The sequence below is a fragment of the Lepidochelys olivacea genome (assembly GCF_965140295.1).
Source record: "Lepidochelys olivacea isolate rLepOli2 genome assembly, chromosome: 1".
Classification (NCBI taxonomy): Eukaryota; Metazoa; Chordata; order Testudines; family Cheloniidae; genus Lepidochelys; species Lepidochelys olivacea.
In genome coordinates, this window is record NC_140411.1 from 6,312,985 (window position 1) to 6,422,532 (window position 109,548).

General features: G+C 45.4%; 4 protein-coding genes across 4 annotated transcripts; 1 reads left to right on the forward strand and 3 right to left on the reverse strand.

The window, feature by feature from the left end:
• Nucleotides 1-9,979: 9,979 nt before the first annotated feature.
• LOC311513763 (olfactory receptor 52P1-like) lies at nucleotides 9,980-52,134 on the forward strand (the record flags this gene model as incomplete). The annotated part of the gene is made up of 2 exons (XM_084615839.1): nucleotides 9,980-10,133; nucleotides 51,350-52,134. 2 exons carry the CDS (start codon nucleotides 9,980-9,982, stop codon nucleotides 52,132-52,134), a joined length of 939 nt encoding a protein of 312 aa, XP_084471965.1.
• LOC311513429 (olfactory receptor 52E2-like) lies at nucleotides 25,324-26,262 on the reverse strand (the record flags this gene model as incomplete). Its single annotated transcript, XM_084615263.1, has 1 exon — nucleotides 25,324-26,262. One exon carries the CDS (start codon nucleotides 26,260-26,262, stop codon nucleotides 25,324-25,326), a length of 939 nt encoding a protein of 312 aa, XP_084471389.1.
• Nucleotides 52,135-67,065: 14,931 nt separating the features above from the next.
• On the reverse strand, nucleotides 67,066-68,530 carry LOC311513815 (olfactory receptor 52P1-like; the record flags this gene model as incomplete). Its single annotated transcript, XM_084615927.1, has 2 exons — nucleotides 68,488-68,530; nucleotides 67,066-68,066 (listed from the first exon to the last, which is right to left on the reverse strand). Exon 2 carries the CDS (start codon nucleotides 68,020-68,022, stop codon nucleotides 67,066-67,068), a length of 957 nt encoding a protein of 318 aa, XP_084472053.1. The 5' UTR covers nucleotides 68,023-68,066; nucleotides 68,488-68,530.
• Nucleotides 68,531-96,439: 27,909 nt separating this feature from the next.
• On the reverse strand, nucleotides 96,440-97,435 carry LOC311513825 (olfactory receptor 52P1-like; the record flags this gene model as incomplete). The annotated part of the gene is made up of 1 exon (XM_084615942.1): nucleotides 96,440-97,435. Exon 1 carries the CDS (start codon nucleotides 97,394-97,396, stop codon nucleotides 96,440-96,442), a length of 957 nt encoding a protein of 318 aa, XP_084472068.1. The 5' UTR covers nucleotides 97,397-97,435.
• Between the last annotated feature and the right edge of the window lie 12,113 nt (nucleotides 97,436-109,548).

Consider the following 109,548-nt stretch of genomic DNA (forward strand, 5'->3'; position numbering starts at 1 on the left):
TCTCTGTTCCTCTCAGAAGAGAGTCTCCAACCACCACTACTCTACGTTTTCTTCTGGTAGTGGTGGCTATGATCCTCTTCAACCTTTGGGGGTGATTCCTCATCACTCATTCCCAGGGCAGCATAACGGTTCTCCATCACCATGGTGGGTGGGTTGGGAGTGGGGGGTGGAACACTGCCTGCTGCGAGAAGTAACCAGTAGCCAGTGTCCTTCCTTTACCAGAGCTTTATCCTCCTCCCCCGGTGGCATGACAGCAGTCCTCTCTAGCTGGATAGCATCCTCAGTGTACCTACCATAACAAATGCATTTATGAAATTATTCTCCCAGGTGGTAATACCGTGAGAAATCCTTACTGATCAAGGACCTAACTTTACAACTAATGAAAGAACTGTGCAATCCACTGAGGGCAAAGACATTCAGGACATGGCTCTACCATCCCCAAACTGATGGGATGGTAGAAAGATTTCACTGAACTTTGATGGCAATGTTAAAGAAGTTTGTAGCCTCGGATCCCAAACATTGGGACCAACTCTTCCCCTGCCACCTTTCTGCGATCAGGGATGTGCAGCAAGCCTCCAAGTTTTCTTTCTCCCTTTTAACTGCTGTCTGGGAAGTAACCTTGAGGCTTTCTGTTAGGGGGCTTATTCCTTCACCCACTTACTTCCCTGGTCCTTCTCGCATGAACAGAGAGCAACAATACCCGAAGTCCAAAGGTGCAAACAATTCGATGTTTATTGGGGTGAACTTCCAGCAAGCATGATTCCAGTTTCCTTCCTTAGTATCCTCCTTCCCAGCTCTGACACCACAGAGCCTTACACCTGTGTCCCTGATCCCATTCCTACCCTTAGCCAAACATGATTCCAACTTCCTTACTCCCATTCCCTGTTCCCATTTCCCCCTTTAGCAAAACATGATTCCAATTTTCTTACCCCCATTCCCTGTTCCCATCTCCCCCTTTAGCAAAACATGATTCCAATTTTCTTACCCCCATTCCCTGTTCCCATCTCACACACCCACATGCCCACCCCCACCCACACCCCGTCACTTCCTCATTGACTACAGATTATATAGTAAAACTTGAGTTCTGCTTAGCTATACCTTAACCAATCATTTTCCTGAAATTTAACTAACCAATCCTAACATATTGTAACATGATTATTTAACCAATTATATTCCACCACCTTAATTAGTTTACACCCAGCAAAATTAATTATACAGCAGACAGGAACAATCACAGAACCAGACAGAGATTATACAGACAAACAATAGCAAAGTGGGAACTACAATGACAAGACAACACAGAAGTGAGGATTTCACATCCCAGCTATTGATAAGTGAGTTCTTGCCAGACAGGATGCTATCAAACTAAGTTTCCTTTTACATTTTCTAGGCACTTCCCTTTCTCTGGAGGTGATAGGAATAAAATCCTGTCCTGATAGTGCCTGACAGCCCAATAGCACCTTATTTCAACGTGACTAGTTTGGAATGTGAGGATGTGACCATTCGCTTCCCAGCTTATGGCTGCCTCTGCTGCTTAGCCAAAGGCCTTAGCCTAAGAACAGGGCCTCAGACTGTCACAGTAAGAGAAGGCCCTTACACCAGCAGACAGTGATTTTGATTCTTTTATACCTCTATCACTAGCCAAGTGATAAGAATACACCTAAATTCTTAAAGTACAGGCCTTTACAGACAGGCATGAATATCTATATCCTAACACTTTCCAGATGTGCTTGGAGAAACACTGGAGAGCAAAGACCCCAGGCAATGAACGAAGTCCAATACATTCTTTATTAAGAAATCATCTCAAGACTTTGCAGACATTTTCTAGAAGAATTTTGCTAAATGCACAACAGGTAAAAGAGAAGGCCTATAACAAAGAGGTCCAGGTGTGAGTGTTCAAAATGGGTAACTGAATGTTATTATTACTACCAAGCTTTCAGTTCAAATTACAGATTCAATGGCAGGGACTGTTTGAGGTAGTGAGGCATGAGGGCCCCATCGACTAGGAGGAGCAGCACCCAGAGAAGGAAAAGGAGACTCAGATAACAATGATCCATCTAGTCCTGTATCTTGTCTTCTGACAGTGCCCAGATGTTTCAGAGGGAAAGAACAGAACAGGCAATTATCAAGGGATCCATCTCCTGCCATCTAGTCCCAGCATCTGGTAGTCAGAGGCTAGGACACCCAGAGCATAAGGCTGCATCCCTACCCATCCTGGCTAATAGCCATTGATGGACCTATCCTCCATTAACTTACCTAATTCTTTTTTGAACCCTGTTACAGTCTTGGCCTTCACAAAATCCTCTGGCAAAGAGTTCCACAGGTTCATAGATTCATAGATATTTAGGTCAGAAGGGACAATTATGATCATCTAGTCTGACCTCCTGCACAACGCAGGCCACAGAATTTCACCCACCACTCCTGCAAAAATCCTCTCACCTATGTTTGAGCTACTGAAGTCCTCAAATCGTGGTTTAAAGACTGTGTTAGTTCTTGTGTTATAGGAAGGAGTAAATAACACTTATTTATTTCCTTTTGCCACACCTGTCATGATTTTATAAATCTGTATCATATATTATAGATCCATATCATATCCCCCAGTCATAAAAACGGCCATACCAAAGGTCCATCTAGTCCAGTATGCTGTCTTCCAACAGTGGTTAATGCCACGTGCTTCAGAGGAAATGAATAGAACAGGTAATCATCAAGTGGTCTGTCCCCTGCTACCCATCCTCTGGCAAACAGAGGATACGGACACTGTCCCTACCCTTCCTGAATAACTGCCATTGACAGACCTGTCCTCCAGGAACTCGTTGGATCTATCAGGTGGAACTTTTTGCCAGACGAGGTTGTGAAGGCCAAGATTATAATTGGTGCCAACTGCCTTTATGCTTTTAACAACCCGAGTCCCACTCAGTATGGATGGACATTGGGCACCTAATTCACATCTCTGCCTCTGAACCTCTCCCTCCACCCTCCCTAATGTAATTATAGCCCGTGCAGTTAATCTAGCAGTCCACAGTCTTCAGGGCTGCCCTCTGTTTGAGAGCAGCTACCAGATGGGTTTGAAACAAAGATGTTCAACAAGGAAAAGCATTTACATTGTATGCCATGTTCACAGGGATTCAGTGCAGGGCTTGTCAGCTGGGAGACTGAGGAGGAGATGCTCAGATTCTATGACTATGGGCAGCAGCATGGAAATACTGATAGTTAAATGAATACATCTAAACCTTGGCTTTTCCTTTTCTTTCCAGGGTTTAAGTAGTGCAAGACCACTCTATCAATTCTGTGAGACTCAGTTTGCCATGACAAGCTCAGCCCTTGTTATTGTAGAATCATTTCACTCCCGGGGGAGGCTCTCAGGCTGAAATTCTCCAATTTCTATTTTCTGCTCTTCCCACTACTCATGATGCCCAGGGAATTATCCAGGAGTCCAGGCCAACCTGAGAGTCTGCAGGGACAGTACAGGGGAATCATAAAGGTCGCTGTGCAGCACACCAAATGTCAGATATGTGAGATTCAGACACTGACCGTCAGGGCTCTGCCTTCCTGTTGCAGTAAGGAGCTTTCCTCTCTCTGCTGAACGGGATTTTGGTGAGTTGCCTGTTTCTGCATTGATGTCAGTGCTAAGGGCTCAGGAAGGGTTCCAGCGTTCATGTCAAGAACCATCTGGGCAGGATTCACCAGCATGCAGACTTGAACTGTTTAATATTTTCAGAAACACTAAAGGATTTACCTGGTAAAATTAGAACTACAAATGTATTGTAAAAAGTTTAGAGAAATATTTGTTTTTAAGTTCAGTTCCTTGTCTCTTACTGTGTCCTTCTATGTGTTTCAGTAGCTTCCTTTTTTGGGGCAGTGTGGTTTTTCCTCTAGTTCGCTCACGTTTTCCAATTCAGCAACTTCACTGCCCTGTTTGGAAGTACAGCCAAAGCTTCTACAGTGGGTATCTGTGTTATCAGAGGGTTCACAACAAGAATGGGTCGCACACTGGCCAGATTCTGCTCTCACATTCTGCCTTCAAAGAATCACTCCAGACTGACACTGGCCTCCCTGAGAGCAAAATCAGGTCACATATGTTTTGAAATCCCTCTCTTTGAAATGCCCTGTCTCAGAATGTCACATAATCTGGGGATTTCCTTCAGACTCTTTCAGCACACTACCAGAATATCTCTCTCTGAAGCACAACCCTAAGCCATGATTTTTGCATCTCGGAGCCAAAAGTTAAACGCTAAGGGAGAATCTGGTCCCATTGAGATCAATGGTAAAACTCCCAACATGGATAGGAGTTCACCCTAAATCCACATGAAGAGACCTAAGTAAATAGCCTGATTTACACAAGCCATGAGCCTGCAGTGACTTCAAAATGAATCATTTTGTGGCCTCTAAGGACAGCTGAGCTTGTTTGGACCGAAGAAGAACTGACAGAAGAGTTGCTGAAATCTTCTTTGCCCCTGCATCTCTGGTTCTTGAGCGGATGAGAGGTACCAGAAGGCAGTAAAAAGAAAAGCATGTTTCTGGCTTAGAGGAAACCAGGCGGTGTTGGAAATCTCACCAGGGGAGGTCCAGGAACTCACAGTGTGTATGTGTATGTGTGTGTGTGTTTGGGGGGGAAATGTGCAGTATCCAGATCACAGTGGTGCGACATCCTTAAACTAGGTGAAATAGGGAATGGACATCCTGCCTAATGCACAGACAAAGGAGGCGTAATGAGGCCTCCTGGGACAGGAGCATTTTTCTGACTGTAACAGAATGTGGACCACACTATAGCAGATTGTCTCTGACAAAATCGCCAATCTGGACCATTCCTCCTCCCGTGTGCAAGCCCACTACAGCCTCGTGGTAATGTCAGCAATTGCCAACACAGGAAACATACATGGACAAGTGGCCAGAACTGGGGGTTCTGGGGGAAGGGAGCAGGATGTGCACTGGCAGGTGGGCCGCACTGAAGGTTATGATGGCGGGAAGCAGTTTGCACATAGACAGGCAGGCAGTGTTGGGGGTTCTGGCTGCATGGAGGAGGTGTACACAGGGAATTGGGTAGTGCTGAGGGCAGTGGGGACAGGCAGGGGGTGTACAGTGACCAGGAGACAGAGCTGGGGATCATGGGGGTGGGGAGCAGCATGTTCACAGACAGGCAGTCAGCACTGAAATTAAATTTTTCTTTGTGATTGTTGGTCCCAGGCCAGTGTTGGGACCTTACTTGGTCCCTAGTGTGTTTGGGGACATCTCAAGGTCTCTTTGCCCAGGTAAGCCACAGAACTGCAGCCTGGGTGTCCCAACCTTCACTCAGTTTTGTTTCCAACTGTTGTTGTTGTTGTTATGTAACTTCAGGCCTTTCAGCAGTGGAAAGAACCATTGACACTGCACCCCACATTCTTCACAATGATGTTATTTCAATATAATTATAGCATAATTTTGGTCCATTTAATTCAAGATGGGTCATGTAAGATGTCATATGAAAAGTTAAGATTTTCTGAATATGATTATCCTGTTTGCATGCATGTTTCATTTTTGTGTCTGAAGTTATAAATATTGACTACATATCTGTGTTTGAAATGCAGTTACACCTGGCTAATGCCCACTTGGCAAGAGGCTTTCAGTCTAAAGAGCTGGTTGGGAAGGGCCTATTGAGGGCAAGGAGCTAGTAGGGAAAACAACTGGCCTTAGGAAAAACTCCTCTCGGGATTCCTGAGAACGCTCCACACAGCCTTTAAATAATGGATGCTCTGACTCTACAAGGGCATATGACCAGGCCACATAAATTTGGACTCCACCTTGGGGAATCTGTATTTCCCCACAAACTGGTCTAGGAACCAAGTTTTGAAACAAAGAGTTCCTGCCATATGCTAAAGCTATATAAGGCTGAGAGTGACATCATCGGTGATTTTTCACTCCCCACACAGGAGGATACGTGGAAACACCTGAGGAACAAAGAGTGAATTGGGGGAAGTGCTGGACCCAGGCTAGAGGGATTTCTAGGCTGTGTATGGAAACCTCACAAATGCAAGCTGCAAAGCAAATGCAGTCTGTGCCTTGAGAATCTGCTAGATGGCTCGTATCATCAGTCAGGGTGAGAAACCGTTAATTCATAATCAATCTAACTAGTGTGTTCAACTCTTTTTGCTGTCCCGATTCCAAAAGCATGCTGGTCACCCGTGTCTTCTCCAGACTTTCCAGTCATTCCTTGCTCCAACAACCTCTGAACTACCCCACACTTACCACAACTTTTACTCTGCAGCGGGTGAGGTGCCTCTCATCACTCCTACTCCCTTGGCTTGATGGTAATCAGTGACTATGTCTCATTGGTGATGTCATAAATATAAAGGGAAGGGTAACAACCTTCCTGTATACAGTACTATAAAATCCCTCCTGGCCAGATGCACAATATCCTTTTATCTGTAACGGGTTAAGAAGCTCAGGTAACCTGGCTGGCACCTGACCAAAGGACCAATAAGGAGACAAGATACTTTCAAATCTGGGGAAGTGGGGGGAAGGTTTTTGTCTGTCTGTTCTGTGTGCTTGCTGGAGAGAGATCAAGAAAGAAAGCAATCCAACTCCATTAGAATTAGTAAGTACTAGCAAGAAAATGTGTTAGTTTACTTTTGTTTTGGCTTGTGATTCTCTCTGTGCTGAGAGGAAGGTGTATTCCTGGTTTTCTTTTTGTAACTTTAAAGTTTTTGCCCAGAGGGAAATCCTCTGTGTTTTAAATCTGATTGTCCTGTGAGATTAGCGTCCCTTCTAATTTTACAGAGATGCTTCTGCTACCTTTTTTCTTTCTAATAAAGTTTGGTTTCTTTTAAAAACCTGACTGATTTCTCTATTGTCCTAAGACCCAGGGGTCTGGCTCTGTGATTACTTTGTAACCAATTGGTAAGGATATTATTCTTAAGCCTCTCCAGGAAAGGGGATGTAACGGCTTGGTGGGATATTTTGGGGGAATAGGAACTCCAAGTGGTCCTTTCCCTGATTCTTTGTTAAATAATTTGGTGGTGGCAGCGTACCCTCCAAGGGCAAAAAGTTTGTGCCTTCGGGAAGTTTTACCATAAGTTTAGAGTAAAATAAGCTTAGGGGGTCTTTCATGGGGGTCCCCATACCTGTACCCTAGAGTTCAGAGTGGGGAGGGAACCCTGACAGGTGAGAAATCTCAGGAGTAGAAAATGCAAAGGCAGGCACCTATGTGGCTTTTCTTGTTATACCCATAAACTCTGACTGGTAAGTGAAGGATTGGTACACAGGGACAATTCGGAAGCTGAGAAGTATGCACATTATATAATGAAAGCGGGCAACTCTGGGACATGTGAGGGCCTAGATAAATAAAGCTGCCACATGCAGGTATCACTGGCAGCTGATTGAAACAGTGGGCTACTGACACACAGACATTAAACCCAGGATGCTCTGGGACCATTTGCTAGCCAGCTCTGTTAGCCATTAATGGCAAGGGTTGTACTAGAGTTCATGGGCTGAAGTCATTGTTTTCTCACCTAAAATGTTCATCCATATAGTGCGTCATGGGATCCTTCAGCCTCGTTAAATACACACAGAGTAAAACATTTTCAAGGCACTATAGTCATATGAGAACTTCTCCCACTAGGGTTAAATTAAACATGGTCATGAATAGAAAAAAATGCCATCAGTAAACTCAGGCACAAGCTTGCAGGCAAAATGCATCCAGGTGACCCCTGGGGCCATGTTCATAGATTCCAAGGGACCATTGTGATCATCTGGTCTGACTTCCTGTTGAGTACAAGCCAGAGAATCTCCCCAATATTGTTCCTAGAGCAGCTTTTTTAGAGAAACATCCAATCCTTAATAAAAAAATTCTCTGTAATGGAGAATCTGCCCAGACCCTTGGTATATTGTTTCAATGCTTACTCTCACCGTTTAAGCAATGTACGCCTTATTTCCAGTCATAATTTCTTTAACTTCAATTTACACTCAATTTGTATCATGCTATGCTAGGCTGAAAAGCCTATTCTGAAATAGGTGCTCGCTGTGTAGGTACTTATAGACTGCTATCAAGTCACCCCTTTACCATCTTTGTTAAACTAAAGAGATTGGAGTATATCACTATAAGGAAAGTTTTCTATTCTTTTACTAATTCTTGTGACTCTTCTCTGTCCCTCTGCACCATATCAGCATCCATCTTTTATTGCGGACATCAGAACTGGACAAAGGGTCCAGCAGCAGTCGCACCAGTGGCAAATATAGAGGTAAAATAACTTTTCTACATCTCTTTGAGATTCTCCTCATTGTCATCCCAGGATCTCATTGGCTCTTTTGGCCACAGGGTCACAGAGGGAGCTCATGTTTAGGTAATTAGCCCTTCACGCTGCCAAATCTTGTCCAGAGTCATTACACTTCCTATGAGATGAGAATCCCCCATCGTGTAAGCATTGCCTGCATTCTTTGTTCCTAGATGTAGATATCTACATAGCTATAAGAAAAGGATGTGGCACCTTAAGTACTCCTTTTCTTTTTGTGAATACAGACTAACACGGCTGTTACTCTGAAACCTACATAGCTATATTAGGACACATATTGTTTCCTTTGACCCAGTTTACCAACCAAACCAGATTGCTCTGAACAGTGATCTGACCACTTCATTATTTACAATCCTCCAATTTTTGTGTAATTTGTAAAGTTCATCAATGTTCAGGCATGAGAAGGGTTAGCAGCTGAGTTGCTGATACGTGTCAGTTAACACCTGTAACTTATGTCTCAGACAAAGCTGGGTGTCTGCACGAAAGTGTCTCACCAAAAGAAACAAGGGAAGTAACAGAAGTGCAGGCCTGTAGCCCTAAATACCAAAACCCTTTTGACCTTCGTGCCCATTCTGTTGAGCACAAAGTCATAGTCCAGCAAGATAATGTCTGTTTCCATGGGGGAAACTTGGCTCCTTTCTAACATAGGAATTGCATTGTGGATCAGACCTATGGTCCATCCAGGCCAGTGTCCACTGTCTGACAGAGATAGCCCCAAGTGCTTCAGAAGAAGATGTTAGAAACCCAACAGTAGATGCATGGCGGGTGGGCGGTGAAGGTGTCGTCTAATGCCTGACAGCTAGAGATTAGATTGTGCCCTGAAACACTTTGGCATCTAGGCTTTCCAAAATATTTATTTAGCTGTAACTATTGTAACCGGATAGCCTCACTATCCAGGTAAATGTCCAAACCCTTCCTTATTCTTACTTAACTCACGGCCTCAACTACCCATTGTGGCAATGAGTTCTTCAGTCTAATTAGGCACTGAGTGAAGAAAGCATTCTTTTTTAATCGGTTTGAATTTGCCAAGTTTCATTTTAATTCAAAGTTTTCTTGTGTTATGAGACAGGCAGATCACATTCTCAATCTATACTACTCTCTACCAGTCAGTATTGTATAGGTAACAATCCCAATCTTTTCAACCTCTCTCTGTATGAGAGTTTCCCCAGGCCCATTCTCATTCTCGTTGCCCTTGTCTGAACCCCTCTAATTCTGCAATATCCTTTGTGAGAAGGGTGTGATGCCCAGTACTACACAGAGGATTCCAGAGGATGGTGAAACATTGATCTCATGGCATTGTATTTTCTGCATAATTTCCCATCCCACTCCCCTTGGATCCCAATGTTTTGCTTAGTCTCTGTCCATGATTGAACTGTGAACAGGGTTTCCCAGAGCTGTGCACCATGACACCCAGGTCTCTGTCCTGAGTTCATACAATTAAATTAGAAACTTCCCAGGTGTTTGAAGACTTCAACCATTTCCCTCCAATGGGCATACAAGTTGCTGTTATTGACATTGAAATTCATCTGCCATCATGCTGCCCATTCACCTGGCTTCATTAGCTCCCTCTGGGGACTTCTTTGGACTTTACTATGACCCCTCATTCTAGATGTCTAATAACCATAAAATATTTCCATACTATTTGCTCAGTGTCCTTCTCTCCCTTCACAGGAACCTAGACCATTTCTTAGCCCAACTGATGCATCCACCACCTCATGGCAGCTCTCAACTTCACCCCCTCTGACCCTTCAACGTTCATGTTAACAGGAATCCCTGGCCTGGAAGCTGCTCATGTCTGGATTTCCATTCCTTTTTCTACATTCTACATTATTGGCCTGTTGGGAAATTTCATGGTTCTGTTTGTTGTAGGCAAAGAGCAGACCCTGCACAAGCCGATGTTCCTGTTGCTCTGCATGCTGGCGCTCACGGACATTGGCACATCTACATCTATCGTGCCAAAGGCACTGTGTATATTTTGGTTCAATTTGAAAGGCATTACTGAGGGTGGCTGCCTCACACAGATGTTCTCACTGCATGTGGTTTCTGCTATGCACTCAGCCGTCCTTGTGACAATGGCCTTCGATCGCTACGTTGCCATATGTAACCCTCTCAGATATGCCACCATCCTCACCAATGCACGAATAGCTAAGCTAGGGCTTGTGGGTTTCATAAGATCTTTTCTCTTCATTCTTCCACTGCCCTTGCTCCTGAGCAGGCTGCCATTCTGTGTCAATCGCATTATCCCCCACACTTACTGTGACCACATGGCTGTGGTGAAGATGTCATGTGGGGACACCACAGTCAACAGGATATATGGCTTGGTGGTTGCCTTTGTAGTCGTCGGGTTAGACCTGATGCTCGTTGCCCTGTCCTATGGTCTGATTATCAGGGCTGTCCTCAGAATATCCTCCAAGAAATCCTACCAGAAAGCCCTGAACACGTGCACAGCCCACATCTTTGTGATGCTGATTTCTTGTACTCTCTCCCTCTTCTCCATTCTGACACACCGGTTTGGTCAAGGCATCACTCCCCATGTTCGCATCATCTTGGCCAACCTCTACTACCTCATTCCCCCCATGCTCAACCCTATCATTTATGGGGTCAAAACGAAAGAGCTTCGTGAGAAAATGGGAAAATACACCTGCAGAAGATGATCACTGGGGGCACGGACTTTAAACCTGTATGACAAGATGGAGAAATGACATCTCCTTGTTAATCCTGGGTGCTCTGTCCCAGTTTGGTTGAGCTTAGCGTTGTGGAAGTTCACAGTCCGAGAAGTTCCTCACACCTAACTTCTTATTACTGTATGAGATGGCATCCCAGAGACTGGTATCATATTAAACATTTTTCCTGTGCTATTTTATTATGGGGTGAGAGCAGTAAACCTGACATTTTTTATTTGGCCCTTGAACATATTTCATTACAAATGAAAGCTTGGTCAAGGAAGCTTCCTCTCAGATTCAGTATTTAAACACAATGAAGGCACCCACCGAAATGATTCGCCTGTGCAAAAATACTGAGGAATTTACAACCCTTCAGCATTAAAGAAATTAATGGAAAATTTTAGTTGTTTTTTTTTTCCATTGTGCTTCAAAGAAGGATTTTGGAAATGGTAAATGCTGTTTCAAAACTGCTACAGTCCAAAGACACAGACCTGTACAATGCAGCAGGACTACTTCCCATAGACACTGAACTTGTAGCTAATTTAAAATTGAGTTCAAAGAAACCAAACGTTCAGCAGGTAAATGATCAGAAAATGGGTCAGACAAATCAAATCTGAAGAGAAGTGTTTGAGAAAGGCAAAAAGGCAGGGGAGCAGCTTGTTTTGTGGCAGACCAGGTAGGAGAGCAGAGCTGCTACTGACATCTGTAGGGGAGATTAGCTGAGAGAGACAGAATCACCCCCAGAACAACTGCCCAAGGTTCCCTCCGTGAGGGAAGGGAGGGCCTGCTGAAGGGACATCCTGAGAGGGAAGCATTTGTCATAAATATAAAGGGAAAGGTAAACCCCTTTAAAATCCCTCCTGGTCAGAGGAAAAATCCTCTCACCTGTAAAGGGTTAAGAAGCTAAAGGTAACCTCACTGGCACCTGACCAAAATGACCAATGAGGAGACAAGATACTTTCAAAAGCTGGGAGGAGGGAGAGAAACAAAGGGTCTGGGGCTGTCTGTATGCTGCTTTTGCTGGGGACAGAACATGAATGGAGTCTTCGAATTTAGTAAGTAATCTAACTAGGTATGTGTTAGATTATGATTTCTTTAAATGGCTGAGAAAATAGCTGAGCTGAATAGAATGAATATTCCTGTCTGTGTGTCCTTTTTGTAACTTAAAGTTTTGCCTAGAGGGATTCTCTATGTTTGAATCTAATTCCCCTGTAAGGTATCTACCATCCTGATTTGACAGAGGTGATTTCATTTTACTTCTATTAAAAGTCTTCTTGTAAGAAAACTGAATGCTTTTTCATTGTTCTAAGATCCAAGGGTTTGGGTCTGTGGTCACCTATGCAAATTGGTGAGGATTTTTACCAAACCTTCCCCAGGAAGTGGGGTGCAAGGGTTGGGAGGATTTTGGGGAGAAAGACGTGTCCAAACTACGTTTCCCAGTAAACCCAGATAAAGTTGGGTGGTGGCAGTGGAAGTCCAAGGGCAAAGGGTAAAATAGTTTGTATCTTGGGGAAGTTTTAACCTAAGCTGGTAAAAGTAAGCTTAGTAGGTTTTCATGCAGGTCCCCACATCTGTACCCTAGAGTTCAGAGTGGGGAAGGAACCTTGACAGCATTCATCTTTAAACTAGGATTTAAACTAGGTTTGCCGGGCGATGGACAACTAAGGCCAGAGCTAAGTGGATAAGTGGGAGGAAACACAAGGAGGAGTGTACAACAGGGGAGGCCTCCTGAATCATACTGAGAAAGTAGGGCAATCGGCTAGTTACCTAGGTGCTTGTACATGAACACAAGAAGCCTGGGAAGATTGGAAGTCCTGGCAGAACTGAAGTTTCTGACATAACAGAGACTTGGTCGGGTAGCTCACATGACTGGAGCACTGTCATAGATGTGTATAAACTGTTCAGGAAGGACAGGCAGGGGAGAAACGGTGGAGGAGTTGCACTGTATGTAAGGGAGCAGTATGATTGCTCAGAGCTCCAGCATGAAACAGGAGAAAAGCCTGTTGAGAGTCTTTGGGTTACTTTTAGAAGCAAGAGCAACAAGGGTGATGTCTTGGTGGGCATGTTCTATACACCACAGGACCAGGAGGATGAGGTAGATGAGGCTTTCTTCGTACACTTAACTAAAGTTTCCAGAATACATGCCCTGGTTCTAATGGGGGACTTCAATTACCCTGACATCTGCTGACAGAGCAATATAGCAGTGCACAGACAATCCACAAAGTTTTTGGAGAATGTTGGGGACAAATTCCTGGTGCAAGTGCTGGAGGAACCAACTAGGGCCCATTCTCCTCTTGACTTGCTGCTCACAAACAGGGAAGAATTGGTAGGGGAAGTAGAAGTGGGAGGCAACCTAGGCAGCAGTGACCATGAGATGATCGAGTTCAGGATCCTCACAAAAGGAAGAAAGGAGAGTAGGAAAATTGGACCCTGGACTTCAGAAAAGCAGACTTTGACACCATTAGGGAACTGATGGATCACCTGGCAGGCTAATATGAGGGGAAAGGAGTCCAGGAAACCTGGCTGTATTTTAAAGAAGCCATACTGAGGGGGAAGGACAAAACCATTCCAAAGTGCAGAAAGAATAGCAAATATGGCAGGTGGCCAGCTTGGCTTAACAGTGAGATCTTCGGTGAGATTAAACTCAAAAAGGAAGTTTATAAGAAGTGGAAATTTGGACAGATGACTAGGGAGGAGTATAAAAATCTTGTGAGAGAATGCTGGAGTGTAATCAGGAAGGCCAAGCCACAATTTGAGTTACAGCTAGCAAGGGACGTGAAGGGTAACAAGAAGGGTTTCTACAAGTATGTTAGCAACAAGAAGAAGGTCAGGGAAAGTGTGGGATGCTTTCTGAATGCGGGGAGGCAAAACAGTGACAGATGATGTGGAAAAAGCTGAAGTACTCAATGCTTTCTTTTGCCTCAGTCTTCACAGACAAAGTCAGCTACCATACTGCTGTTCTGGCCAGCACAGTACTGGGAGGAGGTGGGCAGACTTCAGGGGTGAAAAAGCAGGTTAAGGACTATTTAGAAAAGCTGGACATGCACAAGTCTATGGGTCCAGACCTAATGCATCTGAGGGTGCTGAGGAAATTGGCTGATGTGATTACAGAGCCATTGGCCATTATATTTGAAAATTCATGGCAATCAGGGGAGGTCAAGAACAATTGGAAAAAGCAAATATAGTGCTCATCTTTAAAAAAGAGAAGGAGAATTCGGGAAACTACAGACCTTTCAGTCTCACCTCAGTCCCTGGAAAAATCATGAAGCAGGCCCTCAAATAATCCATTTTGAAGCACTTGAAGAAGAGGAAGGTGATCAGGAACAGTCAACATGGATTCAGCAAGGGAAGTCATGCCTAACCAACCTGATTGCCTTCTATGACGAGACAACTGACTTTGTGGATATGAGGAAAGTGGTGGACATGATATATCTTGACTTTAGCAAAGCTTTTGATACGGTCTGCCACAGTATTCTTGCCAGCAAGTTAAAAAAGTATGGCTTGGAAGAATGGAAAATAAGGTAGATAGAAAGCTGGCTAGATCATCGGGCTCAACGGATAATGATCATAGAATCATAGAATCATGGAAGATTAGGGTTGGAAGAGACCTCAGGAGGTCGTCTAGTCCAACCCCCTGCTCAAAGCAGGACCAACATCCACTAAATCATCCAAGCCAGGGCTTTGCCAAACTGGGCTTTAAAAATCTCTAAGGATGGAGATTCCACCACCTCCCTAGGTAACCCATTCCAGTGCTTCACCACCTAGAGAAAAAGTGTTTCCTAATGTCAACCTAAACCTCCCCTACTGCAATTTGAGACCATTACTCCTCGTTCTGTCATCTGCCACCACTGAGAACAGCCAAGCTCCATCTTCTTTGGAACCCCCCTTCAAGTAGCTGAAGGCCATTGTCAAATCCCACCTCACTCTTCTCTTCTGTAGACTAAACAAACACAGTTCCCTCAGCCTCTCCTCATAAGTCATGTCCCCCAGACCCGTGATCATCTTTGTTGCCCTTCGCTGGACTGTCTCCAATTTCTCCACATCCTTTCTGTAGCGGGGCCCAAAACTGAACGCAATACTCCAGATGTGGCCTCACCAGTGCCAGATAGAGTGGAATAATCACTTCCCTTGATCTGCGGGCAATGCTCCTACTAATTCCCTACCCTCCAGTGTATCTACCTCACCCCCCAGCTTAGTGTCATCTGTGAACTTGCTGAGGGTGCAATCCACCCCATCATGCATATCATTAGTAAAGATGTTGAACAAAACTGGCCCTAGGACTGACCCCTGGAGTACTCCGCTTGATACCGGCTGACAACTAGACATCCAGTCATTGATCACGACCTGTTGAGCCCGACAATAGTTTTTTTTACTATGCCAGAGAGTAGATGAACTATTAGAACAGGTTTTGCTGCCACTTCAGACCACACAGATTGATACTGGCAGACACTTTTGATGCCAGAATCCTGGGAGAAGAAAGTATTTTCCACGCCCTTTGGTTTGCATCAATTCAAGATCAAGACATATGGCCTCCATAGGGTGGCTGTGACTTTTGATGGACTGGAAATTACACCTGCGCGGCGTGTAAGCCTTGTTGCACTGCTACTATTAATTGAAGTGTTTTCCCCCATATCTTCTGGCAGTATTCCCACATGTAATGCAGATGGCAGTACATTAAACACCGAAAAGAAAGCCACCATCAGTTGCTAGCCTGAACAGTTTGCAAGACTCAGTTTGCTCTGACAGTCTGATCCCCTGGTTTTGGCAAATCATTTCTTCACTCCCGGGGACGGTTCTCAAGCTGAAGTTCTCCAAGGAGTATTGTCTACTCTTCTCACTGCTCATGGTGCCGAGTGAATTGTCTGGGAGTCCTGCCAACCTGAGAGTCCACAGGGACTGTACAGGAGAATCATAATAGTTGCTGTTCAGCATTCTGAATGTCAGACGTGAGATTCATTCACTGATTCTCAGGACTTTCCCTTCTTGTCACTGTACGGAAAGTTCCTCGCTCTGCTGAGCGGGATTGTGGTGAGTTGCCTGTTTCTGCCCTGAAGTTTGTGCAAAGGGTTCTAGGGTTCAAGTCATAGAATCATAGACTATCAGGGTTGGAAGGGAACTCAGGAGGTCATCTAGTCCAACCCCCTGCTCAAAGCAGGACCAATCCCCAACTAAATCATCCCAGACAGGGCTTTGTCAAGCCTGACCTTAAAAACTTCTAAGGAAGGAGATTCCACCACCTCCCTAGAGAACCCATTCCAGTGCTTCACCACCCTCATAGTGAAATAGGGTTTCCTACTATCCAGCCTAAACCTCCCCTGCTGCAACTTGAGACCATTACTCCTCATTCTGTCATCTACTACCACTGAGAACAGTCTAGATCCATCCTCTTTGGAACCCACTTTCAGGTTGTTGAAAGCAGCTATCAGATACCCCCTCATTCTTCTCTTCCGCAGACTAAACAATCCCAGTTCCCTTAGCTTCTCCTCATAAGTCATGTCTTCCAGTCCCCTAATCATTTTTGTTGCCCTCTGCTGGATGTTTCCCAATTTTTCCACATCCTTCTTGTAGTGTGGGGCCCAAAACTGGACACAGTACTCCAGATGAGGCCTTACCAATGTTGAATAGAGGGGAACAATCATGTCCCTCTGTCAAGATTCCTTCCCCACTCTGAACTCTAGGGTACGGATGTGGGGACCTGCATGAAAACCTTCTAAGCTTACTTTAACCAGCTTAGGTTAAAACTTCCCCAAGGTACAAACTATTTTACCATTTGCCCTTGGACTTCCACTGCCACCACCAAACTTTATCTGGGTTTACTGGGAAACGTAGTTTGGACATGTCTTTCTCCCCAAAATCCTCCCAACCCTTGCACCCCACTTCCTGGGAAAGGTTTGGTAAAAATCCTCAACAATTTGCATAGGTGACCACAGACCCAAACCCTTGGATTTTAGAACAATGAAAAAGCATTCAGTTTTCTTTCAAGAAGACTTTTAATAGAAGTAAAGGAATCACCTCTGTCAAATCAGGATGGTAGATTCCTTACAGGGTAATTAGATTCAAAACATAGAGAATCCCTCTAGGCAAAACCTTAAGTTACACAAAAGACACACAGACGGGAATAGTCATTCTATACAGCAGTTCTTTTCTCAGCCATTTAAAGAAATCATAATCTAACGCGTACCTAGCTAGATTACTTACTAAAGGTTCTAAGACTCCATTCATGTTCTGCCCCCAGCAAAAGCAGCATACAGACAGACACAGACCCTTTGTTTTTCTCCCTCCTCCCAGCTTTTGAAAGTATCTTGTCTCCTCATTGGTCATTTTGGTCAGGTGCCAGCGAGGTTACCTTTAGCTTCTTAACCCTTTACAGGTGAGAGGATTTGTCCTCTGACCAGGAGGGATTTTAAAGGGGTTTACCCTTCCCTTTATATTTATGACACCCTCGATCTGCTGGCTATGCCCCTACTTATACATCCCAAAATGCCATTGGCCTTCTTGGCAACAAGGGCACACTGCTGACTCATATCCAGCTTCTCTTCCACTGTCACCCCTAGGTCCTTTTCCGCAGAACTGCTGCCTAGCCATTCGGTCCCTAGTCTGTAGCGGTGCATTGGATTCTTCCATCCTAAGTGCAGGACCCTGCACTTATCCTTATTGAACCTCATCAGATTTCTTTTGGCCCAATCCTCCAATTTGTCTAGGTCCTTCTGTATCCTATCCCTCCCCTCCAGCGTATCTACCACTCCTCCCAGTTTAGTATCATCCGCAAATTTGCTGAGAGTGCAATCCACACCATCCTCCAGATCATTTATGAAGATATTGAACAAAACCGGCCCCAGGACCGACCCCTGGGGCACTCCACTTGACACCGGCTGCCAACTAGATATGGAGCCATTGATCACTACCCATTGAGCCCGACAATCTAGCCAGCTTTCTTTCCACCTTATTGTCCATTCATCCAGCCCATACTTCTTTAACTTGCTGGCAAGAATACTGTGGGAGACCGTATCAAAAGCTTTGCTAAAGTCAAGGAACAACACATCCACCGCTTTCCCCTCATCCACAGAGCCAATTATCTCGTCATAGAAGGCAATTAGATTAGTCAGGCATGACTTGCCCTTGGTGAATCTATTTTGACTGTTCCTGATCACTCTCCTCTCCTCTAAGTACTTCAGAATTGATTCCTTGAGGACCTGCTCCATGATTTTTGCAGGGATTGAGGTGAGGCTGACTGGCCTGTAGTTCCCAGGATCCTCCTTCTTCCCTTTCTTAAAGACGGGCACTACATTAGCCTTTTTCCAGTCGTCCGGGACTTCCCCGGATCGCCATGAGTTTTCAAAGATAATGGCCAATGGCTCTGCAATCACATCCGCCAACTCCTTTAGCACTCTCGGATGCAGAGCATCCGGCCCCATGGACTTGTGCTTGTCCAGCTTTTCTGAATTGTCCCGAACCACTTCTTTCTCCACAGAGGGCTGGTCACCTCCTCCCCATGCTGTGCTGCCCAGTGCAGCAGTCTGGGAGCTGTCCTTGTCTGTGAATACAGAGGCAAAAAAAGCAGTGAGTACATTACCTTTTTCCACATTCCCTGTCAATAGGTTGCCTCCCTCATTCAGTAAGGGGCACACACTTTTCTTGACTTTCTTCTTGTTGCTAACATACCTGAAGGAACCCTTCTTGTTACTCTTAACATCTCTTGCTAGCTGCAACTCCAGGTGTGATTTGGCCTTACTGATTTCACTCCTGCATGCCCAAGCAATATATTTATACTCTTCCCTGGTCATTTGTCCAATCTTCCACTTCTTGTAAGCTTCTTTTCTGTGTTTAAGATCAGCAAGGATTTCACTGTGAAGCCAAGCTGGTCGCCGGCCATATTTACTATTCTTTCTACACATCTGGATGGTTTGTCCCTGTAACCTCAGTAAAGATTCTTTAAAATACAGCCAGGTCTCCTGGACTCCTTTCCCCCTCATGTTATTCTCCCAGGGGATCCTGCCCATGAGTACCCTGAGGTTGTCAAAGTCTGCTTTTCTGAAGTCCAGGGTCTGTATTCTGCTGCTCTCCTTTCTTCCCTGTGTCAAGATCCTGAACTCGACCATCCCATGGTCACTGCCTCCCTGGTTTCCATCCACGTTTGCTTCCCCTACTAATGCTTCAGGTTTGTGTTCAGCAGGTCAGGAAGAGCACTGCCCCTAGTTGGTTCCTCCAGCACTTGCACCAGGAAATTGTCCCCTACCCTTTCCAAAATCTTCCTGGATTGTCTGTGCCCTGCTGTATTGCTTTCCCAGCAGATATCAGGGTGATTGAAGTCTCCCATGAAAACCAGGGCCTGCGATCTAGTAACTTCTGTTAGTTGCTGGAAGAAAGCCTTGTCCACCTCATCCCCCTGGTCCGGTCGTCTGTAGCAGACTCCCACCACGACATCACCCTTGTTGCTCACACTTCTAAACTTAATCCAGAGACTATCAGGTTTTTCTGCAGTTTCATAACAGAGGTCTGAGCAGTCATACTGCTCTCTTACATATAATGCCACTCCCTGACCTTTTCTGCTCTGCCTGTCCTTCCTGAACAGTTTATATCATCCATGACAGTACTCCAGTCATGTGAGTTTTTCCCACCAAGTCTCTGTTATTCCAATCACATCATAATTCCTTGACTGTGCCAGGACTTCCAGTTGTCCCTGCTTGTTTCCGAGGCTTCTTGCATTTGTGTATAGGCACTTGAGATAAGTTGATGTTTGTCCTGCTTTCTTAGTATGAGGCAGGAGCCCTCCCCTCTCACGCTCTCCTCCTCGTGCTTCCTCCCGGTATCCCACGTCCCCACTTACCTCAGGACTTTGGTCTCCTTCCCCTGGTGAACCTAGTTTAAAGCCTTCCTCCCTAGGTTAGCCATCCTGCTTGCGAAGATGCTCTTCCCTCTCTTTGTTAGGTGGAGCCCGTCTCTGCCTAGCACTCCTCCTTCTTGGAACACCCTCCCATGGTCAAAAAAAATGCAAAGTCTTCTCTCCAACACCACCTGTGTAGCCATTCGTTGACTTCCATGATTCAACGGTCTCTACCCAGGCTTAGGAAGGGGTAGCGATCCGAGGGCTTGATAAGTCTCAGCAGTCTCTCTGTCACATCGTGAATCCTAACTTCTGGCAAGCAGCAGACTTCTCTGTTTAACCGGTCGGGGCGGCAGATAGATGACTCAGTCCCCCTGAGGAGAGAGTCCCCAACCACCACCACCCGCCTCCTCCCCTTCGGAGTGGTGGTCGTGGAACCCCCATCCCCAGGACTGTGCATCTCATGCCTTCCAATCGGCGGAGTCTCCTTCTGTTCCCTTCCCTCAGATGTATCATCTAGTCCACTCTCCACATTAGTACCTGTGGAGAGAAAATGAAAATGGTTGCTTACCTGCATCTGCACTGCTGGTATATGGACGCTCCCCTTTCTTCTTCTGGAGGTCACATGCTGCCAAATTTATTCACTGTCCTCCTGTCCCCTCTGCGCAGCCTGCTCTGAATCTTCAGAAAGTTGTGCCCATAGAAGCATATCCTGCCGTCTGTCCAGGAAATCTTGTTTCTCTTATGCAACACAGGGTCGATACTTGTTTCTCCAGACCTTTGAACCTTCTCTTCCAATGTGGAGACCAGCTTGCACTTTGTACAGACAAAGTTGCTTCTGTCCTGTGGAAGGAAGACAAACATGGCACATCCAGTGCAGGTCACAACAGCTGAATGCTCCCCATCCATATTACCTTCCTTCTCTGAGCTTCCTCTGGAGTTGTAGAAACTACTCAGAGAAGCAGGCAAGATGTAAGCCTCAGTGGGCTTTCTTCCCAGGCAAACTCCCTCTGTTAGCCTCTCTGCTGTTCGCCGTTCGAACCATCTGAACAGGAATTCTCCAGCATGGTGACTTGAACCGTGTTGATTGTCTGAATCACCAAGGGATTTACCTGATAAAATTGGAACTACCAATGTATTGGAAATAATTTACACAAATATTTGTTTTTAAGATCAGTTCCTTGTGTCTTACTGTGTCCTTATATCTGTCTCAGTAGCTTCCTTTTTTTGTGTTTTTTTTCCTCTAGTTCGCTCAAGCTTTCCAATTCAGCAATTTCTCTGCACTGTTAGGGAGTAGAGCCAGAGCCTATGCAGTGGGTATCCGTGTTACACGAGGGTTCACAACAAGAATGGGCCACACACTGGCCAGAATCTGCTGTCACATTCTGCCTTCACAGGGTCACTCCAGATTGAAAGTGGCTTCCCTGAGAGCAAAATCAGGGCCCATGCATTTTCAAATCCCCACCTTTCATGACAGATCTGAAAATGCCACATAAACTGGGAGTTTCCTTCAGGATCTCTCAGCACAGTAGCAGAAAGGCACTCTCTGTAGCAGGACCCGATGCTGTAATTATCACAGCTCAGAGCTGAAAGTTAAACACTAAGGGTGAAATCTTGGCCCCCATTGGGATCACCCCAAATCCACATGTAGAAACTTAAATAAACTGTCTGAGTTGCATGGACCATGAGCCTCCAGTGACTTCAACTGGAGTCATCCCATGGTCTCTAAGGATGGGTGAGCTCGTTTGTACTATAGGAGAGCTGACAGGAGAGGAAAGTTTCTGAAATCTCAAACTCACAGGCTTAAAGTCTCAAAACAATTAGGATAACATTTTATTTAAGGGAGAGAGAGGGGTCTGCTCTCTCCATGCCCCTGCATATCCGGTTCTGGAGAAGACGAGAAGCACCAAAAGGCAGTAAAAATAAAAACATGTTTCTGGCTTAGAGGAAACCAGGAGGGGTTGGAAATCACATCAAGGGAGGTCCAGGAATGTACTGTGTGTGTATGTGGGGGTGCTGTGTCCACATCACAGTGGTGAATGGGCAAGATACGGTCTGGACACCCTGCCTAATGCACAGACCGAAGAGGCATAACAAGGCCTCAGGGGACAGGGGGGTGTCTCAGACTGTAACATAACATGGACCATGCTGTAGCAGATTGTCTGTGACAGCATCCCCCATCCAGACCATCCCTCCTCTCATGAGCAATCCCACTACAGACTCATGGGAACATGAGCAATTGCCAGCATGGAAAAACAGCTCAGGAAAATGTTTCTGTGTTTCTAATGGGCTGCAATATGTTAAATCTTTGTGTCATTTTGAGGAAGAGTTACTCATGCTGGCTCCTTTTAGTCTCTACGTCTTCTCTCCCTCCTGCCAGGTCTGTCTCTCTCTCTTTCCCTACACAGGCTAAGCTGCTGCTGGGAGCCCCGGAAAGGCAGTTCAGGCTGATCTCACCCTTTTCCCAGTGCTGGCACTGAGATTAACCTTGTATGAGGAGATATTTCTGTGAGCTGTTGCTGTGGGGTCTGGCACCTTGTTTTGATCCTGAATGAGGGGTATCACTGTGTGGCAGAGGTGGGAGCTGTGCAATCTGGGAACATACATGGACAGGTGAGCAGTGTGAGAGGTTGAGGGAGCACACAAGGTGTGTACTTGGACAATCAGGGAGCAATGGAGATTGTGGAGGCAGGCAGGTGGTGTACACAAAGAAGGAGGCAGTAATGGGATTTGTTGGGGTAGGCAGAGGGGTTTACACAGAAAAGTGGGCAGTGCAAAGGGTTGGGGGGCAGGCCCGGGGGTGTACACAGAGAAGTAGGCAGCGCTGGAGGTTGTGGGGGCAGGGAGTGGGGTGGAAACGGACAGCCAGGAAGAGCTACTGAAATTCAGTTTTTCTTTGTGATTATTGGCATTTCACCAGTGGAAAGAACCATTGATCTTTGCTCCTCAGTTGGTTCAATCTCCCATCATACTGTGACCCCCTGTCGATACTCTCCTTCCCCATCCCAGGCTACCCCGATTCCAGCAGCACCCTGGTCACCAGTGTCTTCTCCAGGCTCCACAGTCATCCCTGGCTCACACAATCTCCAAGCTGCCCCACGCTCCACACAGCTCTTCCTCTGCAGGGAGTGAGGTGTCTCCTGTCACACCTGCTCCCTTGGCTGGGGGTTGAGGGGGAGATCAGTGAGTGTGTCTCTCCAGTGAGAAATCTCACACAGAGAGTGGCAAATGCCAAGGTACCTGTGCTATCGCTCTTGGTGCACCTATACAGCTTTGGGGACTGCTACACAGAAACAACTCACAAGCTGAGAAGTTTGCACATTGTATAATGAGAGTGGATCACTCTGGGACATGTGAGGACCTAGATAAATACAGCTGCCATGTCCAGGATACACTGGCAGCTGCCTGAAACAATGGGCCACCAGGACAGAGATGTTAAACTCAGGATGCTCTGGGAACAGTTTCTAGCCAGCTCTGTAAGTCATTTATGGTGAGGGTTGTACATACATTCTGCTGTACGGAGATTTTATGGGGTCAAATCATTATTTTTCTCACCTAAAATGTTCATCCATGTAGTGCCTCATGGGATCCCTCATCCTTGTGAAATATGCACCTAGTGTAACATTACCAAGACGCCACAGTCACATGAAAATTTCTCCCCTTAGGATAAATTCAACACGATCATGAAAGGAAAAAAATGCCTTCTGTAAGCTCAGGCACGAGCTTGCAGGCAAAATGCCTCCAGCTGACTCCTGAGGACATGTATAACACGGGCTGGAGAATTTTCCCAAAATTATTCCTAGAGCAGATCTTTTAGAGAAACATCCAACCTTGATTTAAAAAATTTCAGTAATGAAGAATCCACCAAGACCCTTCGTAAATTGTTCCAGTGGTTAATTACTCTCACCGATTAAAAAAATGTATACCTTATTGTGACAGATTTATGTTACCAATTTGCTTGGGTGATTAGGCTGAGGCCAAAGGATCTTTAGGGGAGGAGATGAAGGAGCAGACCAAGCGACTAAGTTTAAAGCTTTATTAACCAAATAACAGTGGTAAGTTCTGGGTGTGCCCCACGTCACTCAGAGGGAGGAAGAAAGTGCCCTAACCCACTTTCATGCTTACACACGCACAACCCAAGGCTGGCCAAGCCTGGGTATAATGTAAGAAGAAGAAGAGGGAAAGGGTAGAGGAGAGTTCTGCCCTGTGCACAGGTTGTCTAGGGTTCGCTGTAAATTTCCGACTTGCTTCAGCTTTTGGGAGGGATTTAAGCCCTGGGTTCTTCCGGGAGCATTTTTGTCCAGGGACCTTTGTCCCCCGTGCTCTCAGTACCAGTCTGAACCAGCCTTCCGCGACTCTCTTAGTTTCCCCAAAACACACTGGTTTCAGGGTCGCAAGACTGTTGTTTTTTAACTTACTAACCTTTGCAATTTTACTAGTTTTGCAACCCCTTCAGTTGTGTCTGGCTTAGTTTTCCTCTCTCTCGGCTGGCCAGGGTTGAGATACAGGCTTCTGGCTGTTTGGCAGCAGAGAGCTTGTTTGTGTGCACTGGCCTTGGGCTGCAGTTTTGTTCCTTATTTTTGGGCCTAGCTGGATCATTGTTTTATCCCATTCCTTTCTCCCTTCCTCCCCATTTGGTGGTGGCAGCGTACCCTCCAAGGGCAAAGAAATTGTGTTTTGGAGAAGTTTTAACCTAAGCTGGTAGAAATAAGCTGAGGGGTTCTTTCATGCGGGTCCCCACATCTATACCCTAGAGTTCAGAGTCGGGAGGGAACCCTGACACCCTATTTTACCTGTTTCACAAACTCCAACATGAAATCTCAACATCTACTTTTGCCATCTTTGACAATGGGAACAGGTAGTGTGTATTTTGAAAGTTCCAGCTGAAAAGAGACTCCAAAATCAACTGTGAAAATTGGTAAGTTATTTGACTCAAAGTTGATGTCATAGTTTAACACAACAATCCAGTTCTCAAAAACACAGAGTTCCATAACTCTCTCCAACAAGCTCTAGTAGAATCTCCTCAATTCCTGCAACAGTTTTCCCATATTAGCACTTTCAAACAGAAACATTTGATGTATTCTCCAGGCTTCCTGAAGGATTGGAAGTAGAAAAATCAGCTAAATTTGGATCACTGCAAATATGATAAAGAAGTTCAGCATTGTAATTTCTTTCTTTGTCTTTGGCTATCTGAAAGTGTAGCTTCAGTTCATCAAACAGATCAAGAATCTTGTTCACACAGCATCTAATGGAAAGCCACCCTGTGTCGAAAATCTGCAGTATCTTCTGGTGGTCTGGAAGTCACAGAAAGGCCGAGTAACAGGGTGTGTGGGGGTGGGGGTTGACAGATAATGCTGAAAGAGGTAAGGTGATGGTCAGAGAGAGGGAACTCAGCAGTGGAGAGAGCAGTCCTTGGGGATGGAGTGATAAGACAATAGGTGTGAAGAACTTCTCAGACTGTGAACTTTCATATTGCTGAGCTCATCCAAATTGGGACAGAGTACCCTTGATTAACAAAGAGACATCTTTCCCTCTCTTGTCAGACTGGTTTAAAGTCAATGGCCCCAGGCAATTACATTCTGCAGATGTATTTGCCTACTTTTTCATGAAGCTCTTTGGTTTTAACCCCATAAATGATAGGGTTGAGCATGGGGGGGATGAGGATATAGAAGTTGCCCAAGATGATGTGAATGTGGGGAGCAATGGCCTGACTGAATCGATGGGTCACATTGGAGAAGAGGAAGGGAGTATAAGACATCAGAATCACACAGATGTGGGCTGTGCAGGTGCTGAGAGCTTTCTGGTGGGCTTCCTTAGAGGGTATTCTCAGGACAGCCCTCATGATCAGACTGTAGGACAGGGCAATGAGGGTCAGATCTAACCCAATGACTAGAAACGCCATCGCCAAGCCGTACATATTGTTGACTGTGATGTCCCCACACGATATCTTTGCCACAGCTATAGATTCGCAGTACATGTGGGGGATAATGCGGTTGGCACAGAATGGCTGCCTGCTCAGGAGCAGTGGCAGGGGCATCATGAAGAGAACAGCTCTTGTCAAACCCACTAGCCCGAGCTTAGCTATTCGTGTGTTGGTGAGGATGGTGGCGTATCTCAGAGGGTTACATATGGCAACATAGCGATCGATGGCCATTGTCACAAGGACGGCTGAGTGCATAACAGAAGCTGCATGAAGGAAGAACATCTGGGTGAGGCAGCCACCCACAGTAATTCCTTTTAAATTGACCCAAAATATACTCAGTGCCTTCGGCACAACGGAGGTAGACATGCTGATGTCTGTGAGTGCCAGCATGCAGAACAGCAGGAACATCGGCTTGTGCAGGGTCTGCTCTTTGCCTACAACAAACAGAACCATGAAATTTCCCAACAGGCTGATAATGTAGAACATAGAGAAAGGGATGGAAATCCAGATGTGGGCAGCTTCCAGGCCAGGGATGCCTGTTAGGATGAATGTTGAAGCATCAGAGGGGGTGAGATTGAAAACTGCCATGAGGTAGTTGATGCATTGATCTGGCTCAGAAATCTCAAGGTGCCTGTGAAGGGAGAGAGGCACATTGAGGGGGGTTAAACACTTTATAACACATAGTACAGTAAATATATTCTAGTTATCACCAATCTAGAAAGGGGGGTGAGCAGTGAGGTGGCAATATTTACAGATGGCACCCAATTATTCAGGTCATAGCCAATTACAGAAAGTCCTCAGAAGGAGATAACCAATCCAGGTGAATGGGCACAGTAACTACACATTCATTTCTACATCAATAACTGCAATGTGTCTGCCCATTGGAGGAAAAACCTTGAACTACTCAAATACCTTACAAGATTCTAATTTAACTGTATGAACTCAATAAAGGGATCTGGGCATCATAACACATAGCTCTGTAAAACCCTACTCACCATGCAAGCACGGCCAGATATTAGGCAAAAACCTTGGGATCCAGGAGAAGTGGAATGGGGAATCATACAGAAAACTTAGTCAGACAATGTTTCACCCTCCTTTAGATTTCTCTGTGCAATACTGAGCACCCTTCTCAAACCTGACATTGAGGAACTAGAGTGGTTCAGGGAAGGGCAGTGAGAATGATCAAGGGCCCGGGGCTCATATGGACTGGGACTGGCACTGTTATCTTAGAAAGGAAATGAATAAGAGGGGAAATGAGGAAAGTGAATAAATTACTGACTGGTGGAGAGTAGATCGAGAATGTGTTCTCCCTCTCATAACACATGAACAAGAAGACATTCAATTAAGCTGAATTGTGGCAAATTCAAAACAGATAAGAAAAGAGTGCTTTCTTCACTCAATCCCTAATTAGACTGAGGAACTCATTGCCACAAGAGGTAGTTGAGGCCATGAGGTAAGCAAGCATAAGGAAGGGTTTGGAGGGATAGCTCAGCGGTTTGACCAGTGGCCTGCTAAATCCAGGGTTGTGAGTTCAATGCTTGAGGGGGCCATTTAGGGATATGGGGCAAAAATTGGGGATTGGTCCTGCCTTGAGCAGGGGTTTGGACTAGATGACCTCCTGAGGTCCCTTCCAACCCTGATATTCTATGATTTACATGGATAGTGAGACTATGCAGTTACAATAGTTACAGCTAAATAACCATTTTGGAAAGCCCATATGCCAATGTGTTTCAGGAGAAAAGCCAGTCTCTAGCTGTCAGGTATTAGGGTGACATCCTCATCATGGTCAAGTCACCCCCATCCATCTACTGCTGGGTTTCTTACACCTTCTTCTGTAGCTCCTGATGTTGTCACTGTCAGAGAGAGAGGACACTGGACTTCATGGGTTTGATTCATGATGCAATTCGTATGTTGGAAAGGAGCCAAGTTTCCCTGATGGAAACGGACATTATCATGCTGGGCTATGACTTTATGCTTAACAGAATGGGGATGAAGGGCACATGAGCCTTGATATTTAGGGCTACAAGCCTGCATCCCCTGTTGCTTTTTGTGAGACATTTTCTTACTGGCATCTAGCTTTGTCTGAGACATAAGTTACAGGTGTTAACTGACAAGTGTAAGCAGAAAAACGTGTCAGCAACTCATGTGTTTACCCTTCTCATGACTGAATATTTATGAAGTTTACAGGTGATACTAAAATTGGGGGATTGTAAATAATAATAATGAAGAGGGAAGGTCACTTATTCAGAGCAATCTAGATTGTTTAGTAAACCCGGTCAAAGCAAACAGCATGTGTTCTAATATAGCTATGTAGATATCTACATCTAAGAACAAAGAATGTAGGTGATGCTTACATGATGGGGGACTATCGTGGGAAATTCAATGATACTGAACAAGAATTGGGGGCATGAAGGGATAATTAGCTAAACATGAGTTCCCAGTGTGACCCTGTGGCCAAAAGAGCCAATGTGATCCTGGGATGATAACCAGAGGAATGTCAAGGAAAGGTAGAGAAGTTATTTTACCATTCTATTTGGCACTGGTGCGACTGCTGATGGAATCCTATGTACAGTTTTGGAGTCTGGGATTAAAGATGGATGTTGATATTCTGAAGAGGGTTCAGAGAAGAGTCACAAGAATTAGTAAAAGATTAGAAAATTTACCTTATTGTGATAGACTCCAGGAGTCAATGTATGTAGTTGAACAAAGATAGTTAATGGGTGCCTTGATAACAGTCTGTAAGTACCTACACTGATACAGAGGTGTAACAGGATCCAATGGCTGCGAGATGAAGTTAAAGACATTCTGAAAGGAAATATGGAGTATATTTTTAAAATGCTGAGAGTAAGTATTAGACCAATTTATGAAGGTTCATGGGGGATTCTCCATCACTGAAGATTTTTAAATCAAGGTTGGATGTTTCTCTAAAAGATCTGCTCTAGGAACAATTTTGGTGAAATTCTCTGTGCTGTACCAGAAGTCAAACTAGATGATACAATGAGTCAGCTGGAGGCATTTTCCTTGCAAGCTCATGCCTGAGCTTACTGAAGGCTTTTTTTCTATTCATAACCATGGTGAATTTAACACTCTGGATAGAAATTCTCATGCATTTTTTGAGCCTTGAAAATGTTACACTAGGCTGAGGGATCCCCTTATGAGACACTTCATGGATGGAGATTTTGGAGGAAAAAAATGATTTGACCCCATAAAATCATACAACCCTTCCCATTCATAACTAACAGAGCTGGCTAGCAAATCATCCCAGAGCATCCTGGGTTTAACATCTGTCTCACAGTGGCCCACTGTTTCAGTCAGCTACCAGTGGTTCCTGCATGTGGCAGCTGTATTGATCTAGGCCCTCACATGTCCCAGGGTTGCCCGCTCTCATTATATAATGTGCATATTTCTCAGTTTGTGAGTTGTTCCTGTGCAGCAGTTCCCGAGGCCACACATATTGTGTATGGGTGTAGCAAGAACAGCAGTACAGGTGCCCTGGCATTTACCAGTCAGGTGTGTGAGATTTCTCATCAGTGAGATTAGCCCCAGCCCCTCTGATTACCCCCAGCCAATGGAGCAGGTGTGATGGGAGGCACCTCGCCCCCTGGAGAGGAAGAGCTGTGGCGAGCTTGGGGAGGCTCAGAGGTGGTGAGGGCAAGGGATGGCTGGGGAGCATGGAGAAGACACTGGCGACCAGGGTGCTCTTGGAATCGGGCAGCCTGGGATGCGGAAGGAGAGTGCAGACAGGAGGTCAGAGACTGAAGGAGCTGAAGAGCAAATATCAGTGGGGTTTTTTTTCCACCAGTGAAATGCCTGAAGTTACGTAATTTACGTTCAAGAACAACAGTTGCAAACACCCAGGCTGCAGTTCTGTGGCTTGCCACGGGAAAGAGATCTGAGACCTGCCCAAGCACACTCAAGGCAAGGGATGGTCCCTTGGACCAACAATTACAAAGAAAAAAATCACTTTCACCAGTGTTACCCACTACCCCCAGCACTACTCTCCTGTGCCTTTCTACGCCCTGATGGCCCTGACAACCCTTAGTGTTGCCTGTTTCTCTGTGTACACCCCCTGCCTGCCCCCCACAACCTCCAGTGCTGCCTTCCTGTGTACATCCCACTCCCTACCCCACAATCCCCACTGCTGCCCGCCTGTCCACGTACCCTGCCTGCCTGCCTGCCCCACAACTCCCAGCACTGCCCGCCTCTCCATGTAGCCCCCCCACACACAACTTCCAGCCCTGCCACACAGTGACACCCCTCGCCCAGGTCCAAAACCAGGTGCCAGACCCCAGAAAGGTTTTTCAAGCTGGTTCCCCCCCTTTCCCCTTTGCAGGCAGACACTGAGTCTAACCTAGTCTGAGGAAGTATTTCTGTGAGCTGTCACTGTGGGTGAAGGAAACCCCAGCAGCAACAACAGCTCAGCCTGTGCAGGAAAGGAGAGAGGGACAGACCGGGTGGGAGGGAGAGAGGACGTGGAGACTAAAAAGGAGCCAGTGTGAGTAACTCTTCCTTAAAATGACACAAAGCTTTAATGTACTGCAGCCCATTAGAAACCCGGACATACCTTCCTGAGGCTGCTTTTCCACGTTGGCAGCTGCTGACGTCACAACAAGCCTGTGGTTGCTCACAGGAGGATGAATGGTCTGGCTGGGAGGTGGTGTCAGGACAATCTACTACAGTGTGATCCACATTTTGTTACTGTCTGAGACACCCCCTTTCCCCAGGAGGCCTCATTACGCCTCTTTGGTCTGTGCATTAGGCATTCTGTCCATTCCCTATTTCACCCAGTTTCAGGTCTCCATGCTACTGTGACCTGGATGCTACATTGTCCCTGCGCCCCGCCTTTTCCCTGCACACACACGCTGTGCATTCCTGGGACTCCTCCAATGAGATTTGCAACACCGCCTGGTTTCCTCTAAGCCAGAGACATGTTTTTATTTTTATAGCCTTTTGGTGCTTCTCGTTCTCTCCAGACCCAGAGATCCAGGGGCACGGAGAGAGCAGACCCCTCTCCCTCCCTGAAAAAAATCCTTATCCTACCTGTTTTAAAACTTTAAGCCTGTGAGTTTGAGATTTCAGCAACTCTCCTCTCCTGTCAGTTCTTCCTTGGTCCAAAGGAGCTCACTCATCCTTAGAGGCCACAGGACAAGTCCAGTTGAAGTCACTGGAGGCTCATTGTCTGTGTAAATGAGGCCTTTTACTTAAGTCATTACATGTGGATTTAGTGTGATCTCAGTGGGGCCAATGTTGCACTTTTAGTAGTTAACTTTCGGCTCCCAGCTGTGAATATCACAGCTTTGGGTCCTGCTACAGAGAATGCTATTCTGTGAGGGTGCTGAAAGACTTTGAAGGAAATCTCTAGTTTATGTGGCATTCTGAGACTGGGCATGAAAGATGGGGATTTCAAAACACGTGGGCCCTGATTTTGCTCTCAGGGAGGCCAGTGTCAATCTGGAGTGACCCACTGAAGGCTGAATGTGAGAGCAGAATCTGGCCAGTGTGCCACCCATTCTTGTTGTGAACCCTCTGGTAATATAGATACCCACTGCAGAGGCTTTGGCTGCACTACCTAACAGCGAAGTGAAGTTACTGAATTGGGAAACTTGAGCACACCAGACGAAAAACCACATCACCCAAAAAAGGGAAGCTACTGAGACAGATAGAAGGACAAAGTGAGAGACAAGGAACTGATCTTAAAAACAAATATTTATCTAAACTATTTCTAATACATTTATAGTTCCAATTTTACCAGGTAAATCTCTGGGTGTTTCTGACAGTACTAAAATGCTGTGGTGAATTCCTGGTGAATTCCTGCCCAGATGGTTTTTGACATGCACCCTGGAATTCTTCCTGAGACCTTAGCACTAACTTTCATGCAGAAACAGGTAACTCACCAAAATCCCACTCAGCAAAGAGAGGGAGTCTCCTTAAAGCGACAGGAAGGCAGAGCACTGAGAATCAGTGTATGAATCTCACATGTCTGGCATTTGCCATGCTGGACAGCAACCTTTATGATTCCCCTGTACAGTCACTGCAGACTCTCAGGCTAGCATGGCCCCTGGACAATTCCCTCAGCTCCATGAGCAGCAGAAAAAGTAGAAAATACATCCTGGAGAACTTCAGGTTGAGAGCCTCCCCCAGGAGTGACGAAATAATTTGCAGATAGCAGGGGCTCAGATTGTCATGGCAAGCTGAGTCTTGCAGACCGTTCAGCCGTGCGGTGAACTATGGCTTTCTTTTCTGTGTGTAATGTACTGCCATCTGCACTATGTGTGGAAATCCTGCCACTAGATACACTACCAAAATAATTTTCAATTGATCGGAGCAGCACAGTGCTCCCTACAGCTCATGCAGTTGTAATATCCAGTCCATTAGCCTCTGAAAAGTCACTGCTACGCTGTGGAGGCCAAATAACATGATCTTGAATTGATGCAGGCTGAAGGGCGTGGAAAAGGCTTTCTTCTCCTAGGAGTCTGGCATCAAAGGTATTTGCCAGTATCCCTTTGTGAGATCCAAACTGAATATGTATTTGGCAGCTCCCACAAGTATTAATAGTTCATCTACTATCTGCATCGGGTAATCATAAAATTTGAATACAGTGTTCATCTTTCAGAAATCGACGCAGAAACAGATTGTGTTATACTGCATCAGAATTAGTACAGTGGGACTTCTCCACTCCCGTTGTGATTCTTTCACCACTCCCAGGGCTGGAGTTCATCTCACATGGTATCCCACATTTTATGAGGAAACAGCCATGGAGTTTGCCTGGTCTGTTGCCCTGGGGCCATTTCAATATGGTGGTATTTTAGGTAGGTGTACCCTGCTGGGGTGAGAACCTGGTGGTAAAAGAAGCAAACAACTACTACATCTGGATCTTCTGTTTGGGCTACAGTCCCTCCCCCGTGCTTGTGTCATAGGTGCCTGGGAACGTAATTTGGGCTCCAAAGGATATGAGTGTGACAGGTTGTCACACACAGGGTGCAGTCTGGGATCCAAGGGAACTGCTGTATCCATCTAACCACCCAGCTGGGCTGGCCCTTTTTTCACACTTCTTCGCTGGTGATTGTATCTCTACAGGCCCTGTTATCACCCAGCATGACAGCAGATGGTGCCACACACCCAACTGAGTTACCAGAGGGCTTTCCTAAACCACTCAAGTACAAACAACATACATCAACCAATTTCCCAGTTCCAAAGGCTCACCTCAACTCCCCCGACTGGAGTATAAACCCAAATGTATACTGTCTTTCAATGCACAGGGATCTGTAGAATGCAAGCTCCTTAGTACTGTTCACCCTCCCCTCGATGTGGGAAGGACATGCAACAAGCCTGTGTTAACCAAGCTGAGATTTTCCCCAGATACTTCACTCAAAGGCACACTTGTTTAGATAATGAAAAAAAGAAGTTTAACTGGAAAAAGACGGATGTTAAGCGATTATAAGTGATAGCAAAAAGATCAACGCAGATTACCTAGCAAATAAAAAAAAAAACTACAGGCTACAAAAATTGGATACGAGAGAGATTAGATATGAATTAGGACTTTCTCACCCTGGCTCATCATACAAACAGTCCACCAGGTTTCCCTACAAAGGCTGTAAATGCTTTTAGCCTGGGACCAGCACTTCCCCCAGTTCATTCTTTGTTCTGGAGTGGTAAGGAAAATCTCTGACAAGGGAAACCTTAAAAATTTCATCTTTATAAGAACATAAGAATGGCCATCCTGGATCAGAACAATGGTCCATCTAGCCCTGTATCCTGTCTTGTGACAGTGGCCAATGCCAGGTACTTCATTGGGAATGAACGGAACAAGTAATCAGCAAGTGATCCATCCACTGTCTCCCTTTCCTAGCTTCTGGCAAATAGAGGCTAGGAACACTTCAGAGCATGGTTTTGCATCCATGCCTGTCCTGGCTAATAGTTCCATGAATTTATCTAATTCTTTTTTGAATCCTGTTATATTTTTAGCCTTCAGAACATCCTCTGTCAAGGAGTTCCACACAGTCACTGTGCATTGTGTGAAGAAATACCTCCTTTTGTTCATTTTAAAGCTGCTGCCTATTAATTTCATTTGGTTCTTGTATTATGAGAAAAAGTAATTCACATTTTCTTATTTTCCTTCTCCACACCAGACATGATTTTATAGACCTCTATCATATTCCCCCTTAGTTGTCTCTTTTTCCAAGCTAAAAAGTCCCAGTCTTATTCATCTCTCCTCGTACGGAAGCTGTTCTCTACCCCTAATCATTTCTGTTGCCCTTCTCTGTAACTTTTCCAATTCCAATATATCTTTGTTGAAATGGGGCAACCAGATACGGATGCAGTATTGAAGATGTGGACATACCATGGATTTACATGGAGGCAAGATGATATTTTCTGTCTTATTATTTTCCTTTTCCTCGTGATATTGGGATGTTCTGGTACCACTTAATAGCAGGATTTGTTTGCATGAGAACTCAGTAGTTAGCACCTCTTAGGAATGTGTATTTCTGCAATATAAGCCCTGTTCTTGCCAAATTCTGTGAGGAGGTAGAAGGTGGAATAATCAAAATGAGCCCCAGAAAGGAGTAGATGTGATTCAGAATATCACTTGGAGGTATTTGAAATTAAGGGGAGTAGATATGGATAAATGAGATGGGAGACACACTGATGAATTGATCAAAGAAATGCAAAGGATGGAAGAAGAAATGTTTAAGGAGCAGTGTAATGCTCCCTCACTCTCCCACTCAGAGGGAAGCCACTCAAACTGGTCCTGTCTGGCCAGGACCAAAGTCCGCAGGACAGCCAAGAGCCCACAACAGGGCTGGGTGATCAACAGTCACCGTCAGGCTTTAGCCTGGGTTTGGGTGGCTCAATCTGTCAGCTCTTAAACAGAGTCTATAACTGAGCTGGGGCCTGGGATTGAGGAGTCTCAGGCAGCCAGCAACAAACAGTCTATCAGGGCTGGCTTTAGCTTGGGCAGGTCTCTGGCAGCCAGAAAAGCAGCAGTCTGTAAGGGAGCTGGTAAGGGAGGCTCCTCTTCAGAGCTGGAGCTTCTCTGAACAGTGTAGGGAGTCAGCCACCTCTCAGTGGGGTGGCAGAGGGACACAGGACCACCCTACTCCACCACGTCCTGGCCCACGGCCCTGGCAGGGGCACGGTTGGCTGCCCCTACGTCGGCGGGGATCCAGCTGCAACATGCCTACTGAGCCACACCTGGCTCGGCAGCCGGCTGCTCTGTGGCTGCCCCTGGGCCATTTCCTGCCTCCCCGGGGTTCGGTACCTGTGGCCTCCAGGCCTCCTCCGGCTCCTCAGGGTACACGGCGGCAGGCACTCCAGGCCAGTCCTCTTCGGCATCTGGGGATCGGGAACAGCCAGGTGAAGATTCCTCTTGGGGACACAGCAGAACAGGCAGAGCGTCCTTCTCCACAAGCTCTCCCTGAACTGTGTTTCAGGGCTGGCCTTTTATACTTCTGGCCACGCCCTAGTACTTCTGGCAAGGGGGCAGGGTGATCTAGGCTCCGCCCTCCAAGGGGAGTGTAATGGTCCCTCGCTCTCCCGCTCGGAGGGAGGCCACTCAGCCTCACTAGAAGCAGAAAAAGGTTGCAGCTATGCAACCTGAGGATTCAGAGAAACCTGCTCTATAGGGAAGCCCTGATGACAAGTTGCTCTGACTGGATATGGGTCCTCAGGAGTGGGAGATGGTAACTAGATTAAGATGGAATTCAAATGGGAGGCCTAGGACAACTGTCATTGTGGGAGATAATGGACCCAAAGATGGATAGTGGGGCTGGTGTAAATATTGTAAATAGAAGTTGTGATTTGAGTCGATATATATCATAGAACCATAGAATCATAGAATAACAAGGTTGGAAGGGACCTCAGGAGATCATCTAGTCCAACCCCCTGCTCAAAGCAGGACCAATCCCCAATTTTTGCCCCAGATCCCTAAATGGCCCCCTCAAGGATTGAACCCACAACCCTGGGTTTAGCAGGCTAATGCTTGTATGTGTCAGAGATTATTACAGCAGTCTCCTTTACTGGGGAAGGAGTGACAGGCAAAATGTATCATTCAAAATAAATAGCTATACCCAGAGAGAGAGGGGGGATTTTTGTTGTAAAGAACAAATGCTTCAGATAGATCAGGCGGCTGAGCCACTAATATTGGGGACTCCTATTTTGAAGAGGAATTGGTTAGTTTGGGGTTTAACTAAAGAAGTTCTCTGGCATGTGCCTAGCTGGATGGAAAGTGTCCTGACAGCAGGGTACATTCCAAGAATAAGTGCCACAGAAGCAGTGGAGGAGATTATACTGGATCAATGGGATGTGTGAATAAAGGAGTGTATGGAGTAAGAATAAAGCATGATGTAGTAAAATCAAAGCATGTGTTAAAATTGTGGGGGATGAAGTGCCACCCCAAAGACAATATAAATATCCTGTGCAAGGAGAGGCAGGAATCTGGCCTGTAGTAAAATCCTCGGGAGGTTGGAGATTGACGGTGGATTTTAGACAAATTAATAAAGCGACCCCCCCATGGTCCCAGTAGTAGCAGATCTACCTCAGGTGATGGCAGGAACACAGGGGGCCCCTAACACAGGGGTTCTCTGTCAGAGATTTGGCAAATAATTTTTTTCGCCATCCCATTGCGTCCCGATTCTTGGGCCCATTTTGCTTTTACTTTTAAGGGACAACAGTACGTGCTTAAAAGAATTCCCCAGGACCTACAGTGTGTTACGACTATTGGGCACAAACATGAGGTGCAAATGCTGGATCAATTATCCAAAGAGGATCGGGAGAATGTCATCTCAGATGTAGATGACAGATTAGTAGGGGGTGGGAGGACGACTCTGAAGAGGAGGTGACTGAGTGGACTAGAAAAGGGTTGAGACTCATCCAGGAAATGGATTCAAGGGTAATGAAGAGAAAGCCCAACTAGTGCAGAGGAGAGTGAATTATTTGGGGTGGTCCTAGGGGAACAAGGAATTCAGGTACCTCAACAAAAGGTGAAATTGTTAATGCATTTACCAAGGCCAGAGGATTCCCATGTGTTGAGGGTGATGTTAGGAGAGTTTAACTATTGAAGGAAACACATCTGGAATTTTGCCTCTATGACCGGACCCTTGTGGTGTTTACTAAAAAAGAAAATGGAATGGGAGTGGGGGCCTGAACAAGAAAAAACTTTCTGTCATTTAAAAGAAGCCTTGATGCCCAGCTTTAAAATTCCCAGAAATAAACGAGCCACTTATGATTAAGTTGGCAGCGCCCCAATGAAGTCTAGCAGCGATAGTGATGCAGGACGTTAACAGAAAGTTAATCCTGGTAGCATATGGTTCTAGAAGATTAACCCCTCTGGAGCAGCATTTTGGGATCTGTGAAAGAGAATGTTTAGCTGCTGTGTGGGCCATTGAAGCTTTTGCTTTGACTACTGGCACAGTCTCTATTATAATACACACATCTCACTCTCCCCTAAAGTATATTTTATCAGGGAAACTGCAGAGGAAAGGAGGCCCAATGGACCTTGATGTTAACTAGCAGAGATGTTACTTATCAGAATAACAAACAAGCAGTGATGTTACCATATACCCTGCTGATGGAAGGAGAGGAACATGAATACCCACTTCCAGAAAATGAACTGAAGTTAATTGAAGAAGCACCCCTGGAAGATGAAGAGTTAAGCCTTGGAGAAAAAAGAGGTTTGGTTTAAAGATGGTAGTTCATACCATGAGAAATCTAAGAAATATATGGGATATGCGGCTGCACAAACTGATGGGGAAACTATTTCTGATTCTGTGAGTACGACCTCATCTCAGGGAACAGAGGTCAGAGCTCTTAGTGATCTGCTTAAACAGAAAAATAAGGTTGCAGACTGTCTTTATGTCTATATGGATTTGGACTTTATGGTACACGGACTGTTATACCAGATTGGGATTTGGAAAAAAAAATAACTGGGAAACAGCTGAGGAAAAAAATTTGGTCCAAAAGAAGGATTGGAAATCTATCCATGATTGGTTGAAAAAATACCCAGGAAAATTAAGAGTAAGACATATTAAAGGTTATCAAAAGTGAGAAGGGAATGAAAAGTATTGGAATGATAAAGCAGATGCTTTTGGTAAATTAGCAGCAAAGGAACCTTGGAGAGCTATAGTAGTTACTAGGGCTCAGGCCATAAAACAGGAGGTTAAACCTGAGGAAAGATGAGGGAACTGGAATATTACAAGGTGGCTATGCGGTCAATAAGAAAACAGGAGAGGTAAAGTGGGTACCTGACAAACTTCAAAGAGAAGAGATTATTAACCTCAGTCACTCTATGACCCACCAAAGAATAGAGAATACTCCCTTTAAAGGAAAACAAATTGGAATATGGCATAACATGCAACAGGATATAGAAAACTTGGTTAACAACTGCATAAGGTGTGCAGCAGAGGGGAATAGACCACCAAATTCGGGACCCTTCTTGCACCAAAGAATTGTGAGGCAATAAAGTAGAATACAGGTTGATTATATTGATAAATTGCCTAAGATCCAAAGGGGGAATCAGTATTTATTACTGATAGGGGACTACTTTTCTGGATGGGTGGAGGCAATTCCCATCAGAAGTCATACTATAGGGAACACTGCCCAAAAGTTGTGCAAAGTAGTGTTTAGTAGTTATGGAACTCCAAATATAATTGATTCAGATAATGGGCCACATTTTGTAGAAGGAGTAATTAAACGGTTATTAAAAAGTTTAGGAATAAAGCAACAACTACATATCACCTATCATAGAATTATAGAATCATAGAATCATAGAACTGGAAGGGACCTCGAGAGGTCATCTAGTCCAGTCCCCTGCACTCAAGGCAGGACTAAGACAGGTGTTTGTCCAACATGCTCTTAAAAAACCCCAATGATGGACATTCCACAACCTCCCTAGGTAATGTATTACAGTGCTTAACCACTCTGACAGTTAGGAAGTTTTTCCTAATATCCAACCTAAAAAACCCTTGCTGCAATTTAAGTCCATTGCTTCTTAGAATCATAGAATATTCGGGTTGGAAGAGACCTCAGGAGGTCATCTAGTCCAATCCCCTGCTCAAAGAAGGACCAACACCAACTAAATCATCCCAGCCATGGTTTTGTCAATCCAGGCCTTAAAAACCCCTAAGGAAGGAGATTCCACCACCTCCCTAGGTAACCCATTCCAGAGCTTCATCACCCTCCTAGTGAAATAGTGTTTCCTAATATCCAACCTAGACCTCCCCCACTGCAACTTGAGATTATTACTCCTTGTTCTGTCATCTGCCACCAGTGAGAACAGCCCAGCTCCATCCTCATTGGAACCCCCCTTCAGGTACTTGAAGGCTGCTATCAAATCCCCCCTCACTCGTCTCTTCTGCAGACTAGATAACCCCAGTTCCTCAGCCTCTCCTCGTAAGTCACGTGCCCCAGCCCCATAATCATTTTTGTTGCCCTCTGCTGGACTCTCTCCAATTTGTCCACATCCCTTCTGTAGTGGGGGGACCAAAACTGGATGCAATACTCCAGGTGTGGCCTTACCAGTGCTGAGTAGAGGGGAATAATCACTTCCCTCGATCTGCTGGCAATGCTCCTACTAATACAGCCCAATATGCCGTTGGCCTTCTTGGCTACAAGGGCAAACTGCTGACTCATATCCAGCTTCTCGTCCACTGTAATCCCCAGGTCCTTTTCTGCAGAACTGCTGCTTAGCCATTCAATCCCTAGTCTGTAGCGATGCATCGGATTCTTCCGTCCTAAGTGCAGGACTCTGCACTTGTCCTTGTTGAACCTCATCAGATTTCTTTTGGCACAATCCTCCAATTTGTCTTGTCTTATCCTCAGAGGTTAAGAAGAACAACTTTTCTCTCTCCTCCTCGTAACAACCTTTTATGTATTTGAAAACTGTAATCATTTTCCCTCTCAGTCTTCTCTTCTCCAGACTAAAAAAACTCAGTTTTTTTCAATCTTCCCTCATAGGTCATGTTTTCTAGTCCTTTAATCATTTTTGCTGCTCTTCTCTGGACTTTCTCCAATTTATTCACATCTTTCTTGAAATGTGATGCCCAGAACTGGACACAATACTCCAGTTGAGGCCGAATCAGCGCGTCGTAGAGCAGAAGAATTACTTCTCATTTCTTGCTTACCATGCTCCTGCTAATACATCCCAGAATTATGTTTGCTTTTTTTGCAACAGCGTTACACTGTTGACTTGTATTTAACTTGTGCTCCACTATGAGCCCCAGATCCCTTTCCGCAGTGCTCCTTCCTAGGCAGTCATTTCCTTTTTGTATGTGTGCAACTAATTGTTCCTTCCTAAGTGGATTACTTTGCTTCTGTCCTTATTGAATTTCACCCTATTTACTTCAGACTATTTCTCCAGTTTGTCCAGATCATTTTGAATTTTAATCCTATCCTCCAAAGCATTTGCAACACCTCCCAGCTTGGTATCATCCGCAAACTTTATAAGTGTACTCTCTATGCCATTATCTAAATCATTGATGAAGATATTGAACAGAACTGGACCCAGAACTGATCCCTGCAGGATCCCACTAATTATGCACTTCCAGCATGACTGAACCACTGATAAATACTCTCTGGGAATGATTTTCCAACCAGTTATGCACCCACCTTATAGTAACTCCATCTAGGTTATATTTCCGTAGTTTGTTTATGAGAGGGTCACGCGAGACAGTATCAAAAGTCTTACTTAATTAAAGATATACCGCATCTACTGCTTCCCCCTTCCCACCTCCCCCCAAGGCTTGTTACCCTGTCAAAGAAAGCTACCAGGTTGGTTTGACAGGATTTGTTCTTGACAAATCGATGCTGACTGTTATTTATCACTTTATTATCTTCCAAGTGTTTGCAAATGGATTGCTTAATTATTTGCTCCATTATCTTTCTGGGTACAGAAGTTAAGCTGACTGGTCTGTAAGTCCCCGGTTTGTCCTTATTTCCCTCGTTATAGATGGGCACTATATTTGCTTTTTTCCAATCTTCTGGACTCTCTCCTGTTTTCCATGACTTGTCAAAGATAATCGCTAATGATTCAGTTATCTTCTCAGTCAGCTCCATGAGTATTCTAGGATGCATTTCATCAGGCCTTAGTGCCTTGAAGACATCTAATTTGTCTAAGTAATTTTAACTTGTTCTTTCCCTATTTTAGCCTCTGGTCCTACCTTATTTTCACTGGCATTCACTAGTTTAGATGTCCAACCATCACCAGCCTTCTTGGTGAAAACCAAAACAAAGAATTACTATGCTTGCTCAAAGAAAAGGACTATTTTCGTGAGCTTATGCTCTAATAAATTGGTTAGTCTCTAAGGTGCCACAAGTACTCCTTTTCTTTTTGCGAATACAGACTAACATGGCTGTTACTCTGAAACCTATGCTTGCTCAGTAAATGTACCCCAGCAAAGCACAATTCTTTCTCGAAGCTTTTTAGGATGCTTCCAAAAGACCTTACGGCTACCTGAAAGTGGATGTAAATGCTTGCACACCAGAAGCTTATAGACTAAAAACTGGTATTTTCCCTCCAGACTGGCTGGTGGTTTATACTTTGAAAAGAACAACAGAAGGGTATAAAAAAGATGAATTCTCGGCAGGCCCTTTTTAACAACTGGGATTGCTGACCGAAAACATGTCTAGCTGTGTGAAGAGAAACCTGGGCCTTTTAAAATTACTTAGAAAATCGTCCCTGCAGGAAATGAAGGATATACTGTGTTAGGCCTTTGATGATTTAATAGAGGCCATCTCAGAAATAGCACTCAATACCTATGAGAAAGAATCAAGTGTGCATGTTGAAAAAGGTTCATTGCCCTCAAGGAAGAGTCCTAGCTCAGTGGTTACATTTACATTAACACATGAGCGCCTAGTGGCAAGGAGTGGCTCAGTCAGGGGCACGAGCCTCTGCTGTCTCCTTGGTCACACAAAGGGTTAAGGTGAGCTACCCTAACATTTATAGCCTGAGATAAACAACTTACGTACCACCTTCTGTGTTTCAGGATATCTATTTGTTACCTCCCCTTGTTCCTGATATCTTGGACAAAACATCCCTATTCATTATTTTGTCAAACCATCTTATCTTGTATTAGATTGGGGAGGATCTCTAATAGCTGAATATATTTAGGTAAATATCTAGGGCCTAGTAAACTAGCAACAATTTTCCCAAGTTCATGTACTGGACAGTGAACTTGTGAGCATCTGCTTTAATATATGGCCTGATTTTGGATCACAGCCTCTGGTTCAGGCCTCAGGCCTTGCACCAGGTCCTGTGCGCTGATGGTGCTGAATTGGTGTGGCCATACTGAATGAATGGTGAGGACATGACTTGACATGACTGTGATGCTCTGTACCTTAGGGGGACACCCTAAACCCCCCTGTTCATCATTATAAATGATTGTGTAATATCCAATGCAAAGTTTGTCATGTTAGGTGTCTTTGGAAGGCTCATGATGCACTGAGCATGGCTGTTATAGTGATGTTGTAATCATTGTTACAGTAATGTTATAGTAAGGTTGCAGGTTACAAGATCATATATATAGTTATGAAGCTGAAAATGCATCCTCATGGCTTAAAGCAAGACCATGCAAAAACTCTCCTAGAACAGAGAGACACTTCACACCGCATCAGGACATGGATGGGAGAAACCCAGCCCAGCCTCACAGGAACAATGGACACTGGCTCAGGCAGGCAGCAACAAAAAGAATCTGTTAGACCCAGAGGGAGTCACCCCCTTCCTTTGGGCAGTTCGGGACTGTGATGAGGTAACGCTCACCTGACTCTGAAGGGGGGAGGGAGGACAAAGCCAAGAGGAAAGAAAGGGCGTGATAAAAGGGAGAGACATTTTGCCATGCTCTCTCTCTCTTCCACCTACATTTACAGACACCACCACCACCACCACCAAACAATTGAAACACTGATCAAAGGGGAGAGCCTGACTGAAAAGCCAGCCTGTGGTGAGAAGCATCTTAGTATTTAGGGACATTGAAAGTGTTGAGTTTGTGCGTTTGGTTTGCAGTGTGTCAGAGACTCCCCTTGGGAGAACAAGCCTGGTACATATCAATTTCTTTGTTAAATTGATGAACATATATAAGCTTGCAGTGTCTCGTGAGAATAACTGGTCACTGCAAGATGGAGTTGTTCCTAGGGTTGCTTCTGGGACCGGAGATATTGGCTAGTGTCATTCGCTTGCAAGTAGGTGGGAGCAGCTTACAAGCCATAGGCTGTGCGTGAACAGCCCAGGAGTGGGGGTTCTTCCACAGAGCAGGGTAAGGCTGGCTCCCATAGTCAAGGATTGGAGTGGCCAAGCAGATCACAGGTCCAGATTAACACCAGAGGGGAAGTCACAATGACTGAACAGCGAAAGACGATTCTGGGAGTAGAATCCTTCTGTTGCATCAGCCAGATGCCAGAGGTGAAACTGACTGGCTCCATGGTGCGTGTATGATCAGTACTGATCTTTGAGGCAGCAAATATGTCCACTTGAAAGCAAACAGCATGTGTAAAACATCTTAAGTGGAGCATGGGCTAACAAGTGCATCTTGACCCTGTTGAAGGACATCACGCTGGGGGCTGAAGTGAATGATTGATAAGGGGTGAATGTGGGGTAATGTTCAGATGGCACCAGTCTGAAGTCTCCTCCTAAAATATTAATTAGGCAAAAATTAATAACCACATACCCACTGGGGATGCTTTTAAGACACGTGACCCTGTTGAGGAAAAAGAGTATAAAATCTAGCAATTTAAATTACCATTGGGGGATTCCTTAATTGACACTTGAAGAAATTGCTAGACAGAGTAGCCAAAACTCTATTCCGTGGGCTCAAGTAGAACTGTGAGCCAGAAGGGTTTCCAGGCAGCCAAGGCCTTGCCTCAAGGGGATCCAAGACAGACCAGAGGGCTGAGGAGATGAGTCCAGGAGAGAAGAAGTCATCCATAGAATTGGTAACCACTTTCTCTGTTCTCCAAGGTCACACAGGACGTCTGTGGCCGAGTGAGGAATTCACCACAACTAATGAGTTCCAGCCCAGAGCACGATCCACTAGACCACTGCGGGAGCTTGTCAAAGGCACAAAGGCAGTAGGCATCAGGGTCCCTGAAATGCACATGCACACTGGGCACCTAACTCACGTCTGTGCCTCTGAATATCTCCCTCCACCCTCCCTCTCCTAATTATAGCCTGTTCAGTTAATCTAGCAGTCCACAAGCTTCAGGGGACATGCTGATCACTGACGGAGCTCAGGAGACTCCTTCTGCCTGTGACACGATACTGCACTATGGGGGTTTATGACTAATCAGGGGCAATCTGGGCTGCAATTGTTCAGAGAGACCCTATGAGATGGGAGGGGCTATTACTCTGTGTTTGAAACAAGGATGTGCGAGAGCCTTTCCATTGCATATTGCATTATCAGGGATTCAGCACAGGGCTCGTCAGCTGGGAGAATCATAGAATCATAGAATATCAGGGTTGGAAGGGACCCCAGAAGGTCATCTAGTCCAACCCCCTGCTCGAAGCAGGACCAATTCCCAGTTAAATCATCCCAGCCAGGGCTTTGTCAAGCCTGACCTTAAATACCTCTAAGGAAGGAGATTCTACCACCTCCCTAGGTAACGCATTCCAGTGTTTCACCACCCTCTTAGTGAAAAAGTTTTTCCTAATATCCAATCTAAACCTCCCCCACTGCAACTTGAGACCATTACTCCTCATTCTGTCATCTGCTACCATTGAGAACAGTCTAGAGCCATCCTCTTTGGAACCCCCTTTCAGGTAGTTGAGAGGAAGAGAAGATGCTCAGATTCTATGACGATGAGCAGTAGCATGGAAATGATGATATATAAATGAGTACATCTAACCCTTTGCTCTTCCTTTTCTCCACAGTGTTTCAGTAGTGCTGGACAACTCTGTAAAGTCTGCAAGACTCAGTTTGTCCTGACAATCTGACCCTCTGTTCTTGGAAAAACATTTCTTCACTCCCAGGGGAGTCTCTCATGCTGAAGTTCTCCAGGGTCTATTTTCTGCTCTTCCCAATGCTCATTGAGCCGAGCAAATTGTCTGGGACTCCCGGCCGACCTGAGAGTCCGCAGGGAGTCTACAGGGGAATCATAAAGGTCACTCTCCAGCACAGCAAGCACATATCAGACACTGGAGACTCATATACTGATTCTCAGGGCTCTGCCTTCCTGTCACAGGAAGGAGACTTCCTCTCTCGGTTGAACAGGATTGCAGTGAGTTGCCTGTTTCTGCATGAAAGTTAGTGGTAAGGGCTCAGGAATGGTGCCAGGGTTCATGTCTAGAACCATCTGGGCAGGAATTCACCAGGACAATGACTTTAGTATTGTCAGAAACACCAAGGGATTTACTGGTAAAATTGGAAGTACAAATGTATTGGAAATAGTTTAGACAAATATTTATTTTTAAGATCACTTCCTTATCGCTTACTAAAAAGAAAAGGAGTACTAATGGCACCTTAGAAACTAACCGATTTATTTGAGCATAAGCTTTCGTGAGCTACAGCTCACTTCATCGGATGCATTCAGTGGAAAATACAGTGAGGAGATTTATATACACACAGAACATGAAAAAATGGGTGTTATCATACACACTGTATGTAGAGTGATCACTTAAGATGAGCTATTACCAGCGGGGGGTGGGGGGGGAAGAGAAAACCTTTTGTAGTGATAATCAAGTTGGGCTATTTCCAGCAGTTAACAGGAACGTCCGAGAAGCAGTGGGGGGTGGGGGAAATAAACATGGGGAAATAGTTTTACTTTGTGTAATGACACATCCACTCCCAGTCTCTATTCAAGCCTAAGTTAATTGTAACCAGTCTGCAAATTAATTCCAATTCAGCAGTCTCTCATTGGACTCTGTTTTTGAAGTCTTTTTGTTGTAATATTGCGACCTTTAGGTCTGTAATCGAGTGACCAGAGAGATTGAAGTGTTCTCCGACTGGTTTATGAATGTTATAATTCTTGACATCTGATTTGTGTCCATTTACTCTTTTACATAGAGACTGTCCAGTTTGACCAATGTACATGGCAGAGGGGCATTGCTGGCACATGATGGCATATATCACATTGGTAGATGTGCAGGTGAACGAGCCTCTGATAGTGTGGCTGATGTGATTAGGCCCTGTGATGGTGTCCCCTGAATAGATATGTGGGCACAGTTGACAACGGGCTTTGTTGCAAGGATAGGTTCCTGGGTTAGTGGTTCTGTTATGTGGTGTGTGGTTGCTGGTGAGTATTTGCTTCAGCTTGGGGGACTGTCTGAGAGCAAGGACTGGCCTGTCTCCCAAAATCTGTGAGAGTGATGGGTCGTCCTTCAGGATAGGTTGTAGATCCTTGATAATGTGTTGGAGAGGTTTTAGTTGGGGACTGAAGGTGATGGCTAGTGGCGTTCTGTTATTTTCTTTGTTGGGCCTGTCCTGTAGTAGGTAACTTCTGGGTACTCTTCTGGCTCTGTCAATTTGTTTCTTCACTTCAGCAGGTGGGTATTGTAGTTGTAAGAATGCTTGATAGAGATCTTGTAGGTGTTTGTCTCTGTCTGATGGATTGAAGCAAATGCGGTTGTATCGTAGAGCTTGGCTGTAGACGATGGATCGTGTGGTGTGGTCTGGGTGAAAGCTGGAGGCATGTAGGTAGGAATAGCGGTTAGTAGGTTTCCGGTATAGGGTGGTGTTTATGTGACCATTGCTTATTAGCAAGGTAGTGTCTAGGAAGTGGATCTCTTGTGTGGACTGGTCCAGGCTGAGGTTGATGGTGGGATGGAAATTGTTGAAATTATGGTGGAATTCCTTAAGGGCTTCTTTTCCATGGGTCCAGATGATGAAGATGTCATCAACGTAGCGCAAGTAGAGTAGGGGCATTAGGGGACGAGAGCTGAGGAAGCGTTGTTTTCACCTCCCCGCTCTCCTGCTGGTAATAGCTCATCTTCAGTGATCACTCTCCTTACAGTGTGTATGATAACACCCATTTTTTCATGTTCTGTGTGTATATAAATCTCCTCACTGTATTTTCCACTGAATGCATTCGATGAAGTGAGCTGTAGCTCACGAAAGCTTATGCTCAAATAAATTGGTTAGTCTCTAAGGTGCCACTAGTACTCCTTTTCTTTTTGCGAATACAGACTAACACGGCTGCTACTCTGAACCTTATCTCTTACTGTGTCCTTATATCTGTCTCAGTAGCTTCCGTTGTTGGGAGGTGTGGTTTTTCCTCTGGTTTGCTGAATTGTTCCAATTCAGCAACTTCACTGCCCTGTTAAGAGGTAAAAGCCAAAGCTAATTCAGTGGGTATCTCTTCTTACCAGAGGGTTCCCAACAAGAATGTGTTGCCCACTGTCCAGATACTGCTCTCACATTCTGCCTTCAGTGGGTCACTCCAGATTGACACTGGCCTCCCTGAGAGCAAAATGAGACCACACATGTTTTGAAATCCCCATCCTTCGTGCCTGGTATCAGAATGCCACATAAACAAGGGGATTCCTAGTTTCAGCACCCTAACAGAACAGCGCTCTCTGTAGCAGGACCTGAAACCATGATTTTCACAGCAGGAAGCCGAAAATAAAACACCGAGGGTGAAATCTTGGTCCCATTGAGAACAATGGCAAAACTCTGAACACGGCCAGGAGTTCACCCTAAATCCACATGGAGGGATTTAAACGAATGGCCTGATTTCCACTGGCCAGGAGCCTCCAGTGACTTCAACTGGACTTGTCCTGTGGCCTCTAAGAATGGGTTAGGTCATTTGGACCAAAGAACTGACAGGAGAGTTGCTGAAATCTCAAATTCACAGACTTTGAGGTTCAAAACAATTAGAATAACAATATGTTTGCGGGGTGTGGGGATAGAGGTCTGCTCTCTCTGTACCCCTGCATTTCTGGTTCTGGAGAGCATAAGAAGCACAAAAAGGCAGCTAAAATAAAAGCATATTTCTTTCTTAGAGGAAAGCAGGTGGTGTTTCAAATCTCACTGCGGGAGGCTCAGGAATGCATAGTGTGTCTCTGTGTACTGTGGAGGAGGAACATGCAGTATCCGGATCACAATGGCATGAAGTCCTGAAACTGGGTGAAATATGGCATGGACATCCTGCCTAATGCACAGACCAAAGAGGTGTAATGAGACCTCATGGGGAAGGGGTTTGTCTCAGACTGTACTGGAATGTGGATCATAATGTAGCAAATTGTCTCTGACACATCCCCCATCCAGATCATCCCTCCTCCCTTGAGCAATCCCACTACAGCCTCCTGGCAATGTCAGCAATTGCCAACATGGAAAAGCAGCCTCAGGAAAGTATGTCTAGGTTTCTAACAGGCTGCAATACGTTAAAGCTTGCTTAGTTGTGAGGAAGAGTTACTCACGCTGGCTCTTTTTAGTCTCCACGTCCTGGCTCCCTCCCGCTGGTTCTGTCCCTCTCTCCTTCCCTGCACAGGCTGAGCTCCTGCTGGGGTTCCCTTCACCCCCAGAAAGGCAGTTCAGGCTGATCTCCCCTTTTTCCCTGCAGCAAGAAGACACTGAGTTTAACCTAGTCTGAGGAAGTATTTCTGTGAAATGTCGCTGTGGGGTCTGGCACTGGGTTCTGGTCCTGGGTGAGGGGTATCACGGTGTGGCAGGGCTGGACGTTCTGTACGTGGGGTGCCTACATGGACAGGCGGCCAGTACTGGGCGTTCTGGAGGCAGGGAGTGGGGTGTGTATTGACAGGCGGGCAGCATGGAGGATTGTGGATGAGGCAGGCGGTGTACACTGATAAGCTGGCAGTGCTGGGGCTTCTGGGGGCAGGCAGGGGGTGTACATGGACTGGCGGATAGGCTCTGGGGGTTGTGGGGGCAGGGATTAGCATGCACACAGAGAAGCAGGCAGTGCTGGGGGTTGTGGGGGCAGGGAAGGAGGTGTACACCGAGAAGCAGGGAGAATTGAGGGTTGCGGGATAAGCAGGGGGTGTACAGGGACAGTCGATCAGGGCTGGAGGTTGTGGGGGCAGGGAGCAGGGTGCACACCAGGGGTGGGCAAACTACGACCCGCAGGCCAGATCCAACCAATGGGATTGCCACAGCCGTGGTGCCGCGTGCCCCACACCACTTCTAGAGACAGCCGGCACCACGTCCTTGTGGCCCCTGGGTCAGGGGGTCAGAGGGCTCCAAGAGCTGCCCTCACCTGCAGGGTTGTGGGGTCAGGGATTAGCATGCACACAGAGAAGTAGGCAGTGCTGGGGGTTGTGGGGGCAGGGAAGGAGGTGTACACCGAGAAGCAGGGAGAATTGAGGGTTGCGGGATAAGCAGGGGGTGTACAGGGACAGTCGATCAGGGCTGGAGGTTGTGGGGGCAGGGAGCAGGGTGCACACCAGGGGTGGGCAAACTACGACCCGCAGGCCAGATCCAACCAATGGGATTGCCACAGCCGTGGTGCCGCGTGCCCCACACCGCTTCTAGAGACAGCCGGCACCACGTCCTTGTGGCCCCTGGGTCAGGGGGTCAGAGGGCTCCAAGAGCTGCCCTCACCTGCAGGCACCGCCCCCCGCAGCTCCCATTGGCAAGGAACAGGGAACCCTGGCCCCAATCTGTGCTGCTGTCACCCTGGAGCTGCTCCAGGTGAGTGGCGCCAGCCAAGAGCTGACACCCCAAACCCCTCCTACACCCCACAACCTAACTCTCTGTCCTGAGCTGCCTGCTGCACCCTGCAGCCCTCCTGCACCCAAACCCCCTGCCCTGAGCCCCCATCTCCCTGCCCTGAGCTCCTTCCTGCACTCTGCAGCCCCTACTTCACCCCAAACTCCTGCCCTGAGCCCCTCCCATGCCCCGCACTCCTGCCCACACCCCACACCCCTGCCCCACCTGTACATTCACGGCCATGCAAGAAATTTCCCAACGCAGATGAGGCCCTCCGGCCAAAACTTTTGCCCACCCCTGTGTACATGGACAGGAAAGCAGGGCTGGAGGTTGAGGAGCAGACAAGAGGGCATACATGGAGAGGTTCGAAGCGCTGCTGAAATTATATTTTTTCTTAGTGATTGTTGATCCACAGCCAGTGCTGGGACCTTTCCTGACTCCCTGTCTGTATGGGCTGGACACCATAGCTACATTACAACACACTTTCTTTGCTTTCACCTAGTTTACCAAGCACTCGAGATTGCACTAAATCAGTGACCCATCTTCTTCATTATTTACGATCCCCAATTTTTGTGTCATCTGAAAAATTTATCAAAATTCAGGCATGAGAAGGGTGAGCAGCTGAGTTGCTGACACCTTTCTCTGCTTACACCTGTCAGTTAACACCTGTAAATTATGTCTCAGACAGAGCTTGGTGCCTGCAAGAAAATGTCTCACCAAAATTAACAAGGGAAGCAACAGAGGTGCTGGCCTGTAGACCTAAATACCAAGACCTTTGTGCCCCTATTGCCCATTCTGTTGAACACAAATTCATATCCCACCATGATAATGTCTGTTTTCATGGGGGAAACTTGTCTCCTTTCCAACACAGGAATAGCATAGTGGATCAGACCTATGGTCCATCTAGTCCAGTGTCTTCTTTCCGACAGTGACAGCCCCAGGTGCTGCAGAAGAAGGTGTAAGAAACCGAGCAGGGGTGGATGGGGTGGGAGATGACCTGACTGGCACGAGGGTGTCACCCTAATGCCCAACAGCTAGAGATGGGCTTGTGCCCTGAAAGACATGGGTGTATAAGCTTTCCAAAATATTTATTTACCTATAAGTTTTGTAACTGGATCATCTCATTATCCATGTAAATGTCCAAATCATTCCTGATTCTTACTTAGCTCATGGCCTCAACTACCTCTTGTGGCAATGAGTTCCTCAGTCTAATTAGACACTGAGTGAAGAAAGCATTCTTTTTTTATCTGTTTTGAATTTGTCACAATTCAGTTGCATTGAATGTCCTCTTGACGTTGTGTTATGAGACACGGAGAACACATTTTCCATGTACTGTCTACCAGTTGGTAATAGACTTTTCTCATATCCCCTCTTATTCATCTCCCACTACATACGATAGTTTGGCCAGGCACTTGATCATTCTTGCTGCCCTTCCCTGAACTGCTCTGGTTCTGCACTATTCTGTTTGAGAAAGATGCTCAGTAGTGCACAGAGAAGTCTAGGGAAGGATGAGACATTGATTGACTGATCTCATGGCATTGAATGATTCCCCATCCCACTCTTCCTGGAACCCAAGGTTTTGCTTAGTTTCTGTCTGTGCTTGCACTGTGAGCAGGGTTTCACAGAGCTGTGCACAATGACGCCCAGGTTCCTGTCCTGAGTTCATACAGTTAAATTAGAACCTTATTAGCTGTTTGAGGAGACAAGCTTTCCACTCCAATGGACAGACAGGTTGATGTTATTGACATCCAAGTTCATCTGTAAATGTTGCCACCTCATTGCTCATCCCCCTTTCTAGATTGGTAATAACTATAAAATATTTACTATTCTATTTGTTAAGAAGTGTGTAACCCCACCACACACACACCTCACGCTGTGCTTCCCTCTCCCCACAGGCACCCTGAGCATTTCTGAGCCAGATTGATTCATCGACCACCTCATGGCAGCTTTCAATTTCACCCTCTCTGACCCTTCAACATTCATCCTAATGGGCATCCCTGGCCTGGAAGCTGCTTACATTTGGATATCCATCCCTTTCTCTACGTTCTACATTATCAGCTTGTTGGGAAATTTCATGGTTCTGTTTGTTGTAGGCAAAGAGCAGACGTTGCACAAACCGATGTACCTGCTGCTTTGCATGCTGGCGCTCACAGACATCCCCACATCTACCTCCGTCACGCCAAAGGCACTGTGTATATTTTGGTTCAATTTTAAAGGGATTACGGTGCATGGTTGCCTCACCCAGATGTTCTTCCTTCACGCGGTTTCTGCTATGCACTCAGCCATCCTTGTGACAATGGCCTTTGATCGCTATCTTGCCATATGTAACCCTCTGAGATACGCCACCATCCTCACCAACATACGAATAGCTAAGCTAGGGCTCATGTGTTTGATAAGAGCTGTTCTCTTCGTTCTGCCCATGCCCCTGCTCCTGAGCAGGCAGCCATTCTGTGCCAACCACATCATCCCCCACACATACTGCGAACCTATAGCTGTGGCAAAGATATCATGTGGGGACATCACAGTCTATAGGATCCATGGCTTGGTGGTAGCACTTATAGTCATCGGGTTAGACTTGACGCTCATTGCCCTGTCCTACAGTCTGATCATGAGGGCTGTCCTCAGAATCTCCTCCAAGAAAGCTCACCAGAAAGCCCTCAACACCTGCACAGCCCACATCTGTGTGATGCTATTGTCTTATACTCCCTTCCTCTTCTCCAACCTGACACACCGATTCGGTCAGGGAATTGCTCCCCACATTCAGATCATCATGGCCAACCTCTATTTCCTCATCCCCCCCATGCTCAACCCTATCATTTATGCAGTGAAAACCAAAGAGCTTCGTGACAAAGTGGGCAAATACACCTGCAGAATGTGATTGCCGGGGGCCACTGATTTTAAACCTGTGTGATGAGAGGAAGAAAGGACATCTCTTCTTTAATCAAGGGCGCTCTGTCCCAGTTTGGCTGAGCTCAGCATTGTGGAAGTTCAGAGTCTGAGAAGTTTCTCACACCTAATGTCTTATCACTCCATCACCAAGCACTGCTCTCTCCATTGCTGAGGTCCCTCTCTCTGACCATCACCATCCATTAGTGCCTGTGTGAACAGGATTCTTGATCAGATCCCCTTTTGCCCCTCCTGACTGGTTTTTTGGCCTTGCCTTGCGATTGGGGTTGAGGCAATCTTAAAGTGTGCATTCCAGTAACGTTTTAACTGCTCTTATCTGTTCCCATCTTATCACCCCCACTGGCTACGCAACATACACAATGTCTTTGATTTTTGGATACACATGCATTCTTCCTAACATGTGTGAACAAAGGACAAACATGCAAGCATAACCCAAAAATACTACCTCAGGCAGAAATACAGGCCTGGGTCCTACATTGGCACTCGCGCGCCTAAGAATCATATGTACAGTGATCTGGTGAACAAAATTAGTCTGATTTCCAGGAAGTCTGGAGGACAAAACCAAACATTTTAATTGGAAAGTGATAATACAGGAAAGCTGCTGCAGGAATTAAAGACATTTTATAAGAGCTTGTGTTTTCAAGAATGGGACTGTTCTGTTAAACTATGACATCACCTTTGAGTCACATTACTTACCACTTTGTGCAGTCAATTTTCATCTGGAACCCTCAAAATACACACTAACCAGTCACATTGTCAAAGACATCAAAAGTAGGTGTCGAGATTTCATGTTGGAGTTTGTGAAACACATGAAACTGAGACTGCCAGGTGATTGAATCTCTTTCAGTACGAAGTCCTTCTACTACGCTTAGCCCTGCATGACCTAGATTTGCTGATATTCCATTTTTACCATGTTTTGTGGAGACCTTGCACTGTTGGAGGAGCAGGGAAGAGTTTTGCTCATGATTCACTGGCCTTATACACAGGATAACCAAGGTGAGCAGTCTTGGGTTGAAGTTCTTGAATGCACGGATGCCGCTGAGAACAAAGACCTCAGTGAACTTGGTTTGTTGGCTCTTTTGTTGTTGTCGCTACCTTTTAGCGATGCTGCAGTTGAAAGACTGTCTTCTCAGATGAACTTGATAAAAACAAAACTGTGCCACAAGATGAACTTTTAGAAAATATTCTTCCTGTTAGGGCATATATAAAACAATACCAAATCTGTCGTGAGTAATTTGCACCAAGAAAAGTAATGATTACACAGGTCATTGAGGATTTGTATGACCAGCAGCAGAAGCATTTTACTTCCAATGAAGATTGTGAGGAGGAAATGTTGCCTTTTAGAGACTAACAGTAGCCAACTAATTCAACGCAAAATATAGACATTGACCACCAGAATTGGATTAAATTTGAAATCAATAATATTATACTGTTCGTGTTGTTTTTGCACTACATACATTTTGGGATCATTTGTGGCTATTTTAAACCCTGTCATTCACTGTTTTTTGTTTGAAACATCTTTTCAAACCTCAATCTGGATACAATTACCAGTATTGGGGGTTTGATTTTGATTGTCATCTGATAGCTTTGTTGCTAATGTGGACGAATTCCTGCTGAGGCTTGTAGGGTTGTTTTTTAAAAAAAACAAAAAACAAATCTATACTAGGTATCTAATCAAAGCTTTCATTTGTTACTTGATATATAAATCAACATGTTAATTAAAAAAAAAACACCTTTGTTTCAATAAATAGATTGGGCTACTTTTGGGTTAGTTTTTAAGTGACCTTCCGCTATTAATGCTGTCAAAATTTGGCAGCCACCCCATGCCAGAGAAGCAGCCCAGAGGAGTCCAAGCTGGGCTAAAGCCAGAGCACAATTGCTGAGGCAGAGCTGAGGAGCAGAAGCAGACCAGAGCCAGGAGCTGGGGCAGCACAGACCAGCTGCATCTATGGGGAGTCAGCGCTGAGCTAGAACAGGGAGCTACAGAGACAGAGCCAGGATAGTGGATGCCAAATATGCCCCAAGTAACACAGCAGCTGAGTGCAATGAGCTGCTGGGCACAGCGAGGTGGGACATTGGGCAGAGGGCCCAGCACAGGGAAAGGTTTCTCGACAGGAGGACTTTGAAGGCTGGAGTCAGAAGCGGGGAGGTGAACCCGATGGGAGGGCAGATGCTGAGAAGAAGGGTCCTGCCACCTAGAGCCTGAGGGAGTGTGGCCACTACCAGAACACGTGTCTCACCTGTGGTATCACCGCAGCACAGCCAGGGCCTGGGAGAGAGGCCTGTGATGTATGAGAAACAGAGTGTGACCTAATCTTACACCCCAGAGACAGCTGTTTGTGGAGTCTCCTATTTGTTCCTTATTTTTCGTACAGTTGCAGTTTTTTCCATTCTATGTGGTTTGAACGTAACTAAGTGATCAGCGTGTCAGGGAAGCCACTGGTGCAGATAAAGTGCCCCAGAGTGGGGACACCCTAGCCACTCTCCCAAGTGATCACGATGAGACTGGGGATCAAACCCAGGGCCAGCCTTTGACATGGGCAGTCTGGGTGATGGTCCAGGGTGATGTACTGAACGAGGCACTCTTTGATACCTCCCACATGACCTGACCTGCCAACTGAAAATCAGCTGTACTTATGGAGCCACCCAGTATTTCTACCATTGCTAGAACATATTGAATATGTTAAAGACATTTCAGCAGGGCAGCACAAGAACACCCCAACCTAGCATCAGTCTTCACTACAGAGGATGTGAGGGAGATTCCCAAACCTGAGACATTCTCTTTAGGTAACAAATCTCAGGAACTTTCCCAGACTGAGTTGTCATTAGAAGAGGATTTGAAACAGATGAACAAATTAAACACTAACAAGACACCAGGACCAGTTAGTACACTGGGATCACAATTGTTCAACAAATTTATAAACGATCTGGAAAAAGGCGTAAAAAGTGAGTTGGGAAAGTTTTCAGATGATACTAAACTACTCGAGATAGTTAAATCAAAAGCAGACTACGAAGAGTTACAAAGGGATCCACAGAACTGGGTGACAGGGCAACAAAATGGCAGATTACATTCAATGTTGAGAAATCCAAACTAATGCACATTAGAAAACATAATCTCAATTATACCTGTAAAATGATGGGGTCTAAATTAGCTGTTTCAACTCAAGGAAGAGATCTTGGAATCATTGTGGATAATTCTCTGAAAACATCCACTTAATGCCCAGCAGCAGTCTAAAAAGCTAACCGAATGTTGGGAATCATTAGGAAAAGGATAGATCATAAGACAGAATATATCATATTGCCTCTGTATAAATCCATGGTATGCCCACATCTTGAATATCGCTTGTGGATCTGATCACCCCATCTCTACATAAGATACATTAGAATAGGGAAGGGCAATGAGGTGTTGTGTGTAGTGCTTCCTTTTCTTTGTTTTAAACCTGCTGTCTATTAATTTCCTTGAGTGACTCCTGGTTCACCCAATCCTTCAGTAAGCCTTGTTTACGCCACAGCAGCTCCGGCTGACTCTCCCTGTATGCGCATGCTTGAGTAAAGCTGGCTTCAGGCTTGTTCTGAACCAAACACAACGCGTGGTGATTTTTCCAAGACATCTTGGTGCTATGACTCAGATAGATGGTGACCCCCAAGAGCTGGAGATCTGCGAACTGTTCCCCACCAGACCCCGGGCCCATCCAAAAAGCTAAGAGACCTTTTGAAATCTCTATATTGGGTTTCTGGTGAAGGACTGCCCGTAGGCTCTGGGCTTGGGTGAGTTGTACGCTCCATCCGGACTTTTGCTGCCAGACATGCCTAGTGCCCTTGGGGTGGGTTAAAGTCCCATCCAGGTTTGGTTTCCCCAGGAAGAGCCACTGAGGGTGGCTGGGCAGGTTGTAGATAGACCTGGGCAGGTCGTGGATAGATCTGGTTCTGTGTGACAATGTGAATTGAGTTGGAAGACCAGTGTGAGTGTGAGTCACAGGAAGACCCACAGAGAGCCCTGTGAAGCTGTGGGCTCATGACCGGCAAGGGGCTTGTCTAGGTCTAGGAGTGTGTGATCCCATCCCTTCCATCCTCAGACGGTCTGTTTCCGTACCCTCTTTCCTCCCCTGTCTCTGGTTCCCACCTAAAGGCGGTTTGACAAGCCACTGACTGGTCTGATCACCTCGCCCCAAGCGACAGAGTATGTTTTGCCAGCCAACGCTCTTGGCTAAAGGGGGGCTGTAAGCAGGGGTGAAAGTAACTTAAAGGACTTACCTGTATTCCAGAGTCCTGATGAGGGGGCGGGGCCTCAACCGGAAGAGGTGGGGCCTTTAAATCCCCAGGCACTTTAAATCAGGATTTAAAGGGCCTGGGGCTAGGGCTGTGGGAGCAGCAGCTGGGAGCCCCGGGCCCTTTAAATAACCCCCTGAGCTCCCAGCTGCAGAGGCAACTGAGAGCCCTGGGGTTCGGGGGTAATTTAAAGGGGGCTATTTAAAGGGCCTGGGGCCACTGCTACCACTACCCAACTTTTTGTGGGCCTGGTGCCAAACATATTTGAGGACCTCCCTGAGGAAAGAAGAGGCCAGGAGCAAGAGCACAGCAGGGTATGGTGGTGGTGGGGGGAAGGATTGGTCCCCAGCTGGAGCGGGGCAAGATGATTACAGTGAGGCATGGGGGGAGAATTAGTCCCTGCTGACTGGAGCAAGGCAGGGGCTGGGGGGCAAAAACACAGTGGGGTGGGAGCTAGGGTTGGTCCTTGGAACAAGGGAGGGGCTGGCGGTAAATTGCAAGGGCAGCAGGGCTGGGGAGGGGGTAAACAGGATTGCACACACACACCCCTGACCACATAGAGTGGGTACCTACCTTCTCCCTGGTTCTAGCCCATTCTCTTTGTCTCTCTCTCCACCAAGCTGAGGGTGGGGGTGCACTGAGAACAGGGCTGGGGATGCAGGGTCTGGGCGGGAGTTAGGGTGCAGGAGCAGGCTGGGGGTTGGGGTGCAGGGTCTGTCCAGGAGCTAGAATGAGGGAGGGGGCTCGGGTTGGGGCAGGAGGTTGGGGTGTGGAGCGTTTACCTGGGGCAGCTCCCATTCGGTGTGAGGGGTGCCGGTGGGTATGTGGGGTGGGGGATGGTGCAGGAGCTCCCGTTTGGTGCTCAGGGTGGGGGTGGGGATGTGGAGGGGTGCAGGAGTCAGGGCATGGGGAGTGGGAGGGTGCAGGAGTCAGGACAGAGGGCTGGGGGTGTGGGCTGGGGTCGCTCCCAGCTCCCTGCCCTGAGCAGCTCACGGCAGGGGGCTGGAGGGGGTATGCCCTGATTCCACCCCCTTCCCCAAGCCCCTGCCCCCGCCTCTTCTCAGCAGCAGGGAGAGAGAGTCGGGGGCGGGAACGCAGCACACTGGGGGAAGAGGCGGGGCAGGAGGGAGGGGGGAGCTGCCTGCCAGCGGAGCCTGCCCTGCAGCAGCAGGACAGAGCCCCGGGAGAAGGCAGCACCAAGCTGCTGCCCCCATAGCAGAGAGCGGGGGGCGGAGAAGAGAGGCCAGGGTCCCTTCCGAGCGTGGGCCCTCTAAATAGCCGCTGGAGCCCCACCGCCGCTCCCCCAGGGCTCCAGCAGCGGGCTCTGGTGGAAATTTAAAGGGGCCGGGGCTCCAGCCGCTGCTGGGAACCCCAGGCCCTTTAAATTGCCACCTGGGGAAGCCGGTCCGCCCCGGTATGGAGCACTGGTTCTTGTCACTTGCAAGTTTCTGGAAAAATTGGAATTGGTATACAAGGGATAGGAATAATTTAAAGTTGTGGTTTCCCTTAGAGGGAAAGTTTCAACCTTGACAAGATTGTGCACCTCAGAAGTGCGCTTCTGGCCAATGTCAGTGTGAGGCATATTTCTATTGTCATAAATTAAAAAAAATGGCATCGTGAATCTCAAATAAAGCATCTCAAGGACTCCTAGGAGAAACTTACAACACAATTAAAAGAGATAAAAATAAAATTGGCAAAGAATTTAAATCCGACTAAGCTGGCAAGAAATATTAAGCAACAGAAGCCCCTTACGTTCACACCTCAGACAGTGTCTCCCCATACTGAGGAAATGTTCCCCTTGTGCCAATTCCCGGGCAATGGTGCTTCAGGTCATGAGACCTCGGGGTCTGCACATGCACCTTAGTCTCCTACGGAACTGTATAATGTACTTCAAAATTTTCCAAAAAAAATAAGAAAGGACCCTGTTAAATTCAAAAAGGAATTGCAAATTGTTATAAACTCTTATAACCCTACATGGGCGGATTTAAATCAGCTTCTACGAGGGGTCATGCCTAGGGAAACATTGAGTCGCCTTTGTGAAAAAGCTCGGTGGCCCAAGCAAAATCCAGGCCATAACCAAAAAAAGTTAAATAAAATCAGGAAGAAGCTGTTAAATAAAATTCTCACAGTCTGCCCAAAGAAAGCTGACTGAAGCAAAAATTTGCACCTGTAAACAAAATAAAAATAAGAATTTGAATAAAACCCAAATACTCTCACCACCACATTAAAACTATGTTAATGACCTTCCAGCTCCAGAACATACAGGGACCCCGTAACAGCCGCCAATTCCAGGGGGAGAAGGGGAAGGCCAAACCAAGGTCCCCACAGTCCACCTCCCCTAGGGACCCAGCAATGGCGCATGTTACTATTTCAAGCAAATGGGCCATTGTATACAGTACATGTCCCTACCACCCTGGTTGATACAAAAGGGTAGGGGCAGGCAACACTCTTATTCCCCATCCCGTCCCTTCACCTCTGTCCATTTCTATCCATCCTTTGTTTAACCATCATGCTTTCCTCCTAAGCCCTTGTTCACCTGCTAACCTTTTGGGAAAAGACTTGTTGTGTAAATTAAATTGTATAATCTGCTGTACCCCAAATGGTGTGTATCTGAACGTGCCTGATCCCGCTCCCAATGAGGTCCTGGCAGTTTACAGGAGAAGACCGACCCCAGCCCTTCCTCGTTGCAACAGGAACTGCTGACTAAGATCTCCCCTCCTTGTAAGCCTTGTGAGCCAATCATGCCAACCAGGTTGGGTGCATTGGGTCAGCCCAACCCGTTAAGATTCACCTAAACCCAGCAAGACCCTTTCCCGAGGTGCAGCAGTACCCTCTATCAAAACAGGCCAAGGGAAAATCCAACCTGTTCTTACCTCCTGCATTCAACAAGGAGTCATTATTCCTATGGTCAGTGAGTGTAATTGCCCCATTTTACCATGCTGTTAATGCTACCTTTCCCGTTGTCCCTAGCCCTGCTACTATCCTTCCCTGCAAAACACCAGTGCTGAGGGGTTGTTACCACCTCAAATAAGGAAAAGGTTGTATTAAGTCCAGACATAAAGGATTAAGGTTATTGTTAAATAAGATACATCTTATATCTGTCTGACAGATCTGACCTTCAAGTTTTTAAGGTCAGGCTTGACAAAGCCCTGGCTAGGTTGATTTAATTGGGGATCGGTCCTGCTTTGAGCAGGGGGTTGGACGAGATGACCTCCTGAGGTCCCTTCCAACCCTGATATTCTATGATTCTATGATCTAAATATAAGGAATAAATGTGTGTGTATGTAAATAGGTCTGTATAAATAAATAAAAGGGGGGTTAGTCAAAAAGCCACCCTCCTTGCTAAATTGGTAGTGAAACAATGCCTGTGCCCATGGAAGGAAATAATGCAACAAGGGGGGGAGGGGGGGAAGGATCAGGCCCAGACAAGCAGGCAAACCACAGTTTGAGAAAGTTAAAAGAGAAAAAGGGAGAGGTTAATTCTGTAGTTACTGGAGAAAATTAAGCAGTGAAACTTTGTACAAATGTTAAAAGAAGGTGTTATGAAAAGAAAATTCTTAGTTTCTTTGCAGCTTTTCCTTTGAAGAAAGGGCACATTTCTCTGGAAAAAATTCTGGAAATAATCCAGGCAAAAGGTTATTTAAGTGAAATCATTTAACTATAAACAAGTTAGTTAAATTTGCTAAAAAAAACACTCCTGATGTGTACAATCTTTGTTTTATAAGTTTAAGATGAATTGGTGTTGTTTTAAAAATTGTAAAACCAAAAAATACTTTTGCCAGACAAAAGAAACTAGTGTTGTTTAATTTTGGTATTTAGCATTTAATCCTTAAAGTGACTTAATGCTTTACAAGCTTTAAAATGTTTTTAAATAAAGATCAAAGTTGTGGCTGCAGCAGGGCAGTCAAAGCCAGGAAAATGGGAAAAGATTTTAAATCTGTTCTGGTAACAAATAGCAGATAGAAGCTGTAGTCAGTGCCCCGCACTAAGTCTTAAGGTGGCTCTGTGTAATCAATGGTCGCTTTGCCAAAGGTGAGCCAAAATGGGTTGTGTTTTCCCTTTTCAAATCAATGTGTGTTTAAAAGCAGAAGTTAAAAGTTAGAAGTTAATTGAGTCCTTTTGAGACAAAGTCCCTAAGCGGCTAATAACGTTGAATCCAAAAGCAAGTCAAGAATGTCTGTTAATGCAAATCACCTAAATAATAAACATAGAAGTCATTGAAACCTAACCTGCCTATAAAACAAATACAGAAAAATATGGTGAAGGGCTAAAATCTGTATGCTGTTTATGTTACGACCTGATATATAGACGGTGTCAGCTCTTTTTATAGGCCCAAAATCCAGAGTTTGGTCAAGAAGACAGAGGCCTAGCAAATAGTGAACAATATTAGCTAAGAAGCAGAACAAACAAAGGACAGCCTTGCTTTTTGCTAAAATAAGCTTGGTCAGCAAGAAGCCAGGTAGAAATTATAATTGGGGGTTTTATCTCAAAGTTGAGAACAAACCATGGGAATGAAAGGGGCCCTGTTTCTTCTGTAGAAGAGGCGTCTTCCTACACACCAGCCTTGAGTTTACGGAAGAGGTTCAAACATATCAGTATATGAGATATGATAGCCTCCCTCCTAGACATTGCCAGTGCCTGCCTTAGAAACACAAATGAATAATTAAAAGATAACCTTTTTTGCTATATACTTTTCATTTGTCCCTTTGTTTTAACTCCTAGGTGTGTACCTGTCGGACAATCAAGGGAGCTACTTCATTATCTATGGATCCCAAATCAGAATTCAACATATATATATATATATATATATATATTTTAGACTAACACACTTTATATATCGTTTAATGGAAAACACCTGTGTACTAATTAAGTGTCTTGTGTTAACCTGAAACCATGGGCGGAGACATTATGTAACCTTTTGACCATTGGCTACTGTGCTTATCTCGTCTTGCTGCTAGACCTATCCAGGGGTTTGGGACTGCTTACCCTGTCATTTCCCTCTGCCCATGGAAAATCCATATAATCCATTGTAATCAATTGTTTGGCAGTGTCTCTGAGCCTAATAAACGAGGTGACACTCCATCAGTGCTGTACGTAATAAACCCACGTGCTTGATTCTACACGGTGTCCACATTTGTTCCTTCATATGGGGAGTAATTCCTCAGTTCTGCCTGCAATCAGCAAGGATATTTGTAAAAAATATATATATTTTAAGCAATACTGCCAACAGTGTGTAATCTGCCAGCAACATAGTGCTGGTAAAGCAATGTCTAAATGTTGTAATTATAAGTGTCAGAGTAACAGCCGTGTTAGTCTGTCTTTGCAAAAAGAAAAGGAGTACTTGTGGCACCTTAGAGACTAACCAATTTATTTGAGCATGAGCTTTCGTGAGCTACAGCTCACTTCATCCGATGAACACTGTCTGCCGGTGTAAGGGCCTTCTCTTACTGTGACAGTCTGAGGCCCTGTGCTTAGGCTAAGGCCTTTGGCTAAGCAGCAGAGGCAGCCATAAGCTGGGAAGCGACCGGCCACCTCCTCACATTGCAAACTAGTCACATTGAAATAAGGCAATCTGGGGCTGTTAGAAAGGTGATCCGGCCTATCACCTCCAGAGAAAGGAAAGTGCTGAGAAAATGTAAAAGGAAACTTAGTTTGATAGCATCCTGTCTGGCAAGAACTCACTTATCAATAGCTGGGATGTTAAATCCTCATTTCTTTGTTGTTCTATCACTGAAGTCCCCATTTTCCTATTGTTTGCCTGTATAATCTCCATCTGGTTCTGTGATTGTTTCTGTCTGCTGTATAATTAATTTTTCTGGGTGTAAACTAATTAAGGTGGTGGGATATAATTGGTTGGCTAATCATATTACAATATGTTAGGATTGGTTAGTTAAATTTCAGTAAAATGATTGGTTTAGGTATAGCTAAGCAGAACTCAAGTTTTACTATATAGTCTGCAGTCAATCAGGAAGTAAGGGGGGAAATGGGAACAGGGAATGGGGGTGGGGAAATTGAAATCATGTTTTGCTAAGGGGGGGAACGGGAACAGGGACACAGGTAAGGCTTGGTGGTGTCAGAGCTGGGAAGGGGAACACTAAGGAAGGAAACTGGAATCATGCTTGCTGGAAGTTCACCCCAATAAACATCGAACTGTTTGCACCTTTGGACTTTGGGTATTGTTGCTCTCTGTTCATGCGAGAAGGACCAGGGAAGAAAATGGGTAAAGGAATAAGCCCCCTAACAGTCAGGCACTAACAAAATGTGTTAGGTCTTTTTATATACAGCAGCCCCGCCACTCGCTGAAACCAGGAGACTGGATCTATATAGAGGTCCATCAGCAAGAAACTGTCCTAGCCCCATGCTGAAAGACCCTTATCAAGTCCTGTTAATTATCAACACCATAGTGAAGTGCCTAAAATTGACTACCTGCCCATGTTTCTCACTGTAATGGCTCTCCAACTGATGATCGATCTATCTTTCCTTCTGGCGTGTTGCTCCTCCTGGACAGCAGGAGTGAAGGACAAGGTGAAAAGCCTGTAACTTCTCCCTTATCCACTGACAGAACTACTGTGTATTTGAACTTTGCTAGAAGAGCCAAACCATTACAGGGTGATGTGCTCGTAACCTCTCCCCTGCATAATGCTAAATCACGGCTATTCCAAGAAAGAAGAAGGAACACTCGCTCTGCTGAAACCACCAAAGTCCAGGGATTCCTAACTACAAAAGACATTAAAAATTGGCCCTGGTAAAAAAGACAAAGTATTGTTAATTGGCAGGGAGAGAATTGTGGGGACCGCGCTTGGAAATGTGGAGTTGAGTGGTGGGGTGGTTTTTTTTCCAGGGGCTGGGCTCTGTGCTTACCTACAAGCACCATCAAAAATGCACTACCCTCCCTAATTGACTTCTGGAGGATGAATACCAAAAACACCTTGCTGCCACAGACATTATTCTGACCATTCCCTCCACCTCTGTCACCACCCCTAAAATTTACCCAAATACAAATAATACTGTATAGTCTAATGAAACCCAATGGCCCAGGCCTTCGCATCTTAGTAATTTACTAAAATTTTGTTAAAAAAATTATTTTTTTCAAGTTCAAAATAGTTCATATAAGCAAATAATAAAGTAAAAAACAAATGGGTTGGTAAAAAATAGAAATATATGATATCACTGCAACTGAGCCCCAAAAGTCAAAAATTAAAATTAATGGGGCCCATAGCGGGACAGATATAATGACCATTCCCAAAGTTTTTAGCATGATAGATAAAAAAGGCCCTTATTGTTATTTGGTCACCCAACTGGTAAATAATCAAACAAATACCCAAAAGGTTTGTTCTGCTGCTGAAAAAATTACCTGTACTGAAAATGTCCCAATAATTAATAATTTAAACTGCACCATATTGCAGTACACCCCGTCCTATGATATTAATGTTAAGGCCTCTCAAGAGTATATAAGGGTGTTCAGCCATCAAAATTGTATAATACTTCATCAAAGAAAGATGGGTTGAAGTTTCAATGGACTGTAATTAAAGCTACACTAGGAACTGTAAAATTTATACTACCCTTATCTAGTTTTCAGATTACCTCCATATATCCTAATTGTTCAAAGGGAGCTGCCATTTGGTTGGCACAGCAATGGACCTGGGTTTCCGCTAGAAAAAAAGGGACTTGGCTGGACACCTATGGGATGGTGCAAACATGAGGAAAATTTGGGACAGTTGAAAAAAGCCACGGGCCTTCTTGCTGGAGCACAGCTAGCCCAGGTTCAGGCTGATGTTGGTGAATTGTATGTTATCTCCTCCCTTAGTTCAATGACCCAAAAGCTGTGAACAGAGATGGTACTGGGTATCACCAGCACTGGAAAGGCATTGCAGTGGGATCAGGCTTGTTCGGAGGTTCAGGATTTTCTAAATGACCAGCTCACGGCCATTCAGAGGGATCTTGAACATCAAGCTTGGCCTACTGCCCTTACAAATACCTCAGGAGTGCCATCTAATCTGTGGCCGTGGAGACATACTTGGAGATTTTCTGAGTGGAAATGCAAACGTTCACAGTGCTCCTTCCAAGCATACGGGCAGGTCGGAGGGGTATGGGCTCCCACCTACTGAATCCTGCCGGGTCCGTGGGGAGAATGCATGTAGGGTTGGATAATTCACCAAGACATTTGGAAACTTGAACTACCTGGTATACCCAACCAATTTGTAGTCAGTGCTCCTGAAATAACGCCCGGCATTTGGGGAAGGACTGGAAGCAAATGGACACTCTGGCCATTAGAACCCCCTCAACTTCAGTGTATACATAAACTAAAACCAGGAGAGGTTGTCACGGTTCATAACAACATTTGTTGGGAGGGTATGGAACACGGGACTACCCTGACAGGACATCTACGTTTCCAAGCTAATAATAGCTGTGTGCACGTTAAGACCACTATCTTAAATGACATACATTTTAATCTCACCACAGCCGCAGGCAATCATATCATTTACTGGCCTGTGGATAAAACTCTACAATTAGCCCTTAGGTTCCAGATATGCTTTAACTGGACTGCTTTAGTGCCTGACCAATTCCAAAACTTGCTTTCAATCCTACCAAAGGTTCAGAAAATTTCCAAATTACAGGGGCAAATTTAAATGCTCCAAAATATATATCAAGCTGAAAAAATGCCTTTTATACTGCCTATAGAATGTCTACTTTGTGTACCCAGGCTTTGTGTACCCAGGCTAATGTGTTGTGTTTTGTGAATGTGGAGGACCCAAGTAGGCCTAAGCGTCTCAAGTAGGCCTAAAACTTTGGTCAAGCTAACTGTGTATATAAAGCATAAGAAGAAAGTGTGGAAAATTCCATTAAGGGGCAATTGCAAAACAGCACAGCTTAAGAAATGTAACCATAACCACTAGAAGTTAAAAAAAAAAAAAACATTAACTGCAAAGAAAACACCTGTCAATAACAGAAAAAGCTTGTTTTTGCAAAACTTCAAGTAAGGCAAAGCTACTGTTAAAGCTTGCACTATATGCCAAATAAGGAAAATGCTGTTGAAGGAAGTGGGTTTGATAAATTGTGGTTTTCAGCAATATAAGCTCCTGTATTTTCTGTTTACAGCAGGGCAGCTCTGGCTGACTCTCCCTGTATGCGCATGCTTGAATAAAGGGACCTCAGGTTTGTTCTGATCCAAACACAATGCATGGTTAATTTTTCCATGACAACACCTACTTCTGACATCTTTGAGAACTGGAATGCTTACTGTGTATTTTGAAAGTTCCCACTAAAAGTGACTTAAAAATTGACTGCATACAGTGGTAAGTTATTGCACTCCAAAGCGTTGTCATAGTTTATCACAGCAGTCTGGTACCCGGGTATTTCAGAACCCGCGACAGGGGCACCTTAATTATTTCACTTCAGGTGGTGTCAGGAATAAATCAATTGGAACACAGCAATTCTGTCTGATCAAGGAATAAATCCAAGTAAGCTTGTTCTTGTCTAACACTGCAATTTATTAGATTTAAGCACACACAGACATAAGCAGTAGGTCTAGAACATCCCAGATATTTACCTAACAGCTGGAACGGTACAGAGTAATTAACAGAGGGTCGCAGTGGCCAGTTGCACTCCCACCAGGGATAAAGAGTGTCTGGAAAAATATCTCTCAAGATGGCTTCGGAGGACTGCTCCAAATTACACTGTATTAGCTAATTTTGTATAATTTCTACAAAACACATAGGTCATAGTGACCCCTACTGGATCACCAGTTTTCCTAACTTTCAATAAACTTGTAATATCAGAGGCATCTAGACTCAAGGTTATCATCCATTTATATTCTTTCATTCGCACATATTTATTTGTTTGTCCACTCCTCTCATTATGATTACCAGAAACTGCCAGCTAGATTTTGACCTTGCATCTAAAAGCCTGCTTTCCAATTAACCCTTAATTATGTGGTCTTTTATTTTATTAATTCATAGTGACTGAATGTACATCATATAGTTGCAATTGGCTTGATCACATTCTGGGATAAACACCCTTCAAAGCCAGGGTAACACAGTCCATTTCTCAAAAACACACAGTTTCATGACTCTCACCAATAAGCTCTAGTACAATATCCTTAATTCCTGCTGCAACTTTCCCATATTAAAACTTTCCAGCTGAATTACCTGGTTTATCTTCCAGATTTTCTGAAGGATTGCAAGTAGAAAAAACAGGTAAATTTTGCTCTCCAAATCACTGTACATATGATAAAGAAGTTCAGCATTGTAGTTGCTTTCTTTGTCTTTGTCTCTCAGAAAGTGTAGCTTTGTTTCATTAAACTGATCAAGAACCCTGTACATGCAGGGTCTAATGGAAAGCCACCTTGCTTCAGAAAGCTGATGAATATTCTGGTGGTCTGGAAACCACAGAAAGGCCAGCGTGTGTGGAGATGGGGGCTGATAGGTGACACTGAAAGGGATTAGGTGATGGTCAGGGAGGGGGAACTCAGCAATGGAGAGAGCAGTTCTTGGTGATGGAATGATAAGATAATTGGTGTGAAGAAGTTCTCAGGCTGTGAACTTCCACAATACTGAGCTCACCCAAACTGGGACAGAGCACCCTTGATTAATGAGGAGATATTATTTTCCTCTCTTGTCATGCAGGTTTAAAATCAGTGGCCTCCAGGCAACCATATTCTGCATGTGTATTTGCCCACTTTTTCACGAAGCTCTTTGGTTTTCACCGCATAAATGATAGGGTTGAACATGGGGGGGAGGAGGAAATAGAGGTTGGCCAAGATGATGTGAATATGGGGAGCGATGCTCTGACCGAACCGGTGTGTCAGAGTGGAGAAGAGTAAGGGAGAATAAGACATAAGAATCACACAGATGTGGGCTGTGCAGGTGTTGAGTGCTTTTTGGTTGACTTTCTTAGAGGAAATTCTGAGGACAGCCCTCATGATCAGACTGTAGGACAGGGCAATGAGGGTCAGGTCTAACCCGATGACTAGAAATGCCATCACCAAGCCGTACATATTGTTGACTGTGATGTCCCCACACGATATCTTCACCACAGCCATGTGGTCACAGTACGTGTGGGGGATAATGCGGTTCACACAGAATAGCAGCCTGCTCAGGAGCATGGGCAGGGGCAGGATGAAGAAAACAGCTCTCATCAAACCCACAAGCCCTAGCTTAGCTATTCGTGTGTTGGTGAGGATGGTGGCATATCTCAGAGGGTTACATATGGCAATGTAACGATCAAAGGCCATTGTCACGAGGACTGCTGAGTGCATCATAGAAACTCCGTGAAGGAAGAATGTCTGGGTGAGGCAGCCACCCACAGTAATATCTTTCAAATTAAACCAAAATATACACAGTACCTTTGGCACAACAGATGTAGACGTGCCAATGTCTGTGAGCGCCAGCATGCAGAGTAGCAGGTACATTGGCTTGTGCAGTGTCTGCTCTTTTCCTACAACAAACAAAACCATGAAATTTCCCAACAGGCCGATAATGTAGAATGTAGAGAAAGGGATGGAAATCCAGGCATGGGCGGCTTCCAAGCCAGGGATGCCTGTTAGGATGAATGTTAAAGGGTCAGAGGGGGTGAGGTTGAAAACTGCCATGAGGTAGTCGATTCTTTGATCGGGCTCAGAAATGCTCAATGTGCCTGTGAAGGGAGAGAAGCAGAGCAAGTCGGTTACACGCTTTATAATAAATATTGCGGTAAATGTTTTATAATTATTAAAAATCTAGGAAAGGAGGTGAGATGGCAATATTTACAGATGGCACCACATTATTTAGTTCATAGTCAAGTCCAGAGAAGTCTTCAGAGGGAGCCCATATCAATAACTGCAATGTGTCTGCCCCCTGGAGGGAAAAGCTTGAAATCCTCATAGACCTTAAAGTTTCTAATTTAACTTTATGAACTCAGGACAGTGACCTGGGTGTCTTGGTACACAGCTCTGTGAAACCCTGCTCAAAGTTCAATCATGGACAGAAATAAACCAAATCATTGGGATCCAGGAGGAGTGGATTGGGAAATCATACAGAAAATACAATGGCATGAGATCAGTCAGTCAATATTTCTCCCTCCTCTGGATTCCTCTGTGTAGTACTGGGCACCCTTCTCACACAGGATATTGCAGAACTAGAAGGAGCTCCGGGAAGGGCAACAAGAATGATCAAGGGCCCAGGGAAACTCTCATATGGAACAGGTTGAAAAGACTGGAACTGTTACGTTAGAAAGGAGATAAATTAGAGGGGACATGAGAAATGTCTATAAATTTTTGACTGGTAGTGAGTAGATAGGAAATGTGTTCTCCCTGTCTCCTACCTCAAGATCAAGAGGACATTCAATTAAACTGAAAGGTGGAGAATTCAAAATAGATAAAAAAGAGTGCTTTCTTAATTTGATGCCTTATTAGACTGAGGAACTCATTGCCACAAGAGGTAGCTAAGGCCATGAGGTAATCAAGAATCAGAAAGGGTTTGGACATTTGCATGGACAGTAAGACTATCCAGTTACAGTAGTCACACACAAAAAGTTTTGGAAAGCCTATACGCTGAAGTGTTTCAGGGCACAAGTCAATCTCTAGCTGTTAAAAATTAGGGTGACACCCTCATGGTGTTAAATTCATCCCCCCATCAACCCACTGCTTGTTTTTTTACACCTTCTATGGCAGCACCTGGGGCTGTCACTGTCAGAGAGAGGACACTGGACTAGATGGACCATAGGTCTGATCCACGATGCAATTCCTATGTTGGGCTATGACTTTGTGCTCAACAGAATAGGCACTAGGGGCACAATGGGTCTTGGTATTTAGGGCTACAGGCCTGCACCTCCGTTACTTGACCTGTTTCTTTTGGTGAGACACTGTCTTGCAGGCATCCAGCTTTGTCTAACAGATAAGTTGCAGGTGTTAACTGACAAGTGTAAGCAGAGACAGGTGTCAGCAATTCAGCTGCTCACCCTTCTCATGCCTGAATATTGATGAAGTTTTCAAATGACACTACGATTGGGGGATTGTAAATAATGAAAAGGACAGGTCACTTATTCAGAGCAATCTGGATTGTTTGGTAAACTGGGACGAAGCAAACAAGATGTGTTCTAATATAGCCATGTAGATATCTATATATAGGAACAAAGATTGTGGGCGATGTTTACAGGATGGAGGACTATTGTGGGAAGTTTAATGTATCTGAACAAGATATGGGGGTGTGCAGGGATAATTAGCTAAACATGATCTCCCAGTGTGACCCTGGATGATAGCCAGAGGAATCTCAAGGAGAGGTAGAGAAGTTATTTTACCTTTCTATTTGGCACTGGTGCGACTGCTGCTGGAATGCTGGAGTTCTGATGTCCATAATTAAAGATGGATGTTGATACACTGAAGACGGTTCAGAGAAAAATCACAAGAATTATTAAAAGATTAGAAAACCTGCCTTATAGTGATAGATTTAAAGATCTCAGTCTATTTAGTTTAATAAAGATAGGTCAGGGGTGACTTGAAAACAGTCTGTAAGTACCTACATGGGGAACCGATACTTAATAATAGTCCTTTCAGCCTAGCACACGGAGGTGTAACAGGATACAATGGCTGGAAGATGAAGTTAAAGAAATTCTGATTGGGAATAAGGTTTACATTTTTTAACAATAATAATTAACTACTGGAAAAATTTACCAAGGATCTTGGCAGATCCTTCATCACTGAGAATTTTTAAATCATTGTTGGATGTTTCTCTAATGGATCTTGTGTCGAAATATTTTGGGGGAAATTCTTAGGCCTGTGTTATTCAGACCAGATGATCACTACAGACCCTTCTGGCCTTGGAATCTATGAACATGTCCCGGGGAGTCCTCATTTTGCCTCCAAGCTTGTACGTGAGTTTACTGGAGGCATTTTTTCTATTCATGACAATGTGAATTTAGCCTGAAAGGGAGAAATTCTCAAGTGACTGTGGCACCTCGGAAATGTTACACTAGATATATATTTCATGAGGCTGAAGGATTCCGCGAGACACTGCATGGATGAACATTTTAGGTGAAAAAAATAATGACTTCAGCCCTGAAATCTCTGCATTGAGGAATGAATGTACAACTCTCACCATTAATGACAAACAGATCTGGCTAGCAAATGGTCCCAGATAATCCTCCATTTAATGTCTGTGTCCCAGTGGCTCTCTGTTTCAGTCAGCTTCAGTGGTTCCTGCATGTGACAGCTGTATTGATCTAGGCCCTCACAGGTCCCACAGTTGTCCACTCTCATTATATAATGTGCAAACTTAGCTTGTAAGTTGTTCCTGTGTAGCTGTCCTTGAAGCACCATGTGGTATGTATGGGTATAACCAGAGAAGCCTCACAGGTGCCTGCCTTGGCATTTGCCCCTAGTGAGATTTCTCACCAGTGAGACACAGTCTCTAATTACCCCCAAACCAAGCATGCCGGTGTAATGGGAGGCACCTCACCCCCTGCAGTGAAAGAGTTTTTGAAAGCGTGGGGTGGCTCAGAGGTTGCAGGATCCACGGATGACTGGAGAGCATGGAGAAGACACTGGCAAGCAGGATGCTGTTGGAATTGGGCAGCCTGGAAGGGGAAGGAGAGTAAGGACAGGGACTCATAGAATGATGGGAGATTGAAGCAGCTGAGGAGCAAAGTGTGACTGGTCTCCCCCGGGTTGCCAGCTGGAACTGGAGTTACACTGAGGCTTCGGACTCAACAGCGTGGGCTCCCTCTCTCAGTGTGCTGCTGGGACAAGCTGCAGACCCACTCCTCATTATACACCTCCACCAGCATTCACACATGCAGGCTGTCTGATCAGCCATTGCATGAACCAACCATAGAGAAAAGAAAAGGAGGACTTGTGGCACCTTAGAGACTAACCAATTTATTTGAGCATAAGCTTTCGTGAGCTACAGCTCACTTCATCGGATGCATGCCGTGGAAACTGCAGCAGACTTTATATATACACAGAGAATATGAAACAATACCTCCTCCCACCCCACTGTCCTGCTGGTAATAGCTTATCTAAAGTGATCATCAGGTGGGCCATTTCCAGCACAAATCCAGGTTTTCTCACCCTCCACCCCCCCACACAAATTCACTCTCCTGCTGGTGATAGCCCATCCAAAGTGACAACTCTTTACACAATGTGCATGACAATCAAGTTGGGCTATTTCCTGCACAAATCCAGGTTTTCTCACATCCCCCCCCACCCCCATACACACACAAACTCACTCTAGTTTGTGTGTGTATGGGGGTGGGGGGGATGTGAGAAAACCTGGATTTGTGCTGGAAATGGCCCACCTGATGATCACTTTAGATAAGCTATTACCAGCAGGACAGTGGGGTGGGAGGAGGTATTGTTTCATACTCTCTGTGTATATATAAAGTCTGCTGAAGTTTCCACGGTATGCATCCGATGAAGTGAGCTGTAGCTCACGAAAGCTTATGCTCAAATAAATTGGTTAGTCTCTAAGCCCTGATCTACACTAGGACTTTAGGTCGAATTTAGCAGCGTTAAATCGATTTAAACCTGCACCCGTCCACACAATGAAGCCCTTTATTTCGACTTAAAGGGCTCTTAAAATCGATTTCCTTACTCCACCCCTGACAAGTGGATTAGCGCTTAAATCGACGTTGCCGGCTCGAATTTGGGGTACTGTGGACACAATTCGATGGTATTGGCCTCCGGGAGCTATCCCAGAGTGCTCCATTCTGACCGCTCTGGACAGCACTCTCAACTCAGATGCACTGGCCAGGTAGACAGGAAAAGAACCGCGAACTTTTGAATCTCATTTCCTGTTTGGCCAGCGTGGCAAGCTGCAGGTGACCATGCAGAGCTCATCAGCACAGGTGACCATGATGGAGTCCCAGAATCGCAAAAGAGCTCCAGCATGGACTGAACGGGAGGTACGGGATCTGATCGCTGTTTGGGGAGAGGAATCCGTGCTATCAGAACTCCGTTCCAGTTTTCAAAATGCCAAAACCTTTGTCAAAATCTCCCAGGGCATGAAGGACAGAGGCCATAACAGGGACCCGAAGCAGTGCCGCGTGAAACTGAAGGAGCTGAGGCAAGCCTACCAGAAAACCAGAGAGGCGAACAGCCGCTCTGGGTCAGAGCCCCAAACATGCCGCTTCTATGATGAGCTGCATGCCATTTTAGGGGCTTCAGCCACCACTACCCCAGCCATGTTGTTTGACTCCTTCAATGGAGATGGAGGCAATACGGAAGTAGGTTTTGGGGACAAAGAAGATGATGATGAGGAGGAGGTTGTAGATAGCTCACAGCAAGCAAGCGGAGAAACCGGTTTTCCCGACAGCCAGGAACTGTTTCTCACCCTAGACCTGGAGCCAGTACCCCCCGAACCCACCCAAGGCTGCCTCCTGGACCCAGCAGGCGGAGAAGGGACCTCTGGTGAGTTTACCTTTTAAAATGCTATACATGGTTTAAAAGCAAGCATGTGAAAGGATTACTTTGCCCTGGAATTTGCAGTTCTCCTAGATGTAGTCCTAAAGCCTTTGCAAAAGGTTTCTGGGGAGGGCAGCCTTATTTTGTCCTTCATGGTAGGACACTTTACCACTCCAGGCCAGTAACACGTACTCGGGAATCACTGTAGAACAAAGCATTGCAGTGTATGTTTGCTGGCATTCAACCAAAATCCGTTCTTTATCTCTCTGTGTTATCCTCAGGAGAGTGAGATATAATTCATGGTCACCTGGTTGAAATAGAGTGCTTTTCTTCTGGGGACACTCAGAGGAGCCCATTCCTGCTGGGCTGTTTGCCTGTGGCTAAACAGAAATGATCCCCGCTGTTAGCCACAGGGAGGGGGGAGGGTTGAGGGGGTAGTCACGCGGTGGGAGGAGGCAAAATGTGACCTTGTAACGAAAGCACATGTGCTATGTAGGTAATGTTAACAGCAAGGTTTACCCTGAAAGAGTGTAGCGACTGTTTTATAAAATGTGTCTTTTTAAATACCGCTGTCCCTTTTTTTTTCTCCACCAGCTGCATGTGTTTCAATGATCACAGGATCTTCTCCTTCCCAGAGGCTAGTGAAGCTTAGAAAGAAAAAAAAACGCACTTGCGATGAAATGTTCTCCGAGCTCATGCTGTCCTCCCACACTGACAGAGCACAGACGAATGCGTGGAGGCAAATAATGTCAGAGTGCAGGAAAGCACAAAATGACCGGGAGGAGAGGTGGAGGGCTGAAGAGAGTAAGTGGCGGGCTGAAGAGAGTAAGTGGCGGGCTGAAGACAGGGCTGAAGCTCAAATGTGGCGGCAGCGTGATGAGAGGAGGCAGGATTCAATGCTGAGGCTGCTGCAGGACCAAACCAGTATGCTCCAGTGTATGGTTGAGCTGCAGCAAAGGCAGCTGGAGCACAGACTGCCACTGCTGCCCCTCTGTAACCAACCGCCCTCCTCCCCAAGTTCCATAGCCTCCACACCCAGACGCCCAAGAACGCGTTGGGGGGGCCTCCGGCCAACCAGCCACTCCACCACAGAGGATTGCCCCCAAAAAAGAAGGATGTCATTCAATAATTTTTAAAGTTGTAAACTTTTAAAGTGCTGTGCTTAAAGTGCTGTGTGGCATTTTCCTTCCCTCCTCCACCACCCCTCCTGGGCTACCTTGGTAGTCATCTCCCTATTTGTGTGATGAATGAATAACGAATGCATGACTGTGAAGCAGCAATGACTTTATTGCCTCTGCAAGCAATGATTAAAGGGAGGAGGGGAGGGTGGTTAGCTTACAGGGAAGTAGAGTGAACCAAGGGACGGGGGGGTTCATCAAGGAGAAACAAACAGAACTTTCACACCGTAGCCTGGCCAGTCATGAAACTGGTTTTCAAAGCTTCTCTGATGCGTACCGCGCCCTCCTGTGCTCTTCTAACCGCCCTGGTGTCTGGCTGCGTGTAACCAGCAGCTAGGCAATTTGCCTCAACCTCCCATCCTGCCATAAACGTCTCCCCCTTACTCTCACAGATATTGTGGAGCACACAGCAAGCAATAATAACAGTGGGAATATTGGTTTCGCTGAGGTCTAAGCGAGTCAGTAAACTGCGCCAGCGCGCCTTTAAACGTCCAAATGCACATTCTACCACCATTCTGCACTTGCTCAGCCTGTAGTTGAACAGCTCCTGACTACTGTCCAGGCTGCCTGTGTACGGCTTCATGAGCCATGGCATTAAGGGGTAGGCTGGGTCCCCAAGGATACATATAGGCATTTCAACATCCCCAACAGTTATTTTCTGGTCTGGGAATAAAGTCCCTTCCTGCAGCTTTTGAAACAGACCGGAGTTCCTGAAGATGCGAGCATCATGCACCTTTCCCGGCCATCCCACGTTGATGTTGGTGAAACATCCCTTGTGATCCACCAGAACTTGCAGCACCATTGAAAAGTACCCCTTGCGGCTTATGTACTCAGTAGCTTGGTGCTCCGGTGCCAAGATAGGGATATGGGTTCCGTCTATAGCCCCACCACAGTTAGGGAATCCCATTGCAGCAAAGCCATCCACTATGACCTGCACATTTCCCAGGGTCACTACCCTTGATATCAGCAGATCTTTGATTGCGTGAGCTACTTGCATCACAGCAGCCCCCACAGTAGATTTGCCCACTCCAAATTGATTCCCAACTGACCGGTAGCTGTCTGGCGTTGCAAGCTTCCACAGGGCTATCGCCACTCGCTTCTCAACTGTGAGGGCTGCTCTCATCTTGGTATTCATGCACTTCAGGGCAGGGGAAAGCAAGTCACAAAGTTCCATGAAACTGCCCCTACGCATGCGAAAGTTTCGCAGCCACTGGGAATCGTCTCAGACCTGCAACACTATGCGGTCCCACCAGTCTGTGCTTGTTTCCCGAGCCCAGAATCGGCGTTCCACAGCATGAACCTGCCCCATTAGCACCATGATGCATGCATTGTCAGGGCCCATGCTTTCAGAGAAATCTGTGTCCATGTCCTGATCACTCACGGGACCGCGCTGACGTCGCCTCCTCGCCCGGTATCGTGTTGCCATGTTCTGGTGCTGCATATACTGCTGGATAATGCGTGTGGTGGTTAATGTGCTCCTAATTGCCAAAATGAGCTCAGCGGCCTCCATGCTTGCCTTGGTATGGCGTCCGCACAAAAAAAAGGCGCGGAACGATTGTCTGTCGTTGCTCTGACGGAGGGAGGGGCGACTGATGACACGGCTTACAGGGTTGGCTTCAGGGAGCTAAAATCAACAAAGGGTGTGCCTGTACATCAAGGAGTATTTCAGGCAGGACTGCACGGAGGGTTCCAATAAGAAATGGTGCACCAAAGTTATCGTTGTTATTGGAACAAGGAGGTTAGCCTGGCCTCTGATTGATACATGGCTAGATTTACCTCGCTGCACCTTCTCTGTGAGTGACTGCAGTGTGATCTAGACAGGGGAGGAGGCAAATGAGTACAAAACAAATCTGGTCTATTTCTTGTTCTGACCCACTCCATCTATCTTTTACATCTTTGGCTGGCAGCAGACGGTGCAGAAGGACTGCATGCCATCCACATCTCATGGCTGCTCGGCAGAAGATGGTACAGTATGACTGCTAGCCATCTTCATCTCTTGCCTGCCTGGCATAAGATGGTACAATATGACTGCTAGCAATCCTCATCTCTTGCCTGCCTGGCAGAAGATGGTACAGTACGACTGCTATCAGTCCGTATCGCCTGCCCGCTCACCATAAGACGGTTCAATAGGACTGACTGCAGGACTAAAGAGAATGACCTGCTCAAGTCACTCCAAATTTAGTCCCTGCGCCCATGTCTGCCCAGGCGCTCCTGATCGACCTCACAGAGGCGACCAGGAGCACCTCAGACATGACGATGACGGCTACCAGTCGTACTGTACCGTCTGCTGCCACAAGGCAAGGGGTTGCTGCTACTGTGTAGCAATGCCGTACCGCGTCTGCCAGCACCCAGGAGACATAGGGTGACGGTTACCTGAGCGGGCTCCATGCTTGCCGTGGTATGGCGTCTGCACAGGTAACTCAGGAAAAAAGGTGCGAAATGATTGTCTGCCCTTGCTTTCACGGGGGGAGGGAGGGAACGGGGGCCTTACGATATGTACCCAGAACCACCCGCGACAATGTTTTACCCCCATCAGGCATTGGGATCTCAACCCAGAATTCCAATGGGCAGCGGAGACTGCGGGAACTGTGGGATAGCTACCCACAGTGCAACGCTCCGGAAGTCGACGCTTGCCTCGGTACTGTGGAAGCACTCTGCCGAGTTAATGCACTTAGAGCATTTTCTGTGGGGACACACACACTCGAATATATAAAACCGATTTCTAAAAAACCGACTTCTATAAATTTGACCTAATTTCGTAGTGTAGACATACCCTAAGGTGCCACAAGTACTCCTTTTCTTTTTGCGAATACAGACTAACACGGCTGTTACTCTGAAACCAACCATAGAGAGGCTACAGTCAAAATAACCACCAGCTCCCTCACTTAGGACCTCAGAGCTGTAGCAACCTGCCCTGGTCCAAACTCTGGCCAGTATGAATTTATTACCCGTTTCACCCCTCCCTCCATGTGCCATCTTACATGACCCCTCTCACATAAAATGTACCATAATTATGCTATCATCATATCATAATAATATCAGTGTGAAGAATATGCGGTGCAGTGTCACACTTTATACTATTTAAATGCCTGAAGTTACACAACAACAACAACAACAATTGGAAACAAAAACTGAGTACAAATTGTGACACACAGGCTGCAGTTCTGTGGCTTCCCAAGGCAAAGAGACCTTGAGACCCCCACCAAACACAGTCAGGGCCAGGAAAGGTCCAGTGCTGGCCTAGGACCAACAATCAAAAGAAAAATTTAATTTCAGCAGTGTTGCTCACCTATTCCTGTACACCCCATGCCTGGCCCCATAACCATCAGCACTGCCCGCTTCTCTGTGTACACCTCACTCCCTCCTACCCCCACAACCCAAAGCACTGTCCATCTGCCTGTATACATCGCACACATGCCTCACAATCCCCAGTGCTGGCCACTTGTCCATGCAGGTCCCCCACCACCTCAACTTCCAGCCCTGCCCCGCAGTGATACCTCTCACCCAGGACCAAAACCAGGTTCCTGCCTGCAAAGGGGAAGCAAGGAGATCAGCCTGAACTGCCTTTCTGGGGGCAAACGAAACCCCAGCATCAGCTCTGCCTGTGCAGGGAAGGAGAGAGAAACAGACCCTGGGTGAGGGAGAGAGGACGTGGAGACTAAAAGGAGCCAGTGTCAGTAACTCTTGCTCAAAATGACACAAAGCTTTAATGTACTGTAGCCAGTTAGAAACCTGGACAAAACTTCCTGAAGCTGCTTTTCCATTTTGGCAATTGCTCATGTTGCCATGAGAGTGCAGTGGGATTGCTCATGGGAGGAGGGATGGTCCTGGTGAGGGATGGTGTTAGAAACCATCTGCTCCATTGTGGTCCAGGTTATGTTACAGTCTGAGACACCCCCCTGCCCAAGGAGGCCTCATTACACCTCTTTGGTCTGTGCATTAGGCAGGATGTTCATTCCCTATTTCACTCAATTTCCGGACTCTGTGCCACTGTGATCTGGATACTGCATGTCCTGCTGTTCCCCTCACCGCCACAAACACACACACTGTGCATTCCTGGACCTCCCACAGTGAGATTTCAAACACCGCCTGGTTTCCTCTAAGCCAGAAGCATGCTTTTATTTTTACTGCCTTTTGGTGCTTCTCATCTTCTCCAGACCCACTGATGCAGGGGCACGGAGAGAGCAGAGCCCTCCTTCCCCTTGCAAAAAAATTGTTATCCTATTTGTTCTGAAGCTTTAAGCCTGTGAGCCTGAGATTTCTGTAACTCTCCTGTCAGTTCTTCTTTGCTCCAAACGAGCTCGCCCATCCTTAGGGGTCACAGGACAACTCCAGTTGAAGTCACTGGAGGCTCGTGGTCGGAGTAAATCAGGCCATATATTTAAGCCCCTACATGTGGATTTAGGGTGAAATCCTGGCCTTGTTGGGAGTTTTGCCATTGATCTCAATGGGACCAAGATTTCATCCTTAGTGTTTAACTTTCTGCTCCAAACTACAAAAATCATGGCTTTGGGTCCTTCTACTGAGAGCACTATTTTGTAGGGCACTGAAAGCATCTGAAGGAAACCCCCATTTTATGTGGCGTTCTGAGACCGGGCATGAAAGATGGGGATTACAAAACACAGGGGCCCTGATTTTCCCTCAGGGAGGCCAGTGTTAATATGGAGTAACCCACTGAAAGCAGAGTGCAAGACCAGAATCTGGCCAGTGTGCGACCCATTCTTGTTGTGATCCTTCTGGTAACATAGATACCCACTGCAGAGGTTTTGACTGCACTTTCTAACAAGGCAGTGAAGTTACTGAATTGGAAATCTGGAGCGAACCAGAGAAAAATCACACATCCCCCAAAAAGGAAGCTACTGAGACAGATAGAAGGACACAATAAGAGACAAGGAACTGATCTTAAAAACAAATATTTGTCTAAACTATTTCCTATACATTTCTTGTTCCAATTTTAAAAGGTAAATCCCTTGGTTTTGCTGACAATATTAATGAGTTCAAGTCACCATGCTGGTGAATTCCTACCCTGATGGTTCTTGACTTGAACCCTGGCACCCTTCCTGAGCCCTCAGCACTAACTTTAATGCAGAAACAGGCAACTCACCGAAATCCACTCAGCAGGGAGAGGAAATCTCCTTACTGCAACAGTAAGGCAGAGCCCTGAGAATCAGTGTATGAATCTCAGGTGTCTGACACTTGCCGTGCTGGACAGCGACTTTTATCCTTCCCCGAACAGTCGCTGCAAACTCCCAGATTGGCCAGAATTCACAGACAATTCCCTCAGTTCCATGAGCAGTGGGATGAGCAGAAAATAGACCCTGGAGAACTCCAGCTGGAGAGCCTCCCCCGGGAGTGAAGAAATTATTTGCTGATACCAGGGGCTCAGATTTTTCAGGGCACACTGAATCTTGCAGACTGTTCAGGCTAGCTATTAATGATGCCTTTCATTTCTCTGTGCAATGTGCTGCCATCTGCATTATGTGTGGGAAAGCTGCCACAAGATACGGGACCAAAAATCATTTTCAATTGATCCTAGCAGCGGACTACTGTATACCACCCATGCAACAGTCCATTAGTCTCTGAAATTCACTGCCACCCTATGAAGGCCAAATGACCTGATCCTGAATTGACACAAGCCAAAGAGCATGGAAAACACTTTATTTTCCCAGGAGTCATGCATCAAAGGTATTTGCCAGTATCCCTTTGTGAGGTCTAATGTGTGCGCATATATATATATATATATATATATCTGTCAGCTCCAAACTGTTCTAATCGTTCATCTACTCTATGCATTGGGTACGCATGAAATTTCAAAGCTGCACTGATATTTCAGAAATTGTTGCAGAAACTGGTTGTGCTCTCCTGTCTTTCCACTAGTACAATGTGGCATCAATCACTGTGTGATTCCTTCACCACTCCCAGGGCCAAAATGACCTGGAGCTCATCTCAAATGGTATCCCATATTTTATGAGGGAAGAGCCACAGAGTTTCCTGATCTGTTGCCCTGGGGCCATTTCTGTATGGTGCTATTTTAGACAGATGTGCCCAGCTGGGGTGAGAACACTGTGGTGAAGGTATCAAACAACTGCTACATCTGTATCTTTTGTTTGAGCTACGGTCCCTCCCCCATGCTTGCATCACAGGTGCCTGGGGGGCCTAGTTTGAGTTCCAGTGGTTCACTGTGTGTCGTGTGAAGAAATACTTCCTTTTCTTGATGCTGCCTATAAATTTTATTTGGTGAACCCTAGTTCTTGTGTTATTAGAAAGAGTGACTAACACTTCCTTATTTACCTTCTCCACACCGGTCATGTTTTTATAGACCTGTATTGTATCCCCCCTCAGTCATCTCTTTTCCAAGCTGAAAAGTCCTAGTCTTATTAATCTCTCCTCATTAGGAAGCTGTGGAAAAAGCTGAAGAACTCAATGCTTTTTTTGGCTCGGTCTTCACAGACAAGATCGGCTCCCAGACTGCTGCAGTGGCCAGCACAATATGGGAAGGAGGTGAGCAGCCCTCAGAAGTGAAAGAACAGGTTAAGGACTATTTAGAAAATCTGTACAGGCACAAGTCCATGGGTCTGGATCTAAATCATCTGAGGTTGCTGAGGGAGTCTGCTTATGTGAATGCAGAGTCATTGGCCATTATCTTTGAGGACTCAGGATCGGGGGAGGTCCCGGATGATTGGAAAAAAGCAAATACAGTGCCCATCTTTTAAAAAGAGGAATAAGAAGAATCTGGGGAACTACAGACCAGTCAGCCTCACCTCAGTCCCTGGAAAAATCATGGAGCAAGTCCTCAAGGACTCCATTTTGAAGCACTTGGAGGAGAGGAAGGTGATCGGGAACAGTCAACATGGATTCACCAAGGGCCAGTCATGCTACGCCAACCTGATTGCCTTCTATGATGAGATAACTGCCTCTGTGGAAATGAGGAAATTGTTGGACATGATATACCTTGACTTTAGAACAGCTTTTGATACTGTCTCCCACAGTATTCTTCCTAGCAAGTTAAAAAAGTATGGATTAGATGAATGGACTAAAAAAGTGGATAGAAAGCTGGATAGATCGTCGGGCTCGATGTCTAATTGGCAGCCAGTATCAAGTGGAGTGCCCCAGGAGTCGGTTCTGGGGCCGGTTTTGATCAATATCTTAATTAATTATCTGGATGAAGGGATGGATTGCAACCTCAGCAAGTTTACGGATGAGACTAAGCTGGTGGGAGAGGTAGATATACTGAAGGGGGCTAGGGCACATGACTTATGAGGAGAGGCTGAATGAACTGGGCTTGTTTAGTCTGCAGAAGAGAAGAGTGAGGGGGGCTTTGATAGCAGCCTTCAACTACCTGAAGGTGGGTTCCAAAGAACATGGAGCTCGGCTGTTCTCAGTGGTGGCAGATGACAGAACAAGAAGCAATGGTCTCAAGTTGCAGTGGAGGAGGTCTAGGTTGGATAGAAGGAAACACTATTTCACTAGGAGGGTGGTGAAGCACTGGAATGCATTACCTAGGGAGGTGGTGGAATCTCCATCCTTAGACGTTTTTAATCCTTGACAAAGTTGGGGATTGGTCCTGCTTTGAGCAGGGGGTTGGACTAGAAGACCTCCTGAGGTCTCCTCCAACCCTAATCTTCTATGACTCTATTTCATAAATATAAAGGGAATGGTAAACCCCTTTAAAATCCCTCCTGGCCAGAGGAAAAATCCTCTCACCTGTAAAGGGTTAAGAAGCTAAAGGTAACCTCGCTGGCACCTGACCAAAATGACCAATGAGGAGACAAGATACTTTCAAAAGCTGGGAGGAGGGAGAGAAACAAAGGGTCTGTGTGTCTGTCTATATGCTGCTTTTGCCGGGGATAGACCAGGGATGGAGTCTTAGAACTTTTAGTAAGTAATCTAGCTAGGTATGTGTTAGATTATGATTTCTTTAAATGGCTGAGAAAAGAATTGTGCTGAATAGAATAACTATTTCTGTCTGTGTATCTTTTTTGTAACTTAAGGTTTTGCCTAGAGGGATTCTCTATGTTTTGAATCTAATTACCCTGTAAGGTATCTACCATCCTGATTTTACAGGGGGGATTTCTTTATTTCTATTTACTTCTATTTTTTTATTAAAAGTCTTCTTGTACAAAACTGAATGCTTTTTCATTGTTCTCAGATCCAAGTGTTTGGGTCTGTGGTCACCTATGCAAATTGGTGAGGCTTTTTATCCAACATTTCCCAGGAAAGGGGGGGTGCAAGTGTTGGGAGGATTGTTCATTGTTCTTAAGATCCAAAGGTCTGGGTCTGTAGTCACCTAGGCAAATTGGCAAGTTTTGCCAAACCTTGTCCAGGAAGTGGGGTGCAAGGTTTTGGGAAGTATTTGGGGGGAAAGACGTTTCCAAACAGCTCTTCCCCAGTAACCAGTATTTGTTTGGTGGTGGTAGCGGCCAATCCAAGGACAAAAGGTGGAATATTTTGTACCTTGGGGAAGTTTTGACCTAAGCTGGTAGAGATAAGCTTAGGAGGTTTTCATGAAGGTCCCCACATCTGTACCCTAGCATTCCGAGTCGGGGAGGAACCTTGACACTCTATGATTCCATACCTCTAACCATTTTTGTTATCCTTTTCTGAACCTTTTCCAAATCCAGTAGATCTTTTTTTAAGATGGGGTGATCATATCTGATTGCAGTATTCAAGAGGTAGGCTTACCATGGATTTATATAGAGGCAATATCATATTTTCTCTCCTATTATCTATCCTTTTCCTAAAGATTACAAACTGTGTGTTCGCTTTTTTGACTGCGGCTGCACATTGAGTGGACATTTTCAGAGAACTATCCACAATGACTCCAAAATCTCTTTCTTGAGTGGTAACAACTAAATTAGACCCCATCATTTTATTGGTATACTTGAGATTATGTTTTCCAATGTCCATTACTTTGCATTTCTTAACATTGAATTTCATCTGCCATTTTGTTGCCCTGTCACATAGTTTTGTGGGATCCCTTTGTAACTCTTTGCAGTCTGCTTTGGCCTTAACTATCTTGAGTAGTTTTGTATCATCTGCAAACTATGCCACCTCACTGTTTACCCCTTTCTCCAGATCATTTAGACCTCGTCATTTTATAGGTATATTTGTTGAGCAGTAGTTATCCCAGTATACCATCTGGTCCTGGTGACTTATTACTGTTTAACTTATCCATTTGTTGCAAAACCTCTTCTAATGACACCTCAATCTGGGACAGTTCCTCAGATTTGTCACATAAAAAGAATGACTCAGGTTTGAGAATCTCCCTCACATCCTCCGCCATGAGGACTGATACAAAGAATTCATTGCATTGCTCTGCAGTAGCCTTATCGTCTTTGAGTTCTCCTTTAGCAACTCAGTCATACAGTGGCATCATTAGTTGTTTAGCAGGCTTCTGGCTTCTGATGTACTAAAAAAAAATTTGCTCTTACTTTTTGAGTCTTTGGCTAATTGTTCTTCGATTTTTTTTTTGCCTTCCTAATTGTATTTTTAAACTTCATTTGCCAGAGTTATGCTACTTTCTATTTTCCTCAATAGCATTTAGCTTCCACTTTTTAAAGGATGGCTTTTTGCCACTAACTTCTTCTTTTACTTGTTGTTTAGCCAAGGTAGCACTTTTTAGGTCCTTTTACTCTGTTTTGTAGTTTGGGGTATACATTTAAATTGAGACTCTATTGTGTTGTCTTTTATAAGTTGCAATGCAGCTTGCAGGCATTTCACTCTTGTGGGTTCCAGGACTAGGTGTTCCAAGAAGCAGTCATTTACGACGTCAAGAAACTTTCTCTCTTCATCCCCTCCTGAGGTGACATGTACCCAGTCGATGTGGGGATAGTTTAAATCCCCCACTATTATTGAGATTTTTTAATTGTTATAGCCTTTCTAATCTCCCTGAGCATTTCACAGTCACTGTCACCATTCTGGTCAGGCAGTCAGTAGTATATCCCTACTGCTACATTTGTTATTGTTCAAGCATGGAATTACTATCCATAGGGATTCTATGGTACAGTTTGGTTCATTTACAATTTTTACTTCATTTGATTCTGTGCTCTCTTTCATGTATAGTGCCACTCCCCCGCCAGAACAATCTATTCTGGCCTTCCGATATATTTTGTATCCTGTATTACTGTGTCCCATTGATTATCCTCATTCCACCAAGTTTCTGTGCTGCCTATTATATGCTACTCAAGTTACCTATCTTATTAGTTAGACTTCCAGCATTTTAATATAAGCACTCTAAGAAATGGTCACTTTTTAATTGTCTGTCATTACATAGTGTAATTTAATGGGACTCTTTTTCATTTGACTGCTTCTCATCAGATCCAACCTGTATTTTATCATCTTCCATCCTCTCCTCCTTACAAAGACATAGAGAGTCTATGTTACTAGATGCATGGCACTCTTTCCTTGAAACTGACTGGGAATTATTAACATCTGTTTGTCACAGCTTTACTGACAATAGCCCCAAGATTTCACTCTGTGAAATGATTTCTGAAAAGTCCTGGAAAGACAGAGTTCTGTCCTGGGCTCCAGCAAAGAATGAAGCTGAGGTGCAGGACAAGGAGGAGCGCAAGAGAGTTATACTTAATATTACCTCAGAATCCCCAGTCCAGTACAGTCGCCCAGCACAGCATCCACCTGAGATGGGAAGTGGATGGTCCAAGTGCTATGAAAAATCATCAAGCTCTATTCTAACAATCCGCCTCACCGGCTCAAAGTCTCTGCTGAGGGTCTCAGACCCAGGGGTGCTTCTCCAGGTTTCTCCAATTCTTTAACGGATGTTTCTTTACTGGTGAGGAGTAAAACATGGAGCAAGACAATTGGGCTCCCTCCACGGTAGCTCTGCCTAAGCTGCATAAGGTGAATTGCCAGTGGGGGTCAGCAGTGACAGTCCTAACTGTCTCTTTGACACATGGGTGAAACCGTTGTTGCCACCAGGGTTTAGGTATAATGTGGAAATGATGCTTCCACCATTCCTGGCCTGCAGCAGCCCCTGTTGGCACAATTTCCTTTGCCCGCTCATCACATGTCCGGTCGCTGTGTATGGGATTGTGGGTTTGGCTGGGGTTCGTGGTTAGGTTCCCAGTTCTGGAAGCAAGATGCACAGGCATGAAGGTGGCAGCTGGGGAGGGATTTGATGCTTTGTTGAGGTTCTTACACCTTGATGAGGTTCTGAGCCATGCTCATCCCGGACATTGATTCCAAGTTCTGAATAACAAGACTCCACTTGGCCCCATTTGATGTTCCTCAGTGAGCTGGTCTGATTTTCTGGAAGTTGCATCTTGTGCACCACAATCCCAGCTTGAATTTAGAAAAAACAACCCTGTAAAGTCTTTGCCGTTTCTGTTTGCAGTGGGACTTCCCCCATCATGAACCAAGTGGAACATGTGCAGTGTTGTACCTTGACTGACCCCGTTCCTAATACACATACCACTATTGATATCTTTTTTGCATTTGGCCTTCAGTCGTTGGCAGGCAACCTGAGACAATTGCTGTGCCCTGGTGCTTCCTAGCGGGGTGGTACCATGCAAGTCCAAAGATGATCATTGAAGCAGTGACCTTGTGAACTATTCCACTGTTAAAGATGGCGGGTGGGGGAAGTTTTTACAATGAAGATATCCACACGCTAATGCAAGTGGCACCCAAGCCCTACAGAGGGGCAGTAGAGCCAAGAGAGATCAGAGGTCAGCATCTGATCCCTCTGAAGCATCTGGTGCTGTTCACCGTCAGATACAGGCTAATGGGCTAGACAGACTCTGATCTGACCAGCGCCTAACACACATACCCACTATTGATATCATTTCTGCATTTGGCCTTCAGTCGTTTGCAGGCAGCCTGAGACAATTGCTGTGCCCTTGTGCATCCTATTGGGGTGTTACCACAGAAGCCCAGCAATGGTCATTGAAACAGTGACCTTGTGAAATATTCCACTGTTAAAGATGGCAGGGAGAGAGTTTGTATAGTGAAGATATCCACATTCTACTGCGAGTGGCACCCAAGCACAACAGAGGGGCAGCAAAGCCCACAGACTCTAAGTGGAAGGGCCCTTTTCCTCAGCATCCACACTCCCATTGGGTTCATGTTCCCCCCACCTCCCTTCCATGGACCCATCTTGCTCGCCGCAGCTGCTCATCACTCTTGGATGCCGTGTTACTTGTGGCACGGATGGTGTGCACTATCTTGGCTCTTGCCCAGCAGGTCCCGGCTGTAGATCATCCCTAGCTCCCCCTTGGCACAGCTGGTTTGTGCTGTCCCAGCTCCCATCTCTGGTCTTCTCCAGCTCCAGCTCCCCAGCTGTGCCTCAGTGCTGCTACTCTTCCTCAGTCCCAGCTCTGCTCTTCTGGCTCAGCTGCTGCTCTGCCTCTGGCCCAGCTATGCATTCTGGGCAGCTTCCCTGGCCCCTGTGGTTCTGGCTGGGGTGGCCAGATTTCTACTGCATTAATAGCCCAAAGTCACTTAAAAACTAACCTAAAAGTAACCCGATCTATTTCTTGAAACAAAGGTGTTTTTTTTTGAATTCATACATTGGTCTTTATATCAAATAACAAATGAAAATTTTCTTGAGATCCCTAGTACAGATTTGATTTTAAAAAAAGCTACATGCCCCAGTAGGAGTTCATCCACATTAGCAGCACACCTATGAGTTGACAATCAAATTCAAAATCAAACCCCCAGAACTGGCACTTGTGTCCCTATTGAGGGTTGGCAGGTGTTTCAAACAAAAAATGGCAAACGGTGGCATTAAAAATAGCCCAAAAGTATCCCAAAAATATGTAGTGACAAAACAACAATAACGTTATTGTATTATTCATTTCTAATTGCATTCAGTGATGTAAGTCAATGTCCATATTTTGTGTTGAATTGTCTTGTTACTGTTAGTCGTAATTTGGTTTATCCTCCAGGTTTCCTGAAGGACTGGATGTAAAAACATCAGCTACATTTTGCTCACCGGATCATTGTACACAGGATAAAGAAGCTCATCTTTGTAGAGTTTCTTTCTTTTCTCTTTGCTTATCTGAATGTGTAGCTTCTGTTGGTCAAACTGATCAAGAACCTTGTCCTCACAGGGACTAATGGAAAGCCACCTTGCATCGGAAAGCTGCAGTATCTTCGGGTAGTCTAGAAGTTACAGAAATGCCAAATGACAGGGTGTGTGGAGCTGGGTGCTGATGGGTGACAATGAAAGAGATCAGGTGATGGTCAGAGAAAGGGAACTCCGCAAGGGAGATGTTAGTATATAGACTTCTTTGTCAGCCTGAGATCGAATTTTGGGTTTGACTTTTTGATACTCTCATATCTTATGGAACCCTTCTGCCCATCAGAGTTGGCAGCAACAAGGGCCGGGTTCAGTATCTAGGGGTTCCATTCCAATAACACCATGCAAAACTGGCTCAAGCCCCCACCCAGTGACCCTGGACAAATATATACCACCCCCGCTGGGCGCCTCCAAGAGGCAATACTTCCCCTCTCGCAAGCACAGAGTCTGAGTGTAGCAAAAAACCTTTTAATAACAGAGAGAAACACTGTGGCATTATGTTGGGGAAACACCACCAACAGGATTCATAACACAACCCATGAGCAAAAAACCCACCCCAAGCAAATTGGGGCATGCCCTTTCCCTTTGGTTCTTATGTCCAGCAACCCAAAATCACCCAAAGTCCCAAAAGAGACCCCAAAGTCTCTGTCCCTGGTCAGGGCAGCCCCAGAGTTCAAAAGTTTATCTGCAGAGTTTTACCTCCCAACCTGGGTGGAGATGGGGGGGGGGAAGAGGTAAGGGGCACCTTCCATGATCTGAAGCTGACCGCCCCACAGCTCCATAGGGCTTCACTCCGCTCCGCTCACTGCCCCATTAACCGCTTCACTCGGCTCCACTCCGTGTCCCACAAGCAGCTCCTGCCGTCCCATGAACTGCTCCACCAGCCAGTCCACAAGCTGCTCCAGCCGTCCCGCAAACTGCTCCACCATGTATCTTCAGGCTCCCCCACTGCTTAACACAACGCTCAGCGATTTCAGCTCTTAGTCAGTTCAGCTCTTTGGTGGTTTCAGCTTGTAGTAGGGGAGCCTCAGTGCTGGTGCACCATTAGCCCAAAGTGAATTCAGCTCAGCAGCCTGTAACTGGACTCCTAATGGAATCAAAACTAGCTCCAATATTCTACAGTGGAGAGAGGAGGAAGTATAATTAGCATGTAAGGCCCTCACCAGGGGGCCCATGCCACCAAGTATTAATATCTGTCCCCAGCCTCTCTACCTTCACTGGGTTTTGGAACCCATGACCCTTGCCTAGCGAGTGCTGCTTAGTTGATGGTGAGTCCCTCCATCATAACAAAAGGCCAAGTACAGTTCCACTGTCCTTGATTCCCATAATCAGGGTAATAACAATTTAATCTTTCTGCCCCAATAACAGAGACACTGGGGATCCCACAGCAGCAAAAGTGACTATTTGGGCAGCTATGGCCTCATTCTAGGCGGGGTGGGTGTGCCTATGCAAATGAGATCAGCCCCTGAAGTTCTTCTCCACAGCTTGCCACACCTCTCCACCAGATGTCAGGGTGGAGCTCATCCTGACTCCGCTTACACTTACATGTGTGAACAAAGGACAAAACACGTGTGTGTTGCTTCTGCCTGGCCAGATGGATGTGTTAGTATAATGGGAAGAGATAAGGGACAGAACTAAAAATGTTACAGGGTATGGTGGGAGTGTAATATATGAGTATACACTGAAAGGCTGCCTGGCTCTTTTCTCAAGCCAAGGTGAACCAACAAGTTAGGAGGGGCAAAGGAGGTTGGGGGGAGACATAATAACACTAAAATCCAAAGAAAAGACTGGCCTTGACCAGAACACAAACTCATTCCTTACTCCTCCCAAAGGGGTGGGATGAAGGCCCCAGACTCATGACCCTCCAAAATGGAACATGGCCATAAATTGTAAGGGGTGGGACTTGGGGTGCGTATGGCAGGTATATTTGGGAACTGCTAAGAAGGAGGAGGTGGAAAAGTGGGAATGGGGAACGGGGACACAGGCAACGTTCTGTGGCATTAGAGCAAGGAACGGGGACATGTGGAAAAGGCTCTGGGGAATAAGACCTGGGAATGGAAAACTGGGTGACAGACTCTACCAGCCTGTTGAGCTATGGATATGCTTGCTTACAATTAACCTCCATATACATCTCACTGCCTGCACTTTGGACTTATGGTCTTCTGCTTTCTGTCCACGTGACAAGAACCAGGGGATGGGAGAAAGAAAAGCCCTCTACAGGAGAGAGCAGTGCTTGGTGATGGAGTAATAAGCCATTAAGTGTGAGGAACCACTCAGACTGTCAACTTCCACAATGATCAGATCAGACAAACTGGAAGAGAGCACTCTTCATAAACAAGGAGATGTTCTTTCCTCCTCTTGTCACATGGGTTGAAAGTCAGTCACCCCTGGTGATCACCTTCTGCAGGTGTATATGCCCACTTTCTCACAAAGGTCTTTGGTTTTGACCCCATAAATGATAGGATTGAGCATGGGGGGGGACAATGAAACTGATGTTGGCCAAGAGGATGTGAAAATGGGGAGTGATGCCCTGACTGAACCGGTATGTCAGAGTGGAAAAGAAGAAGGGAGGATAAGAAACCAGTATCTCACCGATATGGGCTGTGCAGGTGTTGAGGGCTTTCTGGTGGGCTTCCTTGGAGGAGATTCTGATGACAGCCCTGATGATCAGAGCATAGGACAGGGCAATGAGAATCAGGTCTAATCCAACAATTACAAATGCTGCCACGAAGCCGTACATCCTGCTGACTGTGATGTCCCCACATGACATCTTCACCAGAGACATGTGGTCACAGTACATATGGGGGATAATGTGGTTGGCACAGAATGGCTGCCTGCTCAGGAGCAGGGGCGGGGCAGAACAAAGAGAACAGGTCTTATCAAACTCACTAGCCCTATCTTAGCTATGCGTGCATTGGTGAGGATGGTGGTGTATCTCAGAGGGTTACTTACAGCAACGTAGCTATCAAAGGCCATTGTAACAAGGATGGATGAGTGTACCATAAGATCAGCATAAAGGAAGAACATTTGGGTGAGGCAGCCTTTCAAATTAAACCAAAATATACACAGTGCCTTCAGCAGGACGGAGGTAGTAGTGCTGATTTCTGTGAACGACAAAATGCAGAGCAGCAGGTACATCGGCTTGTGCAGGTTCTGCTCTTTGCCTACCACAAAGAGAATTGTGAAATTTCCCAACAGGAAGATAATGTAGAAAATAGTGAAAGGGATGGAAATCCAGAGGTGAGCAGCTTCCAGGCCAGGGATGCCCGTTAGAATGAATGTTGAAGCATCAGAGGGGGTGAGGTTGAAAACTGCCATGATGGATCGATGTGTCGATTGGGCTCAGAAATGCTCAAGGTACCTGAGAAGGGAGGGAAGCACAGCAAGCGGGGATGGCGGTTACACACATTGTAACAAATAGAATGGTAAATATTTAATAGTTATTACCAATCTAGAAATGGGGGTAAGCAGTGAGGTGACAACATTTGCAGATGGCACCAGATTATTTACGTCACAGTCAAGTCCAGAAAAGTCCTCACAGGGAGCTAACCAACCAGGTGAATGGGCAGCATGATAGCAGATGAACTTTGATGTCAATAACTGAAACGTGTACGCCCATTGGAGGGAAAAGCATGAACTCCTCAAACACATTACCAGGTTCTAATTTAACTGTATGAACTCAGGTCAGGAATCTGGGCTTCATGGTACACAGCTATGTGAAACTCTGCTCACAGTGTAAGCATGGACAGAAACTAAGCAAACCGCTGGGATCCAGGAGGAATGGGATGGGGGAATCCTACAGAAAATACAATGCCATGAGATCAGTCAGTCAATGTTTCACCCTCCTGTGGACTCCTCTGTGTAGTACTGGGCACCCTTCTCTCACAGGATATTGCAGAACTAGAGGGGTTCAGGGAATAGCAACAAGAATAATCAAGGGCCCAGGGCAACTCTCATACAGAGAGAGGTTGAAAAGACTGGGATTGTTACCTTAAAAAGGGGATGACTAAGAGGGGATATGAGAAAAATCTATAAAAAACACTGACTGGTAGAGAGCAGATCGAGAATGTGTTCTACCTGTCTCCTAACACAAGATCAAGAGGACATTCAATAAACTGAAATGTGGCAAATTCAAAAGAGATACAAAATGAATGCTTTCTTCACTCAATGCCTAATTAGCCTGAGGAACTCATTGCCAAAAGAGGTAGTTGAGGTCATGAGCTAAGTAAGAATCAGGAAGGGTTTGGACACTTACATGTCTAGTGAGACTGTCCAGTTACAATAGTTACAGCTAAATAAATATTTTGGAAAGTCTATATATCATTGTGTATATGGGCCCAAGCCAATCTCTAGCTGTTAAGCATTAGGGTGACACCTTCAGAACGGTCAAGTCATCCTCGCCCCATCCACCTATTGCTTGGTTTCTTATACCTTGTTTTGCAGCACCTACAGCTGTCACTGTCAGAGAGAGGACACTGGAGTAGATGGACCATAGGTCTGATCCATGATGCCATTCCTGTGTTGGAGAGGATCCCAGTTTCCTCCATGGAAACAGACATTATCATGCTGGGCTATTACTTTGTGCTTAACAGAATGGGCAGGAAGGGCACATGCGTCTTGATATTTAGGGCTATAGGCCTGCACCTCTCTTACTTCCCTTGTTTCTTTTGGTGAAACACTTTCTCGCAGGTACCCAGCTTTGTCTGAGACATAAGTTACAGGTGTTAACTGACAAGTGTAAGCAGAGAAAGGTGTCAGCAACTCAGCTGCTAGCCCTTCTCATGCCTGAATATTGATGAAGTTTGTGGATGACACAAAAATTGGGAGATTTTAAATAATGAAGGGGACAGGATAGTGATTCAGAGCAATCTGGATCGGTTGGTAAACGGGGTCAAAGTAAACAACATGTGTTCTAATATTGCTATGTACATATCTACATCTAGGAATAAAGAATGTAGGTGATGCTTACACGATGGGAGACTAACAAGGATAGCACAATGACTCTGATTAAAATTTGAAGGGTGTGAAGGGGTAATTAGCTAAACATGAGCTCCCAGTGTGACCACGAGGCCAAAAGAGCCAATGTGATCCTGGGATGATAACCAGGGGAATGTCAAGGAGATGTAGAGAAGTTATTTTACATTTGTAGTTGGCACTGGTGAGACTAATTCTGGAATCCTGTATCCAGTTCTAGTGTCCACTATTTAAAATGGATGTTGATATACTGCAGAGGGTTCAGAGAAGAATCATGAGAATTAGTAAAAGATTAGAAAACCTGCCTTATAGTGATAGACTCAAATATCTCAATCAACTTAATTTAACAAAGATGGTTAAGCGGTGACTTGATAGTCTGTAAGAACCTACACAGGGAACCAATATTTTATATTAGGCTTTTCAGCCTAGCATACAGAAGTGTAACAGGATCCAAGGGCTGGAAGTTGAAGTTAAAGAAATTCTGACTGGAAATAAGGAGTACATTTTTTAAACAGCGAGAGTAATTCAACATTGTAACAATTTACCAAGGGTCTTGGCGGAGTCTCCATCACTGAGAATTTTTAAATATTGTTTGGATGTTTCTCTAAAAATGATCTGCTCTAGGAATAATTTTGGGGAAAATCTCAGACCTCTGTTATACAGACTAGATGATCACAATGGTCCCTTCTGGCCTTGGTTTGAACATATCCCCAGGAGTCAGCTGGAGGCATTTTGCCTGAAAGCTCGTGCCTCAGCTTACTGAAGGTGTTTTTTCTATTCATGACCATGTTGAAATTAACCCTGTGGGGAGAAATACTCATGTAACTGCGGCACCTTGGAAATGTTAAACTAGGTGTGTATTTCATGAAGCTGAGGGATCCTGGGAGGCATTAAATGGATGAACGTTTCCGGTGAGAAAAATAATGATTTGAGCTCAAAATATCTCCATGGTGAGGAGCTGAAAGTTAAACACCAAGGGTAAATGTGGTCCCACTGAGATCAATGGCAAAGCTTCAAAAATGGCCAGGAGTTCACCTAAATCCACATGTAGGGATTTAAATAAATGGCCTGATTTTTACTGGCTATGAGGCTCCAGCAACTTCAACTTCAACTTCAAGACACTGGCCTTCTTGAGAGCAGAATCAGGGCCCACATGTTTTGGAATCCCCATCTTTCATACCCGGTCTCAGAACACCACATAAACTGTGAGTTTCCTTCAGATGCTTTCAGCACCCTAACAGAAGAGCAGGTCCAGCCAAGTCCACAGGCTGTCCCCTGCTGGGATAGTCCAAACAACAAATAAAGGGGATCAATCAACCACAGCATTCATGTGAGAGATGAATGCTTCCCTCTCAGGGTGTCCCTGCAGCAGGCCCTCTCTTCCCTCAGGGAGGGATCTTTGGGCAGTTGTTCAGGGGGAGATTCTGCCTTCCCTCAGCTCACCTCCCCTGGAGCTGCCAGTAACAGGTCTGCTCTCCTCCCTGGTCTGGCACAAAATGAGCTGCTCTCCTGCCTTTTTACCTTCCTCAAGCACTTCTCTTCAGACTTGATTTTTCTTCCCCATTTTTCTGATAATTTACTTGCTGAACGTTTGGCTTCTTTGAACTCAATTTGAAATGAAGCTACAGTTTCAGTGGCTTTGGGAAGTAATCCTGCTGCTTCGTATAGGTCTGTGTCTTCGGATTGCAGCAGTTTTGAAACAACATTTACCATTTCCAGAATCATTCTTTGGAGCACAATGAAAAAAACAAAACTAAAATTTTCCATTAATTTCTTTAATGCTGAAGGCTCATAAACTTCAATGGCATTTTTGCTCAGGAGAATTATTTCCATGGGTGCCTTCATTGGGTCTGAATACTGAATCTGAGAGGAAGAAGTGATTCCTACTGATTGTTGATCAATTGTATAGTCAATTGTTTGACCAAGCTTTCATTTGTAATGAAATATGTTCAAGAGGCCAAATAAACAATGTCCGGTTACTGCTCGAACCCCATAATAAAATAGTACAGGGAAAGGGTTTTATCTGATACCAGTCTCTGGGAAGCCGTCTCTTGCAATGGTGTTACATCTGCCTTACACAGAATGTGCGCTCCCCAAAGTTACACCTTTCAATTTTTATCATTTATGTGAAGATTTCACAACTTACACATCTCTTTACAGGTCATTAAAATCGAACCCATCAGTTTGTCCCAGCTCCCTAATGTAAATGGGGAACTATTGTGGGGAACTTTCCTGTCTTCTGTATTACCCAAGGGGAATTGGCAAACCAAGGAGTCTGAGTCCCTCTCTCCAACTCCCTTTACCCAGAGGCCTGCCTGACCTCAAGGACTCCCCTTCCACTCTCCTGTGTGGGCAACATGACTGGGCCCAGGATTCCTGGGAGGCTGAACCTCGAGTCTCATTGTGGTCACTTGAGACAGGGGCTAGGGTGTCCCCACTCCTGGGTACTCTCTTCGCAATGGACGCTACCCTGACCAAATGATCACTACATTAAGTTCAAACCAAATATAATTTATTAAACATGAACTGTAAGAAAAATAAGGAAAAAATGGGAAAGGTTGAAGGAAACAAGGAACATCGCTCAGTGGGCATGGGGACACTACAAACAGCTGTCTCTGGGGCCTAAGGGGAGTTTGCAGTCTGTTCCTCTCACTTCCCAGCCCCCCCGCCCAGGCCCCAGTTTTGCCGCAGTGATACCGCAGATCAGACACTTGCTCTGGCAGCGGACAAATGCCCTCAGGCTTTAGGTGGCAGGACCCTTCTCCCAAGCATCTGCCCTCTCACCATATTCGTGTCCCTTTCTGAGTACAGCCTTCAAGGTAAATGACATGTCAGCCTATCTAGGGACTTAGTACTACAAGCGATTCAATCACCTGGACATTTCGTGGCAATCTCTGTTTCATCTGTTTCACAAACTCCAACATGAAATCTTGAAACCTACTTTTTATATCTTAGACAATGGGAATGGTCAGTGTGTGTTTTAGAGTAGCAGCCGTGTTAGTCTGTATTCGCAATACAGAGACTAAGGTGCCACAAGTACTCCTTTTCTTTTAGTGTGTGTTTTGAACATTCCAACTAAAAGTAACTCAAAAATTGATTGTGCAAAATCATAAGTTATTTGACTCCAAGGCGATATTGTAGTTTAACACAGCAGTCTCCTACCCAGGGTTTTCAGAACCCCAGTATGGGCAACTTAACTATTTTACTCCAGGCGGTGTCAGGAATAAATCAATGGGAACACAGCAATTCTGTCTGATCAAGGATTATATGCAAGTAAGCTTCTTCTTGTCTAACACTGCAGTTTATTAGATTTAAGCACACGGAGACATAAGGAATAAGTCTTGAACATCCCAGATATTTACCTAACATCTGGAACAGTATTGAGTAATTAACAGCATGTTCGCAGTGGCCAGTTGCTCACTAGCCGGGGAGAAAGGGTGTCAGGAAAAAGGTCTCTCTAGATGGTTTCAGAGGACTGCTCCAAAGTACAATGTATTAGCTAACCTTTTATAACTTCTACAAAACACATAGGTCATAGTGACCCCTACTCGACCATCACTTTTCCTAACTTTCAATAAACTTCCAATATCAGAGGCTTCTTGACTCAAGGCTTTCATCCACTTCTCTGATTTCATTCTCACTTATTTATTTGTCTGTCCACTCCTCCCATTCTGATGAGCAGAAACTGCCAGCTAGATTTTGACCTTGCATCTAAAAGCCTGCTTTCCAATTAACCCTAAACTATGTAATGTTCTATTTTATTAATTCATAATGGCTGAATGCACATCATATGGTTGCAATTGGCTTGATCACTTTCTAAGATACGCACCCCTCAAATACAGGGTAACACAGTCCAGTTCTCAAAAACACAGTTTCACAACTCTCACCAAAAAGCTCTAGTAGAATGTCCTCAATTCCTGTAGCAGTTTTCCTGTATTTGCACTTTCCAACAAAAAAACATTTGGTTTACCCTCCAGGCTTCCTGAAGTATTGGATGAAGGAAAATGAGGCAAATTTTGCTCACCAGATCACCGTACATATGATAAAGAAGTTCAGCATTGTAGTAGCTTTCTTTGTCTTTGGCTGTCAGAAAGCATAGCTTCAGTTCATCAAACTGATCAAGAAAGCTGTTCACAAAGGGTCTAATGGAAAGCCACCTAGCTTCAGCAAGCTGAAGTATCTTCTGGTGGTCTGGAAGTCTTGGAAAGGCCGAGTAACAGGGTGTGCAGAGTTGGGGACTGATGGGTGATGCTGAAAGAGATCAGGTGATGGTAAGAGAGAGAGAACTCAGAACCGGAGAGAGAAGTGCGTGGTGATGGAGTGATATTAGGCTTCAGGAGCTTCTCAGACTGTGAACTTCCACAATGCTGAACTCAGTCAAACTGGGACAGAGCGCCCTTGATTGACAAGGAAGTATCCTTTCCCCCTTTTGTCACTCATATTTAAGTCAGTGGCCACCAGGCGAGCACATTCTACAGGTGTATTTGCCCACTTTCTCAAGAAGCTCTTTGTTTTTGACCCCATAAACGATAGGGTTCAGCATGGTTGGGAGGAGGAAATAGAGATTGGCCAAGATGATATGAACATGGGGAGCGATGCCCTGCCCAAACCGGTGTGTCAGAGTGGAGAAGAAGAAGGAAGGATAAGACATCAGCATCACACATATGTGGGCTGTGCAGGTGTTGAGGGCTTTCTGGTGGGCTTTCTTGGATGGGATTCTGAGGACAGCCCTTATGATCAGACCGTAGGACAGTGCAATGAGTGTCAGGTCTAACCCGTTGACTACAAATGGTATCACCAAGCCATACATCCTGTTCACTGTGATGTCCCCACATGACATCTTTGCCACAGCCATGTGGTCGCAGTACGTATGGCGGATAATGCGGTTGGCACAGAATGGCTGCCTGCTCAGGAGCAGGGGTAGGGGCAGAACGAAGAGAACACCTCTTATCAAACCCACGAGCCCTAGCTTAGCTATTCGTGTGTTAGTGAGCATGGTGGCATATCTCAGAGGGTTACATATGGCAACATAGCGATCAAAGGCCATTGTCACAAGGATGGCTGAGTGCATCACAGTACCTGCATGAAAGAAGAACATCTGGGTCAGACACCCACTCAGAGTAATAACTTTCAAATTCAACCAAAATATACACAGTGCCTTCAGCACAACGGAGGTAGACGTGCTGATTTCTGTGAGTGCCAGCATGCAGAGCAGCAGGTACATCGGCTTGTGCAGGGTCTGCTCTTTGCCTACAACAAACAGAACCATGAAATTTCCCAAGAGGCCGATAATGTAGAACGTAGAGAAAGGGATGGAAATCCAGACATGGACAGCGTCCAGGCCAGGGATGCCCATTAGGATGAATGTTGAAGGGTCAGAGGGGGTCAGGTTGAAAACTGCCATCAGGTGGTCAATGCGGTGACAGGGCTCAGAAATGCTCAAGGTGCCTGTGAAAGGAAAGAAGCACAGTGAGAGGGGGGTTACAGACTTTATAACAAATAGTACGGTAAATATTTTATAGTTATTACCAATCTAGAAATGGGGGTGAGCAGTGAGATGGCAACACTTTCTAAGATACGCACCCCTCAAATACAGGGTAACACAGTCCAGTTCTCAAAAACACAGTTTCACAACTCTCACCAAAAAGCTCTAGTAGAATGTCCTCAATTCCTGTAGCAGTTTTCCTGTATTTGCACTTTCCAACAAAAAAACATTTGGTTTACCCTCCAGGCTTCCTGAAGTATTGGATGAAGGAAAATGAGGCAAATTTTGCTCACCAGATCACTGTACATATGATAAAGAAATTCAGCATTGTAGTAGCTTTCTTTGTCTTTGGCTGTCATGGCAGATGGCACCAGATTATTTAGGTCATAGGTAAGTCCAGAGAAGTCCTCAGAAGGAAATAACCAAGGCAGGTGAATGGGCAACATGACGGCATATGACCTTTCATGTCAAAAACTGCAATGTGAATGCCCATTGGAGGGAAAAATTGAACTCCTCAAACACCTTACAAGGTTCTAATTTAACTGTTTGAACTCAGGACAGGGATCTGGGCATCATGGTACATAGCTCAGAGAAACCCTGCTCAAAGTGCAAGCATGGACAGAAACTAAGCAAAACACTGGGATGCAGGAGGATTGGGATGGGGAATCATTCAGAAAATACAATGCCATGAGATCAGTCAGCACTGATGTAGCACTGGGCACCCTTCTAAAAACAGGATATTGCACAACTACAGGGGTTCAGGCAAGGGGAACAGGAAGGATCAAGGACACCCTCGTACAGAGAGAGGTTGAAAAGACTGGGATTGTTAACTTACAAAGGAGATAAACAAGAGGGGACGTGAGAAAAATCTATAAAATAGTGACTGGTAAAGAATAGATCGAGAATGTGTTCTCCCCATCTCATAGCACAGGATCAAATGGACATTCAATTAAACTGAAACCTGGCAAATTTAAAACAGATAAAAAAAGAATGCTTTCTTCACTCAATGCCTAATTAGACTGAGGAACTCATTGCCAGAAGATGTAGTTGAGGCCATGAGCTAAGTAGGAATCTGTAAGGGTTTGGACATTTACATGGATAGTGCAACTATCCAGTTACACAGCCCATGTGTTTCAGGGCACAAGTCAATCTCTAGCTATTAGGCATTAGAGTGACACACTCAGGATGGTTAGGTCATCCCCCCCATCCACCCACTGCTGGGTTTCTTACACCTTCTTCTACAACACCTGCGGCTGTCACTGTCAGAGAGAGGACACTGAACTAGACAGACCACAGCTCTGATCCAATTCCTATGTTGGAAAGTTTTCCAAGTTTTCCCCATGGAAATGGACATAATCATGTTGGGCTATGGCTTTGTGCTCAACAAAATGGGCACCAGGGGCACAAGGGCCTTGGTATTTAGGGCTACAGGCCTGCACCTCTGTTACTTCCCTTGTTTCTTTTGGGGAGACACTTTCTCGGAGGCACCCAGCTTTGTCTGAGACATAAGTTACAGGTGATAACTGACGTGTAAGCAGAGATGTATCAGCAACTCAGTGGCTAACTGTTCTCATGCCTGAATATTGAATAAGTTTGCAGATGACCCAAACATTGGGGGATTGTAAATAATGAAGAGGACACGTCACTGATTCAGAGCCATCAGGATTCACTGGTAAACTGGGGGGAAGCAAACAATATGTGTCTAAGATAGCTAGGTAGATATCTACATATAGGAATAAAGAAAATAGGTGATGCTAACACGATGGTGAACTATTGTGGGATTCCGAAGAAGATTTGGGAGCATTATGGGATAACTCGCTAAACATTAGGTCCCAGTGTGACCATGTGTCCAAAAGAGCCAATGTGATCCTTTGATGATAACCAGGAGAATGTCAAGGAGAGGTAGAGAAGTTATTTTACCTCTTTATTTGGCATTGGTGTGACTACTGCTGGAATCCCATGTCCAGTTCTAGTGTCCATGATTTAAAATGGATATTGATACACTGCAGAGGGTTCAGAGAAGAATCACAGGAATTACTAAAAGATTAGAAAGCCTGCCCTATAGTGATAGACTCAAAGATCTCAATCTATTTAGTTTAACAAAGATGGTTAAGGGGTGACTTGAGAACAGTCGATAAGTACCTACAAGGGGAACAAATATTTAATAATAGTCTTTTCTGGCCTCGCATACAGAGGTGTAACAGGATCCAATGGCTGGAAGTTGAAGTTAAAGAAATTCTTACTAAAAATAAGGCATATATTTTTTAATGAGAGTAACTATTGGAACAATTTACCAAGGGTCTGGGTGGATTCCTCATCACTGATCATTTTTAAATCAAGATGGATGTTTCTTAAAAGATCTGCTCTAGGAATAATTTTGGGGAAAAACTCAGGCCTGTGTTATACAGACTAGATGATCACAATGGTCCCTTCTGACCGTGAAATCTACAAACATGTCTCCATGAGTCAAATGGAGGTACTTTGCCTGAGCTTACTGAAGGCATTTTTTCTGTTCATGACCATGTTGAAATTAGCCCTATGGGAAGAAATACTCATGTGACTGCAGCACCTTGGAAATGTTACACTAGGTGTGTATTTCATGAGGCTGAGGATCCCGTGAGGCACTGAATGGATGAAAGCTTTAGGTGAGAAAAATAATGAGTTTACCCCATAAAATCTCCACACTGAGGATTAATGTACAACTGTCAACTTTCCCTCCCCACTCTGAACTCTGGGGTGAAGATCTGGGGACCCACATGAAAGACCCCCTAAGCTTATATTCCACCAGCTTAGGTTAAAAACTTCCCCAAGGTTCAAATTCTTTCCTTGTCCTTGGACGGTATTGCTGCCACCACCAAGTGATTTAAACAAACATTCAAGGAGGGGCCACTTGGAACCCTATCTCCACCAAAATATCCCCCCAAACCCATTCACACCCTTTCCTGGGGAGGCTTGAGAATAATATACTAACCAATTAGTGACAAAGTTAGCACAGACCAGATCCTTTGTCTTAAGGGCCCTGAAAATCAATCAGGTTCTTAAAAGAAGAATTTTATTTTATTTTTTAAAGTAAAAGAATGACACCTGTAAAATCAGGATGGAAGGTAACTTTACAGGGCAAATAAAAAGATTTAAAACACAGAGGATTCCCCTCTAGGCTTAGCTTCAAAGTTACAAAAAACAGGAATAAAACTCCCTCTTAGCATAGGGAAAATTCACAAGCTAAAACAAAAGATAATCTAATGCATTTCCTTGCTATTACTTAAAATTTCTGTAACTTTAGATGTATCATTTCAGTAGGAGATATTTTTTTCCTGCCCTGGTCTCTGTCCGAGAGAGAACAATAAAGAGAGTACAAACAAAACCTCCCCCCACAGATTTGAAAGTATCTTCTTTCCTTATTGGTCCTTTTGGTCAGGTGCCAACCAGGTTATTTGAGCTTCTTAACTCCTTACAGGTAAAGGAGGGATTTTAGGCTGCCCTTAGCTGTATGTTTATGACAATGACCCTCACCATTAATGACTAACAGAGCTGACTAGCGAATAATCCCAGAGCAACCCGGGTTTAAAGTCTGGGTCACAGTAGACCTTTCGAAATGCACTCGGGGCCAGGAAAGGACCCAGCGCTGTCCTAGGACCAAGAATCACAAAGAAAATTTTAATTTCAGCAGCACTGCCTGCCTGTCTGTGTACACCCTTCTCCGTGCCACCACAACCCCCAGCACTGTCCGCCTGTCCCTGTACACCCCCTGCCTGCCCCAAAAACCCGCAGCACTGTCCAATTCTCTGTGTACACCCTGCCCCAAAACCCACAGTGCTGGCCAATTCTCCATGTACATCTCCCACACCCAGAACATCCAGCCTTGTCACAAAGTGATACCCTTCACCCAGGACCAGAACCTGGTGCTAGACCCCACAGCGACAGCTCACAGAAATATCTCCTCAGACTAGGTTAAACTCAGTGTCTGTCTGCCCCAGGGAAAAGGGGGAGATCAGCCTGAACTGTCTTTCTGGGGGTGAAGGGAACACCAGCAGCAGCTCAGCCTGTGCAGGGAAGGAGAGAGGGACAGACCCAGTGGGAGAGAGAGAGGACAAGGAGACTAAAAGGAGCCAGCATGAGTAGCTCTTCCTCAAAATGATACAAACCTTTAAAGTATTGCAGCCCATTGGAAACCCAGACATTCCTCAAGCTGCTTTTCTGTGTTGGCAATGGCTGACATTGCCACGAGGCTGTAGCGGGATTACTCATGGGAGGAGGGATGGTCCAGTTGGGGTCAGAGACAACCTGTTACAGTGTGGTCCATGTTACATTTCAGTCTGAGACACCTCCTCCACCTCAGGATGCCTCGTTACGCCTCTTTGATCTGTGCATTAGGCAGGAAGTACATTCCCTATTTCACCTGGCTTCAGGACTCCGCACCCCTGTAATCTGGATACTGCATGTCCCCGCCCCCCCCCCCCCCGGCCACACACACACACTGTGTGTTCCTGGACCTCCCTCAGGGAGATTTCCAACACCACATGGTTTCCTCTAAACCAGAAACATGATTTTATTTTTACTGCCTTTTTGTGCTTCTCATCCTCTCCAGATCCAGAGATGCTGGGACACAGAGAGAGCAGACCCCTCTCCCCACACAAAAAAATTATCCTGATTGTTCTTAAAATCTTAGCCTGTGAGTCTGAGATTTCAGTATCTCTCCTGTAAGTTCTTCTTTCGTCTAAACGAGCTCACCCATCCCTATAGGTCATGGGATGACTCCAGTTGAAGTCACTGAAGGCTCATAGCTGGTGTAAATGAGCCCATTTTGTTATGTCCCTATATGTGGATTTAGTGAGAACTCCTGGCTGGTTGGGAGTTTTGCCATTGAACTCAATGGGACCAAAATGTCACCCTTAGTGTTTAAATTTCAGCTCCCAGCTGCGAAAACCATGGCTTTGGGTGCTGCTACAGAGAGCGCTATTCTGTTATGGTGCTGAAAGAGTGTGAAGGAAACCCCCACTATCAACCTCAGCCTGGACCAATCCACACAAGCAATCCACTTCCTGGACACTACAGTGCTAATAAGCGATGGTCACATAAACATTACCCTATACCATAAACCTACTGACCGCTATTCTTACCTACATGCCTCCAGCTTCCATCCAGGACACACCACATGACCCATTGTCTACAGCCAAGCTGTAAGATACAGCCCCATTTGCCCCAATCCCTCAGACAGAGACAAATACTTACAAAATCTCTATCAAGCATTCTTAAAACTACAATACCCACCTGCTGAAGTGAAGAAACAGATTGACAGAGCCAGAAGGGTACCCAGAAGTCATCTGCTACAGGACAGGCCCAACAAAGAAAGTAAAAGAACGCCACTAGCCATCACCTTCAGCCCCCAACTAAAACCTCTCCAGCGCTTCATCAGAGATCTACAACCTATCCTGAAGGACGACCCATCACTCTCACAGATCTTGGGAGACAGGCCAGTCCTTGCCTACAGACAGCACCCCCAACCTGCAGCAAATACTCACCAGCAACCACACACCACACAACAAAAACACTAACCCAGGAACCTATTTCCGCAACAAAGCCCTTTGCCAACTCTGTCCACATATCTATTCAAGTGACACCATCACAGGGCCTAATCACTTCAGCCATGCCATCAGAGGCTCTTTCACCTGCACATCTACCAATGTGATATATGCCATCATGTGCCAGTAATGCCCCTCTGCCATGTACATTGGCCAAACTGGACAGTCTCTATGTAAAAAAATAAATGGACACAAATCAGACATCAGGAATCATAACATTCAAAAACCCGTAGGAGAACACTTCAGTCTTTCTGGTCACTCAGTAACAGACTGAGAAGTGGCAATTGTGCAAAAAAAAAACCCCTTCAAAAACAGAATCCAATGAGAAACTGCTGAACTGGAATTAATTTGCAAACTGGATACCATTAAATTAGGCTTGAATAGAGACTGGGAGTGGATGGGTCATTACACAAACTGAAACTATTTCCCCTTGCTAATTTTCCCCCTACTGTTACTCACACCTTCTTGTCAACTGTTTGAAATAGACCATCCTGATTATCACTACAAAAGTTTTTTTTCTACTAACAATAGCTCACCTTAATTAATTAGCCATTTAAAGTTGGTATGGCAACCATCTCCACCTTTTCATGTTCTATCTATCTATCTATCTATCTATCTATCTATCTATCTATCTATCTATCTATCTATCTATCCCTACTGAATGTTCCACTCTATGCATCTGATGAAGTGGGTTCTAGCCCACAAAAGCTTATGCCCAAATAAATTTGTCAGTCTCTAAGGTGCCATAAGTACTCCTAGTTCTTATTCCTAATTTATGTGGTGCTCTGAGACCGGGATTTCAAAACATAGTGGCCCTGATTTTGCTCTCAGGGAGGGCAGTGTTAATCTGGAGTGAGCCACTGAAGGCAGAATGTGAGAGCAGAATCTGGCCAGTGTGGGGCCCATTCTGGTTGTGAACCCTCTGGTACCACAGATACCCACTGCAGAGGCAGTGAAGTTCCTGAATTGGAAAATGTGAGCAAACCAGAGGAAAAACCATACAGCCTCCCTCCCTCCCCCCCGCAAAGGGAAGCTATTGAGACAGATAGAAGGACACAATAAGAGACAAGGAACTGATCTTAAAAACAAAATTTTGTCTAAACTGTTTCCAGTACATTTGTAGTTCCAATTTTTCCAGGTAAATCCCTTAGAGTTTCTCACAATATTAAAGAGTTCAAGTCGCCATGATAATGAATTCCTGCTCAAATGGTTCTTGACATGAACACTGGAACTCTTCCTGAGCCCTCAGCACTAACTTTAATGCAGAAACAGGCAACTCACCAAAATCCTGCTCAGCAGAGAGAGGAAATCTCCTTACGGTGACAGGAAGGCAGAGCCCTGAGAATCAGCATCTGAATCTCACATGTCTGAGTGTCAGCGTGCTGAACAGCCACCTTTATGATTCCCCTGAACACTCCCCACGAACTGTCAGGTTGGCCAGGACTCCCGTAGAATTCCCTGGACTCTGTGAGCAGTGGGAAAAGCAGAAAATAGACCCTAGAGAACTTCAGCTTGAGAACCTCTCCAGGAGTGAAGAAATGATTCGCTGATAACAGGGATTCAGATTGTCAGGGCAAACTGAGTCTTCCAAACTGTTCAGCCTGTTGACAGATGTTTTGCTGTGTGCATTTGTTCTTTCTGCCTGCTGTACTAACTCTGGCCAGATAGCCCACGCAGCAGGCTCCAATTGAACTGCCCAGTAAATCCAGACTCGGTTTTCAGTGAAGGTTCTTGGTCAGGTTTATGGCCAGATGTTAGGGGGCTTATTCCTTCACCCACTTACTTCCCTGGTCCTTCTCGCATGAACAGAGAGCAACAATACCCGAAGTCCAAAGGTGCAAACAATTCGATGTTTATTGGGGTGAACTTCCAGCAAGCATGATTCCAGTTTCCTTCCTTAGTATCCTCCTTCCCAGCTCTGACACCACAGAGCCTTACACCTGTGTCCCTGTTCCCATTCCTGCCCTTAGCCAAACATGATTCCAACTTCCTTACTCCCATTCCCTGTTCTCATTTCCCCCTTTAGCAAAACATGATTCCAATTTTCTTACCCCCATTCCCTGTTCCCATCTCACATGCCCACCCCCACCCACACCCAGTCACTTCCTCATTGACTACAGATTATATAGTAAAACTTGAGTTCTGCTTAGCTATACCTTAACCAATCATTTTCCTGAAATTTAACTAACCAATCCTAACATATTGTAACATGATTATGTAACCAATTATATCCCACCACCTCAATTAGTTTACACCCAGCAAAATTAATTATACAGCAGACAGGAACAATCACAGAACCAGACAGAGATTATACAGACAAACAACAGCAAAGTGGGAACTATAATGACAAAACAATACAGAAGTGAGGATTTCACATCCCAGCTATTGATAAGTGAGTTCTTGCCAGACAGGATGCTATCAAACTAAGTTTCCTTTTACATTTTCTAGGCACTTCCCTTTCTCTGGAGGTGATAGGAATACAATCCTGTCCTGATAGTGCCTAACAGCCCAATAGCACCTTCTTTCAATGTGACTAGTTTGGAATGTGAGGATGTGACCGTTCGCTTCCCAGCTTATGGCTGCCTCTGCTGCTTAGCCAAAGGCCTGAGCCTAAGCACAGGGCCACAAACTGTCACAGTAAGAGAAGGCCCTTACACTGGCAGACAGTGGTTTTGATTCTTTCTTTTATACCTCTATCACTAGCCAAGTGATAAGAATACACCTAAATTCTTAGAGTATAGGCCTTTACAGACAGGCCTGAATATCTATATCCTAACACCAGAGGCAAGGTGCTAATGCTGCAGCTCAATGGTTAGAGGTACACATGTATGTCCGTGGCAATGGACTGCCTCAGTGAATGGCGAGACTTTCTATTCTCCCCTCTGCCAAAGACATTGCCTATGATATAGATCTTTATACACAGTTACAAACAAGTTATGTATTACTCCTGATGTATCAGGGTGCCACATTCTGATGTATTGGGTTGCCACTCATTGACATATCCAGGGGCCGTCCGTTACCTTGTACAAGTTGGTTCCATCAAAACATCTCTATCCATTATGCTGTCATCCTGACCTTATCTCTTAAGATGGGTCAGCATGTTCCTGTTATTTTAGGGGAATGTTTTTGGTATTGAGGTGTTCTGTTACCAACTTTCTGGAATGTGTTTGCATTAGGGCTGTCAAGGAATTTTAAAATAATAATTGTGATTAATCATGTGATTAATTGTGCTGTTAAACAACAATAGAATACCATTTATTTTAAATATTTTTGATGTTTACTACATTTTCAAATATATTAATTTCAATTACAACACAGAATACAAAATGTACAGTGCTCACTTTATATTTATTTTTATTACAAATATTTGCACTGTAAAAAACAAAAAAAATGTATTTTTCAATTCACCTTATACAAGTACTGTAGTGCAATCTCTTTATCATGAAAGTTGAAGTTACAAATGTAGAATTATATTAAAAAAATGCACTCAAAAATAAAACAATGTAAAACTTTAGCGCCTACAAGTCCACTCAGTCCTACTTCTTGGTCAGCCAATCACTCAGACATGAAAGGTTGGTTACAATTTGCAGGAGATAATGCTGCCTGCTTCTTGTTTACAATGTCACCTGACAATGAAGACAGGCGTTTGCATAGCATTGTGGTAGATGGCATTGCAAGATATTTATATGCCAGATGTGCTAAAGATTCATATGTCCCGTCATGCTTCAACCACCATTCCAGAGGACATGCTTCCATGCTGATCATGGGTTCTGCTTGATAATGATCCAAAGCAGTGCAGACTGATGCATGTTCATTTTCATCACCTGAGTCAGATGCCACCAGCAGAAGGTTCATTTTCTTTTTTGGTAGTTGGGGTTCTGTAGTTGGGGACACTGGGGCATGGCCACTAGGTAACTCAAGGGGATGGAAGACCACGAGTGTCAATAAAGCCCCCTCGCACTAGGCCCAAGTGTCCTTGGCCCCCCCTCCCACCTGGAGGCACTCACAGCAGCTCTGCGCACTAGGCCCAAGTGTCTTTGGCCCCCCGTCTGGAAGCACTCGCAGCAGTTATGCTGAGGATCTGCAACAATATGTTGCAGAGTCAGACTGCCTGAAACTAAACAAGGCCAAACAGGGCAGATATGGAAGAACAATGCTAAATAAAGCAGCTTTATGGATGGTTTAACAGCTGGTACAGAAAACAAGGGAACTAGCTGGTAACTGGATTGGCTGGCTATATGGATACTTAGGGCAGCTTGCTATTGGATAAGTATGCTGAAGAAAGGATGTATAAAAGCTTGTGTAACTTCCTGCTTTGTGTGCAGGATTTGAGATTCTATTCTCCCTGTACCTTCTTTGAAGCTTCAAATAAACTTTTCTGCTTCTCCACCCCGTTGTGATTATTGGGTGAAGCACACCGGGTAGCAAACCCACCCCCCCACTGTTGCTCGCCTCTGGCACTGGGTGCCAGCAACAGTTCTGTAGTTTTCACATCAGAGTGTTGCTCTTTTAAGACTTCAAAAAGCATTCTTCACACCTCATCCCTCTCAGATTTTGGACGGCACTTCAGATTCTTAAACCTTGGGTCGAGTGCTGTAGCAATTTTTGGAAATCTCACATCGGTACCTTCTTTGTGTTTTGTCAAATCTGCTGTGAAAGTGTCCTTAGAAGAAACATGTGATGGGTCATCATCCGAGACTGCTATAACATGAAATATATGTAGAATGTGGGTAAAACAGAGCAGAAGACATACAATTCTCCCCCCCAAGAGTTCAGTCACAAATTTAATTGATGAATTATTTTTTTAACAAGCATCATCAGCATGGAAGCATGTCCTCTGGATTGGTGGCAGAAGCATGAAGGGGCATATGAATGTTCAGCATGTTTGGCATGTAAATACCTTGCAAAGCTGGCAACAAAAGTACCATGCAAATGCCTGTTTTCACTTTCAGGTGACATTGTAAATAAGAAGCAGGCAGCAGTATCTCCCGTCAATGTAAACAAACTTGTTTGTCTTAGCAATTGGCAGAATAAGAAGTAGGAAGGAGTGGACTTGTAGGCTCTAAAGTTTTACACTGTTTTGTTTTTGAGTGCAGTTATGTAACCAAAAAGATCCGCATTTGTAAGTTACACTTTTATGATAAAGAGATTGTATTTCAGTACTTTTATGAGGTGAATTGAAAAATACAGTTTCTTTTGTTTATCATTTTTACAGTTTGCACTTCCGTACTTGTATCAGGTGAACTGAAATTGTTTGTAATTTTACAACTCATATATTTGTAATCAAAAATAATAATATAAAGTCAGCACTGTGCACTTTGTATTCTGTGTTGTAATAGAAATCAATATTGAAAAAGTAGAAAAACATCCAAAAATATTTAATAATTTTCAATTGGTATTCTATTGTTACAAGTGTGATTAATCACAATTAATTTTTTTAATCACAATTAAATTTTTGAGTTAATCACGTGAGTTAACTGCGATTAATTGACAGCTCTAGTTTGCATATATATTCTTGTGCCTAGCACTACATAGGAATGTGTGTTTCTGCAATATCAGCCCTGTACTTGCCAGATTCTCAAAGCCGGGCCTGCGGCTTGCTCACAACTTAACTTTGCTTTATAGCTGTGAAGTTTTGACCACTTTAGCCCAGGCCTCAGGCCTCACACCAGGCCTCTGCTACAAGGACTTATGTTTCAGGGCCTCTTCCTGCTACACAGCCTAGCTATTGATGATGGCTTGCTTTTCTTTGTGTAATGGACTGCTATTTGCACTATGTGTGGGAAATGATGCCATAAGGCATGGGACCGAAAACCATTTTCAATTGATCGTAGCAGCATTCCACTGCATTCTACCCATGCAGTTGTAATATTCAGTCCATTAGCCTCTGACAGGACCTGCTCTAGGCACCAGCAAAACAAGCACATGCTTGGGGCGGCACATTTCAGGGGCAACCAAAAATTTTTTGCTTGGGACAGCAAAAAACCTAGAGGCAGCCCTGCCTGCAGGGCCCGGCCCCGCCGCCCAGACAGGAAGCGCCTGGGAGCCCTGGCCCCAGACTGGCAGGGGGATTCTCCAACTGAGCTGCGGGATCCCCTGCCACCGGCCAGTGCCTCCTCCGACGTACCGGGCGGAAGGCTCTGGCAGCCCGGCTGGGGCCGCATCATGGCGAGGGGCGCAGCGTGCCAGGGCTCGGCAGTGGGTCTCTGTGACCCGTGAGAGCCAGCGGGGTGGAGAGCTGGCCGGCCACCATGTAGCTCCCAGCCCGGTAACAGCAGGGAAGGTAAGAGAGAGCAGGGAGCCCAGACACCGCCAGGAAGGGCACAGAGCGGGGCCCCAGTGGGGGGCCACAAGGGACTGTGTGCTGCTGGACCCATCCCCCTGGCCTGTTTGCGGTGGGGGCTGGAGCAGGGTGTGGGGCTCCCCCCACTGCCCTCCCAGGGACAACTGGCCCCAGCACGTCCCCCCAAACCCCAGCGCAATCTGTGC